Consider the following 121,896-nt stretch of genomic DNA (forward strand, 5'->3'; position numbering starts at 1 on the left):
GCTCTGATACCACTGTTGGGAAATCTTGGGGGCAACATCACATGCGCAGCGGAAGAACAAGAAAAACAAAATCCTCGATTCCCAAAGAGATGTTCGTCGTCGTGCGAAGATTGGTACGCAAAATCCGCGAGACTTAAAACTACGTATAGAGTAGATTGTGTTACGTAGGGAGATCGTATATCCCTGTTTCCTTGCAGATCCTTTAGAGAGGGTGAAGGAGGTCAAGCGTCATCCTCTCTAGCGGTGATCCACACAGTAGGGTTGCGACGATGCTCCTCAAAACTCCAGGCCTGCTCTGAGGTGGAGAGGGAGAGGAGAATAGGAAAAGCAAGCAAAAGCTCTCTAGCCTATGGGGCTCTGAATCCCTCCTATTTATAGTGGTCCCCTATCAAACCCTAATGGGTCCTCCCCTAGTGGGTATTGGATCTGCATCCAATAAGACAAGGGCTCCGTCGGATATCTCATATCCGAACCTCTACTCATCGCAATGCCTACCATATGTGTGTGACCCTCTAGGCCCAATATCGAGCTGGCCGTGAGTCATACCTGTTAGAACTTCTTCTAACTCAGTGAATTATTATCTCTGTAATAATTCACTCGACTCATCGACTACGGACGTACTATGCCACTACGCCGTAGTCCCCAGACGATACAGGGGACTCCAATCCATTGGACCTGTCTGTCCTCAGTTACCGTGTACCTATAGTCCCTCATCTATCTAATATCCCAGAGACCGTATATCGAGCATGGTGTTGTTAAACCCATATGGTTTCTACTAGAGTCTCGCTCTAAATGGATTCTCCCGGAGAACTCTTTCTCTCTCAACCCGAATGACCCTGGCCAGGGATTTGTCTGAGCAAAAACACATGAAATATTCCTCTCATGACGCCGAGAGTGGGTGATCATCTATCGACACTCAATAGCCCTCGTAAGGTCGACTACCACTCCCAATGACCAGCTGTACTAGATCTGGGACAACCAAACCTATAAGTCTGGTATCAAAGAGTGGAGCACTCATACAGGACATCCTTAGTGTCTCAAGTCTAAGGACCAGATACACCACTAGGACTACGGAATCGCTGTCTGACAATAAGGCCTCATCAACCATCCAGCATTCCATAAGCGGATCAATCAGTGAACTCATTCTCCAATGAGCACCTGTACTGTATCCCTAGTGTCCCTACACGAGCAGCTATGAGACCAGCTGCATCCATCATATGGACGGATATACAGCACACCAGTCTGTCTGGTTATCACGATGTCCCTCTCGAGTAACCTATGACCGGGATTATTTAGGATATGTGTTTAAAGGTGAATCGATCTCATTATCATGATCTCATCACGATCCGATTCTCATTGCACAAATCCAAGGAAATCACAATATATATATATGCATTTATGCAATAGTTATAAAGTGATATACGTCAAAATATAATAAACAAAAAGATTTTGTATCAAGTCACACGTGCCATCACTCACGTGATTGGCTTGCTAGGCACCTATGACTAGCAAAACCTACATAAGCCGACCCCTATTAAAGAGGTAAAAAGGTCGGCTAGGGTTAGGAGGTTGTTTTTTAGAGAAGAATTAGGAGTTGTAAAGGAATAGGAGTCTTAAGAATTAGGAGTTGTAAAGGAATAGGAGTCTTAAGTAGGAGTCATATTAGGAGTTGGTTAGAAGTAGGAGTCTTGAGTAGGAGTCCTATTAGGAGTTAGGGTTTAGAAGCCCTATAAATAGTCATGTATTCCTCCTCTTTTCATAAGCAATAGATGAATCTTTTCTGCAGCCTTTGAGCAGCAACTTGGAGGGAGGGACCCCTATAGAGTTCCAAGGAGGCCAATCCCCTAAAGAGATCAACCCCAAGTTTAGAATATGCAAAGGTTCTAACACTTGGTATCAGAGCAGCGTTCTTGGCATCTCGCTGCCCTTCCATAGCCATCCATCAACCCTCCACAATCACCCAAAGCAATTCCCACAATTGCTTAAAAGATCGTCGCCAAATTTCGCCGTCATCTCCACCACCGTAGATCATCCTTTGATCTCCCAGTGAATTGCAACAGGTTCTGGTTTCCTACCTTACTGCTACTGCAATTTAGTTATCCTTATTTGAAAATCCCAAAAAAATTATTCCTATATCGCTGCATAAACTTTTCGTCACAAATTTTTCATCTCTACGACGAAAGATACATTGCAGAATTCTAACCGCATAGCACTATCTGTTTGATCTTGCTATTGTGTTTTTTCTATTCAAATTTCCACGAAATTTTTATGACATCTTTGACACTTCCTAACAGCAGATTTCCCTTTGGTTTTGTCAAAAAATTCTCAATATAAACCATTGATATTTTACGTCTAATCTGCTATACTTGAAAATCTGCATTGTAAAATTTCAGCCGCATAGCACTGTTTGTTTGATCTTGAAACTACGTTGTTTCTATCCAAATTTCTACGAAATTTTTATGACATCTTTGACACTTCCTAACAGTGGGTTTCCCGTTGGTTTCATCGAAAAATTCTCAATATAAACTACTGATCTTTTATGTCCAATCTGCTGCACTTGAAAATCTATGCTACAGAAAATTTCAGCCGCATATTGTTGCCTTAACCCATCTTTTTGCAATCTTTTTTGAATGAAATTTCTTATACACTTTATAGATCATCTTGGCTTCCATCTAAGATTGATCTATTGAGAAATTCATCTCTAAAAATGATTTTGTGTTGCTGCAAATTTTCGTCGTACACCGCTGAAATTTTTCGACGAGAATTCTGCAATCGCAACTTGCACCAATTTCCTTGCTGTTATACTGCCAAAATTTTCTTGATTAAATTAGACATCTTTGCTGTCATATAAACTGTGATTTTGCTATCAATTCCCTCCTCAATTCTCTCAAGTTTTTGGTGAAAATTATGTCGAGAAATCGTTGTTTCTTCGACGATAATTCTACTCTTACAAGACAGCACATACTTGCTGCAACTTCCATGGATTTCTGTCAAACCTTTGCACCATCTACCATAGATCCAAAACTTTCATCCACAGCCCTAAAACTCAGCCAAACCACACCCTCAAACTGCACTCAAAATAGCCACAAAACAAGCCTAAACCGTAGCCTACATCCACCAATCCACCAACCCTTTCGACCATCACCTCTCTCAACCAATACATGCCTTTAACCCGACAACAAAAGAGAGATATTAACATCACAGATTTGGCGGCATATACTATAGCATCTGATGAGATAACCAATGCTAAATTTGATGCCTTCGAGGCGCAAATGGAGGATATGATTCGAACGCTCTTTACCGAACTCAGATTGGGCCGACCACTAAGCCCGAAGAAATCACATCAAGGAGAGAGCTTTGCCCAATTGCACCAAGCTCGAAGATATGACTTCCAAGAGAGGGGAAGCTCTATGACCGACCCCAACTATCCATGCATGAGAGTGGACTTCCCTAGATGGGAAGAAGGAGACCCGATTGGTTGGATCTCACGCGTGGAGCGATATTTTCGGTACCACAAAATCGCAGATGCATCTATGGTGAAAATTGTAGCTATACATCTTGAAGGGGATGCTATACAGTGGTTTGAACATACTTATGGAGTCCTTTCATGGTAACAATTCAAAGAAGGACTGCTGATCCGCTTCAGACCAACCGATTACGAGAATATTGACGAACAACTAGCAAAGATATGACAAACCTCCACCATTCAGGAGTACCAAACCAGGTTTGAAAGGTTATCTAATCAAAATCATGATTGGTCTCAAAAATAGCTATTGAGGACCTTCATTAAGGGCTTGAAGGCAGAGATCCGAGGAGAAGTTAAAGTGCGACAACCGTATACGCTTATGGCAGCCATCTCTTTCACACGACATCAAGAGGAGCAATTGAACCATGAAGCTCGGAGGACTAGGGTTGCTCCTCAACCAGCAATATTGAAACCCTCAGCCCCCCCTATTGTCGACCGAGTCCCTACACCAAAGAGGTTAATAAGAGAAGAGCTTCGGGAACAATATGCGAAGGGGTTATGTTGGCATTGCGACAAGCCATTGAGCCGTGAGCATCTCTGTAGTAAAGGGAGACTTCTTATGATTGAACCAATAGAAGAAGAGGTCATTGAATATTTAGAAGAGAACCTTGAACATAAAGAAGATGCAGAAGAAGAGCCACAACCGACTGACGTTACAGTACACGCACTAGCCAGCTACTCAAACCCACAAACGATGAAAGTTGGAGGCCTTCTAAAACAACAACCGATCACTGTTCTCATCGACACGGGCAGTACTACTAACTTCCTAAATAGTAAGCTTGCTGTTCAGATAGCATTACCTATTGAGAATCGCTACAGGTTTGATGTTAAGGTCACCGACGAACGGATTTTGAATTGTGATCGTAGGCGCTCGCAGGAGAAACTATTGCTGTAGGACCAAGAGATAATTGCAGATTTCTTCCTTCTCCCTCTTAACAATCATGAGGCCATGCTCAGAATTAAATGGTTGACGACATTAGGTGATATTTCATGGAATTTTATGAAACTAATTATGAAATTTTATAGTAAGGAGAAACAGGTGACATTGCATGGGAAACGTGGGGGCGACATAACAACGATTTTCACACAACAAATGGAGAATGTTTTGCATAAAGCATGCAGCAGCTTTTTGGTATAACTTGAGTAGCAAACTAAGGGAGAGCCAATAGAATTAGAAGATCCAAATCTACTTCCTTTGTTTGCTGAATTTTCAAATATATTTGACGAATCGCGCAACCTACCTCTTACCCGTCAGCATGATCATTGTATAACGATTCTTCTAGGCAAATCTTCAGTAAATACTTGGCCATATCAGTATCTACATCTCCAGAAGGATGAAATAGAAAGGATTGTAAAAGAGATGCTCGAAACAGGAGTTATTCGGCCGAGTTGCAACCTTTACTCTTCACCGGTGCTACTTGTACACAAGAAGGACGGAACATGGCGAATATGCGTTGATTACCGAGCTCTCAATGGCATAACCATCAAGGATAAATACCCTATTCCAGTAGTAGATGAATTGCTAGATGAAAGGGAGCACAAATCTTTACAAAGATGGACCTTCGATCCGGGTATTATTAAATACGAGTGTACGAAGAAGTCATACCGAAAACCGCCTTTCGAACACACAACGGCCACTACGAATTTTTACTTTCTTCAACAAAAGGTGGGATATCTTGGGCATATCATATCAGAGGAAGGTGTGACTGTGGACCCCTTCAAAATTAAAGTAATGCAAAACTGGCCGACCCCGAGAAACATAAAATTGCTACATGGCTTTTTGGGATTAACAGGCTACTACCGCAAGTTCGTGAAAAACTATTGAAAGGTCAGCGCACCACTTGCTAGTCATAGGTGCCCACCAAGCCAATCACGTGAGTGATGGCACGTGTAACTTGATACAGAATCTTTTTGCTTATTATATTTTGGCGTATATCACTTTATAACTATTGCATAAATGCATACATATATTATGATGTCCTTGGATTTGTGCAATGGGAATCGGATCGTGATGAGATCACGATAATGAGATCGATTCACCTTTAAACACATATCCTAAATAATCCCGGTCATAGGTTACTCGAGAGGGACATCGTGATAACCGGACAGACTGGTGTGTTATATACCCGTCCATATGATGGATGCAGCTGGTCTCATAGCTGCTCGTGTAGGGACACTAGGGATACAGTACAGGTGCTCATTGGAGAATGAGTTCACTGATTGATCCGCTTACGGAATGCTGGATGGTTAATGATGCCTTATTGTCAGATAGTGATTCCGTAGTCCTAGTGGTGTATCTGGTCCTTAGACTTGAGACACCAAGGATGTCCTGTATGAGTGCTCCACTCTTTGATACCAAACTTACAGGTTTGGCTATCCCAGATCTAGTACAGCTGGTCATTGGGAGTGGTAGTCGACCTTACGAGGGCTATTGAGTATCGATAGAGGATCATCCACTCTCGACGTCATGAGAGGAATATCTCATGTGTTCTTGCTCAGACAAATCCCTGGCCAGGGTCATTCGGGTTGAGAGAGAAAGAGTTCTCCGGGAGAATCCGATTAGAGCGAGACTCGAGTAGAAACCGTATGGGTCTGACAACACCATGCTCGATATACGGTCTCTAGGATATTAGATGAATGAGGGATTATAGGTACACGGTAACTGAGGACAGACAGGTTCAATGGATTGGATTCCCCTGTATCGTCTGGGGACTACGACGTAGTGGCCTAGTACGTTCGTAGTCGATGAGTCGAGTGAATTATTACAGAGATAATAATTCACTGAGTTAGAAGGAGTTTTGATAGATATGACTCACGGCCAGCTCGATATTGGGCCTAGAGGGTCACACACATATGGTAGGCATTGCGATGAGTAGAGGTTCGGATATGAGATATCCGACGGAGCCCTTGTCTTATTGGATGCAGATCCAATACCCACTAGGGGAGGACCCATTAGGGTTTGACAAGGGACCTCTATAAATAGGAGGGATTCAGAGCCTCATTGGCTAGAGAGCTTTTGCTTGTCTTTCCTATTCTCCTCTCCCTCTCCACCTCAGAGCAAGCCTGGAGTTTTGAGGAGCGTCGTCGCAACCCTGCTGTGTGGATCACCTCTAGAGAGGAGGACTTTTGACCTCCTTCACCCTCTCCTAAGGATCTGCAAGGAAATAGGGATATACAATCTCCCTAGGTAACACAATCTACTCTATACGCAGTTTCATGTTTCGCGGATTTTTACGTACCAATCTTCGCACGACGACGAACATCTCTTTGGGAATCGGGGATTTTGTTTTTCTTGTTCTTCCGCTGCACATGTGATGTCGCCCCTAGGATTTTCCTAACAGTGGTATCAGAGCCAGGTTGTTCGTGCGAATGATTGGTTTTGAATTGCGTGTGTTGTGTTTAGGAAGAATTTTGACGTCCAAATCGTTAACGCAAAAACAAGGAAGGGCAGCAACAATTGCTGCCCTCGATCTACGTGCGTGCAACGCAGTCGAAGGCAGGCAGCACAAGGGTTGCGTCTGCAGCAACCGGCCGGCGGCCTGCTTGCAACACGCTTGCGTTCGGCGGAGCTGGCAGCCTGCGGGCAAAGGCGCTTGCGGCCGCTTCTCCCGCGGGGTGAGGCGCCGTAGGGCAGCGACGCCTGTCGCCGCTGCTCCCGCGGGCGAAACCCCCCCACAAGGGCGGTCGCCCGGCGGGACAGCACCGCATACGGGCGGTGCCCCGTGGGCAGAATCGCCCGCGAAGGCTGTAGCTCCCGTAGGGGCGTCAACCTGCAGGGGCAGCACCGCCTGCGGGCGTTGCCCCGCCGGCAGAACTTCCAGCGGAGGCGGCGACGCCCACGGGGGCGCCCACCTGCAGCGGCAGTGCCGCCAGCGGGCGTGCCGCCCGCAGGTGAGGGCAGCGCCCCGCCCCGCCCCTCGCCGCACAGGCCGCCGCCAGCAGGGTGGCGGCGGCGGCAGCAGCAAAGGGTAGTAGGTCATTAGGGTTTTCTGGGCAAAAGATAGTTTTGCCCCTCGAAATTTGAGAAATTCCAATTTCTATCTTTTGTCCAAATTATAAAAATACCCCTATAAATTTAGAAATTCCCTACATGTCCCTGATTTCAGAAAATATTACTTAATTAAAAGCTTTAGTTGCTTATTATTTTTATTATTATCTAGTAGTCTTACATGATGATGATTATTTATATATGTGATGTATGATGTGTGGACGGATGATCATGGATCGTGTGATGTGTGTACTTGTGATTATTATTATTGAGGTCTGCGAGCCTCCATTATATTTCTCGTTTATTGTCGGGCCTGTGTGCCTATGATTAAGTTGTAATCACATGAGGAGGCGCAGCGGGAGCGTGGATGCAATAGCTGGACCCACGAGACGGACGATCGTGATGCATGAAGATGCATCAAGATGTCGACGGAACCGACGAGGACGAGATGGACGATCACAGGGCATGGAGATGCACCGTTGCACACATAGATCTTGATGTGAGTGATTAGGCCTACTGGCTCGGGCCTAATCATATTAGGTTGTGGTCCATGATCATCTGGTGTGATTGCTTATACACATTATACACATACTAGATATGTATATATATTTGCATGCGATGTAGATATATATTAAATATGTATATGTGTGACATTTCATATTAGGATACCAAATCATAAAAACATCTCTCGATAATATTAAGTCGATAAACGTGAGGCAATTAGATTGACCCACGTGGCCTTCCATCGTTATAAGTAGGAACCGATTCCCGGTGTAGGTTGAGTTGGTCGAGTCCCTCGAGACTCACCTATATCGCGATTCGCTATCTTGCTTACGACATAGAGATGTCACCGGTGACCTAAGGGCATGGTATACTTGGTCGAGTCCCTCGAGGGTATATCATCAAATCAGACTCATCTTGTAACGAAGGTGTTGACTTAACCGAGCATCATGGTTGGTCGAGTCCCTCGAGGCCATGGTGATTCGGAGGCCGAACAGGACGGGAATCACAAGGAGTTGTGATTGGCAAGAGTTGCCTACCTTTTAGGCTTAGTGTGATTGGTCGAGTCCCTCGAGGTTACACTAAGACGCTGATTGGATCCTGATCCCCACTAGAAGTCTGTCGGAGACTTCCGTTTCACGTGCTGAGAGTGTCGCGTGACTCGTTAGTAAAATAGTGGGAGTATATTAAGATAGAAGTCCATATCTTGATAGTTTATTTTTTGCAAAATCTGCATGTTATTCATTTCTGCTGCATCTTTATTTTCAGAAAAATTCGCTTTCAAATCCCTTACGTGGCATACTTGATGTCAACCGCCTCACTGGTCCAAATTATACGGATTGGCTCCATAACTTGAGAATTGTTCTCACAGCGGAGAAAATCGTGTACGTTCTTGATACAGTGATGCCTGCGCCCGAAGAAGGGGCAAACGAGGATGAGATCGCTTGCTACGTGAAGTACATTGATGACTCCACTCTTGCTCAGTGCTATATGTTGGGCTCTATGACTCCTGAGTTACAGAGACAACATGAAAAGATGGATACCAGATCCATTCTCCTACATGTCCGTAAATTGTTTGAGGAACAGGGAAGGACTCAGCGATATGAGATATCTAAGAGCCTCTTCCGCACTAGAATGACTGAGGGGACACCGGTTCAGAACCATGTCCTAAAGATGATTGAATGGATAGAGAAACTCACAGGTCTAGGAATGGTCCTAGAGGATAACTTGTGTGTGGACATTGTGCTTCAGTCCCTACCAGATTTCTTTTCACAGTTCATAAAGAATTTTAATATGAACAAGCTTGAGGTGACTCTCCCAAAGCTCCTCAATATGTTGAGGGAGGCAAAGAGTACTATTAAGAAAGAGAAGCAAGTTTTATACACCGGTGAGAACAAAAGGAAAAGGAAAGCAGAAAGGTCACTTAAGAAGGGAAAGGGCAAGGGCAAACCAGGTAAAGCAAAGGTTGCTAAGAAAGACCCAGCAAAGGACAAAGGCTAGTGCTTCCACTGTGGTAAAAATGGGCACTGGAAGAGATGCTAAGAGTACCTTGCAGAAAGGGCGAAACAAAAGCTTGATGAAGCTTCAGGTACATTCATAATCAGTCTTCATTTGTCAGACTCTTATGATAACACATGGGTATTGGATACCGGTAGTGCTTATCATATATGCAATTCGTTGTAGGTTCTAGCAAGGCCTAGGAGACTAGAGAGAGGCGAGAAGGACCTCAAGATGGGTAATGGAGCAAAAGTTGATGTAGTAGCTGTTGGCGAGGTCGCCCTACATCTGTCTAATGGAGCTTTTATTGCATTAGATGCATGTTATTTTGTTCCTTCTATTATCAAAAATATTATCTCCTTTTCATGTTTAACAGTTAGTGGATATAAACTTGTTTTTGAGAACAATGGTTGTTCGATATTATTAGATGATAAGATCATCACGAAAGAAACATTGTATAATGGTTTATTTATGTTAGACACCACTCCACATATCATGAATGTAAATGTGTCCAAAAGGAAACGAGATAAGTTGAACAGTGCATACCTGTGGCATTGTAGGCTAGGTCACATCCAAGAAAGAAGGATTCAAAAGTTGCTAAATGATGGATATCTAGATTCATTCGACTATGTGTCATATGCAACTTATGAGCCTTGCGTTCGTGGAAAACTTACCAACTCTCCATTTAGTGGAACTGGAGAGAGAGCCACTGAGTTGTTGGAACTCATACATAGTGATGTATGTGGACCCATGTAAACTCATGCCATTGGAGGTTACTCCTACTTCATTACATTTACTGATGATTTCTCAAGGTATGGATATGTGTACTTACTAAAGTACAAGTCCTAGGCCTTTGAGAAATTCAGAGAGTATAAAAATGAGGTGGAGAACTGCTAGTCATAGGTGCCCAGCAAGCCAATCACGTGAGTGATGGCACGTGTGACTTGATACCCGTCCATATGATGGATGCAGCTGGTCTCATAGCTGCTCGTGTAGGGACACTAGGGATACAGTACAGGTGCTCATTGGAGAATGAGTTCACTGATTGATCCGCTTACGGAATGCTGGATGGTTGATGATGCCTTATTGTCAGACAGCGATTCCGTAGTCCTAGTGGTGTATCTGGTCCTTAGACTTGAGACACCAAGGATGTCCTGTATGAGTGCTCCACTCTTTGATACCAGACTTATAGGTTTGGCTGTCCCAGATCTAGTACAGTTGGTCATTGGGAGTGGTAGTCGACCTTACGAGGTTATTGAGTGTCGATAGAGGATCATCTACTCTCGGCGTCATTAGAGGAATATCCCATGTGTTCTTGCTCAGACAAATCCCTGGCCAGGGTCATTCGGGTTGAGAGAGAAAGAGTTCTCCGGGAGAATCCGATTAGAGCGAGACTCGAGTAGAAACCGTATGGCTTTGACAACACCATGCTCGATATACGGTCTCTGGGATATTAGATGGATGAGGGATTATAGGTACACGGTAACTGAGGACGGACAGGTCCAATGGATTGGATTCCCTTGTATCGTCTGGGGACTACGACGTAGTGGCCTAGTACTTCCGTAGTCGATGAGTCAAGTGAATTATTACAGAGATAATAATTCACTGAGTTAGAAGGTGTTCTGACAGATATGACTCACGGCCAGCCCGATATTGGGCCTAGATGGTCAAACACATATGGTAGGCATTGCGATGAGTAGAGGTTCGGATATGAGATATCCGACGGAGCCATTGTCTTATTGGATGCAGATCCAATACCCACTAGAGGAGGACGTATTAGGGTTTGACAGGGGACCTCTATAAATAAGAGGGATTCAGAGCCTCATAGGCTAGAGCATTTGCTTGCCTTTCCTATTCTCCTCTCCCTCTCCACCTCAGAGCAGGCCTGGAGTCTTGAGGAGCGTCGTCGAAACCCTGTTGTGTGGATCACCACTAGAGAGGAGGACGCTTGACCTCCTTCACCCTCTCCTAAGGATCTACAAGGAAACAGGGATATACGATCTCCCTATGTAACACAATCTACTCTATACGCAGTTTTATGATTCGCGGATTTTTCGCACCAATCTTCGCACGACGACGAACATCTTTTTGGGAATCGGGGATTTTGTTTTCTTGTTCTTCCGCTGCGCATGTGATGTCGCCCCCAAGATTTCTCAACAGTGGTATCAGAGCCAGGTTGTTCATGCGAATGATTGGTTTTGAACTGCGTGTGTTGTGTTTAGGAAGAATATTGACGTCAAAATCGTTGACGCAAAAGCGAGAAAGGGCAGCAACAGTTGCTGCCCTCGATCTGCGTACGTGAAGCGCAGCCGAAGGCGAGCAGCACAGGGGCTGCGTCTGCAACAGCCGGCCGGCGGCCTGCTTGCAGCAGGCTTGCTGCCGGCGGGGCTAGCAGCCCACGGGCAGAGGCGCCGCAGGGCAGCGGCTCCTGCCGCGGCAAGGAAACGACGCCTGCCGCCGCTGCTCCCGCGGGCGAAACCCCCCCCACAAGGGCTGCCGCCCAGCGGGACAGCACGGCCTGCGGAGGCAGCGGCGCCCGAAGGGGGCGCCCACCCGCAGCGGCGTCGTCGCCAACGGGCGTGCCGCTTGCAGGTGAGGGCAGCGCCGTCGCCCCGCCGCACAGGCCGCCGCCGGCAGGGTGGCGGTGGCGGCAACAGCGAAAAGGGGAAAGGACATTAGGGTTTTTTTGGGCAAAAGACAGTTTTGCCCCTCGGAATTTGAGAAATTCCAATTTCTAACTTTTGTCCAAATTACGAAAATACCCCTATAAATTCAAAAATTCCCTACATGTCCCTGATTTCAGAAAATATTAATTAATTAAAAGGTTTAGGTGATTATTATTTTTATTATTATCTAGTAGTCCTACATGATGATGATTATTTATACATGTGATGTATGATGTGTGGACGGATGATCATGGACCGTGTGATGTGTGTACTTGTGATTATTATTATTGAGGTATGCGAGCCTCCATTATATTTCTCGTTTATTGTCGGGCCTGCGTGCCTATGATTAAGTTGTAATCACATGAGGAGGCGCAGCGGGAGCGTGGATGCGATAGCGGGACCCACGAGAAGGACGATCGCGATGCATGAAGATGCATCAAGATGTCGACGGAACCGACGAGGACGAGATGGACGATCACAGGGCATGGAGATGCACTGTTGCACACATAGATCTTGATGTGAGTGATTAGGCCTACTGGCTCGTGCCTAATCACATTAGGTTGTGGTTCATGATCATCTGGTGTAATTGATTATACACATACTAGATAAGTATATATATTTGCATGCGATGTAGATATATATTAAATATGTATATGTGTGACATGTCATATTAGGAGACCAAATCTTATAAACATCTCTCGATAATATTAAGTCGGTAAACGTGAGGCAATTAGATTAACCCACGTGGCCTTCCATCGTTATGAGTAGGAACCGATTCCCGGTGTAGGTTGAGTTGGTCGTGTCCCTCGAGACTCACCTATATCACGATTCGCTATCTTGCTTACGACATAGAGATGTCACCGGTGACCTGAGGGCATGGTATACTTGGTCGAGTCCCTCGAGGGTATATCATCAAATCAGACTCATCTTGTAACGAAGGTGTTGACTTAACCAAGCATCATGGTTGGTCGAGTCCCTCGAGGCCATGGTGATTCGGAGGCCGAACAGGACGGGAATCACAAGGAGTTGTGATCGGCAAGAGTTGCCTACCTTTTAGACTTAGTGTGATTGGTCGAGTCCCTCGAGGTTACACTAAGACGCTGATTGGATCCTGATCCCCACTTGAAGTCTGCCGGAGACTTCCGTTTCACGTGCTGAGGGTGTCGCGTGACTCGTTAGTAAAATAGTGGGAGCATATTAAGATAGAAGTCCATATCTTAATAGTTTATTTCTTGCAAAATCTGCATGTTATTCATTTTTGCTGCATCTTTATTTTCAGAAAATGTCGCTTTCAAATCCCTTACGTGGCATACTTGATGTCAACCGCCTCATTGGTCCAAATTAGACGGATTGGCTCCGTAACTTGAGAATTGTTCTCACAGCGGAGAAAATCGTGTACGTCCTTGATACAGTGATACCTACGCCCGAAGAAGGGGCAAACGAGGATGAGATCGCTCGCTACGTGAAGTACATTGATGACTCCACTCTTGCTCAGTGCTATATGTTGGGCTCTATGACTCCTGAGTTACAAAGACAACATGAAAAGATGGATGCCAGATCCATTCTCCTACATGTCCGCAAATTGTTTGAGGAACAGGGAAGGACTCAACGATATGAGATATCCAAGAGCCTTTTCTGAGCTAGGATGACTGAGGGGACACCGGTTCAGAACCATGTCCTAAAGATGATTGAGTGGATAGAGAAACTCACAGGTCTAGGAATTGTCCTAGAGGATAACTTATGTGTGGACATTGTGCTTCAGTCCCTACCAGATTCATTTTCACAGTTCATAATGAATTTTAATATTAACAAGCTTGAGGTGACTCTCCCAGAGCTCCTTAATATGTTGAGGGAGGCAGAGAGTACTATTAAGAAAGAGAAGCCAGTTCTCTACACCGGTGAGACCAGAAAGAAAAGGAACGCAGAAATGTCCCTTAAGAAGGGAAAGGGCAAGGGCAGACCAGGTAAAGCAAAGGTTGCTAAGAAAGACCCAGTAAAGGACAAAGGCCAATGCTTCTACTGTGGTAAAGATGGGCACTGGAAGAGGAACTGCAAAGAGTACCTTGCAGAAAGGGCGAAACAAAAGCTTGATGAAGCTTCAGGTACATTCATGATCAGTCTCCATTTGTCAGACTCTTATGATAACACATGGGTATTGGATACCGGTAGTGCTTATCATATATGCAATTCATTGCAGGTTCTGGCAAGGCCTAGGAGACTAGAGAGAGGCGAGATGGACCTCAAGATGGGTAATGGAGCAAAAGTTGCTGTAGTAGCTGTTGGCAAGGTTGCCCTACATCTGCCCAATGGAGCTTTTATTGCATTAGATGCATGTTATTTTGTTCCTTCTATTATCAAAAACATTATCTCCATTTAATGTTTAACAGTTAGTGGATATAAATTTGTTTTTGAGAACAATGGTTGTTCGATATTATTAGATGATAAGATCATCACGAAAGGAACATTGCATAATGGTTTATTTATGTTAGACACTACTCCACATATCATGAATGTAAATGTGTCTAAGAGGAAACGAGATGAGGTAAACAGTGCATACCTGTGGCATTGTAGGCTAGGTCACATCCATGAAAGAAGGATTCAAAAGTTACTAAATGATGGATATCTAGATCCATTCGACTATGTGTCATATGTAACTTGTGAACCTTGCATTCGTGGAAAATTGACCAACTCTCCATTTAGTGGAACTGGAGAGAGAGCCACTGAGTTGTTGGAACTCATACATAGTGATGTATGTGGACCCATGTCAACTCATGCCATTGAAGGTTACTCCTACTTCATTACATTTACTGATGATTTCTCAAGGTATGGATATGTGTACTTAATGAAGTACAAGTCCGAGGCATTTGAGAAATTCAGAGAGTATAAGAATGAGATGGAGAACCAGACTGGAAAGAGTATCAAAACTCTTCGATCAGATCGAGGAGGTGAGACTTAAGTACAGAGTTTACTCAGTTCCTCAAGGACCATGATATATTATCCCAATGGACACCTCCTTACACACCTCAGCTCAATGGTGTCTCTGAAAAGAGAAATCGTACGTTATTAGATATGGTATGGTCCATGATGAGTTTCGCTAACCTACCCATCTCATTCTGGGGATATGCCCTAGAAACCGCAGCTTACCTTCTGAACAGAATTCCAACTAAGTCGGTAGTGTCTACACCATATGAGATATGGAAAGGGAAGAAGCCTGATCTTAAAGTTGTTAAGATTTGGGGCTGCCCTGCCCATGTTAAAAGACACAACCCCGATAAGTTAGAATCAAGGACAGAGCGATGCAAATTTGTGGGATACCCCAAGGAAACTTGTGGGTATTATTTCTATCATCTCGAGGACCAAAAGGTCTTTGTAGCTAAGAGAGCAGTGTTCCTTGAGAAGGAACACATTCTTGGCGGAGATAGTGGGAGAATAATAAAGTTGAGCGAGGTTGGAGAACCAAGCTCAAGCACCACTCTACAGCCCGAGTCTGTTCAGGTACCTAATACACAAGTATCAACTTTACGCATGTCTGATAGAGTATCCCATCCTCCTAAGAGATATATGGGACATATTAGAGGAGAGAATGTAGAGGATATTGATCCTCAGACCTACGAGGAGGCTATTACGAGTATAGACTCCGGGAAGTAGCAAGAAGCCATGAATTCTGAGATGGATTCTATGTACTCCAATAAGGTTTGGAACCTAGTTGATGCGCCCGAAGGTATTGTACCCATCGGTTGCAAGTAGATCTTTAAGAAAAAGATCGGAGTAGATGGAAAGGTAGAGACCTATAAAGCAAGGCTAGTGGCTAAGGGGTATCGCCAAAGGCAAGGTGTTGACTACGACGAAACCTTCTTACCCGTAGCAATGCTAAAATCCATCAGAATTCTATTGGCTATTGCAGCACACTATGATTATGAGATCTGGCAGATGGATGTGAAAATCGCATTCCTCAATGGGAACCTCGAGGAGGAGGTGTATATGATGCAACCTGAGGGATTCGTGTCCAAGAACTGCCCAGATAAGGTGTGTAGGTTGCTTAGATCCATTTATGGACTATAGCAAGCTTCCCGAAGTTGGAACATAAGATTTGATGAGGCAATCAGATCTTATGACTTCGTTAAGAATGAAGATGAGCCTTGTGTGTACAGGAAAGTAAGTGGGAGCGCTATCACCTTTTTGGTGTTATATGTGGATGACATCCTCATCATTGGGAATGACGTAGGAATGCTATCCATAGTAAAGGCTTGGTTATCTAGACACTTCTCCATGAAGGACTTAGGGGAAGCATCCTATATCTTGGGGATTAGAATCTATAGAGATAGATCCAAAAGGATGCTTGGCTTGTCCCAGTCCAGGTACATAGAAACCATTGTCAAAAGGTTTGGCATGGAAAATTCCAAGAGAGGTCTCATACCGATGAGACATGGGATATCGCTTTCTACGAGTATGTCCCCAAAGACTCCAAAAGAAAGGGCAAACATGAATATGATACCTTATGCCTCAGCAATAGGGTCTATCATGTATGCCATGCTATGTACTAGGCCTGATATAGCGCATGCTCTGAGTGTCATGAGCAGGTATCAGGCGGATCCAGGCTTGGAGCACTGGAAAGCAGTAAAGTGTATCCTTAAGTACCTGAGAAGGACTAAGGATCTTTTACTAGTATATGGAGGTAATAGCCTTAAGATTGAAGGCTACACTGACTCAAGTTTTCAGTCTGATGTCGATGATAGTAAGTCGAATTCAGGGTATGTGTACACCTTGAATGGAGGAGCAGTATGCTGGAAGAGTTCCAAGCAAGATACCACTGCTGACTCGACCACAGAGACAGAGTACATTGCTGCATCAGATGTAGCAAAGGAGTGAGTCTGGTTGAAGAAGTTCATTACAGATTTGGGAGTCGTTCCGGATAGCGAGAAGTCAACTTCCTTATATTGCGACAACTATGGGGCGATTACTCAAATAAGGGAACCCGGGTCTCATCAGAAGTGTTCTAAGGAGGTTCCAGCTTATCAGAGAGATCGTAACCCGAGGATATGTAGTAGTGGAAAGAGTTCCATCCGAAGATAACATTGCAGATCCAATGACAAAGCCGTTGTCTCAGATTGTCTTTGAGCGTCACAGGGGTCTGATGGGGATCAGACACATAGGTGATTGGCTTTAGGTCAAGTGGGAGATTGCTAGTCATAGGTGCCCAGCAAGCCAATCACGTGAGTGATGGTACGTGTGACTTGATACAGAATCTTTTTGCTTATTATATTTTGGCGTATATCACTTTATAACTATTGCATAAATGCATACATATATTGTGATGTCCTTGGATTTGTGCAATGGGAATCGGATCGTGAAGAGATCACGATAATGAGATCGATTCACCTTTAAACACATATCCTAAATAATCTCGGTCATAGGTTACTCGAGAGGGACATCATGCTAACCGGATAGACTGGTGTGTTGTATACCCGTCCATATGATGGATGCAGCTGGTCTCATAGCTGCTCGTGTAGGGACACTAGGGGTACAGTACAGGTGCTCATTGGAGAATGAGTTCACTGATTGATCCGCTTACGGAATGCTGGATGGTTGATGATGCCTTATTGTCAGAGAGCGATTCCGTAGTCCTAGTGGTGTATCTGGTCCTTAGACTTGAGACACCAAGGATGTCCTGTATGAGTGCTCCACTCTTTGATACCAGACTTATAGGTTTGGCTGTCCCAGATCTAGTACAACTGGTCATTGGGAGTGGTAGTCGACCTTACGAGGGCTATTTAGTGTCGATAGAGGATCATCCACTCTCGGGAGAGGAATATCCCATGTGTTCTTGCTCAGACAAATCCCTGGCTAGGGTCATTCGGGTTGAGAGAGAAAGAGTTCTCCGGGAGAATCCGATTATAGCGAGACTCGAGTAGAAACCGTATGGGTCTGACAACACCATCCTCGATATACGGTCTCTGGGATATTAGATGGATGAGGGATTATAGGTATACGGTAACTGAGGACAGACAGGTCCAATGGATTGGATTCCCCTGTATCGTCTGGGGACTACGGCGTAGTGGCCTAGCACTTCCGTAGTCGATGAGTCAAGTGAATTATTACAGAGATAATAATTCATTGAGTTAGAAGGAGTTCTGACAGTTTTGACTCACGGCCAGCTCGATATTGGGCCTAGAGGGTCACACACATATGGTAGGCATTGCGATGAGTAGAGGTTCGGATATGAGATATCCGACGGAGCCCTTGTCTTATTGGATGCAGATCCAATACCCACTAGGGGAGGACCCATTAGGGTTTGACAAGGGACCACTATAAATAGGAGGGATTCAGAGCCTCATTGGCTAGAGCCTTTGCTTGCCTTTCCTATTCTCCTCTTCCTCTCCACCTCAGAGCAGGCCTGGCGTCTTGAGGAGCGTCGTCGCAACCCTGCTGTGTGGATCACCGCTAGAGAGGAGGACGCTTGACCTCCTTCACCCTCTCCTAATGATCTGCAAGGAAACAAGGATATACGATCTCCCTAGGTAACACAATCTACTCTATACGCAGTTTTATGATTCACGGATTTTTCGCACCAATCTTCGCACGACGACGAACATCTTTTTGGGAATCGGGGATTTTGTTTTCTTGTTCTTCCGCTGCGCATATGATGTCGCCCCCAAGATTTCCCAACAAGAACTAGACTGGAAAGAGTATCAAAACTCTTCGATCAGATCGAGGAGGTGAGTACTTAAGTACAGAGTTTACTCAGTTCCTTAAGGACCATGTGATATTATCCCAATGGACACCTCCTTATACACCTCAGCTCAATGGTATCTCTGAAAGGAGAAATCGTACGATATTAGATATGGTACGGTCCATGATGAGTTTCGCTGACCTACCCATCTCATTCTGGGGATATGCCCTAGAAACCGCAGCTTACCTTCTGAACAGAGTTCCAACTAAGTCGGTAGTGTCTACACCATATGAGATATGGAAAGGGAAGAAGCCTGATCTTAAGGTTGTTAAGATTTGGGGCTGCCCTGCCCATGTTAAAAGAAACAACCCCGATAAGTTAGAATCAAGGACAAAGCGATACAAATTTGTGGGATACCCCAAGGAAACTTGTGGGTATTATTTCTATCATCTCGAGGACCAAAAGGTCTTTGTAGCTAAGAGAGCAGTTCTTTGAGAAGGAACACATTCTTGGCAGAGATAGTGGGAGAATAATAGAGTTGAGCGAGGTTAGAGAACCAAACTCAAACACCACTCTACAGCCCGAGTCTGTTCAGGTACCTAATACACAAGTTTCAACTGTACGCAGGTCTGATAGAGTATCTCATCCTCCTAAGAGATATGTGGGACATATTAGAGGAGAGGATGTAGAGGATATTGATCCTCAGACCTACGAGGAGGCTATTATGAGTATAGACTCCGGGAAGTGGCAAGAAGCCATGAATTCTGAGATGGATTCTATGTACTCCAATAAGGTTTGGAACCTAGTTGAAGCGCCCGAAGGTATTGTACCCATCGGTTGTAAGTGGATCTTTAAGAAAAAGATCGGAATAGATGGAAAGGTAGAGACCTATAAAGCAAGGCTAGTGGCTAAGGGGTATCGTCAAAGGCAAGGTGTTGACTACAACGAAACCTTCTCACCCGTAGCAATGCTAAAATCCATCAGAATTCTATTGGCTATTGCAGCACACTATGATTATGAGATCTAGCAGATGGATGTGAAAACCGCATTCCTCATTGCGAACCTCGAGGAGGAGGTGTATATGATGCAACCTGAGGGATTCGTGTCCAAGAACTGCTCAGATAAGGTGTGTAGGTTGCTTAGGTCCATTTATGGACTAAAGCAAGCTTCCCGAAGTTGGAACATAAGATTTGATAAGGCAATCGGATCTTATGACTTCGTTAAGAACGAAGATGAGCCTTGGTGTTATATGTGGATGACATCCTCATCATTGGGAATGGCGTAGGAATGCTATCCACAGTAAAGGCTTTGTTATCTAGACACTTCTCCATGAAGGACTTAGGGGAAGCATCCTATATCTTGGGGATTAGAATCTATAGAGATAGATCCAAGAGGATGCTTGGCTTGTCCCAGTCCAAGTACATAGAAACCATTGTCAAAAGGTTTGGCATGGAAAATTCCAAGAGATGTCTCATATCGATGAGACATGGGATATCGCTTTCTACGAGTATGTCCCCAAAGACTCCAAAAGAAAGGGCGAACATGAATATGATACCTTATGCCTCAGCAATAGGGTCTATCATATATGCCATGCTATGTACTAGGCCTGATATAGCGCATGCTCCGAGTGTCACGAGCAGGTATCAGGCGGATCCCTGCTTGGAGCACTGGAAAGCAGTAAAGGGTATCCTTAAGTACTTGAGAAGGACTAAGGATCTTTTACTAGTATATGGAGGTAATAGCCTTAAGGTTGAAGGCTACACTGACTCAAGTTTTCAGTCTGATGTCGATGATAGCAATTCGAATTCAGGGTATGTGTACACCTTGAATGGAGGAGCTGTGTGCTGGAAGAGTTCCAAGCAAGATACCACTGCTGACTCGACTACAGAGGCGGAGTACATTGCTGCATCAGATGCAGCAAAGGAGGGAGTCTGGGTGAAGAAGTTCATCACAGATTTGGGAGTCGTGCCGGGTAGCGAGGAGCCGATCTCCCTATATTGCGACAACAACGGGGCGATTGCTCAAGCAAAGGAACCTATGTCTCATAAAAAATCTAAGTATGTTTTTAGGAGGTTCCACCTTATCAGAGAGATCGTAACCCGAGGAGATGTAGCCGTGGAAAGAGTTTCATCCGAAGATAACATTGCAGATCCACTGACAAAGCCGTTGTCTCAGATTGTCTTTGAGCGTCACAGGGGTCTGATGGGGATCAGACACATAGGTGATTGGCTTTAGGTCAAGTGGGAGATTGCTAGTCATAGGTGCCCAGCAAGCCAATCACGTGAGTGATGGCACGTGTGACTTGATACAGAATCTTTTTGCTTATTATATTTTGGCGTATATCACTTTATAACTATTGCATAAATGCATACATATATTGTGATGTCCTTGGATTTGTGCAATGAGAATCAGATCGTGATGAGATCACGATAATGAGATCGATTCACCTTTAAACACATATCCTAAATAATCTCGGTCATAGGTTACTCGAGAGGGACATCGTGATAACCGGATAGACTAGTGTGCTGTATACCCGTCCATATGATGGATGTAGCTGGTCTCATAGTTGCTCGTGTAGGGACACTAGGGATACAGTACAGGTGCTCATTGGAGATTGAGTTCACTGATTGATCCGCTTACGGAATGCTGGATGGTTGATGATGCCTTATTGTTAGACAGCGATTCCGTAGTCCTAGTGGTGTATCTGGTCCTTAGACTTGAGACACCAAGGATGTCCTGTATGAATGCTCCACTCTTTGATACCAGACTTATAGGTTTAGCTGTCCCAGATCTAGTACAGCTGGTCATTGGGAGTGGTAGCCGACCTTACGAGGGCTATTGAGTGTCGATAGAGGATCATCCACTCTCGGCGTCATGAGAGGAATATCCCATGTGTTCTTGCTCAGACAAATCTCTGGCTAGGGTCATTCGGGTTGAGAGCGAAAGAGTTCTCCGGGAGAATCCGATTAGAGCGAGACTCGAGTAGAAACCGTATGAGTCTGACAACACCATGCTCGATATACGGTCTCTAGGATATTAGATGGATGAGAGATTATAGGTACACGGTAATTGAGGACAAACAGGTCCAATGGATTGGATTCCCCTGTATCGTCTGGGGACTACGGCGTAGTGGCCTAGTACGTCCGTAGTCAATGAGTCGAGTGAATTATTACAGAGATAATAATTTACTGAGTTAGAAGGAGTTCTAATAGATATGACTTACGGCCAGCTCGATATTGGGCCTAGAGGGTCACACACATATGGTAGGCATTGCGATGAGTAGAGGTTCAGATATGAGATATCCGATGGAGCCCTTGTCTTATTGGATGCAGATCCAATACCCACTAGGGGAGGACCCATTAGGGTTTGACAGGGGACCTCTATAAATAGGAGGGATTCAGAGCCTCATAGGCTAGAGAGCTTTTGCTTGCCTTTCCTATTCTCCTCTCCCTCTCCACCTCAGAGCAGGCCTGGAGTTTTGAGGAGCGTCGTCGCAACCCTGCTGTGTGGATCACCGCTAGAGAGGAGGATGCTTGACCTCCTTCACCCTCTCCTAAGGATCTGCAAGGAAACAGAGATATACGATCTCCCTAGGTAACACAATCTACTCTATATGCAGTTTCATGTTTCGCGGATTTTTGCGTACCAATCTTCGCACGACGACGAACATCTTTTTGGGAATCGGGGATTTTGTTTTTCTTGTTCTTCCGCTGCGCATGTGATGTCGCCCCCAGGATTTTCCCAACACCACTTACTTCCTTACTGGAAAAAGATGTCTTCCAACGGTTGGACAGAGCCTCCGTTGCTTTCGACAAACTTAAGGTAGCCATGACGACGACGCCGGTGCTAACACTACCAGATTTCAACCGACCCTTCATTATTGAGGCCGACACATTTGGAGTCAGAATTGGAGTAATTCTCATGCAAGATGGTCGACCACTCGCATATACTAGCAAGGCATTATCTCCCTCCTATCAAAATAAGTCAACATATGATAAGGAGATGCTCGCCATTGTGCGCGCAGCAACGCGGTGGAGACCCTACTTAATTGGTCGACGATTTCAAATTAAAACCGACCAAAAAAGCCTTAAGTACTTTTTGGAGCGATATATATCATCCCCTGAGCAGCAAAAATGGGTAACAAAACTTCTTAGATTTGATTATGAAATAACTTATAAAAAGGGGAAAGAGAATGTTCTTGCAGATGCGCTTTCGCAGCTACCCGAGCAAGCTGAAGTTTCAGCCGTTTCACTTCCGACCAGCGACTTCCGTAAGGATATTAAGGGATGCATTATGCTTTTGACAAATTCTACTTGCATCTTCACAAGAAGATTTTGGACAAAGTTATTCCATATGCAGGGTATTAAATTGAAAAGGAGTATGACATATCACCCACAAACCGATGGTCAGACGAAAGTTGTAAATAGGTGCTTGGAGATAGCCCAAAGCCACCCACCAAATATGACTACGCAAGGAGAACTCCAGACCCAACCAAGTGCTATTATTGATCGATGGATTATGACTCAACGATGACGACCCACTACTGAAGTGCTAATACAGTGGGCGAACCTATTATCAAAAGATGCCACTTGGGAGAACTATGACGACTTGAAGATCAAATTCCGAGAATTCATTAATCGTCAGCCTCGAGGACAAGGCTGATTTGAAGAGGGCGGGTCTGTTAGGACTCTAGCTATGAGAGTCCTAATTGAGAGGGACATTCATGTAAAACCTACCTAAGCCGACCCCTATTAAAGAGGTAAAGAGGCCGGCTAGGGTTAGGAGGTTGTTTCTTAGAGAAGAATTAGGAGTTGTAAAGGAATAGGAGTCTTAAGAATTAGGAGTTGTAAAGGAATATGAGTCGTAAGTAGGAGTCCTATTAGGAGTTGGTTAGAAGTATGAGTCTTGAGTAGGAGTCCTATTAGGAGTTAGGGTTTAGAAGCCCTATAAATAGTCATGTATTCCTCATCTTTTCATAAACAATAGATGAATCTTTTATGCAGCCTTTGAGCAGCAACTTGGAGGGAGGGAACCCTATAGAGTTCCAAGGAGGTCGATCCCCTAAAGAGATCAACCCTAAGTTTAGAATCAGCAAGGGTTCTAACAAACTCTTTCTTCTCAACTCCTCATCCAACAAACTGCTTGTTATTTGACTCATAGTGACAACACCATCTGACGCAGAATTACTGAGGGAAACCACCAGTGTCTCCCAACTTTCTGGTAATGAACTGAGAAATAACAATGCCTGCAACTCATCATCAAGAGATATTTTCATAGAGGATAACTGGTTAGTAATACTTTGTATTTCATTCAAATGTTCAGCAATAGAAGCACCCTCTCTATATTTTAAGTTCACAAGTTTTCTGATAAAAAAAGCTTTGTTGTCAGTTGTTTTTCCTACATAGAGACTTTCCAACTTTTTCCAAAGAGAATATACAGAAATTTCAATAGAAACATGGTTGAAGATACTATCATCAAGCCACTATCGAATAAATCCAATTGTTTTTCGATCTAACCTCTTCCACTCATCATCTGTCATAGTTATGGGTTTTGCACTATCCCCCTGCAAAGGTCCATACAAATCTTTGCAATACAAGAGATCTTCCATTCTTGGTTTCCATATCATTCAATTGTTTCCATTTAAACTAATCATGCAAGAAACATTACTGGCCTCTATGTTCAAATACAAAATTTAAATCACCAAAACCCCTTGCTCTGATACCAGTTGTTGAGGATATAAACAGGAATAACCTTCCTTTGTATATGAACAAATACTAGAAGGCCATGATATGCAGTGGAATTAAATGAAATCATAATCAAATAGAACACCAAGATATACGTGGAAAATCCCTCCAATGTGAAGGGTAAAAACCACGGGGCAAACTAGAGATAATCCACTATGAGAATAATGAATATACAAATCTCAATCTCTTGCCCTAAACCCTAGCAATAATCACAAGAGAATAACTGGGATACAAGGATCATGTCACTGCCTACAATATCTAAAACCTCCCCAAGTAATCACAGCAAAAGTCTACTGCAGATTTGATCTAACCTGAGATGAGAACACTGCTAGATGATTGAGAACAGCCTCTTTGCATTGTCCTTGTCTTCTTCCCTTTCTTTCTCTTCATTTTTTGTCTTGTTTTCCTCTTTTTCTTTGAAATCCCGTGGCTAGATTTTTTTCTCCCATGTTGCTGTCCTATTTATGCCTTTTTCTGCCTCCAAAACATAGCCACCACACCCCCCCTAATGTTAATTAGGATTAGATTAAGATAGGGTGAGCTGTGGACTGTCCAAGCCCACTATAAGCTGAATTTGTGGGTCGCCAGCTCAACACATTCAGCGAGACAAAAGTCAAAAACAACAACGAGACACTGCTGCACTGCACTTAAAAGGAAGCCTAGCCACTGATGATCCTGCAGATGCAAGTTTAACCAAACATATGAAAATTTACAATAAGTTTTGAAGAATTAAATTTTTTCCATCTGTTAGTAGTCGAAATACTCCGAAGAAGCTTCCGTCCAAGCTATTATCCATTGTTGCAAATCCAACCATCCAACTTTAAAAAAGAGAAGCAATTCCGACCGGTAGAAAATACTTACATATCAATGAAAAAAATAATATTTTAAAAACAAAAAGAAAAGACTATAATCTGATTGCTATGAGAATAACAAAAAAAAGTATGTCCTATAACCTGAAGATATTCCATACAAGGAGGTGAATCTTGCTTTCACGGCATAGCAAAAAGATATAAGGAGTCCAAACATTTGGAGAAGATTAATCTCCGTTGAGAAAACTGAACTCCTTATTTCTAGTTGATACTTTCAGATTAAACAGAATTTCATGAGAAATTTAGCAACTAACATATGCAATAACATGGCAGCAATAGTGCACTAATAACTACAACATGGTGGAACTTTTGCTCATCATGTAGCCATTGTTACGAATCTAAAAGCTACAATATGGTAGAAACAAGGAGCAACGACGATCGAGCTCGTCCAGTGCGACGACGACGAGCGATGTAGGAGAGGCAGTGGTCGAGAGGTGCAGGAGCAGCAACGATCGAGAGCACAGGTCGAGAGTGTTGGCAAACCTTAGAGAGCATCACATGCGTAGAAGAAAATAAAAACAAAAATCGGCTCCCAAAAGAAAGACATTAGATCGCCGTGTGATGACCGGGAGCGAAAAACTTAAAACGACAAAAGCCGCATCATGTGGTTGAGATGTTCCCACCTAAGAGAGATCGTATATCCCCTAAATCGCAGATCTTAGTCTATGGATAAAGGAAATCTCGTAAACTTCTTTTTAGCGGTGATCCATATAGCGGATGTAAGCGACGACACACCTCCTCACATAGCGGGTTCTCTCATCGCGATCGTACACCACCACGCAGTAGTAGACAAGAGAGGGGGTGGCCCTCTTTCTATCCTCTCGTACTAGGGAAGGGCTCATGGTTGAAAGAGAAATGAGGAGGAGATAGGAGGCCGATTTGTAACACCCCACTCCTAGTCCCATATATACCATACATGTCGAACTAAGGTAGGATGTCATATTTCTTTCATTTACATTATTTTTACTATCGATATGAATGTAGTAGAAGGTATACAATCTTAAAATTTGAAACATGCAAATATCTAAGTCAAAACAACAAGACTTCCCTTGTACATAATAATTTTAACACTTGTATAAAATTATATATAATTTAACCAAACAGAAAAATCCACACATAACATATCCAAAATTAACATAACATAACATATCAAAAATTTCTCTATACAAAATTTGAATGTGCTCACTTTCTTACCCATTCACTTGGGTGAGCAACTAATATCCTTATCTACAAAATAGGGTATATAATGAGTAATTTACTCATTAAGTATAAGCCTTCATAGTTTTAATCAGGTGGGCATGCATCATGTCATATATAGTATTTTAAAATGATGGTATAAAATAATTAATCTTACACATTGCACGCGAACATAAGGATATAAAATTCTACTTTAAAAATAATTTGAAATGCTTATATGCACATATTCAAAATGTAGAAATCCATATCATTTTTCATCTTATATTGTAGTACATATGTGTATTCTTTACATTATATTAAATTTGTGCACAGGGAGAGAACTTTGTCTTCATGAATTTATGTATCTTTCCGTGCACTCCCCCACCATACTGTCATGGACTTAGCTGGTTTTGCCCAAGTTATGCGGCACCCTTGCATGTCCGTCCGCAAAGGTCAGGCTCCCCGAAGCCTCCCATGTCCCTTAGGACTCACAAAAAAGAGAATGGGTTAGAGGAAACACCTCATTCGGGATCCACAAGCAAACATCTCCGAAAAACACTTTATAGACAATGCAAATTACAAACAGACTTTACAAGCTCTGAACAGTTGCACAACAAAAGGGTAAAATGGTCCATTGTAGACCGAACTAAAATGGGACTAATAAGCCTTCGGCAGTCCCTCTACATGCTAGTCAAAGTATGAACATACCAAAAGACACGGACATACATAAGCATTACATCCAACATCCTATTTAGAAGTTTGTCCGTGACATTCTCCCCCACTTATTCCTTCGACATCCTCGTTGAAGCCTTTGCCGACACTACTACTCCTCGCCTTTACTGAGTCTTCAATCTTTTGCTCCAGCTACAATGCGCCTCTTGACTCCTAGCTGCTCTCCATTGCTATTTTTGAGTAGTCGATCCTTTGATCTGCCATACTGCTTCAACTCACCAATGACTCTGACTCTAGTGTGGGGTTGGCTGAGTTGTGTTGATCCCTGTTGGTTCCTGCGGATCCTCCAGATGAAGGAAAAGACCATCCTTACTGCGCTAGTCTCTCAAATGCCTCATACTGCTTGAATTGGGTGGATGCTTGTTGGAGCTTTAACAAGCATCGCCTCACAAACTTTTAAAGTTTTTGGGTCATTCCTTCACAAAATTTGCTCATTGACTCTTCTTTCACTTAGTTGTCACATCCAAGTAGGTTCGCATCACTTCCACTTTCGATTGGCATTTCGTTGGGAAATGAAGCGGATAATCTACTCTCAGTAATACTGATCACCGTTGGTGAGGATTTGACAACTATTGTCTTCCATTATCTTCAAAGGGTCTTTGAACATATGCAGAGCTCCTCTGTTGGATAGATAAGAGAATTGGGGTACTCGGTTTCGCCCATTCTCTTAAGAGTTGATAAGGCAAAGGTTACTTGACTTCGCCCGCCTCCTCGAGGTTGTACTCCATGCATCGAGCTGGTTACTGGCCTTTGCCTGCTCTTTGCTCACACTTCTGAAGCACTTGAAGTGTTTGCACTCCTTGCGCTGAGTTAGCTACTGTGATTCACCTTCTTAATGCCATCGAACTTCTGGAATGCAGGAAGTTTTTACCCCAACTTGGAGTAATTCTCTAATAGATGTGGTCGCCTCTGGGATTATACCATCTTCTCCATCAACCCTGCCGCTACTCCCTTGAGTAGCGAAGGTACAACACCGCATACTGCCTGCTTCGTTCCTTGGTCGTGCACTCTTACATAACCCGAAGTCCTTCACTTTCGGCTATCTTGATGAGAAGCTCATTGACACCGGTCTTACAAAGTTTCTCGGCCTCTGTCCTTCAGCCTTGTCTTGGTACTTCGAGATTGCCTCTGCATGCTCCACCTCCTTAGCCCCTTTCACGATCAAGCGCTCTCCCTCCATGAGAGCAAGGGATCAATGACTTTCATGGAAGTCCCACCTCTGCGGTACCATGGCGCTGCCATGCCCATGGCCCTACTATCCGTCGCCTCGCATCTGCATCCCTTTTCTTCACGATCAGTAGATATGTCTTCGTGGCACTCCACTGAGTCCACCTCCATTCTAACTGATGTTTGATTTTGGGTAGCTAAGTCCCTCTGGACTCGTTGTTGCTTCCTCGCCCCTTTCGACCCCCTGCTTCAACACCTCTGTGTTCTCCAAGCAGTCTGTTTGGTCGATGGAAAGACTGACTGCAACTCTCATGCATGGCCTCTGCCATCACGTTGTAGGGTTTGCACCGATTCTGTTCTCCTTAGCTTCCTTGGTAGCAACGTTTGCTTACTCGACCTTGTCCTCTGACTTGCTGGGCTCCCTTAAGCGAATATGAGCTCTGGAGTAGTCCAACTCTCTAGCTGCTTCAATCATACCTCTATATGATCAAGTCCCTCCCATGGGGACTCATTGGTACTTGCATTCGAACTTTTCCCTTGGTGGAACACAGCCCCCATATGCTGATGACCAAGGCTTTCATCCGATGCAAAATTCAATGCACGCACGGAAGACCTGCCTCTGCGGTACCATGGCCTTCACTCTTTGAATCCATAGTCTTTCTTACCGTCGTGTTGTTCACCGAAGTGGAGCTTCCAGTAGCTCCCGATCATACCTCCGTATGATCTAATCCCTCACGGGACTAGATCGTGTGTATCGTATTTGCCACGAACTATTCCACCATGATCCGCTGCACCATGTCGCCTCCTGGTGACATCTCTATTGCATTCTGATCCTTGTGGGATGAACTCGAATTGTGAACCCTCCATGTGTGGCCTCTGCCAATACATCGCAGGGTCTCTTCCACCTTCGATTTTGTTGGCTTATTTGGCAATCGACCTTCATCCACCCACTCTTAGGTCACACCTAGATGAAGCACCGCTCTAGGACAGTCCATCGCCTAGTAGCTCCCGAAGTCCCCCGACTTCACTGCAATTAGTGCACCATTGTCTGGATCCTGGGCCTCTACCCCTAGCAGCACAACCTTCCCTGTGCACTGCTTCTTTCATAGCAACTTGAATGACAACACTGTGGCATATTCTTCAAGAGTACCCGCCTCTACGTCCTCTTGCCCCGTGCTAAGGCCTTTTGAACCCAACTTCGCCTCCGCAAATTGAGTCGCCTTAGTTCCTCCATCAAATGTTTTCCGAGATAAGGTGCATGTGCCCAGAAGCTCCCTTCATCTTTGGCACCATACAAGATGTGTCCACTCCGTCAGAATGAAGGACCCATGGAACAACATGATCCTACTCTTACATCTGCAAGAGTTCATGTCCTTGACCTCTGTCTAAGGAAAGCACTGTGCCTCTGCTCCATGTTCCAACTTCTATGCTGGCTCCCTTCATGCGGCTTGGGTACTTCACCAAGTTACACCCAAGTTGCTCCGCTCCTCGTTTTTGCATTGAGTCGATGGTGGCCCTCACGCCCACCATTCCACGGGTCAGCCCTCCTTTGAGTCTGATCTCCATATCGACTCCAAGTGTGCCTTCATTTGTGTTGCTTTGGGACGCTTCCTCACTTAATCTCGCAATGCATCCACCAATGCATTCTCTCAAGCGAGATCATGCGACGACTCCTCACCGCTTGCTTAGTCCATTGAGCTTTGTGGAGTTGTTGTTTGTTGAGGTACTCCTCCTCAACTTGTGAGGTCCGTCCCACATGATTCTCCCTCTGGAGAGCCGAGACTTATCCCTCTTGGATAACTGTCCCGTTGGAGCAACATCTCTCTTCGTTTCGGAGACCACTATCCCCTTGGACTACTCTGATCTACTGAACAAACTGTGCATTGTTCTGCCTCCTGCAAACACACTTGCTAGATTGCGACTCCACGTCAATATAGCCCCCGCTGCACCACTCAAGGCCTAGCAACATGCTGAACTCGTTGCACACTTTAGCCTCCTATGGACGTATCCTTCACATGCCGAAGAGAAAGTTTCAATGCACTATGGCACCGAGTTTCGGTCGCCTTGGGATGGCCACGAACATTCCATTGCCCGCATATAAGCCCATGCATGAGTACCGAATTCTTTGAGTTAGCAATTCCCCTCACCTCTGTGAGTTTTGCACAACTCTTTCGGTCGCTGAGCAACTCATTCCACCTTGGATGGTCTCATCCTTTACCAAGTGCCTCGCTTGCCTTGAGCACCATCAAGTATGGTTGTCAACGTTGAGCCATAGCTCAAACTCAGCCATCCTAACCTTTATGCGCTCCACATTCTTCCAAGCTTGTCTGTTCTCGTGGTGCCTCTTGCGCGAAGGGTTGGCCATTCCTCTGAATGCCAATCTCAGATGCCCGCTCCTCCGAGCGACTCCTTTTCCCTACATCTCCATGCCTGTTTTCCCCTAAACGGTCGCATGTGTGCTAACTGCCTTCAACGCAGCCCCGCTAGGTCCCCCACGTTTGCATGCTAAGTGTTTTTATAAGTGCTTGTCCCGCTCTGATACCATCTGTCACGGACTTAGCTGGTTTTGCCTAAGTCATGCGGCACCCTTGCATGTCCGTCCACAAAGGTCAGCCTCCCCGAAGCCTCCCATGTCCCTTAGGACCTACAAAAGAGAGAACGGGTTAGAGGAAACGCCTCATTTGGGATCCACAAGCAAACATCTCTGAAAAACACTTTATAGACAATGCAAATTACAAACAGACTTTACAAGCTCTGAACAGTTGCACAACAAAAGGGTAAAATGGTCCATTATAGACCGAACTAAAATGGGACTAATAAGCCTTCGGCTATCCCTCTACGTGCTAGTCAAAGTATGAATATACCAAAAGACATGGACATACATAAGCATTACACCCAACATCTTGTTTAGAAGTTTGTCCGTGACAATACGCCATAATAAATATATGCATATGTATAAAACATAACTATTTATAAAATTATGCACCTGTGTATCGTATAAGTGTTGGGAAATATAGAGCGACATCACATGCGTAGCAGAAGAACAGAAAACAAAATCCTAGAATTCTCATAGAAAAAAGGTTTTTTCTCGTCGTGCAAAAGTTGATGTACAAAAACCTACGAAATTGAAAAACTATGCATAAGAAAATTACCTCAGGAGATCGTATATCCCTGAATTCCTATAGATCTGTAAGATTAGATGAAGAAGTTCAAATGCCTTCATCTCTAGCGGTGATCCACACAGTAAGGGCTACGAAGATCCTCCTCAAATCGTTGTCCAAAAACTCTTCCTTGCACGCACCACACAATCAAGAAGGAGTTGCCCCTTCTTGTTGTCCACACACCCCAAATAGGGGTTGTAATATGAGAAGAGGGAGAGGAGAATACGAAGAGACAAAAAAAAAAAAACCTTAGCCCATGGCCCTTTGGTTTCCTCCTATTTATAGAGGCCTCCTATCAACTTAAACGTAATGGATTCTACCATATTGGGTACTTGATCTCTATCAAACTATCTAAGTCTCTTTGATTAGTGGGTCTCTATCTAATAATCTCTCATTGGCTCTTATTGGATCTCATCCATAGGATCCAATAATTTAGGGGCTTATTGGATATCTAATAAGATAGGGGCTCCAACAGATATCTCATATATGAACCTCTACTCGTCGTGACACCTATAATATGTGTGTGACCCTATAGGCCCAATATCGAGCTAGCCATGAGTCATACCCGTCAGAACTTCATCTAACTCAGTGAATTATTATCTATATAATAATTCACTCGACTTATCGACTACGAACGTACTAGGCCACTATGCCGTAGTCCTCAGACGATATAAGAAAATCCAATCCATTGGACCCGTATGTCCTCAGTTACTGTGTATTTATAGCCCCTCATCTATCTAATACCCCAAATACCATATATCGGGTATGGTGCTATTAAGCCCATATTGTTGAATCTCGGATTTTGATGATGAAATTAATTGATGAGTTAACGATCTAATATCCATTTTGAGTGATGCTGGACTAGCTTCAATCAAGGAAAGACAAATCGATTAAAGTAGTGAAATCATATGTTGGGCTGAAACATGTCAGGAGATTGGATGTCGAGCTGAAGGATCGGTCGACATGTCGGTAGAAGGCTTCATGCCATGAGTTCGGGCATCGAGCTAAAATGATCGGACATTACGGCAAGGAGATCAGATGTTGCGGAGGTCAACATGCCGATTAGGCAATACACCATAAGAGAGGATGATACATCGAAAGGATCGGATGAAGTGCTGGATGAACCAATGACATGTTGGACAACGTAGTATTCTATTTATAATCGACCGTGTCTAGATTGAAGCAGTCGTGATTGTAATTGAGTTGGGTTTGGGAGGAACCCTACTAACTCAACTAGAGGCCCATTGGGCCTAAGTTAGGACTATTTTGGACTAAGTAGAAGGCTCATTCGGTGATCCAAGGTTAGGTGGAACCACCTATGAGTTGGAAAAGTCAAGAGTACACTTTTTCAAGCTGTCAAGCAATGGTACTACTAGACTAGGCAATGGTACTGCCTAGACACAGTCTCCTAGATTATGTCAAGTAATGGTACCACTAGTTTGGGTGGTGGTACCACCCAAACACAGTCTCCCAAACAATGTCAGGTGGTGGTACCACTAGATTGGGCTGTGGTGCCACATAGTGTCAGTGTGTCAAGCGATGGTACTGCACATTGTTAGTGCTACAAGCGGTGGTACCGCCTAGCACAGGCGGTGGTACCACCAGTACCCTAGAAACCCAGGATGAGACCTTTTTTGGCTCTAAATTGAAATACATTTGGGGTCTACAAATACCCCACTCTTTTCTGCTTGGGGTAGTAAGAAAAAAAGAGTAGAAAGGGATTGTTATTCTGAGTTGAAAAGGTGTTAAGTGTCCTCATTCTCTTTAAGTTTCGGGCTTAGTCTAAGAGAGGTGTGAGGCTTGTAAAGGTTCTCTCCTAAGCTTGTGAAAAGAAGAAAGAGTTATAAGGGTAGTTGATCTTCGCCCATTGGAAAGAAGATCAGTAGTGGAAGCCGATGGCCTCGAGTGAAGAGGAATCGAGAGTGGACGTAGGTCGCGATGATTGAACCACTATAAAACTATGTTTGCATTTCTATTTTGTTATTTACCTTTATTGCAAACTACCTTACTTGCTCATTACATTCTTATAAATGTTTACAAGTTAAACATATTTCCGATACCATTTTATCGAATGAGATTTTCGAATCGACATAACATTTATGAAAGCACTAATTCACCCCCCCTCTTAATGCTAATTTTGGTCCTAACAGTTGATATCAGAGCCAAGGTTTTTCTCATTTGGTTTAACGCTCAAGAGAAATGGCTTTTACTAACAATCAAGAGGGTCTTTCTATCGTTCATCTTCCTATATTCAATGGGATGGACTACACATATTGGAAAACTCGAATGATAGCTTTCTTGCTTTCTATGAATTTTGATTTATGGAATATTATTAAAAATAATTTTTAAAAGTCTTCCAAAGCAATGAATGAATGAAATGATTTGAAGAATAAGACTTTTTTTTTTTAATGCTATAGCTATGAACGTTTTATTTTGTGCTTTGAATAAAAATGAGTTTAATCATATTTCTTTATGTAAAATTACACATGAGATTTGACACACACTAGAAGTAACTCATGAAGACACAAATAGAGTAAAAGAATCTAAGATAAATCTTTTGGTGCATGATTTTAAATTATTTTGAATGAAGCCAAGCGAAATTATTGTTGACATATACACCTGTTTTACTGATGTCATCAATAGTTTAAAAGCTCTTGGCAAATATTTTTCTAAGATTGAACTTGTAAATAAGATTCTAAGATCCATTTCAAAAAGTTGAGGCTTAAAAGTAACGACAATACAAGAATCAAAGGACTTAAATAATTTTTTACTTGAAAAACTTATTGAGTATTTAATAACCTATAAAATGACATATATTGCACATGACGAACATAAGAACAACCTTCCAAAGAATGGGAAGGATTTGACACTCAGAACAAAAGAAGACTACTCAAATGAAAGCTCAAGTGATGATGACGTTGAACTCCTCACAAGAAAATTCAAAAAATTCATAAAACATGAAACTAAGAACAAAAATGAACTTAAAATGAAGAAGCTCCCAAAGAAAAAGAAAGCACTCAAGATGACTTAGAACAAATCGAGTACATCCGAAGATGAGGAGCAAACCAACAAAAGCGAGATGGTGAACTATGCCTTAATGGCCCTCAACGACGAGGTAAGTGACTTAGACGAATCTTATTTACCTTACAATAAATCATTAGATGCATTTTATGATTTGTTTGACAATTTTAAATTAGTTGGTAAGAAATATAAAATGCTAAAAAAAGATCATGCTTCTCTCTCTAGTAATTTAAAATAAAAATAAAAAATGAGCATGATAATGGCATGCTAAACTCTTGCACTAAATGTGAATAATTAGATTCATGCAAAAAGGAAAATTTGTTATTACAACAAATGCTAGATAAATTTAAAATTGATAGTAAATCTTTAAATATGATTCTCGCCAATAAGAGTCATGTTCATAGAAAAGAAGGAATCGGTTGTGTGAGTAGGAACACTCAACAAAAATCAACTTTATTTGTTAAATGATCCACATTGCATGTTTTCCCTAATGTTAAATGTAATTTTTGCCATAGATATGGTCATTTTACTTTTAAATATTCATTTAAAAAGTATGACTCATATAAATTAGTTTGGGTTCTAAAGGAACCATAAATGTCTTAATGCCAAAAGCTAAGAGTGATAGATCAAAACATGAGGGACTTAAAGTTAAATGGGTACCTAGAACAAACCCACCTTTCGTGTAGAAATAATTATAATCGAAAGTTAGGAGCAAAAATCTTGAAAGTGGATGCTCAAGGCTTATGACCAGAGATCCAAAACACTTCATAAAGATCATTAGCCGAAATAAAATGATTTTGATTGAAAATGCTTTATGTTTAATGAAATCATGTTTAATGAGTTTATATTTTAAAATTATGCATAATGATTTTTGTGATTTATGGCCTATTAATCTTTGTGATGAAATTTATTTTTTTATTTTACATGATGATGCATGTTTTTATTTGGCATAAAAGACAAATGTATGTTTGTATGAAATAAATCACATAAATTGAAATGCATAAAAAGGGGATGCATTTTTTCTTAAAAATTTCTCTATCTTTATCTTATCGATTTTTCAATAAGAGATTAATGAATCTATTTATGTCATTTTGAATATCTTGAAAGTGATTTTGATGATTTGAATTTGAATGAGTTTTATCTATATAATTATTTTGAATTCTCATAATTATAACTTGAGATTTTCTTTATACGAATCAAGATCCCTTACTCTTTATTCTTATATGACTCTTGCATTTTATTAAAAGAGAATACTTATCTAAATGAATCATGATTTTTATCTTGATTTCTTGGTTTTGAATGATGTTTTTTATTTAAATCAAGATTATTATGATTCTTCCTTTTGCTATTCACTAAAAAGGAGATTTCTTTTAATCATAATTTTTCTCTTGATTTCTCTATGTAATGAATCAAGTTTTTCTATATTTCTTTTTGCTATAGAGAAGTTTTTATCCTAATCATGATCTTGATTTTTTGATACTTGAGACTTAAGATTTTTTTTTAAATTAAGATCTCTTATCTGATCTTTTATGTTTCTCTTTGCCATTTACAAAAGAGGGAAATTATCCAAATGAATTATAATTGTTCTTTTGATTTCAACTTGAAAGTATAATGAAATATGAGTAACCACTTATAGCTTGAGTTGACATAGGACCACATACATTATGCATGAATTATAGCAACTTAGTGGCTCTCTCTCAAATTTTACTAAATGAAGAGTTGATCAATTTCTCTTAAAGGAAAGACTCATAGTTTGCATATGATTCATAATCAAATAGATCTAAGCATCCATCCTTTAATAACATTTGAATTCTTCCTTCGTGGATATGACCTAACCTACAATATCACAGATATATATTATTCACCTCATCTCGCTTTCTCTTAGACACACTAACATTCATGACATGTGGAGTAATATCTAAAATAAATAAATTATTATTTAATATTCCTCTAAGATATCGACTAATTAATGTTTCGTATTAATAAACTATAAAGATATGTCATGGTTATTAACATAATCTCTTATGAAATGATGCATAATGTCAATATGTTTAGTTCTAGAGCGTTGAATAGGATTTTTTGTTAAACATATTACACTCGTGTTATCATATTTTATGGGAATGTTCTTAAGGTGAATCTTATAATCTTCTAATGTATTTTTCATCCATACAACTTGTGCACAATATGCACTCGCTGCTATGTATTCGGCTTCGATTGTAGATAGTGCAACCGAGTTTTGTCTCTTGGAAGACCAAGATACAAGTGCATGACCTAAGAATTGACATGTTCATAATGTGTTTTTTCTATCTATTCTACATCTAGCAAAATCCGCATCAACATAAGCAATTAGTTCAAAGTTTTTAGATTTTGGATATCATAATCCTGGATTAGTGATTCCTTTAAGATATCTAAGAATTCTTTTAACTGCTTTAAGATGAGATATCTTAGGATTAGATTGAAACCTAGCACAAAGTCCTACGCTAAACATGATGTCCAATCTAGTTGTGGTGAGGTATAGTAAACTTCCTATCATACCCCTATAAGCCTTTTGATCAAAGTTTTCTCCATTTTTGTTAATGTCTAACTTAGTAGAAGTACTCATAAGAGTATTGATAGCCTTTGAACTTTTCATATTAAACCTTTTTAACAAGTCTAATGCATATTTAGTTTGACTAAGAAAAATATCATCACTAAGTTGTTTGATTTGTAAGCCTAAAAAGAAAGTTAATTCATCCATTAGGCTCATTTCAAACTCTTGGCTCATACTCTTAGCAAATGATTCACATAAGGATTCATTTGTAGAACCAAAAATAATATCATCAACATAAATTTGAATAACAAGAAAATTATTTTCAAAATTTTTAATAAACAATGTAGTATCAACCTTGCCTTTAGAGAAATTATTTTAGATAAGAACGGAGCTAAGTCTCTCATACCAAACTATTGGGGCTTGTTTTAATCCATAGAGAGCTTTAGTCAATTTAAATATATGATTCAAAAAATTATTATTCTTAAATCCAGGAGGTTGTTCAACATAAACTTCTTCATAAATAAAGCCATTAAGAAAAATACTTTTGACATCCATTTGAAATAACTTAAAATTATTATTACTAGCATAGGCAAGGAGCAATCTTATGGCTTCTAATCGTGTCACAAGAGCGAAGGTTTCGTCATAATCGATACCTTCTTCTTGGTTGAAACCCTTGGCCACTAATCTAGCCTTGTTTCTAACCACGATACCAAATTCATCTTGCTTGTTTCTAAAAATTTATTTAGTACCAATAACTAAATGGTCATTTGGCCTCTGAACAAGCTTCCACACCTCATTTCTCTCAAATTGGTTTAATTCTTCTTGCATTACGATAATCCATGAATCATGTTTCAAGGCCTCGTTAATGCATTTAGGTTCAATTTAAGAAAGAAAAGCGACTTGGCACAAAAAATTTTAAGAGAAGAACGAGTTTGAACCCCTTTTGATGTGTCTTCTATGATTAGCTCCTTAGGATGAACATCTACATACTTCCTTTTCTTAGGTAAGGATGTTTCTGTTGAATCTCATATTTTGATGATGAAACTACTTGATATATGTTTATGATTTAATCTGCGTTTTGAGTGACGCAGGGTGCTTCGATCAGGATGAGACAATTAAAGCAGGAACATCATGTTGTGCCGGAGGAACATGTCAGAAGATTGGACGTCGGGCCGGTGGATCGGTCGACGTATCGACAGAAGGCTTCGGGCCGTGGACTCGAGCATCGGGCCAAGAAGAGCGGGTATTGTGCCAAGGATATCGGAGTTGCGGAGTCAACTGGCCGATTGGGCAATAGGCTGCAGGAAAGGACGATGCGCCGAAGAATCGGACGAAGCGTCGAGGGACCAATGACATGCCGGACAACTTGGTTAATTGCTTAGGATTAATTGTCTCGATCGAAGTTTTTGTTTTTGTGTGTGCAGGATTAACTACGATGGAAGAAAGACATGCAGCAGGAGTTGCGTCGGAGTCATGACAATGATCACGTTGGGAGTTCGAGAGCTCGACGGAAGTTCGGACAGTCGTCGGAGGTTCTGCGGGAACAAATCCAAGAAGTCCAGAAGCTTGCCAAAGGAGCTCGTCGGAACTTGCCAAGTGGATCGTCGCAAGTCCAGGAGTTTGCCGGAAGTCCGCAGGAGCATCACCGAGGGTTCGTCGGATGATCGACGGAAGTTCGCCGGAAACTCGCCGGAAGAAGCGATTGACGCACCGGAGCAAGCTGCAGAATATGTCTTAGGAAATAATCGTAGTTAGCACATTGATTAAGTTAGAAATGGGAGGTGATCCCATTAGCTTAATCTTGGGGCAATTGGGCCCCTGAAGAACTCAAATTGGGTCGAATGGATCAACCCATTCGGACCCAGGTTGCTGTGGGAGGTGCAACCGCCCAAGCAGGGAGGTAGCACCGCCTAGGCTATGTCTCCCAGCAAGACTGGGCAGTGCAACCGCCCCAGCCAAGAGGTGCAACCGCCTAGGGCTCAGTCTCCGAGCGAGACTGGGCGGTGCAACCTCCTCTGTCAAGAGGTAGCACCGCCAGAGCTCAAGTTTCGAGCTCTGCAAGGCGGTGCAACCTCTCCAGTCAGGCGGTGCAACCGCCTGAGCTCGGTCTTCGAGCTCTGGTAGAGAGGTGCAACCGCCCCTGACAGAGGTGGCACCGCCCAGAGGCTCAGTCTTCGAGCTCTGCCAGGCGGTGCAACCGCCCCAGTCAGGAGGTGCAACCGCCTGATCCCGGAATTCCGGGAATTGACAGATTTGAGCTCCACATTTGAACTGGGTTGGGGCCTATAAATACCCCACCCATTCAGCACTGAAAGCATAGAACACACACTCGAAATCTTGCTATCTTTCTGTGTTTCTTAGAGCTCAAAACTGCTAGTTCTCCTCTTTCTATTCTTCAAGTTTGAGTTGTAAAGAGAGGAGAGAAAACTTCTGTAAGGGTTGTCTCCTAAGCCCGTCAAAAGGAGTGAATCTGTAAGAGGGTGGTTGGCCTTCGCCTATTGAAGGAAGGCTTCTAGTTGACGTCGGTGACCTCGTCGGTGGAGGAAGCCAAAAGTGGAGTAGGTCAAGATTGACCGAACCACTCTAAATCTCGGTTTGCATTTCCTTTAAGTATTTTACCTTCACTGCAAACTTCTCAATAGCTTACTGCCCTCTGCTATTTTACAAACGAGTTTCAACGTTTAGACGTAAATCTGCGTTTAGACGTAAATCTGCGTTTAGACGTAAATCGGCTTTCCTTGTACAATCATCACATTTCAGTTTACGTTTACGTTTTGATTTCAATCATAACTATTTACTGCCTTCTACGATCTTACGAATAAGTTTTTAAGTTCAGAATTTTCTGAATCTACGTTTAGACGTAAATCTGCGTTTAGACGTAAATATGCTTTTTCGCATGATGATCTTATTGCAGATTGCATTTATGTTTTGAGCTGTACAATAGCAGCACACTGCCTTTATACTTCTGCTTAAACTGCGTCTTATCTAATCAAGTGATTTACGAATCGACACTTAGACGTAAATCTGTTTCTTTGTACGAACGTCGGATTTCAATTTGCGTCGATATTCTGGTTTTCATCATAGCTGCAAACTGCCTGCATAGATTGACTGTAACCTTGCTTAGTATCAACTTTCATACAGAGTTGTCTTTATCGTTCAAACGCAGCTTTCGGTTTTAATCGCAGAAAGTTTTCCGCTGCACTAATTCACCCCCCCCCCCCCCCTCTTAGTGCTCTCGATCATAACAATTGGTATCAGAGCGGGGTATTTCTCATTTCGGATTTACACCCGAGAGAAATGGCTCTTCAAGAGGGCTTTTCAGTCTTTCGTCCACCGTTCTTTAACGGATTGGACTACACTTATTGGAAAACTCGAATGAGAGTTTTCTTGATTTCTCTAAATCTGGATTTATGGAATATCGTGGAAAACAGTTTTCAACTTCCCTCTAAACCGATGAATGAATGGTCGGATTTAGAGAAGAAGTATTTTTCTTTAAATGCAAAGGCTATGAATGCCTTATTTTGCGCTTTGGACAAAAATGAGTTCAATCGGGTTTCTTTGTGCGAAACGGCTTTCGATATTTGGCGTACTCTTGAAATCACGCACAAGGGAACTAGTAGAGTCAAAGACTCGAAAGTTAATATTTTACTGCATGATTTCGAGCTTTTTCATATGAAACCAAGCGAAACCGTTGTTGACATGTACATCCGTTTTACGGATGTCGTCAATGGTTTAAAATCACTTGGTAAAAGCTTTTCGGATTTTGAACTCGTTAACAAAGTTTTGCGCTCACTTTCTAAAACTTGGGATTCAAAAGTAACTGCTATTCAAGAATCGAAAAACTTGAACCAATTTCCACTTGAAGAACTAATTGGTTCATTGATCACATATGAAATGACGTGCAATGCACATGAAGAACTTTAGAACCACCTTCCAAAGAACAGGAAGGATTTGGGACATAGAACATTTGAAGACCACTCGAGCATAAGCTCAAGTGATGGTGAACTTAAACTACAAATGAAACAAAAATTAAAAAGTAAAAAGAACGGAACTACTTGCTTTGAACGCAAGAAGAAGAACAAAAACTGGGATGAATCGAGCTCCTCCGAAGACGAGGAGAAAATCAACAAAGGCGAGGTGGCAAACTACGCCTTTACGCCTTTCGACGCTGAGGTAATCAAAATGCCTTTAATTTACTTTGAAATTACATGATGCTTTTCATAAAGCATTTCTCCTTTTTTAATTTTCTTGAAAATTGCATGTTTAATAATTTTATAATGAAAATACAAACAATTAGGAATCATGCTTATCATTCTAGTAATTTTGAAAATAATCATGAAAATTGCATGTTTATGATAAACAAAATGATTTTGATTAAAAATACCTTATGAAATCATGCTATATGTGGTTGAGAAGTAATAATGTGTATCATATTGATTTCCATTGTTATTTCTCGATTTTGAGTATATGAAATCATGTTTAATTTGAAGTTATGATTAATGAGTATATATTTTTGAAATTATGTATGATGATTCTTGATTATCGATTTTCATGATAATAATAGTGGCTTTAAAAAAATTGATGCATGTTTTCATAAATGAAAAGGCATGCTAACATGAAATCGACCACTTAAAATGAAACACTTAAAAAGGGAAAAATATATTATCAATGAAATCATGAATCTATTTATGTTATAAATTTTGTGAGCCATAAAAATGATTTTGATGATTCAAATTTGAAATGAGTTTTATTAAAATCATGATCTTGATTTTTCTCTTGAATGATTGTAACTTGTATTCCTTGATATGATTTTTATGCAATTCTTTGTATTTATGAAATATTTATCTCATCACCCAATTATTTCTTTTTCAATATTCCTCAAGTGATGATATGAATGCATGAGATATTCATGAATTTATTTTGATGTATGCAAATGAGAAGCTTCGATCATGCATGGTAGAATGCAATGTGACAAATTAATACCATGATGATTTAAAATATTTATGATTTGGAATGATGCATATGTTTTTTTTATGATGTGTATCATGAATGCTTTAAATGATAAATTTTTGGAATCATGATTAAAATGAAGTGATAAATACTTAAAAAATATTGATTTAATGTTCGGTATCATGAATACTTCATTATCATACATTAAAATAGTGATAAATATTTTGAAAATAAATGATTGTATCATGTTAGATGATTTTATATATTGTGCATGATAAGCTATAAGTGGTGATTGAAACAATGATTGAAATAATATGAATAATAATTTGGAATCATGCATATAATAATGAGTTTATATGTTTTGAAAATGTGCATGTTTTAATTTGATAATATAATGATGCACAAATGAGATTGATACTAACCTTTGTCATGATTTAAAAATTGATGTAAAGGGTTTTTCCCTTCTTTTTGACAATGACAAAAGAGGAGATAGCTAGCTTGCACAATTCAAGAAGAAAGCAAAAATTGCACTTCTCAAAAAAGAAGAAATTGCTATCTTGAACATCACCAAGAAGTGCTATCTTGCAAATCTCAAGACACACAAATGCAATCATGCAAAATTTGTAATTTTGCACATCATTAAAATTTATGATGCTTTGGTGATTATGCATGTTCTAAAATGTTATAAAATTCACTAGCTTGCATGATGTAGAACTTAGCTATATTGAACATCACCAAGGAATGCTATCTTGCCTATCTCAAGAAGTAAAAAGTTAACTTGCACATCTAGCAAAACTTATATTTCAAGAAGCAAGAGTTGCTTTTTTTAACATCTCAAAATTGCTAGCTTGCGAGCCTTAAAATGTAGAAATTTTTTGCTAGCTTGAATATGGTAAACTTGCTATCATACTACCATGATGATGAGCATACCTTATCTTCATGATTATATTTGAAAAACTATGGCAAAAATCTGTCCGAATGATTAAACCTGTTAAAATTATTTTTCGGACTTTTTTGATTAAATGATCAAATCACTTGATTGCCATAATGATTTTACACAATTACTTGCCATGATTACATGTTAGAAATTATGTGCTTGAATACAAAAATTTCCATGATAATAAGCATGTTTTACCTTCATGATTGTAATTGAATATCTCTAGTAAAACCCTGTCCGAATGTATGAAAGTGTCAAATTTCATTTTCGGATTTTCTTGATCCTAACAATTGGATTTTCTTGATACATTATCCTCTTCCGAATTTAACAAGCATATGTCATATCAAGTTTAATTCACATCATTGATTTTTGACATATGGAATCATCTAGCAAATGCACTTATCATGTGAAAAATATTTTTCGAGAAACATATTTGATGATTCCCTCTTATAAAAGGAAGATATTTTTACATACAAGGATTTGACTCACTTACATATCTTAATCCTTGCAAAAATGAAGTGTGCTTTAATATCTTATCAATTTGAACTTCATATATGGCTTTCCTCCTTCATGTAAAAAGATAACAAATAAAAAGGAAGAAGCAATAAAAGCTATCTCCATGTCATGTTTTCCTCGAGATGTTTGCATAATTGGTATCCTATCACTCATTGTTGGAAAATGACATGAACCAACTTATGACATCACACTTATATTTAAAATTTGCTTATATCGGTCTCCTTGTTGTTGATGACAAAGGGGGAGAAATGTATAAATTGATACTATGAGTGCCATATTTGAAGAATATGAATAGATGTTATGAATGCCATATTATGATGAGATATCAAAAGCAGCATTCATATGAATAGGTGCTATGAATGTCATATCATGTTAAGATATCAAGAAATTGAATCGCAATTTTACATGTTGATATCTTACCATTTGATGATAGCAAACTTGCATGATGGTAACAATAGATATTATGTTTTTCATGCAATGAGTTAAAACTTACATCACAAACACTTGATTGTGATACTTCTCCTTTTTGTTGATGACAAAGGGGGAGAAGTATGTTGATGACATCACATGTTATGCATAAGTTTATGATGACATGTTGCTTGGATTTTTGAATCCAAGAGTTTCTATCAATATGGCATATTGATAGGGGGAGTTTGTTTAAACTCTAGGAGTTAAGGTTAACTCCGTTTATGATGACATGTTGCTTAGATTTTTGAATCTAAGAGTTTCTATCAATATGGCATATTGATAGGGGGAGTTTGTTTAAACTCCGGGAGTTAAGATTAGCTCCGTCATCAAGTAGTTGTCATCATCAAAAAGGGGGAGATTGTTGAATCTCGTATTTTGATGATGAAACTACTTGATATATGTTTATGATTTAATCTGCGTTTTGAGTGACGCAGGGTGCTTCGATCAGGATGAGACAATTAAAGCAGGAACATCATGTTGTGCCGGAGGAACATGTCAAAAGATTGGACGTCGGGCCGGTGGATCGGTCGACGTATCGACAGAAGGCTTCGGGCCGTGGACTCGAGCATCGGGCCAAAAAGAGCGAGTATTGTGCCAAGGATATCGGAGTTGCGGAGTCAACTGGCCGATTGGGCAATAGGCTGCAGGAAAGGACGATGCGCCGAAGAATCGGACGAAGCGTCGAGGGACCAATGACATGCCGGACAACTTGGTTAATTGCTTAGGATTAATTGTCTCGATCGAAGTTTTTGTTTTTGTGTGTGCAGGATTAACTACGATGGAAGAAAGACATGCAGCAGGAGTTGCGCCGGAGTCATGACAATGATCACGTTGGAAGTTCGAGAGCTCGACGGAAGTTCGGACAGTCGTCGGAGGTTCTGCGGGAACAAATCCAAGAAGTCCAGAAGCTTGCCAAAGGAGCTCATCGGAACTTGCCAAGTGGATCGTCGCAAGTCCAGGAGTTTGCCGGAAGTCCGCAGGAGCATCACCGAGGGTTCGTCGGATGATCGACGAAAGTTCGCCGGAAACTCGCCGGAAGAAGCGATTGACGCACCGGAGCAAGCTGCAGAATATGTCTTAGGAAATAATCGTAGTTAGCACATTGATTAAGTTAGAAATGGGAGGTGATCCCATTAGCTTAATCTTGGGCCAATTGGGCCCCTGAAGAACTCAAATTGGGTCGAATGGATCAACCCATTCGGACCCAGGTTGCTGTGGGAGGTGCAACCGCCCAAGCAGGGAGGTAGCACCGCCCAGGCTATGTCTCCCAGCAAGACTGGGCGGTGCAACCGCCCCAGCCAAGAGGTGCAATCGCCCAGGGCTCAGTCTCCGAGCGAGACTGGGCGGTGCAACCTCCTCTGTCAAGAGGTAGCACCGCTAGAGCTCAAGTTTCGAGCTCTGCCAGGCGGTGCAACCTCTCCAGTCAGGCGATGCAACCGCCTAAGCTCAGTCTTCGAGCTCTGGCAGAGAGGTGCAACCGCCCCTGACAGAGGTGGCACCGCCCAGAGGCTCAGTCTTCGAGCTCTGCCAGGCGGTGCAACCGCCCTAGTCAGGAGGTGCAACCGCCTGATCTCGGAATTCCGGGAATTGACAGATTTGAGCTCCAAATTTGAACTGGGTTGGGGCCTATAAATACCCCACCCATTCAGCACTGAAAGCATAGAACACACACTCGAAATCTTGCTATCTTTCTGTGTTTCTTAGAGCTCAAAACTGCTAGTTCTCCTCTTTCTATTCTTCAAGTTTGAGTTGTAAAGAGAGGAGAGAAAACTTCTGTAAGGGTTGTCTCCTAAGCCCATCAAAAGGAGTAAATCTGTAAGAGGGTGGTTAGCCTTCGCCTATTGAAGGAAGGCTTCTAGTTGACGTCGGTGACCTCGTCGGTGGAGGAAGCCAAAAGTGGAGTAGGTCAAGATTGACCGAACCACTCTAAATCTCGGTTTGCATTTCCTTTAAGTATTTTACCTTCACTGCAAACTTCTCAATAGCTTACTGCCCTCTGTGATTTTACAAACGAGTTTCAACGTTTAGACATAAATCTGCGTTTAGACGTAAATCTACGTTTAGACGTAAATCGGCTTTCCTTGTACAATCATCACATTTCTGTTTACCTTTACGTTTTGATTTCAATCATAACTATTTACTGCCTTCTACGATCTTACGAATAAGTTTTTAAGTTCAGAATTTTCTGAATCTACGTTTAGACGTAAATCTGCGTTTAGACGTAAATCTGCTTTTTCGCATGATGATCTTATTGCAGATTGCATTTACGTTTTGAGTTGTACAATAGCAGCACACTGCCTTTATACTTCTGCTTAAACTGCGTCTTATCTAATCAAGTAATTTACGAATCGACACTTAGACGTAAATCTGTTTCTTTGTACGAACGTCGGATTTCAGTTTGCGCCGATATTCTGGTTTTCATCATAGCTGCAAACTGCCTGCATAGATTGACTGTAACCTTACTTAGTATCAACTTTCATACAAAGTTGTCTTTATCGTTCAAACGCAACTTTCGATTTTAATCGCAGAAAGTTTTCCGCTGCACTAATTCACCCCCCCCCCCCCCCCCCCCCCCCCCTCTTAGTGCTCTCGATCCTAACAGTTTCGGAAGAAGATGCATCAAAGTTGCTAGTTGGAGGAGAGGGTTCATTTAAATTCAAAGCATCAAATTAAGATCATCATCAAACTCATTTTTCTTAAATTCAGAAACTTCATTAAAGACAACATGAATAGATTTTTCTATAACTAAAGTTCTTTTGTTAAAGATACGAAAGACTTTAGAAATATAAGAATAGCTAAGAAAAATTCTTTCATCGGATTTTGCATCAAATTTTCCTAAGACATCTTTTTCATTCAAGATATAACATTTACAACCGAAAACTTTAAAATATGAAACATTGGGTTTTTTGTTATTCCACAATTCATAACGAGTTTTGGAAAGTAATGGCCTTTCTAGAACCCTATTCATAACATAGCATGTCGTATTAACGACTTCGGCCCAAAAATATTTGGGTAGGCTATGTTCGTTTAATATGGTTCTTGTCATTTCTTATAAATTTCTATTTTTTTCTTTCTACTACTCCATTTTATTGAGGATTTCTCATAGTAGAGAAATTGTGGTTGTATCCATTTGATTCACAAAAATTTTGAAAATCACGATTTTGAAATTCGCCACCGTGATCACTCCGAATTGATGATATCATAAAGCCTTTTTTATTTTGAATAAGTTTGCAAAACTTAGAAAAATACCTAAAGCAATCACTTTTGTATGCCAAGAAGTATCTTCAAGTATATCTACTATAATCGTCTATAATGATAAAGGCGTATTTGTTACCTCCTAGGCTTGATGTATCAATTGATCCAAATAAATCCATATGAATCAATTGCAATGGTCTAGAGGTGCTTATTTGATTCTTTGGTTTAAAACTACCGTTTATTTGTTTTCTTAGTTGACATGTATAACATATATTATCTTTAACGAACTTAATGTTAGGAATACCTCTTACAAGTTCTTTAGATGAGATTTGAGATATTAGTTTCATACTAGCTTGACCTAATCTTTTATGCCAAAGTCAAGTATCGTCATTCAAAATCAAAAAATACATTTCATTACAAAGATCATCAATGTCGATAGTGTATATATTATTTTATTTTAAGGCAATCATAGATGTATTTTTGCATAGTTTTTCAATAATGCAAGCATTGGATTCAAATCTAATTATGTATCCTTTATCATATAATTGACTAATGCTCAAAAGATTATGCTTTAAGTCATCAACCAACAATACATCTTCAATCAAAAAGTAGGATTTGTTACCTATGGTTCCTTTGCCAATGATTTTACTCTTGTTGTTGTCTCTTGAGGTGACATACCCTTCGTCTAGGCTAGTGAGCTTAGAGAATTGAGACAGATCTCTGGTCATGTGTCTTGAGCATCTGCTATCAAGTTACTATCTCTTGCTCCTAGTTTGTGATGGTAAACATTTCTACAAAAGAGGGTGATTTTTAGGTAGTCATTTGCCCTTGGGTACCTCAAAAATCGATCTACTTAACTTATCATTTTGTATAGAGTTCTTTATTGTTCCTTTAGGAACCTAAATCAATTTGTGTAGACTATATCTCTTAAGTGGACATTTATAGGCAACATATCTAAGTTTGAAACAAAAGTTGCATTTGGTGTGGGGTGATACATGCAAGGAAGAGCCATTAAAAAAGGTAGTTGGATTTTAGTGAGAGTTACTCACAAATCCGATTCCACCTCTTCTATGAACTTGACCCATATTAGCAAAGATCATGTTCATTGACTTGCTACCAATCTTAAACTTTTTAAAGGTTTCTTTGAGTAGCAAGTTTTCCTTCGCCTGTAAGTGTTCACACTTAGTATATGGAGGCAAAGAAGGATTATCATGCTTAAGTTTTTTAAATTCAACATTTAAAATGACATGATCATTTTTCAAATAGTTATACTTTTTACTCGAAGATCTACATTCATCAAAAAATTCATGAAAAGTACTTAAAAACTCTTCAAAAGATAAATTTATATTTAATGAACTACTTACCTCATCTCCGATAGTTATTAGTGTGTAGTGAGCAACTTGCTCTATGTTGGTTGGCTCCTCTTCTTTGGATGAACAACTTGAGTCATCCCAAGTTGCTTTAAGAGTCTTCTTTTTCTTTGGTTGCTTCTTCTTTGCTTAGGTTCGCTTTTGAAATATCCCGGCTTCTTGCATTCATAGCATATAACTTGTTCTTTCTTGCATTCAAATTTATTTTTAGAATCATTTTTAAATTTATTCCTTTTTATGAATTTTTTGGTCAAGAGTGCCAAGTCATCATCATAGTCCTCATCACTTGAATTTTCTTTCAAGTAGTCATCTTGAGTTCTTAGTGTTATATCCTTCCTGTTCTTTGGAAGGTTGTTCTCAAGCTCTTCATGAGCATTGCAAGTCATCTCATGAATCATTAGTGACCTGATAAGTTTTTCGAGAGAAAAGTTATTTAAATCCTTGGCCTTTTGAATGACCATTACTTTAGGGTCCCAACTCTTTGGAAGGGATCTCAATATTTTATTAACAAGTTCAAAGTTCAAAAAATATTTGCCAAGAGCTTTTAAACTATTGACGGCATCCGTAAAATGGGTATATATATCGATAATAGTCTCGTTTGGTTTCATCTGAAACAATTCATAAGTATGAACTAAAAGATTTATCTTCGACTGATTTACTATACTAGTGCCTTTGTGAGTGATTTCGGGTGTGCCAAATATCAAAAGTCTTTTCACAAATAGACACTCGATTGAACTTGTTTTTATATAATGCGCAAAACAAGGCATTCATAGCCTTGGCATTTAAAGTGAAAGTCTTCTTCTCTAACTCATTCCAATCGCTCATTGGAAGAGAAGACTTTTGAAAGTCATTTTCTACAAGGTTCTATAACTCAAAATACATTGAAATTAGAAAAATCCTTATTCTAGTCTTCTAATATATGTAATATGTCCCATTGAAGATAGGTGGACGTATAATTAAATGACCCTCTTGGTTGCTGGCAAATGTCATCTCTCTTAAGTTTCAAACCAAACAAGAGTGACCTTACTCTGATACCAATTGTTAGGATCAAGAGCGGCACTAAGAGGGGGGGGTTGAATTAGTGCAGTGAAAAAATTACGTCGATTCGAAAGACTTCGCACGATAAAAATTGGTTTCAACTCAAATCGTTTGTTTTACTTTGAATAAGTAGAGAAAAAAAGGTTTGGCAGTTTGCAATATAGTAAAGTTGAATGCAGTAAAGAGAATTTGCAGTAAGGAAAGAACACATCGGAATTTATAGTGGTTCAGTCGTTATGACCTACATCCACTTCTGATTCCTCCTCCGTCAAGGTCACCGACATCTACTAATGGTCCTCCTTCAATAAGCGAAGACTAATCACCTCTTTACAGTGCTTTCTCCTTTTCACGGGTTTAGGAGATAACCCTTACAAGCCTCACTCCTCTTCTTGGATGATTACAAAGCTAAGAGAGGGAGGAGGAGGACTCTTCTCACTTTTATAACACTTTTAACACCCTAACACTTAAGATTTTTCACACTTTTGATTACACTTTATCAACCTTACATACAGAAAAGGGTGGGATATTTATAGGCCCCAATGGTTTCAGAATTGGAGCCAAAAAGTGTCACATCCCCGGATTTCGGGGTACTAGCGGTACCACGATCATTATTGGGCGGTACTACCGCCTGCAGATTGACATTGGGGGGTAACACCGCCTAGTCTAGGTAGTACGATTGCTTGACAGAGCTGAGCTCTGGCAGTACCATCGCTTGACAACATTAACTATCGACGGTACCACTGCCCAGACCACCTGGGAGACTGAGTCACCAAGCGGTGCCACCGTCGGTCATGACTTCAGGTGCTAAATGAGCTATTCAATCTGACCTAATTCAATCATGTTAAGGGCCCAGTTGGCCCCTAACTGACTTAGTGGGATTACCTCCCAATCCTAACTCAACTTAAGATCTAACTACTAACTACAATAATTAAGATATTTAACAAAGCATTCTTGTTCCGGTTTGTCAATTGTTCTTCCGGTGAGCTTCCGACGATCTTCCGGCGAACTTCCGACGATCTCTCGATCATGTTCTGGTGGACTTTCGACAAGCTCTTGGACTTCACGATGATCTTCTTGGTGAGTTCTGATGAGCTCATTTGGCAAGCTCCTAGACTTCTCGGTTAATTCCGGTAGAACTTCCGACGAACGTTCGGACTTTCGATGAACTCTCGAACTCTCAACGAAGTCTCGATCTAGACTCCAGCCCATCATCTGCTTCATGTCTTACCGCTATCATAGTTAATCTTGCACACTTTTCTCAATATATATATTAGATCAAACAATTTACTAATTGATTTCGTAATCAAAATATTAGATTCAACACTTAATATCTTGTTAACAAGTTCAAAATGAGAAAAACTTTTACCAAGTGCTTTTAGACCATTGACGACATTCGTAAACTCGGTGTACATGTCGCTAATGGTCTCGCTTTATTTCATGTGAAACAATTCATAAATATGAACTAAAAGATAGATTTTTTACTCAACTCTACTCATGTCTTCATGTATGATTTCAAGTGTATGCCAAATGTCATAAGTCATTTCGCAAATAGAAACTCGATTGAATTCATTTTTATCCAAAGCATAAAATAAAGCATTCATAGCTTTGGCGTTCAAAGAGAAAGTCTTCTTCTCCAAATCATTCCAATCGTTCATTGGAAGAGAAGACTTTTGAAATCCATTTTCAATGATATTCCATAACTTAAAATCCATAGAAATCAAGAAAATCCTCATTCTAGTTTTCCAATAGATGTTGTCCGTTCCATTGAACATGGGAGGACGTGTGATAGAATGACCCTCATGATTACCGATAAAAGTCATCTCTCTTAGGTTTTAAATCAAATCGAGAGTAACCTTACTTTGATACCAATTGTTAAGATCAATACGGCAATAAGAAGGGAGGGAGGTGAATTAGTGCAGCGATAAAAATTACATTGATTTAAAAAAATTTATTTGATAAAATCATTTCGACAAAGCCCGTATCGAGAAGTAATGAAAGTAATGACTTAGGTAAATGTAAAGTGTAGATTACAACTAAGTAATGAAAGAAAGTAGTAAGGAAAGAACACATCGGATTTATATTGGTTTGGTCATTGTGACCTACGTCCACTTCTGATTCCTCCTCCGTCGAGATTACCAGCATCCACTAATGGTACTTCCTTCAATAGGTGAAGATCAACCACCTTCTTACAAAGCTTTTTCCTTTTCATGGGTTTAGGAGATAATTCTTACAAGCCTCACACCTCTTCTTTAATGAATACAAAGCTAAAGAAAGAGGAGGACTCTTAGCACTTTTACAACACTTTTACACCCCAACACTTAAAAGATTTTTTCATACTTTTCTGCTCTTTTTGTTACCCTTCTATGTAGAAAGGAGTGGTGTATTTATAGGCCCTAAAGGTTTGAGAATTGGAGGCAAAAAGTGTCTCATCTCAGATTTCTAGAGTACTAGAGGTATCATCGCCTGACAGCATTAACTGTCGACGGTACCACCATCCAAACCACTTGGGAGACTGAGCCTCAAGTGGTTCCACCGCCCACCCTGGGCGGTGCCATCGCCTGACAAGGCTCCAAGTGACCGAGTAGGCCTTCTATCCGGCCCAACTCAACCCTATTTTGAGCTCAGTTGGCCCCTAACTAAGTTAGTGGGATTACTCCCAATCCTAACTCAATCTAAGTTCTAACTACGATAATCAAGGAATTAACTTAGCAATCTTTATCCGGTATATCAATTGTTCTTCTAGCGAAGTCTCAACAAACTTTCGGTGAACTTTCGGCACGCTTTTGGCGAACTCCCGATGAACTCTTAGCGAACTCCCCAATGAACTCTCGACGAGCTCCCGTTAAACTCTTGGTGAGCTTTTGGCAAACTCCCGATGAATTCTTGGCGAACTCCCGACGACTTCTCGATGAGCTCCCGATGAACTCTCGACGAGCTTCCGACACATCTTCCGAATCTTCATCATATCGTCTGATCTTTGACTCCAGCCCAATATATTCTTTATGTCTTATTCATTATCGTAGGTTTAATTCATTATCGTAGTTAAACCTACAACACTTATCTCAACATATGGATTAAATTAATAATTTATCAATTAATTTAATCATCAAAATCCGACATTCAACATTGCCAAGCAATAAAAGAACCAATGGGTAATTGTGTCAGAGACAACGCAAATGTAAAGTGACCCCCACCTCTCTCTCCTTATTCACAATAGCCACTCGACCCTTAATGGTGCTATCGTCTGTCACCACCAACATCGTTTGGCACCATCAACTAGGACGTTAAAATTATCTTTTTGTTTTTTACTTTCATATTTTCGTTGATAAAACTGACGATATTAAAGTAAATAGACCTAAATATTTCACTTTCATAATCATAAAAATATCAATATAATTTTTTTAAAATATAAAGATTAAAATACTATAGTCAACTAAATACAGGGATAATAGAGCACCCCATAAAAAGTAAATGATTGAAGCTTTTCAAGTAAATTGTCCAAGTCAGAATGCTTCAACAATTCATTAGATAAGCTTAAACATCAAATATAAACATCACACTTTCAAGAGGATTTTAATAAGGATTCAGAATCTTAATAAATTTTATATCTAAAATATTCTGATAATTTATGAAACTTAATTAAGGTTTTTAAAATCTCAACATCTCTTTTTTTTTACGCCTAAAACATTTGTCTTCCTTTCTCAGAAAGCATACAAATTCTGAGCATGAAATGAAGATCTTCCCCAGAGATTTTTTTTATTTAATCCGTTATCGAGCGAAGCTCGATACCTGCGATGACATCACGAGGCATTACTTCTGCTATAGCCAATAGGAAGTATGCTTGCTTGACTCATCTAATATTCTAATTGATCTTGAATCTTGTAAATATAATGCCCAGAATGATCAGATTCTGAACACTGCCACACTGATGACTACAACGCTTCAAACTGAAAATACCAATCTTATGCTGATCTAGTGGATCAAATTGACACTGCCACACAAAAGCCTGCCTGATGCAATCCTATTACTTATGATTAACGACACAAAAAGACTTGTGCTTCAGGAAATGGGGATGTCAATGATGAGACTTTTCCAGCTTCCTACTACAGTTTGTGCTGTGCTATTATTGCAGTCAACACAGATCTTTGCGCACAAATCCTGTTATTTGAGAGGGCCAAAGAAATAAATACAGCAATCAATTCATGGGACTGCATGTCAGTTCCATTTTAAAACACTACCATCCAAATAATCGACTTCCAGCCAAAATAACCCCACCAAAGCAAAGCCCCCAATATCTAGACGACAGTGGATGGCTGCTCTTCACACATTCCATGCATCCCCAAGCACACGATATTCTCCCTCAATTGGAGGATAGTAAACCAGAAACGTGAGCAGCCAACTAGGAAACCCAAGTGGAACTCCTTCAAAGGCATCTGCATCAGTAGTAGATGGGAAGCAGACACACATCATGAAAAAAGACCTTCTGAAAGTTGGCATTGTTGGCCATGATGAATCACAATCCTTGTCATGGTATTCATGCTTGCGCTTATGTAGGAAGAGGACAAGATGAAAAACAGAAAGGTCACAAAGTGGCACGGTCAAGGGAGACTACCTCAGGCATGATATTACCGCAGCCCCAGCCCCTTCTTCCTGCTGAGAATCTCCTGTTCTTTCAGACGCTGTTGGAACCTTGCTAGACGTGCCTGTAGACTAACCAGACCCGCAGCTTTGCGTGACAGCACAAACCCTAGCTTTGCCACATAATCGTCGATGAAACTGCCTGGTTTGTCAACCTCTGCCAGCAAATCCATCTCCTGAAAAAATGTATATATAATTGTTGCTGAATAACCAAGACATATTTGGAATATCAAACAAAAGAAAATCAGCAGAGTACAGAAAAGATCTTGTTAGAGTTCTCCAGTGACAAAATCATCATTAGAAAAAATGCATATCAAGAGATGCCACACAAAAACAGAGAACACTTAATTTTCTGTTGTTTTCTGACTTTCTCGTCAGGATATAAAAACAACCAGACTAATGTCATATCAACTCCTACAGACCCTTCTTGATCCTACTAAAAGGCGAAGAGTTTTGTAGAACATCCTTACAATCATATGAACAAGCCACTTCAATATTCTGTCCACTAATCTCTTAAAATCATATGACTGAGTGTCCGATAAATGTTGTTTCCAACTAGTAAAATATTTCCAGCTAGTAAAATATCTAAATATTGAAGTTTAAAAAATAATCAAGATGTAGTTAAGAGAAGTCTTAGCTTCAATCTGTGTTAGAAATAAACCAAAAAATCTTATCGAACCACAGAATTACATAAAACATAAGATGCAATCAATTATATGCTGGAGATCGGGTGAAAACTCTTACTTCACGCACTATCTCAATTGTATTCTCAATTTCTCTTCTGTGAGCTGCTATTAGAGCCTCTTCTTCCTACAACAGCAGCAGTATAAACAAAATCAAAGACAAAAATTAAAAGGAAATATAGATTTAACACAACAGCAAGGAGGCAAAAAATGTAGAATTTTTAACCTCAAGTATTGCTTCAATTTCTTCATCATTACATGAAGATTCTTGATCATATTTTCTTGATGCATTGTCGGAAGCTGTATCATACATTTGTTGAGGATTATGACCAGTGGCAGTTAATTGGGGTCCACCATCTCTTTTTGACCAGTTGCTCCGTTTTTCAGATTTTTCTTCCCTAAAAGCTTTTCTGCGAGGTGGGGAGACCTTTGTCACCTTCTCTTCTTCTTGAAAATCAAATGAGTTCTGAACTGAATACAGTTTGTATCTGACACTCTCATGACTGGTCTTTAAGTCAACTTTTTCCATCTCTATTGAAACTGATGCTGGTGGGATTTCTTTTCCATTTCGAGTTCCATATGAGTTTCTATCAAGATCCAATGTAGAATTATATGAAATCCTTTCACTATTTTTCCTAGGCAATTCCACTGCTTTAGAATCTTGAATTTGCACAAGATCCTCAGGTTCAACAGAGAAAGGCAACAATGATGCTGATTCCTTGCCTGAAGAAACTAACGATGCAGCCACCTGATCTTTCTTGGAGTTCCCACTCTTGGAAAGACTTTTAACCCTGCTCAGTCAACAAGTCAATATTTAGCAAAACATTGTAATCAGAAAATCATATCCAGATAAATTATGTTACCACAGTACCTGTCAGCATATCTCAAGGTATTAAGTGTGTGTTCACAAGAGCCTGCATTTGGGGAAATGCATGAAATCATAACTGTCCTTGAGTTGCCAACAAAAGAGTCGCGGAGCACCTCAGTCAGCTTACTCCCTCTGAACGGGATATGAATTTGATCATTGTCAAGGGCACGGATACATTCCTTTAAAGCCAAAAGGCTCTTGTTTATTTCTGCACCCTCAATTCTGAAATAGACAACAAAATGCCAAATAAGGTGACAAAAGCTTCACAGAAAATCTAATATTTAGACAATTAAACATTATAAGCATTTTCAATTATCTTGCTTCCAAAAGCTAAAACCACCAACCAAGAGACTCCAAAATGTACAAACCGTGTTTGACGATCATTATCCGTCGTATCAGCACCACGCTCGCTTCCAGCAAGATCAATGAAAGAGATCTTCCCAACGATCTTACCACCTTTTCCACTACCTTCTTTCTGCCTTTTGGTGTCACTTACTTCTTTGTGCTGCTTAATGGCCAATTGCAAAATAGCATGTGATCGTGATGATTCTTCATTCGCTCCTGTAGAACCAGTACTCCGTGCAGCATTACCTTTTTCAATAAACTCCTTAACAACCTGAACATCGGAGACCTCAAACTCCTGCAATCCCACAATGCAAACTTGCTGTCTTCCATCTTCTCTCATTAAAAGTTTCCTGATAACATCATCAAAATTTCAATTTCTGTTTGTCATTGAAGTAAATATTACCTCAAATTGCATGGGGTTGCAATGATGTTAAAAAGAATTCAGAATTATAATAAGCCAAACCTCCTATCACACAGAAGATCAAACAGCTTCCCACCATAGATTTCAAAATAGCTAAGCCACAACTTGTATCTTTGATTGTGGTAAAACGGTTGGTGCAACATGCGAACCATGTCTTCAACAGCTCTGAGAGGTAAAGGTTGCATTGTATAGGTCTTGCCACTACCTATAAGCAAAATCAAACCGTATTAAACAGTTACAATGAGACCCACAAACCTGTAGAAAAAATATATAACCACACTGAATAGTCAACATGAGACACAGAAACCTGTCGTAAAGATTTGCATAAAATAAAAAATTTACATATTTCCATCAAGAAAATTAAAACTGCATTTTAACAAATTTCAATCCCCAAAAGAGTTAGTCTCAATATTTTGCATCATAGTTTTAATAAAAACACAATAGAGACTAATTTTGACTCAAGTTTTTAGTGAGAAAGGTATCAATTAATCAACCAGAGTTCACATTGGAGATTTAAGATGGAGCATCTCTACATGTGATAAGGTCCATAAAGATCTCATAGTAGTGGTTTCAATCAACCAAGAAGACCATGGGAAGGAGAACTATACCAGATATGAAAACTGGTTCATTAACGAAACATCTACTTAATTATTTTTTCATGAATTGATTTAAGAAAAGAAAACAGATGCATGTCAGAAATCTTAGGGTCTACATTAGCACATACATGTGATGAACCAAGACTTGAATGGACAGGCACACACCATAATAACTTTACATATTAAATATGTAAGAAATATGTGTGCAGGAATGTCAGTCCATCCTGCAAAAGGTTCAACAATTGAGAGTTCAAATGATAAAATTTAATCATTGGATCTCAAAATGGGTTCTCAACACTCATACTGAAGATGACTTAATTCTGAGGATTGTCAAGTCATTCAGTTTCAAATTAAATACTAATATTAAATTCTAGGAAAAAAGACACTTCAAATGGGTTGTAGGTAAGAAAGATAAAGAAAATGAAAAGAAAATAAAATACACAACCATCTCAAGAATAAATTAAACCACACATATTTATTAATAAAAAGATCTAACATAGTTAACAAGCTAAGCACTTTGAGTGTCATACAGTCAGTAATTTGCTCATAACGTTCCAATTTACCTGTTTGACCATATGCAAAGCATGTTGCTTTAGTCCGCTGAAAGATGGTTGGTATTATTGGCTCTACTGTCACACGATATACCTGTTTGAAACTTTCTAAACTTAGATACTTATAAACCATAAGGCAAATGTTATCACAATTGCATATAAAGTGGTCAGACAAACAACTCTAACAAACAAACCAACAAAATCATGTCAACAAGATAGCTGATAGATGGTGCTACCTCATCATTTGTAACATGCTCATCCAGGACAGCATCAAAACAAAACTCATGCTTTTCCACATATGCAGTCAAGTCCACCTACCATATTAAGATTGTGTCATTCACAAATATGTAACAAAAAGAAAATATCATATTTGGAACAATGCATGCAACTTCCCTGTTTGTACTTCAGGTAAAAGATATGAGGGATACATAGATGAGCAACCGATAAAACATGTAAATAATTGATTCTTTAAAAGATGGTAGTACTGAAAAGAATTTGAGTGACGAGAGAGAGAGAGAGAGAGAGTTTGTTTATAACTAATGAAGAAAATTGCAAATTTCCTTTTAGAGAAAAAGAGTCTAACATCAAAATATAGTGCAAATTTCATACTCAAGATATGAGCTTTCAGAACTCAGCAACATATTTACTTGGATCATGGTTTGACAAGGCATGCAGTAAAAGGACAAAATATGATTATTTTTGTACCCACATAAAATATGTACAAACCTCATTCATAGATTCAAACCTTTAATATAAATTAAGCATAAATCCATAACTTAGTGGAAATGAAAAGCATTAATATAAAAGATATATTATATCATCAATAAAAAAAACCTCATTCATAGATTCAAACCTTTAGCTTTGGCTCATGGACTGTTAAATAGGCATTATCATGAACAGTTACAATATCATCCTCCTTTCTAGATATCTCCTTTTTGTTCAAAGGTCTTTTGCGTACCTGAGAAGAATAAAAAGAAGTTGGGGGATTAACTGTCTTTTAGAAATGGCATTATGCATAGACAGGGTGAACAAAGGCATAATGGCATATTCTCTTCATCTTCAGATTCAAGCAATCTTCAACTGATGACAGAACATAGAAGTTTTAAGCAAGATGAGAATGTGTATATATAGTAGCTACATACATCAACATGGTGAACCAGTTTTCAAGAATTCAGATATAAAAGCTCTTAAGCACCTGTCTATTGTTTTAATTAAACTATGCATAATGCCAAAATATTAAAAAGTCTTAAGCAAGATAAACATATGTCAGTCTCAGAAACATGGACAAACCATCTAATGACTCGGGCCTGATGGGCTAACTGGCCTATCAACTTCGTTTAGTCTAAACCACTGACCAAAATGCTTAAGCTGAAGTTGATAGTAGTACACTCATCAGACTCTTATAAGTCAATCTTAATCCTGCCCACTTTCGATGTGGGACTAATCAGGGGTGTTACAATCACCCCCACTCAAAGGCTTGACGTCCTCGTCAAGCCCCAACATAACCCAGATCAAACCCTAGCATAGTGCATGTGAGGCGTAGCCCAGTGGTGGCTCCATGCCGTGACGAGTCCTCTGACTCCGTCTACAGGTAGCCCTTTCCTACTCGAGCCCCCTCACCATGCCCAAATGCTAGGTCGGCTCTGATACCAAATCTAATGACTCGGGCCTGATGGGCTAACTGGCCTATCAACTTCGTTTAGTCTAAACCACTGACCAAAATGCTTAAGCTGAAGTTGATAGTAGTACACTCATCAGACTCTTATAAGTCAATCTTAATCCTGCCCACTTTCGATGTGGGACTAATCAGGGGTGTTACAAACCATATCAGTATGAATCATACTTTCCATCTCAAAGTTTAAGATTTTGTTTGGATAAAACATTGGTAACCAAATTATCTATCCAAATGCAGAACTATTGGCAACCGAATATGCCCCATATTAATTGTTTAACATGTTTAACTTACAAAACCATTTTGCAGGAACCAATGTTAGAATCATCTTTGGTATAGTAGATATATAGTTCAATGTGTGATTACATAATACCATCATACTATCGTCTTTAGGTACTACATAGGAGAAAAAAATCTTTAGGTACTACAGAGGAGAAAAAAATCCCAAAAGTTTTGATACCAGAGAATTGCCTCAAATTTTAATATTAGAGAAATGATACTACAAGGATATTACCTTTACCTGATAGGTTGCTAAAGAATAAATCTAACATGATAAAAACCTGGACTTTTTCGAACTTTGCAACTCTTCTAAAATGTTTATTCTTTCTTATTCTGTCAAAAATAATACAATGAGAAAAGGTGTAAACAAAAATATATCCTTCTATGAGAAAATCAATTTGGTACTGATATGGTTGTTTCTTATTAAGGACAGGAATTGTTTATAGCATTTAGCATCATGGAATAAATATTAGACACAATTCCAAATTAACCACCAATTTTGTCATAGAAAATCATAATCTCCAAGGTGCAGAAGCATGAAAATAGCAAAACATGCAACGTATTTTCTATAATTTTACATACCACAACTTTAATCTTGGCAACATTACTCTCTTTTGTGCTGATCTCTCTTTTACTGTCTCCTTCTCTGGTATTGATATCAGGTGGCTCTTGTTGCCAGGCAGATGTTGTGTCACTTTCATTGTTCTCAACTCCTTTGGTAAGCAAGAATGGTGATGGCTCAAATTGTTCTGAGAAAACATGCTGCAAAGAAAGGACAAACCGAATTCTAACAAATTTTATAAAGAAAAATGCTACTTAGCATTCCCGATCATTTGCATTTTCAAACTAGTATCTTTCTATGATATGATATCCTTAAGTTTTGTAGAAAAATCATGAACCTTTCATCATCATTGATTATTTCTTCTCTTAGTTATCATTATATATACAAGACAGGAGAAAGGAGGAAAATTCTCTGAGTACAAGCCACATCTAAAGCATATTCATGTAAACACCACCAAATTATGAAATTCTGTTGTGATTACCTAAGATTGCAAGAAAATGATAGGGCCCATGATAAAAGTAACAGGTATATGATAATTGTTTTATTCCTATGCATCTCTTTATTTTTTTTATTTTTTCAGATCTTTTAGATTATCTTAGAGACACTATTAAAGGGTGATTGGATAGGAATGAAATGAGAGGAACATCTAAAGCATTTTCACATAGATGGTACTTTTAAATATCTCTAAGGGGATCATAGATCATCTTAAGTATGCAACAGATAATTCCGGTGAAAGATTAAAAATGGCTAAATAAATAGAATGGGCATAATAGATAAATTCTAAATCAATCAGCAAGCTAACACAAGTTCCAATTGAGTCAGTGGTTAATGAATTAGCGTGTTCAATATCTTAAGTACCATACCTCAGAAAGAAGCTCACTGTCATCCATAGCATGTAGATCCAAAAGGCCAGCCCCAAATTCCCCTCTAATCTCAGGTGAATAAGAGCCATCTTGTTGACCCATACTTAGTGCAGTTGGAGTATAGGACTCAGAGACTGATTCCCCACTAAAATTCATATTCCTTAAAAGCCTCAAGAGTTTATGCTTCTCCTCAGCTGTTTGTGGTGCGTACCCCTACAAATATCACCATTAAAACATTAAACACGTCATAGTTACCAGAATGTGCTAACTATGGGCAGCTCCTACAACATGATTGACGTTCCAAAAGAGAGATACGAAATTTTCCTAAACCAAACTTATCTTCGTGTCATTTTGGATCATAGAACAATTATATGAAAGAGCGAAAAGCTCAGATCTTGCTCTCCAACAAAGTGAGTACCGCTCAACAATCGACCAAGAAGAGGCTATATTGGTACCTGCATTAGACCGGGAAGGAAGCGTTGATCAGAGGATGCCATCGGCGAGGCCAGGTGCTGGAGCCCGGCGGACTGGAGCCACCGCGCCATGACCGCATCCCCGGCATCTCCGCCGGCGGCGTGGTCGTACAGGCCCGCCGAGGAGCCGGCGTGGCTCTGCTGCACCTGGCCACCCATGTGGCGCTGGAAACGGCGTTGGGGCGCCAACTTCGCGAGCTTCACAGCACGGCGACCACCACCAGCGATCTAAAAGACGAGCTAGATCTACCAAAAGCCCGGATCTCGAATGTCAATCATGGGAGCATCAAATTCAACGGAGATCCGATCAAAATACGAGGCAAATCTCGACGGGGACGGCCACAGAGGGATCGACGGATCGGAGGCTTCTTCACCAGATTCAGCATCCGATCCGAGAGGAACACCAGGGAGATTGGATGGAATGGAGTTAAGATCGGTCGATAACGAATTTGAGAACCCTAACCGAGGGAGCGTGAGAGGAAGAAGAGCGAGGCTTCGATCGCCGCCTGCGGAGGGGAGAAAACGAGGGTGTGTGCGAGAGGAGAGAGAAGGAAACGATGGAGGATGGGAGAGAGAGAGAGAGAGAGGGAGACGATTTAAATGGAAATTTTCTTTTCCGAATATTAGAAATTTATATCGGCGACACATTTTTTACCAACCTATATCTACTCAATAATAAACCTGACTTCTGATTGGAACGACTAAAATCAAAATACAGCGACCCCGCCAGCGGGGTCACCACCTCGGCAATCAGAATGAAGGTAAACAAGTGGATAAAGACAGAGAAATATTATGTTTCTCAAAATATCTTTGTTTCGAGATAAAAAAACGCTTTTTATTGGACGCTGTAACAGTGTTCTTTACGTTACGTGAACTATTTGAAAACATTATTACAAGAGACATGGTGCTTTCGTGAAGCTACAAAAAGCTCCCGGTTCTTCTACCCATCTCACGTCCATCTCAGACCACAGTACAATGAAAGATCTTTAAGGAAATAATTAGATGATGAGGGTAAAAAGAAGAAAATTTATAGGGATGTCTTCATTTTATTTGGTACCTTATTATTTGGGAAAATGATACTGTTTACCTTAATGAATCGTTAAATTTCTTATACACGTTTATAACCCCCTTAAAACATTTCAATTTCTTGGGTTTTTGTCCTATTATTGCATGAGAGTGACTTCTGTGGAACATTGCCATGACAGATTGTACAAAGCAGGAAGACAGTGAAATGCTACTGCATGTCCAAAATTCTGGAGCAAAAATATTTTTGATGAGGTGGGAGAAGGCGCAACTACAAAACACAGTGACTCAGTGACTGCAAGCAACAAATAGTTTCATCCCATCTGTTTTAACATGGAGTAGGTAGGGGCCATCGGTCAAATCTTGCAAGGTAAGATTAAGCCCCTCAATTCCTTGAAGAACAAATTTCACTGAGGACAAAAAAAAAAAGAGTAGCAGTGCATGATGATTTGATCTCATTATTTGATTTGAGAGTCCAATCAAAGCATACTAGATTGAAGGCCATCCTAGTTAGGTGGCAAATCCCTTTCAGAAGTCATACTTTGAACATAATCTGTTTGCAAATAATTATTTAGGAGTGTATATATATATATATATATATATATATATATATATATATATATATATATATATATATATATATATATATATATATATACACACATATATATATGTATATATGTGTATAGATAGATATATATATATATATATATATATATGTATATGTATATATATATGTATGTATATATATATACATATATGTATATGTATATATTTATACATATATATATACATATATATGTATATATATGTATACATATACATATATATAAATATATGTATACATATATATGTACACATATATATATGTGTACATATATATATGTGTACATATATATATATATATATACATATATATATGTATACATATATATATGTATATATATACATATGTATATATGTATATATGTATGTGTACATATATATATATATGTGTACATATATATATATATGTGTATATATATAAATATGTGTATATATACATATATATAAATATATGTATATATACATATATATATATATATGTATATATACATATATATATATATATATATATATGTATATATATATATGTACCACTGCGAATCATTTTATTAGGCTTCATCAAATATAAATGACAGTCACACAACAAATTGCCTTTGCACAAAATCTTCAAGCATCTGAAGTTCCCTGACATAACAAAAAGCAGCTTTCCTGCTCACAAACTGCACCACTGTTTAAACTGCAAACTAACACCATAACAAAAAGCATAATCAGTAGTAAGAAGGTAAAACTGAAGAGAAGAGATCATTTAATCCTCACCCACTCAAATCCTCATTAAAATAATTGAATTCCAGGTATTCATTTACATCATATAGTGACAGCATCTTGACATTTAACCACGCACAAACATTAAGGCCTCTAAAAGCTCAGATATAAAACTAGACTATAGTTTGTTCTTAGCTCTGGCTTCATCATATCCTTAGCACTTGACCTCCTTTAGACCGACGGCAAGGTACAGAAATGTTGGATCGGTTGCACCCTCCTTGTAGTAAGCAAAGACCATGCTGCCGTTGTCGTGCAGACTTTCACCTACAAAACTGCCAGATAATTGCTTGTCAGGTGAAGGGAAATTTGAAATGTGACACAGATACAAAATTTTAATTGAATTAAGCAATAATTACATGGCACAACAAAGATGATGAGCTTTAATTCTATTGCTAGAAGTCCTGTTTCCTATTAACTAACATCATTAAAGCTAGTAATGCTGATAAAAACAAGAAAATACAACACGGGCATCAGTTAGTGATGTGTATTATCAACAAGTAGTTAGACTCATTGAAAAGAGAAAACATACGTGATTTCCTTGTTGAGTTTATGATTATGCAATCAAGAAGAAATCCAAATTCCTCCCAAGGTAGGAAAAACCTAGAAGGTTGTATTGAAATGACAAGCTTCACTGTTGGAAATAATGTTCATCTGAGAGGCATTGATGCCAATATGCAGCAAAAACCGCCCTCCCAACCAGAGAATAGATTGATGAAAAAACAACTTTTAAAAGTATTAAAAAAATACAAACAAACACCTATAAAAAAAAGAAAATTGACAAATAATACTAAGAAAAGGTATCCTTACAATTGTAGGTCACTGAGCATGGAAAGCAAAATTTTGGTAGCTTGTTCGATGTGCTTCTTAAATAACTCTTGCTTCTCTGCTTCCAATTTAGGCATCAATAGCTTGATATAGTGCTTCATATATGTCACAAACTGCTTCTTGTTGAAAGAAGTTTGTCCCTGTCAATAACATGGCATAGCCAACAAATCTCCGTTAACACAAATTCATATGCACTTTTGAGATAAGAACACTAATAAGCAATAGAGTGGATGCTTAACCTGAAGCCTGAATGTGTCAACAATATCGATGACCTTCACTACAGAATCATCGACACTTTCATCTTCTTCCCCACCTTCATCCGAAGGGTTAGCACCAATGTCTGCATCTATAGCTCCTTTAACCACCCACTACCAATAATCACAAAAGAAAATTTCATAATAGACAATGCAAAAGTCTAGAAACTTTGCAGACTGTACATCACAGCTTGTTCCATAATAAAAGTATCTATGCTGGGAATACTTGAGCCATTTGATAGAATAAAAACAAGAACATAAGGATACAGAATATAAAAGTTGAGTTATATAACAGCACGAGAACAGAAAAAAAAGCTGAATACGGTAATTAGTCTATTTTTAATTTCTTTGAACGGAAACGAGCCTGAATGAAGCTCATCACCTAAAGCCATATAAATTATCATCAATGCATCAATCAAATGCAAAATTCAAATATAAGCATCCACACGGTTATATCAAATAGAATGGTTAAAATTTGGGTCAAAGGATTAAGCAATCAAACGTGGACATATCTGCACATAGATGTATACAAATTAAACTATAAGGAATTTGGATTTCACCAATGGGTACTATGTTTCTTTGTGGAGTGTGTGTGTGTGTGTGTGTATATATATATATATATATATATATATATATATATATATATATATATATATATATATATATATAATTTTTTGAGGGTGACAACAAACAACAGATTAGATTAAAAAAGAAAGAAAGAGAGGAAGCAGATGGAATTCACCAGCTAATTTTGAAGTACATGGCAACCAGCATTGGACATTGCCAGATCTACATAAACATGGATATATCAAAGAACTCAATGAGTGGAAAGGGTCGATGTAGCAACCTAAACCTACGACTCGACGAAACAACATGCAGTGGTACTCTTAATCTGTGGTCCCATAACCTCATAAGAGTATGTCGGTATGACATTAATGCCTAGTGTATCATCAACACGATATGACAGCCGAAATTGGAGCTTTATCTCGAAACCATGAGTTAAACAGACATTGTTTGAGCTGTTAGCCCTATCTTCTAAACAGACAACGGCCCCAATTGAAGCGCAAGCACACAAATTAATGAGAACTACAAGTAGAAAACAAAAAAGGACAATTAGGTTGCTTGGAAGATCCCAAAAGACCGAGCTTTTCCTCAATTCGAAGGTAATTTTAACTGCAAGCTACAAATTTTCAACCGAAAAAAGGATTTACGATCATCATACAGACAATGACGCCAAAGAAGAGAGAGTAAAAGAAAACGAACTGTGATCGTGCGTACCTGTGAGCAAATCCTGGTATACCAACATGATTTCGAGGAGCAACAACACTGAAGAGGAGAAGGATGACTCAATCGCGGTGCATGGAGCCGCTCAGCACAGGCATTATTTATTGACGTGGAGGATGTCCTTCTCTCGGCATCGATCTCCTTCGGCGGCCAGAACCCCGGTTGAACTAGATATCAATCTCGGACTGTCCGATCGTGATAATACACCGGGATGAACCAAACCGACGGCTAGATCGGCTTCAGAAGCGTAAACGTCTCGGAAATCTCGAATGGGGCGGGACGGCCAATCCAGGTAGATCCAACGGCCAATATATCGTCAAGTGAAGATCGAAGGGCCCTGATGCGCGTGCGCTACACGTATAATTCTGCTGTCCCACGGAATCAAAGTCCTCGGCTGGATTGACGGAGGAAAACACTTGCTCGATTCATTGGATGTTTGTGACCAAATCAATTACGGGTTTAATCGGTTTCTTTGGCTGGTGATGATGGCAACTTTAAATCCTCGTACCAATTTCTTGGTACTAGCACTGTGGCGGAAAAGAAAAGGTTAAAAGCCCCGATACATATATGGTTTGACAAGGCAAGCACATCAAGTTGGAAAATCTTCAAATAATATACGGAATATAAAAAAATATATCAGTTAAGAAAAATCATATCGATGTCAGAATCAGCTTGACGTTCTCTAAACATAAGAGTACAAAAGTGTTTCGAGATAGTTTCGGAATGGATATGAGGTGACTCCGATGTGAAAGTATCGGGCTCTCTAGATGATACATACGTTAAAGACCAATATCAAGAAAAATTTCTTGATATGATCCCTTCGACACTCAAATTAATCACCGAGATTCTTTTTGGATATAAATTTTTCTTAGGAAGATTACATTTTATACTAGATCTTGGACGTGACAACTTGTAATTGCTCCAACGTCTCCCTTTTCATGTTTTGTGTATGTGAACGAAAGGAGAGAGATAGCTTTGAACGATCTATCTTAAATTTTTATCCATATGAGTAAATGGGCAGTGGCCTAGACCTTTCTTCTTCTATTATAGTTTACATATAGTGTTTATAGTGCTTACATGTCAGATAATGATTGATCATTAATATATTCTCTATTAGCATCCAACAGAATTTTTTACGCTTAAATAAGAAGGTGTCTATTTAAAATGGAGTAAAAGAATAGGTTCCTTTTATATATAGCATTGAAATTACAGCCATTGTATTCTTTTTTTGACATGAATATTTTTAGTTCGACGACATCCTACATAATTTTAATGTTGATACTCACTCTCATTCATCATTTTTTTCATATGAGATATGTGACATAATATCAAAAAATTAGTTGAATTTATCTAAATTGTAATACTCCCTCGTAATAGTTGACTGCAAAGGTATATGATAGAAGGTTAGTTTTGAAAGCAAGTGATGAACGAGTCCTACGGTCTTAAACAAAAATGTATCACTCAAGCACTTCAACAAAGATAATAAAAAGATTTTTGTATAGTAAAATAAGAAAGATAATTACCGGTCTAATGTTGGATGCAAAGCTTCGCTATATATTGTAAGAGAATTAGACTATGTCTAAAATTTTCACTTAATGTCATTGATTAGTGCTCACATAGAGTAAAAAATATTGCTCTAAAAAGACTTTTATTTATTTGATCTGATTATTTGTCAAAGGGATGAAGGCTTTTAGAGAAGTATAGCTTAGAGTCCATTAACTAAACAATTTAATCTAAAATCGTCTTAAGAATCATATATTTTAATTACTGATAATATTATATGAAATTTCCTAATACTTCATCATATTTTTTTTATTATCAACTTCACTATCTTTTCGGTGAGTAGTATAGAGGTACAGTAATAAATATTGCATATTTTGGTAATTGATCGACTAATACTTATATAAACTTGAGTCCTCGTACAGTCGATAAGATTAATATAAAATCCAATGATATACTCTCTCATGACTTTTTAGCACTCTCAAAAAATCTTCAAAAGACCTTTGGTTATATTGCTCTATATTATCCTATTAACATATAAAGTATATCCGAATACATTCTTCTATACTGATATCTATTTATTGACCAATAAAAGACTCTTTATGGGAGACAAAGTTTTATGTATACTCAGGTGTTTAGTCCGAAGCACTTCCTCAAGAGTCCATGTTTTGAATTGTTTACTCATTAAAAATAGACTATATTTTCTTTGGTATATAGAGTCTCTCCTAGACCTAGAATTATATATATGTTCTTCTTTAATCAACTATATCAAGGATTACGGGTCATTATATAATTTTCTCAATTCTAAATAAAAAGTTAGAATATAACTAGCTCACTTGGACTTCAACTTATAGTTGTGTAGCATTCACTAATTCAATTTTTCTTTTTAAAGCATTAACAATAGCATTGGCTCAATTGAATTTGTACTATATTATCATATCAAATTTTAATAGGTCATCGACCTACTTTAAAGAAAGCTATTTTTTTAGTCAAATTTTAATAGGATGTCCCACCATTAGACCTACAAAGAGAGTTTTTTTTTAGTTAACAAATAGTTGGGATGATATTGTACATCCTCAACATGTATAATGTCCCAATAAGATAGCGTCTCCACGCTCACAATGGGTAACTATCATTATTTCGTGTATTGAATATCGATACTAGATGTTATTGAGCTTACATATCTAATATGTCATACGGTGACCTTCTACGTAATAATTCCTTTGATAATAAGGTAAGAAGCATCTATATAGAATTTAAAGGGTTTTTTATAATATAGTAATTTAAGTAATCGATTTTTTTAAAATTATACCCTTTTAAGTCTTGAAATGTCACTTTATACTTTTCTAACCAAAGATTGCTTTTTATTTAGTAACTCCATAGAGATTTACCCTTCAAATACTCCAAAATGAAGTTATGAGAATATTTGACAAAACTTAGAAAGGTCTCGGTTCAAGCACCATCTTTATTATTCATTACTTTGCCACAACTTGTATATTTATGTCATCCATTTAAATTGACCTTCTACTAAGCCAGATTAGTTTCTAAATGATTCACTTAAATATTTGATATTGACAAACAAAAATATATTTACTCGATTACAAAACTAAATACTATTCAAGTATTACTGTAACATCCTCATTTTTTAAAATTTATAAGGGTCTATTTGTAAATATAGGAACCTAAATGTAAATATTAGAAATATAATATGATTTATGAAAGATTCTCATTTAAAGTAAAAAAAAAATAGACATGTGTCACTAGCTAACCTAATGGTGTCACCTAAGTTTGCTAAATTTATTTAAGGTAAGTATTCTAACCCCATCCCACATAATTCCTAATCTTTGTTTTCTTTTTAATTCTTCATAATTCAAAAGATTTCAGCTTAGCACCAAACCTTTCTTTCGTTTTGATACAAAGCCATGAATCTATAATTTTCGATCATATGACCTCTATACACTATTTTGGACTTAACTTTTGGTAATAAATTCTGATTTAGATAAAGTCTAATCCATTTGAAGGTAGACTCAAATATCTTTATTTTGATACAAGATTAAATATCTTTAAATGCCTATTTTGACTTTTGTTTGAATTAACCCTATAGATTCTATAAAATAGGGACTATAATTTCTGACCTTTTGTTGCTTAACTATTTATAACTTTATACTGAGAACTCAGATTTATGCAAAGTATAATTTATTAGAAATTAGACTCATAAAGCTTTATTTAAATATCTAATTTAAATGATTTAGAGTATAATTGCAAACTGAAACATCTATTTTCATCGACCCTATGGATTCAGTAAAATAGAGCTAATGTTTTCAGACCTTCCGCTACGAAATTATTTGTAACTCCCTGTTGTAAATTCCAATTCTTAGAAAGCTTAATTTACCTAAAACTAGATTGACACATCTTTCGAATGATACCTATTTTATATAAATTAGAGTATAATTGATTATCCAAATAATTTATATAATCTGCCTCTCAAATTCTGCTAGAATCAAGCTTTGGTCGATTTCGCCTCTTATTGTTTTTTTTCTTTGGAAATTGATTTCGGCAAAAACCCTTACTTTAGTTGAGCTTTATATTATTGCCTTGAATTCTTATATACTTTTGTCCTTCAATTATTTATACACCTGCAGCTATCATGTAAAGTTCATGTTTGCATCGCAATGATTCGTATAGGCACATGCATTCCGTTGTTCCACATGTGTTTCCAATATGTACCAACCTTATTATTCGCAATGCCCTTTTGTACTCTAGTGTTTGTGAGATTATTTGGACCTTTGCTAGAAATGGTAAAGAGTATGTGATTAGAGTCGCGATGCTCTAGATTATGTTTGGTGGTCATTCAGAAATAGATGAACCATATTATGTTTGGGATCCCACTTCACCTTTGACATGATATCCAAAGCTTTGACTATGTTTCTATGCATGCTTTGGATAAGAATGAAATGTTTGTAATGTTAAATGCAACGTTTGAGCTTCTATTTTGTATTTGTTCTTTGATATATTTAGAAATGCTTCTTATGCTTCCGAAACATTCCATATGCCATTGATACGTTCCGAAGTATTTCATTCTCCATTGATATGTTCTGAAATATTTTATATGTCATTGATATCCGAAATACTCTTTACGTCTTTGATATGCTTTGAAATATACCATATGCCATAGATATACTCCTTCTGCCAATGATATGCTCCAATTAGCCCTTACTCCATTGTTATGAATAAAACATGCTTCGAATAAAATGACATTGTAATTCTACATTTGTCGAGTGGCTATCTTTGAACTCTTATATCTCTACCTTGTATTTTAAAACCTTATTTGTTCGAAACTGTCCTCTTTGCCATGGATATGTTAGTCACTTGCTGAACTCTATGTGCTCACCCCATTGCTCTATAAATTTTTCAGGATAGCTTATCGCTCGCTAGAATGTTTAAAATGGGCTGAGGTAGTGGAAAGCCAGATGATTTTGGGGCAAATCTTTCATTCTTAATAAGTTGATGTTGTATAAGTTCCTTTTGCGTGTAATGAAATATCAACAATAACTCTAGATTGATGTATCTTGTAAATATTTAAAAAGTACCTCTCATATCGGGATTTTAAGAATGTTAAGTTTAAATTGTGTAATGATATAAACATGTGATACATGTTGGGTTTGTGATTGTATAGATTCTCATGCTCATGGATTTATGATGTGGTTATGGTTTAGTTGAGTTGGCTTTGGATTTTACGATTCATTAAGTGATATGATGGTATGATTACAAACTGTACAGGTTTTATAAATTGTGGATTATAGAGGTGAATTTTGACTTGAATGTTTTCTTAGTAGCCTCAAATGTGTGTTTGGATCCTGGATTGTTTGTTGAATTATAATATCATTAATTTTGAGTTAGGTTTGTTGAATCTCGTATTTTGATGATGAAACCACTTAATATATGTTTATGATTTAATTTACGTTTTGAGTAATGTATGATGCTTCGATCAGGATGAGACAATTAAAGCAGGAAAAATCATGTTGGGCCGGAGGAACATGTTAGAAGATTGGATGTCGGGCCGGTGGATCAGTCGATGTATCGACAGAAGGCTTCGGGCCGTGGACTCGGGCATCGGGCCAAGAAGAGCGGGTATTGTGCCAAGGATATCGGAGTTGCGGAGTCAACTGGCCAATTGGGCAATAGGCCGCATGAGAGGACGATGCGCCGAATAATCGGACGAAGCTTCGAGGGACCAATGACATGCGGGACAACTTGGTTAATTGCTTATGGTTAATTATCTCGATCGAAATTTTATTTTACGTGTATAGGATTAACTACGATGGAAGTAAAACATGCAGCAGGAGTTGCGCCGGAGTCAAGACCATGATCACGTTGGGGGTTTGAGAGTTCGACGAAAGTCCGGACGATCATCGGAGGTTCTGCAGGAACAAATCCAAGAAGTCCAGGAGCTTGCCAAAGAAGCTCATCGGAACTCGCCAACTAGATCGTCGCAAGTCCAGGAGTTTGCCGCAAGTCCGCCGGAGCATCGTCGAAGGTTCGTTGAATGTTCGCCGGAAGCTCATCGGAAGAAGCGATTAACGCACCGGAGCAAGTTGCAGTAAATGTCTTAAGAAATATCATAGTTAGCATATAGATTAAGTTAGGAATGGGAGGTGATCCCATTAACTTAATCTGGGGGCAATTAGGCCCTTGATAGACACAAATTGGACCGAATGGATCAACCCATTCGGACTAGAATTCCTGCTAAACGATGGCACCGCCAGGGTCGGTAGTGGCACCACCTAGGAGATGGTCTCCCAGGAAAGCTGGGCGGTGCAACCTCCCTAGTCGGGCGGTGCAACCTCCCCGGTCAGGCAGTGGCACCGCCTGGGCTTAGTCTTCGAGCGAGATTGGGCGGTGCAACCACCCTAGTCAAGCGGTGGCATCGCCTGGGCTCAGTCTCCGAGTGGGACTGGGCGGTGCAACCGCCCCTGTCAAGCGGTGGCACCGCCCAGAGGCTCAGTCTCCGAGCTGCCAAGCGGTTATACTGCCCTAGTCAGGAGGTAGTACTGCTAGGACCCCGGAAATCCGGGAGGTGACATTTTTGAGCTACAAATTCAAACTAGTTTTGGGGCCTATATATACCCCACCCTTTCCTGCATGAAAGGGTACTAAAAGGTACTAAAAATCCAATCTTACTCTGTGATTTTTAGAGCTCAAAAGTATTGTAAAGGCTAGAAGTTCTCCTCCCTTTTTTCTTCCAAGTTTTGATCTTTCAAGAGAGGAGAGAAATTTCTGTAAGGGTTGTCTCCTAAGCCCGTCAAAAGGAGTGAAACTGTAAAAGGGTGATTGTCCTTCACCTATTGAAGGAAGGCCTCTAGTAGATGTCGGTGACCTCGTCAGAGGAGGAAGCCAAAAGTGGATGTAGGTCACGTTTGACCGAACCACTCTAAAATCTGGTTTGCATTTGCTTTGTGTTATTTATCTTAACTACAAATTGCCTTCCTTACTTTACTTCAAATACGTTTTTGTAAGATTTCAAAGTTATTATCCGCATGAAATGACTTTTACGTCGAAATCAAATTTTAACGTACGAACGCAGTTTTAATCGTCGAAAGTTTTTCGCTGCACTAATTCACTCCCCCCACACCCCCCCCTCCCTCCTCTTAGTGCTATTGATCTTAACAATTGGTATCAGAGCTTGGTATTTCTCATTTCGGATTTACACCCGAGAGAAATGACTCTTCATGGCTTTCAAGAGGGCTTATCAGTTGTTCATCCACCGTTGTTTAACGGATTGGACTACACTTATTAGAAAACTCGAATGAGGGTTTTCTTGATTTCTATGAATATGGATTTATGGAATATTATTGAAAATGGTTTTCAACTTCCCTCTAAACCGATGAACGAATGGTCGGATTTGGAGAAGAAGTATTTTTCTTTAAACGCAAAGGCTATGAATGCCTTATTTTGTGCTTTAGACAAAAATGAGTTCAATCGGATTTCTACGTGCGAAACGGCTTTTGATATTTGGCGAACACTTGAAATCACACACGAGGGAACTAGTAGAGTCAAAGACTCGAAAGTTAACATTTTATTACATGATTTTGAGCTTTTTCGAATGCAACCAAGCGAGACTATAGGCGACATATACACCCGTTTCACTGATGTTGTCAATAATCTAAGAGTTCTTGGTAAATCTTTTTCGAATTTTGATCTCGTAAGCAAGATCTTAAGATCCCTTCCAAAAAGGTGGGATCCTAAAATAACCGTAATACAAGAGATAAAAAATTTAAATGATTTTCCATTAGAAGAATGAATTGGGTCATTAATGACCTATGAAATGACACTTTTGTAACATTTTGAACCTCCGGACAAATGAATACCACTTGAGCGATAACTCAAGTGATGAGGACAATGATGAACTTAACTTCAAACACTAAATCTTAATAAGTTTATTAAACAAAAATCTAAAATAAACAATGAACTTGAAGAGGAAGAGGCAAAAGAAGAGGAAGACAACCAAGGATGAATCAAGAACTTCCAAAGGTGAAACGACGAATTGGGCTTTAACGGGCTTCGACTACAAGGTAAGTAACTCAACTCTCTTGAATTATTTTGAAATTACTTGAAGTTTTTCATGAGTGCTTAATTTAGATAGTAGGAATAGGAAATAAAAAATTATTTTTCAAAAATTATATCATGTTTTTCTTTTTAGCATCATTGAAAAATTAAAAATTTGATCATGAAAAGTATATTGCTAAGGTTTCATGCATGTTATGTTTTGAAATGTTGAATGATGCATGTAATATTAGGAATGATAATTATATGATATGTGATAATGCTTACGATTAATCCATGCATGTGTATCTTGATAATTTTATGTCATGCATGAGTTTTTGAAGTAAATGTTGATTTGAAACTCTCATTTTAGATTAACATGTTTTTGGTCTAATCATTTTTATGACGAATTAAGATGACATTTGCATGACATAGTGCATGTACATCTATGTATGAATTTCTTGATAGTCTTTTGATGATAGATATGATATCATGATGTGTTTGGTCTTGACGGCTTCATGACGAAACTTATGTTTCGATTTTAAATGATGATATATGTTTTCATAAAAGACTTGAATACGCTCACATGAAATCAATTGTATGAAATGGAAATGAATTTTCTATCCTATTGAGATTAATGAATTTATTTTACTAATCTTGTGAATCTCACGAAAATAAACATGATGAATACTTTGAAAATAAATGAGTGTATCATGCATTTGGTCTTAATGATTTCTCTTGAACATACTTTTTGAAATCATACTTGATGATGAATATCAAAATATTAAAAGGATGTTATCTTGAAATCATGCTTCATGATTTATTTTTTACCTTTCCATCTTAAATGTTGACACTTGTTTTATTAAAGGTAAAGGCATGCTTATAAGAAGCAAATCACATGAATAGAAATTTATAAAAATAAAATGTGATCCTCTATCTTATCGTCTTTTCAATAAATCTATGCTTGTCATGTATGAATTTATTGAATGTAACTTTGAGGATGATTTCGGTTTTCACATATGCTTGATTCATACTTATGACATGAGACACATTTTAAATATGAATCATGTTCAATGTTTTAATCATGTTACATCTCCCTTAATTCATTTTGTTCTCCTAGATTTATTTACTAAAGAGGAGAATCTTTCGAATGAATGAAATGATACAAATGAATCACTTATCGATATATCTTTTTGAAATATATTTTTAATGTGATGTTGATAATTTGAGATGCCTGTTAGAATTCATGACATGAGATAATTGAATCATTGACTTACTCTTTATATGGCTTGAAAATAGATGTTTAAAATCTTGCTTGATGAGTTGTTTTATAAGATTTTGCCTTTAGTCTTGAACTTTCATGCTTATCTTGACTTGGCATATAAAGACTAAGGCATGCTTAGATGAAAAAGAATCACTTAAAAAATATTTTTCCCATCTAATCGAGATTAATGATTTCATAATATTTTATGAATTTCGAAATTGATTTTGATGATTTGATTATGAGTTTTAAGTTAACGATTTGATTTGAATGAGTTTTATCTAAATCATAATCTTGATCTTGCAAAATTGGAATCACAAATAATATCTTTTGGTATTCATGAATTGATACTCACAATATGAAAGTATCGGTATTCATGACTTGAATTTGATTGAAACATTGCATGCTTAAATTAATCATTCTCCTATGTTTCAAAAATTCTTTAAATGCCTTATGTGATGATTGAAAATTAATTTACTTTATGATAAATCATGAATCATGACTTGATCTATGATATTGATATATTTTAATCATGATCCTTGGTTGTATAATTCTTTTGCTCTATTAAAAAGATTTGTTGAATGAATCATGTCCTTCTTGAATTTTCTTGATATCATGACATGATTTTGTAATATGGCTTGTATAATGATTAAAATTTTTTAGCCATTGATTTCTCCCTTCTTTTCGATAATGATAAAGGGGGAGTTAGTTTACTAGCCTGCATATTTCAAAGGAAGGAAAATTTGCTAGTTCGATCATTTCATTGAAAGAACTTGTTATCATGAACACTACCAATGAATTACAAATCTTGCAATCTAAAGAGAAGCAAAGAATTGTTATCTCGAAAGAAGTAAAAAAAATGTAAAACTTAGAAAACTTGCAATATAATTGCTCATGCCATGCTTTGTATCAAAAATAGATTGATATCCTTAAAAGCATCACATTAAATTTTTTAGCGTATCGTAATGTATCACATGTATCGCAAGTTGAAATTTTTAGACTATTATCATATCATGTTTAACAACTGATGTCTTTCATGACATGATTTCTTTGCATTGTTGTCTTGTATGTATCATGTGATGATTGAAATATTGATTGATGCAAATTCATAATTTATGTAAAAGTCTAAATCATTGGTTCCTCTCCTTCTTTTCGGCAATGACATAGGGGGAGAAAGATTGCTAGCTAAAGGCAAATGCTGGCTAGCTTGTACTCTTCCCTTCTTTTCGACAAAAACAAAGGGGAGAAAACTTTTGCTAGTTAGAACATGCAAAGAAAAGCAAAGTGCAATCTTGCACAAGAAGCAAGTGTTGAATTGCCATAATTAAACTTAAGAATCTTGCTATGCTATTGTGCTTATATGTTATGAAAAGCTAGCTTATATGTAGTAAAACTTGCATATCGTAAAAATTGCTAGCTTGTAGTCTAAAGAGAAGCAAACAGTTGCTATCTCAAGAAAAGCTAAACATACTAAACTTGTATTTTGCAATGGAAGCAAAATTGCGAGTTCAAACATTGCAACGGAAGCAAAATTGCGAGTTCAAACATTGCAAAGGAAGCAAAAATTTGCTAGCTTGCAACTTGCATATTTCAAGAAGCAAGAGTTGCCTTCTTGAACATCTCTAATTTGCTAGCTTGCATGATGTAGAAGTTGCTATCTCAAAAGAAGCAAAAGTACTATATTGTATGTTATAAAACTTGCATATCTAAAACTTGATAGCTTGAATATTCTAAGCATGATGTAACACTTACTAAATTTTCTAGCTTCAAAACTGCATGATGATAAAACTTGATATTATGTTTTTCATGCAATGAGTTGAACTTATATCACAAACACAAGAATAGTTGTACTTCTCCTTTTTGTTGATGACAAAGGGGGAGAAGTATGTTGATGACATGGCATGTTATGCATAAGTTTATAATGACATGTTGCTTGGATTTTTGAATCCAAGAGTTTCTATCAATATGGCATATTGATAGGGGGAGTTTGTTTAAACTCCGGGAGTTAAGGTTAACTCCGTCATCAAGTGGTTGTCATCATAAAAAAGGGGGAGATTGTTGAATCTCGTATTTTGATGATGAAACCACTTGATATATGTTTATGATTTAATTTACGTTTTGAGTGACGCAGGATGCTTCGATCAGGATGAGACAATTAAAGCAGGAAAAATCATGTTGGGCCGGAGGAACATGTCAGAAGATTGGACGTCGGGCCGGTGGATTGGTCGACGTATCAACAGAAGGCTTCGGGCCGTGGAATCGGGCATCGGGCCAAGAAGAGCGGGTATTGTGCCAAGGATATTGAAGTTGCAAAGTCAACTGGTCGATTGGGCAATAGGCCGCAGGAGAGGACGATGCGCCGAATAATCGGACGAAGCGTCGAGGGACCAATGACATGCCAGGCAACTTGGTTAATTGCTTAGGATTAATTATCTCGATCGAAGTTTTGTTTTACATGTGCAGGATTAACTACGATGGAAGTAAGACATGCAGCAAAAGTTGCACCGGAGTCAAGACCATGATCACGTTGGGGGTTCGAGAGTTCGACGGAAGTCTGGACGGTCGTCGGAGGTTCTACGGGAACAAATCCGAGAAGTCCAAGAGCTTGCCAAAGAAGCTCATCGGAACTCGCCAAGTGGATCGTCGCAAGTCCAGGAGTTTGCCGGAAGTCCGCCGGAGCATCGCCGAAGGTTCGTCGGAAGTTCGCCGGAAGCTCGCTGGAAGAAGCGATTGACGCACCGGAGCAAGTTGCAGTAAATGTCTTAAGAAATATCGTAGTTAGCATGTAGATTAAGTTAGGAATGGGAGGTGATCTCATTAACTTAATATGGGGGCAATTGGATCCTTGATAGACCTAAATTGGGCCGAATGGATCAACCTATTCGGACCAGAATTCCTACTAGGCGGTGGCACCGCTAGGGTCGGTGGTGGCACCGCTAGGGTTGACGGTGGCACCGCCCAAGAGATGGTCTTCCAGGAAAGCTAGGCGGTGCAACCGCCCCAGTCAGGTGGTGGCACCGCCTGGGCTCAGTCTCCGAGCGAGACTGGGCGGTGCAACCGCCCCATTCAGGTGGTGGCACCGCCTGGGCTTAGTCTCCGAGCGAGACTGGGCAGTGCAACCGCCCCTGTCAGGCGGTGGCACCGCCCAAAGGCTCAATCTCCGAGCTGCCAGGCGGTTGTACCACCCCAGTTAGGAGGTAGTACCGCCAGGACCCCGAAAATCCGGGAGGTGACATTTTTAAGCTCCAAATTCAAACCAGTTTGGGGCCGATATATACCCCACCCTTTCCTGCATGAAAGGGTAACCAAAAGGCATCAAAAATCCAATCTTACTCTGTGATTTTTAGAGCTCAAAAGTTTTGTAAAGGCTAGAAGTTCTCCTCCCTTTTTTCTTCCAAGTTTTGATCTTTCAAGAGATGAGAGAAATTTCTGTAAGGGTAGTCTCCTAAGCCCGTCAAAAGAAGTGAAACTATAAAAGGGTGATTGGCCTTCACCTATTGAAGGAAGGCCTCTAGTAGACATCGGTGACCTTGTCAGAGGAGGAAGCCAAAAGTGGATGTAGGTCACGTTTGACCGAACTGCTCTAAAATCTGGTTTGCATTTCCTTTGTGCTATTTATCTTAACTGCAAACTGCCTTCCTTACTTTACTTCAAGTACGTTTCCGTAAGCTTTCAAAGTTATTATCTGCATGAAACGACTTTTACGTTAGAATCGGATTTCAACATACGAATGCAGTTTTAATCGTCGAAAGTTTTCCGCTGCACTAATTCACCCCCCCCCCCTCTTAGTACTCTTGATCCTAACAAGGTTCACACCTCCTGAATGAGGATTAAATTTAGGGGGCGTGACAATTACAATATCTTAGATATGAATAACCTTTACACTAATTAGATATGAAAAATATCTTTCTCAATAGAGGAGAAGAAGGGTAATAGATCTATCACTCGATTTTAAGAATTTGTATGACTCAAATAAGATGTGCAAAAAATCTCAAAGAATCAATATGCACCTAGTTTAAGAGGCTTATAATGTTGGTACACAATCATGATTATACTCAAACTCACTTGAACCATATAATGTTTTACAAATACTTAGACAAAGGATATATTACTATTTTTATAATTTATATAGATGATGTTCTCATAATAGGTAATGATATTTCAAAATTGAAGAAATTGAATCATGTCAGAGAGATTGTAACTAAATAAATTAGCTAATATTTTTTGGACATGGAGATAATAAGATCAAAGAATTAGATATTTATTTCATTAAAAAAACACATAAACTTCCTAAAAACACAAGAATGCTTGGTTATAAATATGTGGATACTTCAATTATTGTCAATCATAAATTGGGATGTCTCTATCAAAGAAGCCACAATAGATAATATAAGATATTGATATGTAAATTGATTTACCTATCTTATACTCCACTAGACTTCACATTTGTAAGGAGTGTAAGTTAATTTAAAGAATATTCAAAGATAGTATAAATATATTATTTATACTATAAAAGGAATCTGGGCAATAAATTATAATTCAAAAAAGATAATCAGATGAGAATTGAGATCTTTACTAATACCAATTGGGTAGGATCAGTAAATAATAGAAGATCAACTACAAGATATTATATATTTGTTAGAGGTAATTTGGTAGATAAAAAACAGTCAATTGTAGCTAAAATCAGTTCTGAAAGGAGTCCAAAGTAATAGTAACACAAAGCATTTGTGAACTTTTATGACTAAGAACACATCTAAAAACACTACCAATTGAAACTCTATACTGTAATAATAAGGTCGCTTACAACATCAAATTAATCCACTGCACCATGATAGAACAAAGCATGTCGAAATAGATTGACATTTCATAAAGAAAAAATAAAAAAAAATTTGTATGCCTTATCTTCGAATATAGAAGTAATTGATAAATATTCATACAAAGATCCTCTTTTGAGTATCTTAACTAGGAAGCTGAGAATGATTGACATGTCAATGCTAACTTGAGAGAGAATGTGAAATATCTAATGATTAAAGAATTATTAATGTTGAAAATCTAATGATTAAGGATATCTATTTCCTATTTTAAGACATATAAACGAGATCAAATATATGAAACAATCAATCGATATTATAAGGACTATAATATGAAATATACTAGAATAAAATAATTTAATATATATATATATGTATAATTAATTAATTTTCTTAGTTATTATAGTCAACCTATATATATATGTATATATTCCTTTGTTTAAAGGAAAAAAATGGCATGAATAAAAAAAAAATTCTCTTACAAAAATACCTTTGTATTCATTAAAATTATCATAATTTATTTTTAATTAATTTAGAATATCATTAATAATAAATATCAAATTTATTATATGTTTGGAGATATTATTAAATAATTAATATAAGAATTTGAATGATTTTGGATAAAAATTATAAAGGATTCAACATATTTTTAAAATAAACCATATAAAAAATTTATTTTTTTTCCTCTTTGTCTTAAATTTATATGTGAATATTAAAAAAAATTATAATATATAATTATGAGTCATCATCCAATTATAATGTTTTCTAATAAAGTTACAATGGTTCTGGTTCACTTACAATTGTAGATATATTAAAAAATATTGTTAAATTAAAAAATGTAACTCCATTTAAAAGAAATGTAAACAAAAACACTATAACTCAATTCAAAAATATTATAAACAAAAAACATTGTATTACTTGACCGGGTTAATTCAAGCTAATTTATGGTAGGAAATTATTTTTTGAGAATATTTTTTACAAAGGGAAGAAGATCTCTTTGAAAAATATAAAAATAAGGGAGAAATTCAAAATGGTTTTTCTCACAAATTGTTCGAAAGAAGAATATATGAAATATATAAAAAGTATTTTGGGGAATTTATTCTCATCACTTTCTTTCTATCGAAACTTTTTCTTCTGCATAAGTGGTGGAGTATATTAGTTAAATTTTCTTGCAAGAATATATATTATTTAAGTTACTAACCCACGGAATTAAGCAGGTCTTTGTAATATCATATTAATTATCAATCGCGATTAATACTTACCTCCTCGGATTAGTCGCTTGGTTTCAAACACCAAACACTCGCACCCTCAACAAAACCCCATCCCCATGTGATGTGGGTCCCGCGCCAAATTTAGGGCGTGCGACCGTGTCCACCACCGCCCTCTCGATCTCCATCTCCCTCCCCCCGCATGGGTCCCGCACCGAAGACAAAAAGTCTAACACCATTTCCTCCTTCCCCGGGCTCGAATCCCTTCCTCCTCTCCATCTCTCCCCCCGATCTCTCCTCCCATCGTCGGCCTCCGCCCGCTGGATCCCCGCCGATCGCCGCCTACAGAGGCCGCTCCACCTCTACCCGCATCTCGATCGCCCGTCTCGACCCCCCATGGACGACTTCCCGGGCATCCTGGCTCGGGATTTCGGCTTCCGCCCCCAGGGAAAGTCCGTCCCCATGGCCGCTTCCAAGGCCGCTGCCTCGTCTGGCGGCGGATCCGCGAATTTTGAGTTCGGATCGGGCAGATCCTCCGCAGCAAACGGCTCCTGGGGCAAATCAAGATCCGGCTGGAATCCCAACTCCGACAGCGAGCCTTGGCTTGGCGATCACGGGGTTGAGATCTCTGAGAGCCGCAGCCCCCCGGCTTACGATGATGTGTTTGGAGGTCTGGCGAGGCCCTCGAATCGGTCGGCCTCGTCTTCGCCCCCTCCTGCTTTCGACTCCATCTTCGACGGGTACAATAAGGATGCGGCTGTAAAGCCGTCGTCTTCGTCTTCTTTGCCTGTTTACGATAAGCCGGTCTATGACGATGACATCTTTGATGGGGTGCCTGGGGTGAAGAGCTCGTCGTCGTTCAAGTACGATGATGTCTTCGGTTCGATGTCGTCAGGATCTAATAATGTCTACCCTCCTCCATACGAGGATCTCCTTGAGAATCTTGGCAAGCCAACGTCGGAGTCTAAAGGTACGAGTTATAGGGGATCCGCTGTTGAAAAAAATCAGGACTTGTCTGGTTTCGATGATCTTATTCCTGGTTTCGGTGGGAGCAGTCCTCCTAAGAAAAGGTACGGTGCTAGATTCATGCATGCTATTTCAACATTGGACTATATATATATTTCTTGTTATTGGTTTTGTCCATGCCTAGTTAGCAACGTGGAAGAAATGTCTCCTAGAACTAATTACTTTAAACTACAAATTTGACAATTAATTAAGACGGAGGTTTTTTGGTGTTTAGTCTAATTGTTGATTCTGGTCTCCTGGATCAAAAAATGTATGTATGTCTCTTATGCTTAAACTTTGTGCTGTTCACCCATCATGTTGGGGTGGGATATATCTCATTATGTTGGGCTGCAGGACAGATCTGTTGAAAGAATTTTCAGTCACAAAGTTTCATGCCACCTGTCAGCTACCCTTCTTTTTCTGGCTCTGGGATCAGCTGTGAAAAGGATAGAATGTTATGCATATGCAAGCATGCTTTTGTTTGAAAATGATGATATTTTATAAAACTGATACATGGTTAAGCAATTGCAAGCAGATTGCATTGGAAAGATAATAATCTCAGAGTTCAGTTTTACAGTATATAAATAGACAGTTTTATTTGGACATTGTGATGCCACTCCCTGATCATTTGATGTCCAGAGCTGTAAAGAGGAAACAGATTGAATATGGATAAGACCGATTGTGGTTCCTTTATCATCCCAAAACTGGATCAAAATCTTTATCTATGTCCAAGACAACAGTAATTTGTGTTGTGAGCATCATCAATGCCTATTTTATTATTTTAATTCTTGATCCTAATATTGCTTTTTCTTGAACCTACTTTTTGTATTATGTTCTTGCATATACTTTTGCTATACAACGGTAAAGCTTAATGCCTACCATAAGATATCATCTACTCCCAAATTTACTTGAACAAGGTGGCCAGGTACATTCTGTTGAAAACCCGGCATCTAGCCATTTCTTTTTCTTTCACACCCATTTGCTTCTGATTTCAGATAGTTAGAAGTTTCTGCTTGTTACTACCTTACTTGGAACATGAACCAATTTCCTGCTCCATATTAGTGCACAATATACTTTGGGGTTTTTGTTCTTTGATTATTTCAATGATTTTTCATCATTTTATTTTTAATTGGTGTGACCTCAAAATTTCCAGTCATGCAATATTTCTTAATCAATATTTCCTGGAATCAGTCATTCATCTCAATGTTCTCTTCTTATTCAACATTTGTTTATTATTTCCTGTAACCAATCAGTTGTCTCAAGAATCTCCTTTTAAAAGTAATAACACATGGTTACCTATTAGCCATCTTTTTAGATTCTCACCAAATATAAGTGATTTTCTAGGGTAAGACAGTCATCAGACAAACCTCTTAATTTAGTCATCTTTCTAGCTTTATGAATGATTTGTTCTTTGGTGTAATTCTTCTGATTATTTTTTTCTTGATCTTCTTTTTTAATCAAAACTTAAACTTATTGTTTAATATTAGTAAAATTGTATTTGGTTACTTGCCATAGTCTTTTTATACCTTGAAATCCTTGGGTTCTTAGTTTTCAGTAAAAGTCTGGAGTTTTTTCATATTCCAGTTACCTGAACAAAAATTCCTCAAGTTATCATATGATGTTTAACCTGACACCAAATACGCCTGGTACATTTTTGAGAAGTCCGGGTAGATAATCACTCAAAAGGGAACTTTTTCCTTTTTCCTAAACCACTAGAAGTGATGGAAATTAATCTCTTCAGTCACGTGTCACAAATTCAATGCTTCTGTTATCTAGATAAAGCAGAGAGCTGATTATCTCGACTGGCATTGATGGACAATTAATTAGTTTTTAGTCCAATTTAAATGTATGATCTGCAAGTTTGAATGGTTAATCTTTGGACTCTGAAGAAATTTACCGAGACTAAAATGTATGTGCATTGAATTCTAGACTAGAAGGCAACTTGTGATTATTATTTCTCACATTTTAAACTCAATCATGGTTTTATGTTTCGGCCTTATACTGGTTTGATAACTTATTATACTGGTATTTATGTACTAGGAGATATACCAACTTGTGTTGCATGGTATAACTGATACCTAATTAGAAATGAATACGAACATTATATCTACAGTATCATTCTATATGTTTTGTTATTAGTATTTGATGACTGGTAAATGTTGTCTGATTGATAGTTAAAACCTTGAGATATATACATGTACACTAATTATTAGTATTATTTTGTTGGTTTACTGACACTTACATGGAATAATAAATTCACTGATTACACTGGTGTAACCAATATTTAAAATCTTGAGCTAAATACATTTACACTGAAGTGCATTATTTACTTTTTTTCCTAAGACAAACATGTGGAATAATAATCTCACTGATAACACTAGAACTAGCAAGGACCCCTCTGTTATGCAGCCATTGCACCACATTGTTTGATCTTTGTATACATCTGTAGAGAAGAACACAATTCTCTTGGATATGTTCTTTAGATATAACTATAGAATGTACATCCCAATTCCAGTATCAAATGAGAGTTGGAATGTATAGATGTAGAATGATAATTTCCATCAGACCATCAGCTGAGTTGTCTTTGAAGCTTATCTTTTAGTAGTTTTCTATAGCAGCCTTTTGGTCTTTTTCCACAATAAACTTTAAATTTAGTTCATTTGAGTTTGGAAAGTGATTCATTTTCACTGTGTACAGCAGTCAAACGTGTAGATGCATGTGCTTTCGTGATGTAGGATTGGAGCTACAAGATTTCCAAAGTACAAGTCATTGCTTTTTTAGGAAAATCCCTTTGGAAAACTTAGAATGTAACTGTACTTAAGTTTTGAGGAATATTCATGAAGTATTCTTAGCATATCCTTGTGATCCTATATCATGTTTACTCTACAGAGATGAATTGAACACTCCTATGGCAGTTTCCTCTTTGCTTATTTAACAGTGCCAATGAACACTCCTATATCATGTTTACTCTATGTTATAGCATTATGGGATTAAGGGCAGAGTCTATGCTCCACTCATCTTGTGATAGATGTCTTCCTGCCGTATTGAGGCTCTGCATTTTCATGTTATAGTTGCCATTATCTCTTATTGTCATATTCTTTAATACAAATGTTTTGCAGAGAGTTTTCAGTGGCTAATGAACAGAAGCCCGCTGTTTCATCAGCTAAACCACCTGCCAGTACGACGGAAGATCCCTTTGTTGTTTTAGAGTCAAAACCTCCCTCCACATATTCAGCCTCTGGGTTCTTTGCTGACCCTTTGGAACACATTAGTAGACCAGAAAACTTTGGGAACGTGAAAGTTGATGCCTCCTCCAATAACAGTGGAATACCTGATGATAGTATTGCTTCTAATGGAGTCTCAAGATCAGAACCCTTCTTTACAACTCAAACAAATGATGTTAGAAGGGACAAGAGCCCTCTAAAAGGTGCCCAGAACATGAGCTCTGGACACAGAACAAAACCATCTTCTCAATCTCCAATGGATGCTTTTGAGAACATCTTGCCAAAGATGCAGACTAACAAACCGTCTTACTCTGAAGAATCTGGTGGCAGCAGTGGTTTTCAAAGTTCTGACACAGTTGGAAGAAATATCTCGGGAAAATTTTCAGAGTCCAATGAACAACGGGATACAGCAGATGATGTTTGGCTTACTGTTGATGAGGTTCCCCTCTTCACTCAACCTACTACTGCTCTGCCACCTTCTAGGCCACCACCTCCACTCGTGATCAATCAAGCTCCTTCTAGTGCTACTGTGACAAGAAAGGGTAATGAATTTTATAGTCACCACAATGAATCAAGAAGGAAGCCTGTTGTATCTCCAATGGATGAACTTGAAGATTTTGTAATGGCCAAGCCTCAAATGCCTTCCCAAGATCATTCAGATATTTTTCCTGGTGAAGAAGAAATTGAGACAAATTCAGCTGCTGCAGCATCTGCGGCTGCCATGAAGGAGGCCATGGATAGAGCTGAAGCAAAATTCAAGCATGCTAAGGAGGTAAGGGAGAGGGAACGTGATTCAAAATTTGCTAAAAATAGGGAGTCCATGCTTCAAGAAGATCTGGAAGATACTGATAAACAAGAAAGATTAAATTGGGAACGGGAACAGAAGGAACGGGAGTATAAAGAGGAGCGACAGAGACTTGAAAAGGAAAGGGAGCAAGAACTTGAGAGGGAAAGAGAAAGACACAGACAAGCTGTGGAGAGGGCTACAAGAGAGGCCAGAGAAAGAGCTGCTGCAGAAGCTCGAGTAAAGGCTGAGAGGGCAGCTGTTGAGAAGGCAAATGCGGAAGCACGGCAGCGAGCTGAACGAGCTGCAGTTCAGAGGGCAGCTGCCGAAGCACGTGAAAGAGCTGCAGCAGAAGCAAGGGAAAGAGCAGAAAAGGAGGCCAGAGAAAGAGCTGAAAGGGCTGCTGCAGAAGCGAAGGAAAGGGCAGCTGCAGAAGCACGAGAAAAGGCTGCTGCAGCTGCAGCACGAGAAAGGGCTGCTGTGGATAGAGCTGCAGCAGAAGCTCGGCGTAGAGCTGAAAGAGCTGCAGTAGAAAGAGCTGCTTCTGAAGCTAGAGAAAGAGCTGCTGCAGAAGCTCGAGAAAGGGCTGCTGCAGCTGCAAGAGAAAAACAACAAAAGCCGGAAAATGATCTGGAGTCCTTTTTTGGTATGGGTGCTCGAGCAACCAGTGCACCAAAGGAAAGAGCTACGCCGTCGGTGAGAGCCAATTTGAAATTATTGGGAGCAATGACTTTTAATTTCTGCAGGTTATCACTTACAGGTTAAATATTTTAGGAAGCTATGTTTGATGGTCAAGCACAAAATAAGGGTGGTTTTGATGCGACAAGGAGAACGACTTCGAGTTACTCCTCCGTCAGAAAGACAGCATCGACATCAAATTTTGCAGATGATCTAGCTTCCATTTTTGGAGGTAATATTCTTATCTGTGCAGCTTGGTTTTCAATTTTTGCTTTTCTGCAGTGACTCTTTTTGTAGATTGTTTTATCTAATTATTGTCTCTCATCCTTATCCTTTCCTTCCCCCTCTTTTCTTTTAATTAAAAGGCCCTCCATCATCTGGAGAATTTCAAGAAATTGAAGGAGAGAGCGAAGAGAGAAGAAGAGCTAGGTTGGAACGACATCAAAGGACACTTGAGCGTGCGGTAATGTTTTTTTTTTACCTTGGTCGTATTGTATAAAAATGAGGATAGCCACTTGTGCTTTTCTGCTGGAAATGAACTATCTGATTCTGGAAGTGCATAACTTGGCTGCAGTAAATCTTTATTTTTGGCATAATAGTCTCGATTCTGTACAGGCTAAAGCTTTGGCAGAGAAAAATGAGCGTGATATGCAGACTCAAAGGGAGCAGGCAGAAAGACATGTATGCTTTCTAGTTTCTACTTTTCCCAATGCTATAATTAGTCTTATCAACTATTTGTCTCTCCCTCTCTCTCTCTCTCTCTCTCTCTCTCTCTCTCTCTCTCTCTCTCTCTCTCTCTCTCCCCAAAAAGCTTATATCACATTTTTTCTATTCTTTGTTCTAAGGTCATTGTCTCATACGCATTGCTTGTCATCTGTCTGATAATTGTCCATGCTAATTTCAGAGGATTGCTGAAACCCAAGATATTGAGATAAAACGATGGGCCTCTGGTAAAGAAGGCAACTTGCGCACCTTGCTATCAACATTGCACTATGTAAGCAACTGTTCTTTCATATCACTGAATTTGTTGCCAATATTTTGAGATTGGCATGTTGCATTGGTAGTGGTTATATTTCTTGCACCTGTACTTCTAATATTTTCTTGCCCTGAATTCTGTCTTTTGTAAAGTGTAGTCTCTCTTTTGAACTCCTTAATATTGATCATTCTACAATAGGACATGTGCTTTCAGTCAAATGCTTCTTCACTGTTTACTTCAAATATGTGTTGTTATTATAGTACTGGAATATATCAATTTGTCTTGAATCATGCCACATGCCCCTCTAGCTATTCTTTTTTGTATGTTACTAAGAAAATCTTAGGAGTTAAATGTCTTCGTAATGTGAAGGGAGTCATAATTGATGCCTAACAGATATCGTGATGTTGATATGGTCACCCAGTTGAATTATATCTAATTGGTTGTTGCAATTATTCAACTTCCTTACAGACCTTACCAGATAGGGTGTCATGTTTAAGGCAGTACGGAACAGAACTAACGATTTGTAAAGTTTTCACTCTTATCTGGACAACCTGAATCTTTATGATAAAATCATAAAAGTATGTACTATGTGTTGTGTGCCCAAAGATATCTAGGAGCTTGTGTAATACGCCTTATGCCTAGGAGAATTAGTTCCATGGTGGAACTACAATGTCCATTTATAGGTAAGAATGTCAAATGATATGGAAAATTCTTCAAAGCAGTGTTAATGAGGTTACTATTATATTAAAGGTCATCAGTGGTATGTTGGAGTTGGAGGTGGAGGGACTAGGTGGAGCAGGGTTTTATCAGTCGGCATATCTTGAAAAAGGTGGAGGTGGGGGATAGGAGGAATGAACGAGGGAGGTTCCTGATTTTGATCTTTCCATCTAATTGCTTGTTAGCCTTGAAATTGTGAACAACTTAACAGTCTTTTGTAGTCACAAATTGTTTCTTAACCCTTTGTTTGAATCAACTAACTATCATCATAATTCATGCATGTTAGGATTCATTTTATGCTTTTAATAAAATATGAGAAAGCAGTTGGGCATTCATATATATATTTAAATATAAATATCTGTACTTGGGAGGACATCTGTGTCATGATCAGATCAAAAGAGAGACCTTGTTCAATTGGAAATGTGCTTTTGTGATCGTACATAATGTGCTACTTGCATGCAGTTCCGGCAGATGAATGTACATATATATGAAATTTAAGCAGTCGGCGGCGGAAGGGTGTCAAACATATGTCAGTCCATTCTAGTGGAATTTTTTTTTTCAGTTTTCTAAAGATAAACTTCAGAATTTGATTGAAGTTTTAAGGGTTCATTTGGATATGCAAGAAACACATTTTGATTTTGTGTGGGAAGTTCAGTATTTACTTAAGACAAATGGACCGGGATTTGACGTTAATTGTCACCTACTTGTTGATCATCTTCCTGATTTTACAAAATGTTGGCAGGTACTCTGGCCTGAGTGTGGTTGGCAACCTGTATCTTTAACCGATTTAATCACTGCCGCGGCTGTGAAAAAGGTCTATAGAAAAGCAACTTTGTGCATTCATCCTGATAAAGTTCAACAGAAGGGTGCAACTCTTCAACAAAAGTATATTGCAGAGAAGGTGTTTGATCTCCTTAAGGTATGTATCTCATTGCAACTTGCTCCCAATTCTTGTTGATTGCTTTCATAATGAGCTTTGCAGTCTCAAGAAAAAGTAAAATGGCTATTGTTTTCATTTTGGTGTGTCATGTATGTTATGAACTAAACAACAACAGTGGTTTTGCAACCCTTAGTGTTCTTTAGAACTCAGAGCACCATTTGAAAAGAGGATTACAAATTTCTTGAACCAAAGCTTGGGTTTGGTATCATCATTGAAGAACTTGATGAACAGATGAAGAACATATATTATAAAATGAGGGTTTTATTACATTTTGAGAGGCTCATTGATGTGTCCTGATGAAGGCTACGAGTTTTTGAGCTAAAAGTCTTCTTATTTAAAGAACTTAACCTGAAACCCATAACAGTTCTATATCCCCTTTATTAGAAATAAAAAGTTTTATCACTTTGAGAGAAACCATACAGCATAGATCCAACTTATTTAAATGTTTACGCCCTCTTCAGATATATTAGTTTCCTGAGCTTTGTAATTCTGCAAAGATTGCTGAACTTGTTTATCTTGGAGAGCTTAGATTGATATCATAGGAAAGGTTCGCAATATCGTACCGTACCGGTATTTCGACCTGGGCTCAGTACCGGTATGGTACGGTGTACCGAGCACTGTAGCACTGCTACAGTACAGTCCTACAATGTACTGGTACACTGTAGCACTGTATAGTGCACCGTACTGCAACAGTGCACTGTACTGCTACAGTATCGCCGTACTGGGCGGTCTGTATACCGCTGGCCTGTCGGACCGGTATGTATCGCCCATACCGAGCGGTATGATTCGGTACAGCAGACACACTAGGAAGTATACTAGTGATCGATGATATTAATATTTTAAGAATGTTTTGTGAAGTTAATTCATGCTTTGATTACTCGTAGTTTTGTGTTTATGAATCTTTTATGTAGGTGATTGAACATCCCATTGAAACTTGTTTCTTGTCCCCCCTTGTATGTGTGGTTTTACCGAGGAACAACGGTAGCATAAGTTTAATGTCTGGATTTAAAACATTATTATTTCTTAGAAAATACCTTAATTTACTAATACATCACTTTGGGCCAATATGCTCTGGTACCTTGTTAATTTAATTTTCTCTATTTAATAGATCAGGAGTTCTACCGGGTAGCTGGGCCGTCTTGTCTCGTCATGTTCTGTTATTATGGTCTATATTCAGTTATCCAGATTAGGAAATTAGCTAATAGCACTGACCTGATCTAGGCATGTCCTTGTCAACATGGTGCCCTGCAGTCTTTGCAATCGAGTTCATAACCTAGACAGCCTTATGCTAGTTTTGTGTGTGTCGTAGTGTGATTATCCTTCTCTGAAAATTCTGAAAGTAGGCAATTGTAAGAAAATGACGGGAAGACAAGCTAGTTTGCTGTGAGAAGCTTGATCCGAGTTCAGTGTATTCCTTTTTGCATTTGTTATCAATCTGTTCCTTTGTGATGTGAAACAGGAAGCTTGGAACAAATTTAACTCGGAGGAGCTCTTCTGATGTCCCTGAGATACGTTGTATGTCAATTGCATAAGCTATCCTGGAGCAAAACTCCATCATCAGTTTCGCCAAGGCCTCGATTTGTTGATTTTCTCTTTCAAGTTTTCATTTCTTGTTTCTAATGTGTTGATCCATGAGTGATGCCTTTTATATTAGCTGCAGCCACATATTAGAGACATCGTCTGCTGTAAATGTATTTTGCTTCTCATATATCACTGTTTGAGTAGCAGGGAAGGGCAGGAGTGCAACATATTATGTGAATCCCCTGCTTATCTCTACTCAAGCCTACGTCACGTTGCGGAACCTAGTTTTGATAATCAACGATCTTGTAAGTGCAATCTATTTGTTCCTTTCATGAAGTCATGTTACTCGTGTAAGACCACAATTTTCAAGACTACAATGGTTAGGCTGTACCAAAAAGAACCTCGTGTTGGGTTTGTGTTCTGCAATTGTTTCATCATAGCGTATGATTGCAGATTACGTTATTTAGTAGTTATGTCTCATAACTTGATTTCAGGCTGTACCAAAAGGTCCGGATGCAAAAACAAAGCCTCATAACACTCGAGGTTTTGTGATCAAAGCCTTGGTTCATCCCTTTCTCCTCCTTTACGACTCTCATATCAGGGAGGATGTTCATCCGTGTTTGCGTCAGTCATATGATGTAGGATTGGGATCAATGTGGTTGTAGTACTAATAGTTGTGTTCACAGATAGCTAGCTTTGATCACAATACTTGAAGCGATATAATTTTGATTCCATATATTCAGGAAATGGATGGAATAACGAAAGAGGAGAGAAATATCCGATATAGATATCCGAGCAACTTTCGATCACATTGGTGCTTGCTACCACAACATACTAGACAAATAAATTCCTGTCTCTTTATAGAGCTCAAACATTACAATTAGTTTGCGACTCAACAACTCAGTACTTACCAAACTTAAAACTCTAAATCATATACAATTCTAGTCACAATCAAACTCAAGACTCCTAAAGCAACATTATCTTAATTGGTGACTCAGGTGATGATGAGCTACCATCATTCCTTTGAAACAAAGAGACTACTTGTTCTGATGCAAATTAATGGAGTTCTTGTTACAAGGAAAGAGAAGAACCTCAAAGAACTCGAGGCTGATATCATCGCTACTTAGGAGGATTGTTTTTGTTGCACAAGCCTTGTTCACTTCTTAAGGTTTTGTTTCTCTGTGTGCTAATCTTCAAGTATGGTGGAAATGTATCAAGTCATGATCCCACCCCAACCGCCTTACATGCGTTGGCAAAGAAATTGTGTGCGACTTTCCTTGAACTCTAAGTTAAACATGCAGAGGGTACGAAACCCCCACCACAACCCAACCAAACCCAACCCAACCCAACCAGAACAACACATACTAGTCAACAACTACATCTCAACCATAATCCTAGTGGGGCTATTCGACTGTTGCTTCAAGATTGTTCGATAACACATGTTTCATTCCAACTTCCTTTTAACCCATCAAGCACATCAATATACCTCGATGGTAGGTCCTGATCAATTAGTTGGACTGGGCCAAGCCAGGCCACGTTGAAAGAGTCGGGTCGCATTTGATGGCCCATAAACCGCTCGTTATTTGAGACCCTATTCAACAGTTACCCGCCGCACGTACCCCTCCAATCAGAACTGAGGGACCCGCATGAGTCGCCAAGGCTGGTAGGGAGACAATTTTGAAGGCGGTTTAAGCGAGGTGTCTTATCAAGTGCAGCAGCGCCACGCGCTTTGTCCGACGGCTGAGATGATTTCATGCTCTAAATCCGACGTCTATTTCACATCGACGCGCTTTTGAATTCCGCTTCCGCGGAGGCTTTTCCTTTGTTCCAATCGTCTAATCCTGGCAGCATTCGTGCTCTGTGTTTTTCCCACGCTTCAATCCCCTATCCGAGGATTGAGAGAGAGAGAGAGAGAGAGAGAGAGAGAGAGAGAGACTTCGATTCGCCAAGAGGACAAAGAGAGACGCGCTGCAGTCTCTGGGAGCTGGGATCGGGAGGCGAGGGGGAGCGAAGATGATGATGACGAGGGCCTCGATGGGCGCCATGGAAGGCCCGGTGCTCGATGACGTGATAAGGAGGCTGCTCGGTGGCGGTGGCCGGCAGGTCAAGCTCTTCGAGGCGGAGATCCGGCAGCTCTGCGTCGAGGCGAAGAAGGTGTTCCTCTCGCAGCCCAACCTCCTCGAGCTGCACGCCCCCATCAAAATCTGCGGTAAGTTCGGATCCTCCTCATCCCTCGATCGACGATTTTCAATTTAATGTGGTGCAGTTGCCTTTTACGAAAAACAGATTCTTCTGTTCTTCTCGGAAACTAACTAAAAGCCAAAAAATTGCAACTGTTAAACTCTCCCACGCTGTGCTGTTGATCGATGATTGTTGTTCTTTCAGATATGCATCTTATGCCTTTCTTATGTTTTGGACTAGAACTTGTTATTTAGTTGGAGCTACTCTGCAAATTAGGAATTGCTGCTTGATTGAGTCAGGAGCCAGAAAGAAGTGAGGAAAGGTTGTAGAGGATGGGGGAGATCTTAAGGTAATATTTGAGGAAACCTAACTTCCTAAGGTTTCTTAATCAAGTTAGTTGGTAGAAAGGAATTTAGCAGAATTTAATCGGTAAAGAGTAAGGAAGGAATAATGTGGAGCGAGGCGATTAAACTAGTGGAAAATTACTTATGCAGACTCACTGACCTTTATGTTGACAAGAGCAACCAACATATGTTCCATTATGATAGTAATTTACGTGACCACCAAATCTTACTTTACCATTGTTGGATAAAAGATTTTGCCTCCCTCATTTTAGTATTTATGATCATTCTGTATCTTCTATCTACACCACCATAAATGTCTTTCTGGAGCTCTTATTTACTTATATGTGGTTTTATTTACTTATATGCGTATTAGTTGGTCCTTCAGTAGATGAACGTAAAACTAGTGCATCTTGTAGTCTTACTCATGTAATTGTGCAAAATGCATTATCTTTTGCATGCCTTACCACTCTTTAGCTTTAATATGCCAATTTTTATATAAAGTTTTACAAAATTGTACAATCAAATGCACGTAAGGATATTAGTATTTTGGCTACTTGTATTTGGTAGCATGCTTTTGACATTTATTTAATATTTATGTGAATAAAATGATTAGATTTGTTAATCTAGATTTTGGTTGTCTGACGTGGAGGTGTTTCAGATCCAATCGTCGCCCTTTCCTAAGTCTATCACAGGAGGATTCGGTGTTGAGAACGTCGAAATGTCGAATTGAAATCTTGCAAAATTGTGTCGAGGTGTGCCCAACAAAGTCCAACCAATGCTTAAGTTAGCAAGTGAGCTCGAAGGATTTGGTCAAGTGCTAAACCTAATAAAAGTCAATCCTAATCCTCATAAGTGACATACTTATGGGGGTTTTATAGTACGATGAGGGATCGTGAGACCCGAGATGTGGTTAAATATCGGGGGCGGTAATGCGCATCTTTCGACCATGAATTCATCGAATCTAGGAATCACGGGATTGTAGCTATGCTCATTTTCCTACTCAACCACATCACCTACTTAATGGACTAGGGACCCACATACATGTGAGCTAGAATGTCGACAACTTGTGTTATCTACCCATATCATTTGCCACCATCATGCTTCGACATATGAAGTAGGGCCAAAGCACGATGTAACTCTTTTAGGCTATTCACACAAAGGACTTGGTGGTTAATTGAGTTATATTTAGGTTGTCGAAGTGACGCTTTGTGGTTGATTCAGTGTTGTTGGCATTGAAGATGGTACTTTAGGCTGCTTCAGTTGTGTTGGCATCTAAGATAGTGCTTCAAGTCTATTTGATTGTGTTGGCATCGGAGGTAGCACTTCAGGCCGATTCAATTGTGCTAGTGTCGGAGATAACACTCTAGGTTGATTCGGTTGTGTTGGCATCGAAGATAGCGCTTCAGGCTGATCAGATTGTGTTGGTGTCAAAGATAGCATTTCAGGTCAATTCAACCATGCTATCGTCCAAGATGGCACTTTAGGCCAATTTGGTTGTGTTGGTGGTGGGGGTAGCGGTTCAGATTGATTTGATCGCACTATCGTCAAAAATGGCGCTTCATGCCGATTTGATTATCCTGTTGTCAAAGATGGCACTTTAGTCCGATGCGGTCATGGTTGTGTCCGGGGGTAGCGCTTTAGGCAGATTCAGTCACGTTGGCATCGGGGTACGCTTCCCTTAGTGGGATAGTCATTTTGGTGCTTCCTTATACTATGCATCATGTAGATTTTTTGTTTCGTAGAGGCAAGTTGCATGATGGTTTCGTCAATGAATATGATCGATGCATGTGAGCTATCTCTATTAATTTGATTTCTCACAGACACATCATATTAACAACTATGTCGGATCATGGGAGATCTGATCCTTGGCTTGATGCAATAATTACCTGCTATCTCACATTGTGGCACAATCGAGAAGCTTTGCGTGGCGGTCAGCTGAATTGTTAGGGATCCTGAAAGATTACAATGGGGTCCTACCACGTCCTTGATCCTAAGGGGATCACCCGACGATCCAACGACGAAAGCTTAGGGGTCACTCAACCCCTATAAATTGGATCCTGACTTTATTTGCTCCTCTCATGCTTTTAAGTGGTTTCGGAGCATTCGGGCTTCTCGAGCTTAAGAACTCCTCAAGGATTTAAAACTTCCTTAGAAAAAGGATTGAGATGTCCTCCAACTCTTCTTCTCCACATCCATTCGGGACTTGAACGAGTTATTGGCTATGTCACCATCTTTGTTTTCAGCCAAGGAAACTTCTTCCTCCTTTGAAGGGGTCGAAGTTATTATTGAGGGAGGCTGCCCTTTTGGAGGAAAATCCCTCTAGTAGTAAGTACCCACAATCTTTAACAAGATCATTTAAACTCGACTTGCGCTTTGCTGTGAGGACTTAGGATAATAATGAGATTTTTCATATTTTGATCGAGTTTGAGCTTATTACTGCTCAGCGTGGTGATCGACCCTATACATTGAACCACTATTTCCACACATAAACCAATGCACTGGAGGTTGAGCTTTGATTCCTCTTCATTCGTTCTTTGTCGGGGTCTTTCAATATTGGAGGACCTCGCCTGCTCGGGTGGCAACTAACACTTTAAGTTACCTTGTGGCCTTTATTGGGGAATGCCAAAGGATCGACACTGCCTGACGTCTTCTGTTGTAATCATGTTGCAACATATGCTTCAAGGGTTTAGTATACTTCCTTTTAGCCCGAAGTAGCTGCAACATCAAAGGGACACTGAGCTTCAACAAGGGATGGAAAAGAAGGTTTTTTTAATGTCATTTCAAGGAATGGATGGCTCGTTAGCATGTCTTAGACCGTCCGAAAGTTTGCTATTGCCCCTCCGAAGTTGCACAAGTTCGACTTGGAGCAATTCCGTTGAGTTGCTCACTCCTTGTTCAAGTTCACTGCAATCCAGCAGATGAGCGAATAGTGGGTTATTGAAACAAAGCTTAGTCTCGTGTCTCGGGGTTAGTCTTTGCTACCTTCCCCTCTTATACTTTGAGGTTTCGAGTTCATGATTGGTTTTGCTTCTTTGTGTATTTTACAAACATGGATTTCCATAGAGACATGCTTCAGGTTGCTTCCAAGCATGGGAAGAAGCATTCTAACCCTCCCAATCCTCTTGTTGGGACAAATGGGTTGCACGTGTCTGAAGGCATGAGGCAGAGCCGAATCCTCCTATTGAGATTAGGGCTTCATTATGTCGAAAAACTTAGACAGAGCATCACATACGCAGTGGAAGAACATAAAACAAAAATCCCATATTTCTCAAAAGAAAGAAGTTCTCGTCATCGTGCGATGATTGGTGTGCGAAAAATTACAAAATCGAAAATTATATGCATGTGAAAGATGTGTTACATAGGGAGATCGTATATCCCTAAAAACTTCTAGATCTATAGGAGAGGATGAAGAAGGTCAATTATCCTCCTCTTTACCGGTGATCCACAAGGTAGATATGGCGAAGACGCTTCTCAAATTGCTGCACGATCATCCTCTCCACATGTACCACGTAATCAAGAAGGGGCCGACCCTTCTTACTGTCCACACACCCCAAACTGGGGCAGTCGGCTAAGGAGGAGAGGGAGGGAGGAGAATAGGAGGTGACAGGCAAAAAGGGTCTAGCCTATGCCCCTTTGGTTCCCTCCTATTATAGAGGTTCCTGTCAACTTAACCCTAATGGATCCTGTCTTATTGAGTACTGGATCTCTATCCAACTACCCAAGCCTCTTTGATTAGTGGATCTCTACCCAATAATCTCTCATTGGCTCTTATTGGATCTTATCCACAAGATCCAATAATTCAAGGGCTTATTGGATATCCAATAAGATAGGGTCTCCAGCGGATATCTCATATTCGAACCTCTACTTGTTGCAACACCTACCATATGTGTGATCCTCTAGGCCCAATATCGAGCTGGCTGTGAGTCATACCTGTTAGAACTCTTAACTCAGTGAATTATCATTTCTTATAATAATTCAATCGACTCATCGACTACGGACGTACTAGGCCACTACGTCGTAGTTCCCAAACGATATAAGAGAATCCAATCTATTGGGTCTATTTGTCCTTAATTACCGTGTATCTATAGTCCCTCATCCATTTAATATTCCAGAGACCGTATAACGAGCATGGTGCTATCAGGCCCATACAAAATCTACTCGAGTTCGCTTTAATCAAATTCTCTTGGAGAATTCTTTCTCTCAATCCGAATAACCCTGGCCAGGGATTTGCTTGAGCAAGAACACATAGGATATGCTTCTCATGACACCGAGAGCGGATAATCCTCTATCGATACTCAATTGCTTTCGTAACGTTGGCTACGACCCCCGACGATCGGTTGTGTCAGATCTGAAACCTCCAGACCTATAAATCCAGTATCAAAGAGCGAAGTACTCATACTAGACATCCTTGGTGTCTCAGGTCTAAGGATCAAACACACAAATGAGACCACGAAATCGTTATTTGATAATGAAGTACTATCAACCATCCAACGTTCCGTGAGTGGATCAATCAGTGAACTCATTCTTCAATGAGCACTTGTATTGTATCCCTAGTGTCCCCACACGAGCAGCTATGAGACCAACCGCCTCTATCATATAGATGAGTATATAGCACACTAGTCTGTCCGGTTATCTCGATGTCTCTTTGGAGTAGTAACCTACGATTGAGATTATTTAGTATCTGTGTTTAAAAGTGAATCAATCTCATTATCGCGATCTGATTCTCATTGCACAGATCCATGGACATTACAATATATGCAGCATGCACCATAAAGTGAAAAAATGCCAATAATAATAATAAGCAAAAAGACTGCGTAGCATGTCACACGTGCCATCACTCACGTGGTTGGCTTGCAAGGCACCTATGACTAGCACACTAGGCCCGAGCATCGGGCACCTCAACATGCTTGAAGAGGAATGGCGAGCCTTGGCATTGAATATGATACACAAGCACCGAAGGGACTCACCACTACCACCTCTATCTAGCTAATGCTAGAGGATTAAGGAGCCTTCCTTTTTAGGGTGTATAGAAGGTCCTATCCCCCTTTCTGCCACGAGGGGGGAGTCTTCGAGGGTTGTTGAATCCTCCCGTTCGAGGAGATCTCGATGGGAGAGGCAGTGGTAATGGTTTGGGGGGGTTAAGACCTTCAATCTCATCGGCCCACTCGAGCGGCCCACCTCTTAACGTGTTCAAGGTCTACTTGATAGATCGATTCTCATTCGCTGCGAGTTGGCACCAAGTTGGCCTGAAGCAGGAGAGGGTCCCCTTCTAGCTCAATTGGGGGTTGGTTGCGACCAACCAACTCTTGGAGGTTCCACGAGTGGCCGCCTTAAGGAACCGGGGTGTCCTACACTTGGGGTTAGTGAAAGGTTTGTATGTGAGGTCCAGTAAGGACCTCATCGTTAACGCCCATAAGGGTACCATCATGGTAAGCGTCTAAACCACCATATAGTGGGAGCATTGATCAATTGAGTCCTCGATGCCTTGGTCGTCGTGTCTCACTTGTTGAGGGAGTGCAATGACCTTCAGAATAAGGCAATTAACTCGAACATAAGATAACAATCATGCACGAGGCAACTCAATTCTAGCTTAAGGTGGATGAGATGGAGTTGAAGTCCATTGCAACAAGGCATATGGTGTTGGAGCCATAGGATCAGCCATAGATCTCATGGCGTAGAGGAAGTATAAGTGGAATGGGACTGATTTGCTCAAGTGGCAATGACAGCCTAAATCAAGCTCGCCAATCTCCAAGGTATCGTGGAGGGTCTCAATGGGTTGCTCCAAGAAGAAGAGGCCTGTTGTATGGAGTACAAGGCCTCTCGGGGCTTCGCCAAGGGATTAACCCAGTTTGGATATAGTTCCTTTAACTTTGGGTATCTCTTGGCAATTTCTCAGGTGACTTCGACCACCTTAGATTAGCTTTGCCCGAAGATCCCATCAACATCACCCCATCAACGACAAATTCCCCTTTGGGAATAATAGATTCAACGGTCATAACGAGTCCTCAGATCCTATGAAAGAATATGATGTTGAACCTGGTGAGGGGGTGGAATGGGTGGTAGGTGAGGAGATGACAGAACCGAGACGAGTCCTCAATTCAAAGAATGTCGAAATGCTAAATCATGACTTTGCAAAACTGCATTGGGTGCATGCCCATCAAAGCCCATCTGATACTTAAGTTAGCAAGTGAGTTCAGAGAATTCGATTAAGTGTCAAACTTATTAAGTCAATTGTAATCCTCGTAGGTAGCTTACTTGAGGGCTTTTATAGTACGGTGAGGGATCGTAAGACTCGAAGGTATGGTTAAATATCATGGAAGATTATCCTACGATCATAAATTCACCGAATCCAAGAATCACAGGATTTTAGTTACGCCCGTTCACCTCCTCAATCACATCACCTAGTTAGTGGACCAGGGACCCACATGATGTGCGAGCCAGAGTATTGACAGCTTGCCATGTGTTATCTTCCCATATCAAGATTAAAATGGATGCTTGAAATTTAGTTGTTTGTTTTTACTAACATGCTTTTCACATTTGAGTGATAAATTGGCTTGAGAATCTTGAAACATTTTGATATGCCTTTTCTGTTGCAGGTGATATACATGGGCAATACATTGACCTTTTGAGGTTCTTTGAGATCGGCGGTTTCCCTCCTCATTCGTCTTATTTGTTTCTTGGAGATTATGTGGATAGAGGCAAATATAGTTTGGAGACCATATGCTTGCTTTTGGCTTATAAAATAAAGTACCCGGACAAAGTCTTTCTTCTAAGAGGCAACCATGAAGATGCTAAAATCAATAGAGTCTATGGATTTTATGATGAGTGTAAAAGGAGATTCAATATTCGACTATGGAAGACATTTTGTGATTGTTTTAATTGCTTGCCCTTGGCTGCACTGATAGATGAAAAGATTTTGTGCATGCATGGCGGTCTTTCACCAGAATTGGAGAACATTGACCAAATTCGAGATATCTCAAGGCCCACTGAGATTCCAGACTATGGTCTTCTTTGTGATTTGCTTTGGTCCGATCCTGATTCTGATGTACAAGGCTGGGGTGAGAGTGATCGAGGAGTTTCAGTCACTTTTGGTGCAGATAAGCTTGTCGAGTTTTTGGAGAAGAATGATCTGGATCTTATTTGCCGAGCTCATCAAGTAATCACTGTCCTTTCTCCTTCTGTTCCATTTTTTTTCCTACGCTTTGTTAAATGTTGCTCAAGTTGATAGTTATTTCGTAGGTGGTGGAGGATGGATATGAGTTCTTCGCTCACCGAAGATTAGTCACAATTTTTTCAGCTCCAAACTATTGTGGGGAATTTGATAATGTGGGTGCTTTGTTGAGCATAGATGAAAACTTACTATGTTCATTCGAGATATTGAAAGTAGCCACACCCGGAAGCTTTGACGCATTGGCAAAGATACCCAATAAGGTAACCTTCTTTTTCAACTTGGAGAAGATCTGTTGTCTTACCAATGATTTATGTATAAATATGAAAAAATGATAACAAGTTTATTATATGCTTAACATACTAGTTAAATTTCCTGCTTTACTGAAAGACACTAATCCAGCTGTTCGTTCTTTCTTCCAAACAAGCAGCCATCAAAAGGAGGAAAAGTTTGATGCGTCTATTGACGATGTTAGAGGATGAGTCGGCCTGGCGGGCGGGATCTTGTGGGTTTGAGCTGACCGGAGCTTTACATTGTTTGGTGCTGATTCTGGTTGGCCCTGAAACACATTCCACTGAGTCTTGAATCATTAGGAGAGTGAAGCCTATGTCTCGTTCTTGCGCCAGTAGCCGACGCTTTCTAGTTGTACAGCAAACTAATACATGTTTTCTTCTTTTTTTGCCACTACTCCTCCTGTACACGACTGCTTTCAAGGGTCATGCTGATTCAGGATGATCCGAGTCTCTTAAGCTGTTGAGATGAATGGTGACCAAGCAACAGCCGATGCTTTTGACATGACCTGAAGTAATCAGTCAATTGGGACCTGACAACTACATTTTTTGCGGTCACCCTCTCATTGCTACGCTGATAGGTGAAAACAAAATACATTCTATACCTTTTTCTTTATTGAACTCAATCGTGTTTGTTTAAGATCAAATGACACTTTGTTACGCAAGAGGTAGGATGATAATGTGCCGGAGAATCGGCAGGCCAATTCCTGTTAGTATTAATTATATGCCTCTGTGAATGCTGGTTTCGGATTAATAGTTTGGTATTATGTCTTAATCTTAATCCATTGATCTATTAACTTCGTTATTAGCTCATGCAAATAGAGGCTTCGTTGGATAGTAATACCGTAATGTTGGGTTCTATCTACCAAAAAAGCACATTTGGAATAAATACTTCATTTTAAAATTTGGCGTTCGTTTTTTTGAGAATTAATAATTACGAATATATGGTAATTAATAACCATTCAATTCATGATACGTGTCATGGATTTAGCTGGCTTGTCCAAGTTAAATGGTATTTTAATTTACTGCATTTGTAGCTGACGAGCCAAATTAATGTCTTTACTTCAAAAGGGGTCGGATAAAAATTTGCACAAGGTGATTCCACAGGATCGTGCGCTTCCGATTTCATCATCATAACATGACCATCGGATCGGACGACAAGTGACCGATCTTTAGAGGAAACCGAACGCCCTAACGCGGTGTGAGACGGGAGCACACGTGGCGACCTATCTTTGTTCGGAGTCGTGCGGTCTAAGGAACGGTTCGACTAACTCACTCGGTGATCACCGCTTCTCCAGTTGGGCTCCCAAAACGTGTCCCGCTTAGAGTGCGGAGGGAGAGAGAGAGAAATCGAGAGAGATGAGCACCGATGGCGGCGGAGGCGGGGAGACTCCGACGGTTCCACCCAACATGACCATCTACATCAACAACCTCAACGAGAAGATCAAGCTCGACGGTGATTTATCGTGAACCCTAGAAGCACCAGTTCTTGTTTTCCTCCTGCTCTTCGTTCCTGTTCCTTTTTTGGTCTGTTGCATGAACATAGGACGATGAGTTCTTGCTTGCCCCATTCTCTTCGTTCTTTCTTTCTCGGGTTCTTGCCTGTCCACGTCTCTTCGTTCTGTTTGTTTCTTCCTCCCTGGAGTTCTTGACGGGTTGTTGTTTTCTATTCTTTTTTTGCACTGTAAAACCTAGAAAGGATGCGTGCGCTTCGGTAGGGTTCTTTGGATCTTTCTATCTTGCTTTTGGTGCTTGGAACTAGCGATGCATGCTCATTAAGGCGTGTTATATTGTCCTCTTAACCCTAATTTACCGCCAACCCTAACTGGAGTTCTTGACGCCTTCTTGTTTTCCTAACATCTTTAATTTTCGTCTTTTTTCGAGTTTTTTGCTGCGCTCTCTCCCTTTCTCACAAACCTTGGAAACGACGCTTAGAATTTCCGAGTAATCTGTATGATTTCTTGAACCTGTTCATCAAGATCTCTTCCTCTTTTAACGCTAGGTTAGCTCCCGTCCAGTCAGTCAAATTACGATCATAGCGAGGCAAAATCCTTCTTCTCTTTGTTCTTTATAGATTTATGCTTATCACACCTCTGTCTGTTAAATCTCTCACTTGGCGTCATTTGTACAACAATTCACTTGTACAACAATTCACTTGGCGTTATGTTACAATTTACTACTTTTAACTGAATATTAAATAGCAGCACTTGGTTTGTTTCTGATTCTTGAGTAGTATTTCCATTGTTCATAGCGAGCATTGAAGAGAAGCCAGCAACCAAATGTTGTTATGCTAATTCGCATTAATTGATGTTTCCCATATCATAATTTTGCAAGCTACTGCTGTAAATCTGCTTGTCCTTTTTCTTTTTCTAGTTTGATTATAATAGCTGGTTACAAGAGCTAATTCAACTTCTTATTCCATTCTAGAACTCAAGAAGTCTCTGCATGCTGTTTTCTCCCAGTTTGGGAAGATATTGGAGGTTCTTGCTTTTAAGACATTGAAACACAAAGGGCAAGCGTGGGTAGTCTTTGAGGATGTTTCATCAGCAACTGAGGCACTTAAACGAATGCAAGGATTTCCTTTTTATGATAAGCCTATGGTAAGCTTTTAATGCCTCAAGTTGCCTGTATGGAACTTCTGTGAATTTGAATGTCTGTCAGGAATTTCTTGTCATTTGCACCTGGGGAAAGCTTTCTGCAATGTCCTGAATTAATTGTGATAAACATTTTATAATTAATGCTTCAACTTTTGTGATTTTAAATAGCTACATATTTAAGCACTGTATTATCATGCACTTAGCTAGTTTTGCCTAAGTCGTACGGTGCCCTTGTGTGTCCATCTGCCAAGGTCAGTTTCCTCGAAAACTCCTATAGTCCCTTAGGACCTACAAAAGAAAAAATGGGTTAGAGAAAGTGTTTCACTCGATATTTACAAGTAATCATTTCAGCAAACGCTTCATATTCAATATAAACAAACTTTACAAGCTCTGAACGGTCATACAACAAAGGGTCTAAAATTGTTAACTACAGATTGAAATCCCCATATGACACAATCTTTGTTTGTAAGCCTAAGACAACCACCAAAACAAAAGAAAATGGGGTTGCTAAGCCTACTATCAGTCCTTTATATGCTGTGCAAAGCATGAACAAAACCGAAAGATATGGGCATACATGAGCATTACATCAAACACCCCGTTTACAGTTTTGTTCGTGACATTCTCCCCCACTTATTCCTCCGACGTCCTCGTCGAAGCCTTTGCAGACGCTGCATCTCTTCGCCTTTGCTAAGTTTTTAATCTTTTTCTCCAGTTGTAATGCGCCTCTTGATTCTCAACTGGATTCCGCTATTGTTGTTGAGTAGTCGAACTTTGATCCGCCATGCTGCTTTAACTTGCCAATGACTCTGGCTCTAGTGTGGGGTCGGCTGAGTTGTGCTGATCCCTGTTGTTTCTTATGGATCTCTCGGATGAAGGAAAAGATCATCCTTAATATGTTTTAGTCCCTCAAATGCCTCATGTCGCTTGAATTAGGTGGATGCTTGTTGGAGCTTTAACGAGCATCGCTTCGCAGACCTTAAATTTTTTGGGTCCTTCCTCTGTAAAATTTGTCCATCGATTCTTCTTCCACTTAGTCGTCACTTCCAAGTAGGTTTGCATCACTTCCGCTTTCGATTGACATTCTGTTGGGAAATGAAACGGATAATCTACTCTCAGTAGCATTGATCACTATTGGTCAGAATTTGATAACTACTGTCTTCCATTAGGTTTCTTCAAAGAGTCTTTGAACCGGTGCAGAGCTCCTCTGCTGGATAGATAAGAGAATTGAGGTACTCGGTTTCACTCATTCTCTTAAGAGTTCAAAAGACAAATGTTACTTGACTTCGCTTGCTTCCTCGAGGGTTGTACTCCATGCATCGAGTTGGTTACTAGCCTTCGCCGCTTTTTTGCTCATACTTTTGAAGCACCTGAAGTATTTACATACCTTGTGTCGAGTTAGCTACTGTGATTCATCTTCTCAATGTCATCGAACTTTTGGAATGCAAGAAGTTTTCATCCCAACTTGGAGCAAGTCTCTAATAGTTTTGGTTGTCTCTGGGATTGTACCGTATCTCCATTATTTTTGCCGCCTATTCCTCTGAGTTGCAAAGGTATAGCACCGCGTACTGCATGCTTCGTTTCTTGGTTGAGCACTCTTGCATCGACCCGAAGTCCTTCACTTTCGGCTATCTTGATGATAAGCTCGTTGACATTGGTCTTATGAAGTTCCTTAGCCTTTGCTCTTTAGCCTTGTCTTGTTATTTGGAGTTTGCCTTTACATTCTCCACCTCCTTGGCCCCTTTCACGACCAAGCACTCTCCATCTAAGAGAACAAGGGATCGATGACTTCACGGAAGCCCCGTCTTTGCGGTACCATAGCGTTGCCATGCCCACGACCCTATTATTCATCGCCTCGCATCTGTGTCCCTTTCTTCGCGATTGGTAGATCTACCTCTATGGCATTGTGGCCTTCTTTCGAGTCTACCTCCATTTTAATCGATGCTTGGTTTTGGGTAGCTAAGTTCTTCTGGACTCGTCGTCGCTTTCTCGCCCCTTTCGACCACTTACTTCAACACCTCTGTGTTCTCTGAGCAGTTCCCCTTAGTCGATGGAAAGATAGCATGTATCTCCTATGCATAACTACCGCCATCTTGTTGTAGGGTTCGTACCGATTCTGTTCTCCTTAGCTTCATTGATAGCGATGTTCGTTTACTCGGCCTTGTCCTTTGACTTGCCGGGCTCCCTTAATCAAATATGAGCTCTTGAGCAGTCCAACTCTCTAGCCACTCCAATCATACCTTTACATGATCAAGTCCCCCCCCCATAAGACTCACTAGTACTTGCATTCGATATTCTCCCTCGGTGATACATAGCCCCCATATGCTGATGACCAAGACTTTTATCTGATACAAAATTCGATGCACGCACGAAAGACTCGCCTCTACGATACCATAGCATTCACTTCTTAAATCCATAGCCTTTCTTGCCGTCATGTTGTTCACTGAAGTGGAGCTCTCAATGGCTCCCGATCATACCTTTATATGATTTAGTCCCTCGCGGGATTAGTTTCATATGTATCGTATTGCCACGAATTGTTCCACCACGATCCGTTGTATCATGTTGCCACCTGGTGACATCTATATTGCATTCTGATCATTGTGGGATGAACTCAGATTGTGATCCCTCCATATGTGGCCTTTGCCAACACATCGCAAGACCTCTTCCACCTTCGATTATGTTCGGTCCATTAGCAATCAACTTTCGTTCACCCGCTCTCGGGTCACACCCAGACGAAGCATAGCTCTACGACGGTCTATCGCCTAGTAGCTCTCGAAATCCACTGACTTCGTTGAAATTAGTGCACCATTGTTTGGATCTTGGGCCTCTGCCCCTACCAGCACAATCGTCGCTACGCACCGCTTCCTTAATGGCAACTTGAATGACAGCACTATGGCGTATTCTTCAAGAGTACCCGCCTCTGTGTCCTCTTGTCCCATGCCAAGGCCTTCCGAACCTAACTTCGCCTCCGCAAGTTGAGTTGCCTTGGTTCCTCCGTCAAATGCTTCTCCGAGATAAGGTGCACGTACCTCGACGCTCCCTTCGTCTTTGGCACCATGCAGGATGAGTCCGCTCCATCAGAATGACGGACCCATAGAATGACATGATCCTGCTCTTACCTCTAGAAGAGTTCATGTCCTTGACCTCTATCTAAGGAAAGCTTCATGCCTTCGCTCCATATTTTATCTTCTATGCCGACTTCCTTCATGCAGCTTGGGTACTTCACCAAGTTACACCCAAGTTGCTCTACTCCTCGATATGCATTGAGTTGATGGTGGCCCTCACACCCACCATTGCACGGATCAACCCTCCGTTGAGTCCGATCTCCATATCAGCTCTAAGTGTATTTCATTTTGTGTTGTCTTGGGTCGCTCCCCTACTTGATCTCACAATGCATCCATCAATACATTACCTCATTCGAGATCATGCGATAACTCCTCGCCACTCGCTCGGTCCGTTGAGCTTTGTGGGGTTGTTGTCTTAAGGTACTCCTATTCAACATGTGTAGTCCATTGCACATGATTCTCCCTTTGGAGAATCGAGACTTATCCCTCTAAGGTATTTGTCGCATTGGAGCAACTTCTCTCTTCGCATCCTTCCCTATGGAAGTTTCGGAGACCACCATCCCCTTGGACTACTCCGTCTTGCTGAACAAACTGTGCATTGTTTTATCCCTGCAAATGCACTTGCTAGATTGTGACTCCTCACCAATACAGCCCCTGTTGCACCCCTTGAGGCCTAGCAACATGTTGAACTCACTGCACACATCAGCCTCCTACGAACGTATCCTTCTCATGCCGAAGAGAAAGTTTCAATGCTCTATGACGTCGAGTTTCGGTTGCCTTGGGATGGCCACGAACATTTCATCGTTCGCATACAAGTCCTTGCATGAGTATCGAATTCTTCGAGTTAGCAATTCCACTCATCTCTATGAGCTTTGCATAACTCTTTCGGTCATTGAACAATCCATTCCACTTTGCACGGTCTTATCACCAAGCGCCTCGCTTGCTTTGAGCACCATCAAGTATGGTTGCTAATGTGGAGTTGTAGCTCGAACTTAACCATCCCAACCTTTGTGCACACACATTCTTTCTAGCTTGCTTGTCCTCGTGGTGCCTCTTACGCGAAGGGTTGGCCATTCCTCTGAATGTCAATCTCAAATGCTCGCTCTTCTGAGCGACTCCTTTTCCCTACATCTCTATGTCGTTTCCCCTAAATGGTCGCGTGTGTTGGCTGCCCTCAACGCAGCCCCATTAAGTCCCCCACATTTGCATGCCAAGTGTTTCTATGTATGCTTGTCCTGCTTTGATACAATATATCACGGACTTAGCTGGTTTTGCTTAAGTCGTGCGACACCCTTGTGTGTCCATTCGTAAAGGTCAGCCCTCCCCCCCCTCGAAACCTTTTATGGTCCCTTAGGATCTACAAAAGAGAAAACAGGTTAGAGAAAGCATTTTACTCGGGATCCACAGGCAATCATTTCAGCAAACACTTCATAGCCGATGCAAATTATAGACTTTATAAGCTTTGAACAGTCGCACAACAAAGGGTCCAAGATGGTCCACTACAGACCAAAATCCCTACAAGTGCCCATATGACACAACCTTTGTTTGCAAGCTTAAGACTACCACCAAAACCAAAGAAAATGGGGCTGCGAAGCCTACTATCAGCCATTTACATGCTGTGCAAAGCATGATCAAAACTAAAAGGTACGGACGGACATACATGGGCATTACATCAAACACCCCGTTTACAGTTTTGTCCGTGACAGTATGGATGGACCATGTTATCATGCCTCGCAAAATTATAATGTGAGCATAGACCTCTTTTAGAGAGGGGTCATAGGTTTAACATTGGCATGTTGTTGTAGATGGATGCGACGGATTATAACCTATAATTAAAATGAAACTGCTATAGTCATGATATGCTTGCTGAGTCAATGTGTTTTTTTTTTTCTAGTTCCCATGAGAAATAGTTTCATGAAAATATCAGCTTTTTTTATTCCAGAGTACCACAGATGGCATTATGGCTTGTTGTTGGGATATAATGACTTCTTGTTGATGCTGTTGTGTACAACACAGTTGATAAATGAAAACCATCTTTATGGAACTTAAGGTTTTAGATGTAAAGACATCTCGAGTGGATATTCATGAATTCATACCTTGTACATGTGGTAGCTAAGGTCTTAAAGCATATTACTGGCTAGCAAAGTGCCTTTGTCTCTGTCAATCTCATTTTTCTAAATTGCATCACTAAAATAAAAAGGTTGAAATTTGCAAGGGTAAATAACAAAATAAAAAGCAGTGGAGTGAAATGAGAGGTGCAAGGATATAGGCTCATGTGGGAGGAGAGGAAGGATAGTCTGACTCCTAATATTTTCGTGGGGTTCGATGGGGATATTGAAAAAGTATAATGAATTTGAATAATTCAATAACAATATTAGTTTCTGTGTTTTGAATAATTTCTTCTCCTATGACAACAGAATAATCATATCATAATTTTCCTTCTATTTTGCTGTGAATGTAGGATTAAGGCTACATAAATTTATTTTTCTGATTGACACTTGATGGTTAGGTGGAGGGCAAGGAAAGAATTGACCAAACATCTTTACATCTTTATGATTTTTTTCGTTATTCGAAATATTTAGTACATTTGGAGGTATTTCTGGTATGGTTAACCCATATTGTTTGACAAGGTGGTAACATCTTCTGCATTAAATTTAGTTCCAGTGATTTCAATATCGATTTAAATGGTGAGTGATGAAACCAACTTCTAAGAAAGAATATATGATATTGGATTAAGGTGGTTTACTTTGGAAGCAAGTTATGATGATTAGGTGGAGGAAAAAGGTGTGTGTCAAATGATGCTTATCTTGTTAGGAAAAGTATTTAATATTTATGAGTTAGTATTACTGCCAGTGAAGGTCAACGATTCTTTGTTTAAATTTATAGAGGGATTTTTTAACTGTATAGTATCTATGATAAATTATTGTGCTTTGCTATCACTTCCTTGAATGACTCCTTAGCCAGCATCTGAGGTATAATGAGATAATTGTAACATAAAACTTAAAACATGTATACTTAGTCTCATCTAGTGTTTGTAGCTGTGACAAGTGAATTTTCTGTTATCAACCTTATGATGGGCTTTTTAAACCAAGGTTAAGGGAAACTCATATTTTCAGTCTGTTGCAATTTAACCTGATACTGAGATCATCATTCATAATCATTTCATTATTTCTAGAGCTGATGGTTTTGGACCCTCAAATTAGCCGTGCATGTAGGATAATCTTGTAGACAAACAAAGCTTTGTGGGCCCCATATTCATTAGCATTGTACTTGTTTACATGGCTGCCCCTTTTGTACTGGTTTATGAGATTCGTCGAGATGAATAGTGCAGAGCCATAAATGCTTGGTTGCTTCTTAGATCAGCAATCAATAAGAGAACATGTGGAATTCCTTCTGTACTGGAGATAGCACTCTTTCATCATTCATAAAAAAGGGAAGGAAAGGGTTGCCATTCCTTGGCTAAAATATGTAATTATTTTTGTTGATTGTAATTGTGGTATCTGCCAATGTGTTGTTATTTTTCAAATGCTTATCTGCATCAGATCTTTGTTATTTTGATGCCACTCGTATCAGTTTGATAACTGAGATCTGTAGCCTCTCAGAAATTTACTACTGCAGTACTGCTACACTCAATTATATTGTATTTGGAATTTTGCTTGTAGCAGTCCAATTTTGCACCATGTGAAGAACATTTTGGTTAATATGTTATTTCCAAGACATATACGAAGCTTTGTAGACACAGATATTCCCCTTGAATCTTCCTTATTTTCATACATCATTCATGTTCAAAATGTTGAACAAATTCTTTGTAATTTCATGTTTGTAACATAGCCCGCATTTATAAGATATTTTTATATATTGCTGATTAGTACATATTCCAGAGCAAGCAAAGCTTTTGTGGCATTAGTTTAATATACAGTCTGATGGAGCATCTTATTTATTTATGTGGCATGAAGTGATCTCTGTAAAGTTGTAATTCAGTATTGAACTTTGAGAGTACCCTTGCCCCTTGTAACAAATGCTTCTCATGTTTGCAATTGACCAACTTATTTTCTGAGAAATCAGAGAATTCAGTATGCAAAGACGAAGTCAGACATAATTTCAAAGGCTGATGGAACTTTTACCCCTCGAGAAAGACGGAAGAGGCATGATGAGAGAGGTAGAATTAAAATTATCTTCTTTCCCTTGATTTCTCGATCCTTGTGCAGCCAATCATCATATATTATTTGATTTGGTGACTGAATTTGGGGATATTTTCGTTTTTGTGGCCTCGTAATTTGCACCTCTTTGTGTTTGCTATTGTGTGTAATCTATAAGACGATGTATCTGGGTTTCATGTGATGCAGCAGACAGAAAGAAGCGGGAGCAACACCATGATGCTAATCAAGCTGGGACAGGGATAAATTCTGGTTATTCTGGTGCCTATGGAGCTGTACCACCGGTAAGCATTGTGTTTCATATCTCTACTTTCTTCTTTTTTACAATGGCATATTACCTCATGTAAATCCTAGGTCATGGGACCCAGTAGCTTTGCATTACAGTTGCAAGTGTTGCATTAAACATGGTCTTCTCTCAAAGGACTTTATCAACGTACCTTTGAAAGTTCTTCAGCTCTTGCCTATTCTTTGTGATTATGTCACCCCACCAAAATATTAGAATTTGCATGATTAGCCTGATTTGTGATGTGTAGTGAGGAAGTTTGTTTGGTAATTAATTAGCTGTAATTAATTTAGATACACTTATTTTAGTGTTGCCAATAGTGTGTGCGCTTTGGCATCATGCTGAGGCTGCTCCTTTTGCAATATGGTGATCAGGGTTCGAGTGATGTGTTTGCAGGAAGTAAGATTACATACATGAGTTCTCTACTAGATCCTATATTGACGTAATACGTTTAGGTTTCACTTCCTTCGGAGTAGTAGTACCTATGGTTGTGGTGTCTTCTCCTATATGTGACGTAATAATTTACATTGTGAAACCTTTCAGCTGGCTCAAATGGCTTACGGTGGAGGGGCCAAGTCCATGCTGCCGGAAACACCAGCCCTGCCCAATAATATTCTGTTTGTTCAGAACCTCCCCCATGAGACAACGCCAATGATGCTGCAGATGCTGTTCTGTCAATATCCCGGATTCAAGGAGGTGCGGATGGTGGAAGCAAAGCCAGGGATTGCTTTCGTGGAGTATGGGGATGAGATGCAGTCTACGGTGGCTATGCAAGGGCTTCAGGGCTTCAAGATCACGCAGCAGAACCCCATGCTCATCACATACGCTAAGAAGTAGCCTGCTTGTTTGGCAGATTACTTTTTTCCCTGATACCTTCTGATCCTCGATACCTTTTTTCCCGGTGATGTTTTGCTCGCTCGCAGTTTGTGTCAACAATGTTTCGATTTTGTTTGTGCTTGAGATGTGATTTCTTATTAGTTATTCTTCTCAAGACCGGAATCCCTCTTCATAACTCTGAAAAAAACAGGCCCTCGTTGCTGGGTGAACACTGCATTTTCTGGGGAGAGAGCACACCGCATTTTCTTGCAGCTCGAGAAAAGGGAGCAAAGATTGAAAATGACCCCTTTCTCAAGTGCACCATTTTTTATTTGGGACAAACTGTTCGTTCATTCAACCAAAATATGGGGTACCCTATTTTAATTATGTCAGCAAAATCAGACAAACCTAAGGCTAATTATACGTAGATTTATCCTCTATAAATCTAAAGATTTAAGATAATTTGTTTTAATATGATCTCTACATTTAAAAATGATGATATATAACAATGTATATACATCGACACATATATATTAGCGACCCTTTCATTGTCCAACAATTGCATCAACATCAACGTAAATATAAAATGATACTCACCTCTTATCACTACTCTCATCATCTACAACAACTACCTATAATCCCCAATGACGTCATCATCTATTACCAACAACTAAAATATTAAAATTATCTTTTACTTTTTATTTTTTATATTTTCATTAATAAAATTAATAATATTAAAATAAATAAATCTAAATATTTCACTCTCATAACTATATAGTTAATAATAAGGGATAATCTATAATTAACATAAACCTACGTTGACCAATGCAAAGGCTTTTTCCCATTTAGCCATCCTAACATCTTAGGACACTGCAAAGGGCCACAACAAGCACAATTGCAAACCTACGTGCATGGTAGGACACTGCAAAGGGCCACAACAAGCACAATTGCAAACCTACGTGCATGGTAGGACACTGCAAAGGGCCACAACAAGCACAATAGCATGGCTAATCGACGTCATGCAAAACTAACAAACACAAAAAAAAAATCCGCTGCTGAATTTGGTAAGGAACAAGCCCCACAATTCATATGAGAGGGTGCAACGCTTAAAATGATTACAACTCCACCGACATCCTATGCCTGACCTGACTACATCCTACAACTGTTGAGCCTGAGCGTAAGAGTCTAAAAAGTGAGAAGGATAATCAACCAGTACATGGCACGATAAAGATGCAACCCGTTATAAAACATGTCATTGCAAAATCACTGCACAATAATGGGTAGATCCAACTGATACTACCTATTTCCTTGTAGTTGAGGACTGCTGGTTGATCCGTGCTTCTAGCCTTTTAGCAGTGCGACGGATGGCTGCTTGCTTATGTCGGTGCGAGTAGCCCTTTCTCTTGCTGTAGGAGCAATAAATAATTCAGAACCTCAAATGTGCAATAAATACCTACTGTAAACCAAATGCTTAATATTAATTCGGGCTTAATATAAATACCTACTGCAAACCAAAGTTAATCACATAACAAGAATATCTAGCAACCATTCAGAAACTCAAAACTAAGATGGTCATATACTCCATTCCACGGTCATATAGGCCACCATGTCACGCTAATGAAAACAGCATGATTAAAATCTTAACCGGGACTTTGTGTAGAAGACTAAAAGACCCTAGCCTCTGTGTGTTTGGTTATCCAAAAGTCTGGCAGAGTCGAGTGCCCCCAAGTCAAATCAAATAACTAATCCCTCCTTTCCAATCCTGTAAATAACTTAGGACTCCACTGAACTTCACTTTCCCCAATTCCAGACCTTCCAGAGTTTCACTTGCACGTTCCAATCGATCTATTTCCAATGAACCACCAAATACTTTCCTCAAAAGTACTTTCGATTAAATAAACTGCCCCAAATAAAATTTTTGATTAAAGCATTGGCAGTAGTTGGACTAAAGAAAGACAATTCTTTTGCCAAAGAACATGTCAGAAAGCTACAAACAGATGATCTAAAATCTATTCTTTCCAATCATTACACGGTATCTGGTATAAGACTAACCTTATTAGAAGAAGTCCTGCAGTAAGAACCATCCCTCCTACAGCCCAAAAAACTTTTTCACTGATTGGCATGTCTCTCACCCATTGCTGAAAATCTTCAAGCACCCATAAGTTTGAAGTTCTTGACCGTGATCTAGATTGTGGAGATTTCCATGAATGGGAAATAGATTCTAGACTTGCTTTTCCTCCATAGCAAAATGGCTCATCATGTCCCTCTATGCTTTGCCTATCTGGCTGAACAGCGAAACCTGCAAAGTGGCAGAGCTCTGTACCATTAGAGGCCCATTCTGTAGCTCTACCACAAATAGTGTCGCTTAAGCCACAAGGTGACAAAGCCTGATGAAGAAGGAAACAAAATGAATAACAAAGTGACTGAAAGCTGAATGTTGCAAGTAATGCAATTACATTGGCATAAAAGAAAACATGGTCACGGTCTCAGAACCAGAAAGAATGTGCTCATTTTAACATCTCTTATTAACTACTGACATGTCTGAATAATTACGCAAACTTTTGATATTATATAACTAGAAGAAGCATAATGCTTCTCAGCTTCCCAAAGAAAATATTTAATGCATTTGCGAAAATTAGCTGAAAGAGATGAAGGAACAAGGGAATTCGCCTAACATCAACTAAAATAAAACAACATTAACTCGAAAAATTACCTGAGTCTTGGCATCAATGGAAAAATATGCACTCGAGCATGCCTGAAAAACCATATCACAGAAAGAGGCACAAACTATAGGTGGTCCAGGCTGAACACCGATACGTGGATCACAGATAGAGCACTCCAACAGTTCCCACAAATGCAAACATTCTTGGCTGCCTTCTCCAGCAGAAGCCAGTCTTCTTATCAGTAGTAAAGCAGGATATGTTTGGGCCACATCACAACATGTATTTTGGCGAAATATTCTACACAATGTAAGATCCTTAGGTCCCTTGTTTACTTTTCTGGGAGGTTTACCATCAGTTGAAAATGCTGGGAAGCGGCCACCAGGAGAAACACACAGTCCACTCGATTGACCTGTATTGAAATGAACTAAATATCACTTCATGTTACTATTCAATCATGCATACCACTCACAATCAACTATCTGTATGTGCAACAGATTTTCAAGAATGTTCATCTTTATGAATCACATTAACAAACATTAAATTAATTACCAATCACTTCCAAGAGAAGGCAAACTTGGCTGCAAAAGGAATTAACTGACTAAAAGGGCAAAGTAGTAAATGGTATACCAAACTTGCTGATGCAGCTAAGAATCCTATCTCTAAAACTACTTCCACTTCTAGAAAGACTCTTAGACATATATACAGAAGCCAGAGTAGGATAGAAGCCATTGCAATTATAGAAGCCAAATTAAATAAAGTACCCTAAAAGCTTTTTGCCCCTTTACGTATAGCTTTCCCAAAAATTCAAACACTTGCAATTTCCGAAATTTTTGTCTAAAGCTTACTGTAAAGACTACAGCATCACCACTGACCAGCTTCTGATGAGAGTCTATGGATTTGTTTGGTTTAAGTTGAGATCAAATTTGTGTTTAGATTCTATCTGTTTGACTCTCGTAATCATTTTCAATTTTCTGCTTATTCAGAGTTCTTTATTATGTATTGAGAAGTTGGTTTAGCTAGATTAGACTTCAATCATGCTGAGTACATGATCAGGTTAGAATGATTATATTAAGTCAATTGAGTTTGTTTTGGTTGTAAACCCTAAAATTATATATGGCGAAAGCTTGACCAATCAACATAGATTGATGATATTGATGGTATTAGATATTTATTATAGAAAATGAAAGAAGAAAAAGAAAAAAAAAATCTATTAGGACTAGATGGTGGAATTTTAAAAATAATAATATAAGAATTTTTAAGAATATGATGGAAAGGAAGACTTAGAATTTAGATGAGATAATATTAATATTATTAGGACTTAGATTAAACCTTAATAACATCAGTATAATTAGTGGATACATCAATATAATATTATTAGGACTTAGATTTATTGTGATGTTATTATACATCAGTATAATAACATCACAATAAATCTCTAGAAACTCTATCGTAGGCTTTCTTCAGATCAATAAAAATCACATGCAAATCTTTTTTCTCTATACTTTTTCATTAGTTGTCTTAATAAATAAATAACTTTTATTGTTGATCTTTCAAGTATAAAACCAAACTGATTTTCAGAGATATTTATTTTGAGCCTTATCTTAATTTCGATAATTCTTTTTTAAAGTTTCATAATATGATTCATGATTTTAGCTTCTCTATAATTTAAAAAGTTTTATATGTCAACCTTATTGTTATAAATTGACACTAAAAGACTCTCTCCATTCATAAGACATCTTGTTGAATCTCATAATTTTATTAAATAAGCTAGTTAACCAATCTACTCTCTGGTCTCTTAAACTTTTTCAAAACTCAATAGGGATACCAACTGGTCCACACTCATAGCGATTTTCACTTTCTTTTTTAGCATCTTTTACTTCACTAGCTCTAATTTCACTAGCTCTAATCTTACGAACAACCTAAAGCTAAATCATTTATGGAATGTTCATCAAATAATTTATAAAAAGAACTTCTCCATCTTTCCTTAACTTCGTTATCATTAACAAGTATTTTATACCTTAATCTTTAATGCATCTAATATTACCTAAATATTTACACTTTCTTTTTCTGGCTTTCGTAATTCAATATATATCTTCTTCTCCTAATTTGTTATAAAAATTATCATAAGCTATATATCTTATTCTACTAACAGCTCTTTTAGCCGCTTTTTAAAATTCTTTAAATTTTTTAAATTTCTCCTCATTTTTTATAATTTTACTAATCTTTAAAAAATGGTTTAATAATAATGCTTTCGGAACTTCCTCACACCACCACCAAGCTTTGAAGGCCTCAATCCTACCATTTAAACTCAATCATGAAGGTTTTGAATCCAATATCAACTACAGCATGATGTACACTGAAATTTTAAAGTCAAAAGTTCATGTGATTAAGACATCCTTGTATGTTTATTACATGGTATAAAAGCTATAGGTTTAGACTATTTTATGTATATGTACATATGTATGTTTAGTAAGTCTGCATCTCTCAGATGTTTGAATAACATTATGCTTAATAGCAACATTAGAACCAAATCTACAAAACCAAAACCTTAATGATCTTAATACCCTAAAACTAGAGAGTTCATAACAAGGAAGAAAAAAAATCCTAAAGTTGCATGTAATCTGGAAAATAGTGCACACAAGATTTTCAGTTTAATTTTGCTTTGGCATATCTTCAATAGGCATTAATAGGCCATACATAAAGTCCAACCACCACCCGTGGAGAAAGATGAAACTAAATTTTGAAAACAATGCTAAGCATTAATAAAATAAGCACCAAATAAATTTAAATCAGGTACTTATACATGAATGAAACTAAAAACAGCTGCAAATTTTATGCATCTTCCAAATTACATTATATTGTAGTAGATTCAACCGTTATCTAAGGCAAGAAAGTAAATTAATATATAACGACACCTAGTTATGCTTTTGGACTTAGTTGGACAAACATGTACCTGAAAAGAAGGAATCTACAGTGATGGGCATTCAATGACCCTTTACTCATGAATCAAAATGACATGAAATCATGTCGTATCTGCAAAATTTATTATCCACTTTGGACACATGAAACCGGAAGGTATGATGGGACAACTAGATATCATATAAGATATACTATGTAAAACATAATAGAACAACCTCAGTTCTGTCATGAATAATATGTGCTTTGATGTCAAACAAGCCACTTCATTATCAACTCTAACATGGTCTACGGCATTTAGAAATTCTGATGTCAAAGTTCATGTAATTAAGACATCTTTGTGTTTTTATCAGATGGTATAACAGCATTCACAAAGCAGAAATATAGACTGTTTTATGTATGTACATATGTATGTTTAATACATCTATATGTCACAGATTTATGAATAACATTAAGCTTAATAGCAACAGTAAAACCACATCTAAAAATCCAAGACCTTGAGGATCTTAATACCCTAAAACTAGAGGGTTCATTATGAGGGAGAAAAAGTTTCCTAAAGTTGCATCTAATCTGGAAAATAGTGAATACAAGAGGTTTTCAAGTTTAATTTTGCTTTAGCATATCTTCAATAGGAATTGATTGGCCATACATATAGTCCAACTTCTACCTATGAAGGAAGCTGAAACTAAATTTTGATAACAATGCTAAGCTATATTAAGCTAAGCACAAAATAAATTTAAATCAGGTATTTATACATGAATGGAACTAAAAATTGCTCCAAATTTTATCCATCATCCAAATTACATGATATCGTATTAGATTCAACCATAGAAATCATACAAGATTCAACCACTTTCTATGTGAAGAAAGTAAATTAATTTATAGCTACACCTAGTTATGTTTTTGGACTTAGTTGGACAAACATGTACCTGAAAACAGAAATCTATAATAATGGACATTCAATGAACCTTTACTCATGAATCAAGATGACAAAGTATCCTGTCATATCCATAAAATTCATTACCCTCTTGGCCACATGGAAACCAGAAGATAAGATGGAACAACTAGGTATCATAGAAGACATACTATGAACAAAAGAATAGAGCAATCTCAGTTCTTTCGTGAATAATATGTTTCGGATGTGTCATGAACACCTGAATTAGTTCAGACTCTGAACTTCAGATAAGAAGTGGTTTGTTTGACATCAAAGCTAATAAGCATAAGTTTCCATTCAAGAAGAGATCTATTTTTGGGACAAATATTAGACTCCAAGTGCTTGCTAAATCTTAACCCTGTTGTGTAAGGTAGGCATTGAACTATGACATTTAGAATTTCAAGAATCATTTGGCTTGTTCAATATAAAATTCCATTTAACAAAGTTGTGTACAAGTGATCGGTTTTTTACTTAAGACACAATTTTGATTCAGGTACATGCTAAAGCAGCTACCTTGAGATGCATAGCAATGAGGCTACCAATTGGATCCAATGTCCCTATTAAAGGAGTCCCCATAAAAGGTACATCGTAAGAGCGCATGCTATATCACATATGTAACTGGACCAGCTCTGCAGATGATGGCACACCACACAAATGCCTATGCCTAAAATACATACATGCATCAACAAGCAACTTAATGACACAAAGTTGACCAATGAAATCATGAAGAACATGTCACAAGATCCAGAAGTCCTACTTCATGATTTTTTTTATTAATGCACAGAAGTAACTCACAGTGATAGTCTAGGTTTGAGATACACTAGTGTCTTCCATATGTGATGGTAGGCTGCAACCCTTGTCATAACAGGAAACCGACCAAGACCAGCTTATGATGCAGGTATTCTACATGCCTGCTGAACTGTTATGTTTGTAACTGTCAAACACTACTTTGTTAATATAACATAGCACTCACCTTGCAGAACCAAGGCTACACAATAAGGGAGAAAATCATGAACTGGAATCTAACAATTAGTCCATGGATCCACAAAGTAGGTCTTACTGAAATTAGAGAAACATGTAGAGTTTTATATTGTGGATATTTATCTCATCAACATCAAGAAAAGGCAGTTGTTATCAGCCGAGAAAGTGAGAAATTTATCGATGAGTTCCACAAAATTGAATATTTGGGAGCAGTTGCTTTGGATAACATCAAGTTCAACAAATCAGCGGGAGACAACATCTTCATGTCGAAGCTGGTTGATGTGTAAGCCATATGGTCAGATAATTGGCAATCAAGACACATAGGAAAACTAATAATTAGAAGTTGCATCATCATGTGGCTACAGAATTATTTACTCTAAGGTATTTCACATCATCTGTGCATTCAAATTATTGTCTCCTTTTTTGCTTCTATTCATCGTCCCTTGAAAATCTTTTCTTCCTCCTCTTCCTTGGGAGGCCAAGCTCCCGCTGGAGGAGTCAGCAGTAGTAACAATTTCACAGACTGCAGCAAGAGCTCATCTACATGGGGACGTGGCTACTGAAAACCCTAAACAAAGAAATTAAGGTGCAGAGGGTTCCAAAAGCTTAGGTTTTACCTATTTTCAATGAACTCCTATATGATCCCCCTTAGCAACCCCATTTAGAGGGTCCACAAGAACCCATTCCATAATAAAACAAACGCCAAGAGCATCAAGATGATACATCATCAAATCAGACTAAAGTGCTCTTGATCAAACCCATAAGTTCTCGTGCCGACCATCACGAAAATCAAGACACGAAAAGAATCAAGATTTCTCGACCAAACCTAATGAATCCCCTTGCAGAACAAAAGCCAAGATCCAATGAATAACCTACGAGAACCAATATTCAATAAACGAATCGCAGTGAACGAAGGCGAAGACCACCAAGACAGTACATCATCGAATCAAAGTCATGCTTTGTTGACCAAACGCCTGGATCAAGATAGCGACCGCCACGAAGATCAAGAGAGCAAAGAACACCCAAGATGATCCAAACACCCACGTATTGGTCCAAGAAGCATTCAGATAACGAAGGAAAAATCGAAAATGGGGTCAAGATCGAATCCAAGAAGCTCATTGAACTCCAATTTTCCAATTCGAGATGCAAGACATTTCAAGAAAAAGGGTTTTAGCGATTTAGGGAGCCTACGAAGGACTCGGACGGGATCTTACCAGCGGCGATCGGAATCGCACTGTTGATGAAGACGAGGAGGAGCAGCAGAAGCAGTGACGCCGACTCGCCGCAACCCATTCCCTCTCCCATCCCTCCGTGTGACGGCGCGTTCCGGCTTCGGAAAGGATCATTCGATGGTAGGAAGTCGCCAGGTGCGGTAACGGGTCGGATGGCGTAGGCCGAGATACCCGACCCGATTACAATTTAGTTCGGCCGAGTCGACGCGAACCTAGTTTTACGGTGGCTCGACTTCGATTTTTAGTGCGGTTTGTCAAACTTTGTTTTAGTAACTCCACCTAATGTCTCATCTCTGTTGTGAGATCCGAATTGATTAATATAAATCGGCCTCCCAAAGTCTGTCAAAATGCCAAACATGTTATGATTATTGCAACAGCAGTTACATTCTACAAATATGAGAAAAGTAAAAAAGAAGTGTTCAAGAGTGGAAGAAGACAAAGAAGTAGATGCATAAAACAATAGCAAGGACTTGAGAGAAAGTATATATATATATATATATATATATGTATATGTATATATATACATATGTATATGTATATATACATATACATATATATATATATATATATGTATATGTATATATATACATATACATATATATGTATATGTATACATATACATATACATATACATATATATGTATATGTATACATATACATATACATATACATATATA

General features: G+C 39.2%; 6 protein-coding genes across 10 annotated transcripts; 3 read left to right on the forward strand and 3 right to left on the reverse strand.

Annotated features, from left to right (window-relative positions):
- Nucleotides 1-53,866: 53,866 nt before the first annotated feature.
- On the reverse strand, nucleotides 53,867-62,253 carry LOC135626330 (kinesin-like protein KIN-13A). Of its 2 annotated transcripts, XM_065131558.1 has the most exons (13): nucleotides 61,656-62,253; nucleotides 61,201-61,413; nucleotides 60,358-60,537; nucleotides 58,678-58,782; nucleotides 58,061-58,138; nucleotides 57,837-57,918; nucleotides 56,720-56,882; nucleotides 56,280-56,606; nucleotides 55,915-56,133; nucleotides 55,270-55,834; nucleotides 55,105-55,170; nucleotides 54,335-54,536; nucleotides 53,867-54,155 (listed from the first exon to the last, which is right to left on the reverse strand). In XM_065131558.1, the coding sequence occupies exons 1-12, from the start codon at nucleotides 61,830-61,832 to the stop codon at nucleotides 54,348-54,350; spliced, it is 2,364 nt and encodes a 787-aa protein (XP_064987630.1). In that variant the 5' UTR covers nucleotides 61,833-62,253; the 3' UTR covers nucleotides 53,867-54,155; nucleotides 54,335-54,347. The 2 variants fall into 2 exon arrangements, with proteins under 2 accessions (XP_064987630.1, XP_064987629.1); XM_065131557.1 differs by having other exon boundaries at nucleotides 53,867-54,536.
- A 1,790-nt stretch (nucleotides 62,254-64,043) lies between these two features.
- On the reverse strand, nucleotides 64,044-66,598 carry LOC135626975 (translationally-controlled tumor protein homolog). Of its 3 annotated transcripts, XR_010492514.1 has the most exons (5): nucleotides 66,422-66,598; nucleotides 65,129-65,257; nucleotides 64,872-65,029; nucleotides 64,594-64,787; nucleotides 64,044-64,336 (listed from the first exon to the last, which is right to left on the reverse strand). XR_010492514.1 is itself a non-coding variant. In XM_065132855.1 (4 exons), the coding sequence occupies exons 1-4, from the start codon at nucleotides 66,447-66,449 to the stop codon at nucleotides 64,219-64,221; spliced, it is 405 nt and encodes a 134-aa protein (XP_064988927.1). In that variant the 5' UTR covers nucleotides 66,450-66,591; the 3' UTR covers nucleotides 64,044-64,218. The 3 variants fall into 3 exon arrangements, 1 of the variants encoding a protein (XP_064988927.1); XR_010492513.1 differs by lacking the exon at nucleotides 64,594-64,787 and having other exon boundaries at nucleotides 66,422-66,586; XM_065132855.1 differs by lacking the exon at nucleotides 64,594-64,787 and having other exon boundaries at nucleotides 65,129-65,229; nucleotides 66,422-66,591.
- A 15,361-nt stretch (nucleotides 66,599-81,959) lies between these two features.
- On the forward strand, nucleotides 81,960-91,931 carry LOC135626333 (auxilin-related protein 2-like). The gene is made up of 8 exons (XM_065131561.1): nucleotides 81,960-82,820; nucleotides 85,875-87,459; nucleotides 87,538-87,673; nucleotides 87,807-87,904; nucleotides 88,057-88,122; nucleotides 88,346-88,435; nucleotides 89,877-90,053; nucleotides 91,534-91,931. The coding sequence occupies exons 1-8, from the start codon at nucleotides 82,147-82,149 to the stop codon at nucleotides 91,570-91,572; spliced, it is 2,865 nt and encodes a 954-aa protein (XP_064987633.1). The 5' UTR covers nucleotides 81,960-82,146; the 3' UTR covers nucleotides 91,573-91,931.
- Nucleotides 91,932-93,443: 1,512 nt separating this feature from the next.
- On the forward strand, nucleotides 93,444-102,136 carry LOC103971445 (serine/threonine-protein phosphatase PP1). Its single transcript, XM_009385466.3, has 4 exons — nucleotides 93,444-93,804; nucleotides 100,717-101,276; nucleotides 101,360-101,551; nucleotides 101,719-102,136. The coding sequence occupies exons 1-4, from the start codon at nucleotides 93,609-93,611 to the stop codon at nucleotides 101,740-101,742; spliced, it is 972 nt and encodes a 323-aa protein (XP_009383741.1). The 5' UTR covers nucleotides 93,444-93,608; the 3' UTR covers nucleotides 101,743-102,136.
- A 725-nt stretch (nucleotides 102,137-102,861) lies between these two features.
- Nucleotides 102,862-112,668, forward strand: LOC135626336 (U1 small nuclear ribonucleoprotein A-like). Of its 2 annotated transcripts, none has more exons than XM_065131563.1 (5): nucleotides 102,862-103,034; nucleotides 104,006-104,178; nucleotides 111,303-111,396; nucleotides 111,584-111,678; nucleotides 112,221-112,668. In XM_065131563.1, exons 1-5 carry the CDS (start codon nucleotides 102,938-102,940, stop codon nucleotides 112,512-112,514), a joined length of 753 nt encoding a protein of 250 aa, XP_064987635.1. In that variant the 5' UTR covers nucleotides 102,862-102,937; the 3' UTR covers nucleotides 112,515-112,668. The 2 variants fall into 2 exon arrangements, with proteins under 2 accessions (XP_064987635.1, XP_064987637.1); XM_065131565.1 differs by having other exon boundaries at nucleotides 111,587-111,678.
- Nucleotides 112,669-113,530: 862 nt separating this feature from the next.
- LOC135626538 (folate-binding protein 1-like) lies at nucleotides 113,531-121,358 on the reverse strand. The gene is made up of 4 exons (XM_065131929.1): nucleotides 121,202-121,358; nucleotides 115,207-115,565; nucleotides 114,546-114,880; nucleotides 113,531-113,899 (listed from the first exon to the last, which is right to left on the reverse strand). Exons 1-4 carry the CDS (start codon nucleotides 121,290-121,292, stop codon nucleotides 113,794-113,796), a joined length of 891 nt encoding a protein of 296 aa, XP_064988001.1. The 5' UTR covers nucleotides 121,293-121,358; the 3' UTR covers nucleotides 113,531-113,793.
- Between the last annotated feature and the right edge of the window lie 538 nt (nucleotides 121,359-121,896).

This window comes from Musa acuminata, chromosome BXJ2-11 (assembly GCF_036884655.1).
Source record: "Musa acuminata AAA Group cultivar baxijiao chromosome BXJ2-11, Cavendish_Baxijiao_AAA, whole genome shotgun sequence".
In the NCBI taxonomy this organism is placed as follows: Eukaryota; Viridiplantae; Streptophyta; class Magnoliopsida; order Zingiberales; family Musaceae; genus Musa; species Musa acuminata.

What these genes read in the sequence shown, in the direction of transcription:
- LOC135626330 (XM_065131558.1), bottom strand. Translation starts at nt 61,832, where the DNA reads ATGGGTGGCCAGGTGCAGCAGAGCCACGCCGGCTCCTCGGCGGGCCTG. An exon ending in ACAGTGAGCTTCTTTCTGAG is followed by an intron (nt 60,538 to 61,200) that starts GTATGGTACTTA and finishes CTTTCTTTGCAG; the next exon opens with CATGTTTTCTCAGAACAATT. An exon ending in GATAATGATCGTCAAACACG is followed by an intron (nt 56,134 to 56,279) that starts GTTTGTACATTT and finishes TGTCTATTTCAG; the next exon opens with AATTGAGGGTGCAGAAATAA.
- LOC135626975 (XM_065132855.1), bottom strand. Translation starts at nt 66,449, where the DNA reads ATGTTGGTATACCAGGATTTGCTCACAG. An exon ending in TTGACACATTCAGGCTTCAG is followed by an intron (nt 65,030 to 65,128) that starts GTTAAGCATCCA and finishes TGTTATTGACAG; the next exon opens with GGACAAACTTCTTTCAACAA. An exon ending in ATGCTCAGTGACCTACAATT is followed by an intron (nt 64,337 to 64,871) that starts GTAAGGATACCT and finishes ATTATCTGGCAG; the next exon opens with TTTTGTAGGTGAAAGTCTGC.
- LOC135626333 (XM_065131561.1), top strand. Translation starts at nt 82,147, where the DNA reads ATGGACGACTTCCCGGGCATCCTGGCTCGGGATTTCGGCTTCCGCCCC. An exon ending in TCTAGCTTCCATTTTTGGAG is followed by an intron (nt 87,674 to 87,806) that starts GTAATATTCTTA and finishes TTTAATTAAAAG; the next exon opens with GCCCTCCATCATCTGGAGAA. An exon ending in GGGAGCAGGCAGAAAGACAT is followed by an intron (nt 88,123 to 88,345) that starts GTATGCTTTCTA and finishes TGCTAATTTCAG; the next exon opens with AGGATTGCTGAAACCCAAGA.
- LOC103971445 (XM_009385466.3), top strand. Translation starts at nt 93,609, where the DNA reads ATGATGATGACGAGGGCCTCGATGGGCGCCATGGAAGGCCCGGTGCTC. An exon ending in CGCCCCCATCAAAATCTGCG is followed by an intron (nt 93,805 to 100,716) that starts GTAAGTTCGGAT and finishes TTTCTGTTGCAG; the next exon opens with GTGATATACATGGGCAATAC. An exon ending in TGGCAAAGATACCCAATAAG is followed by an intron (nt 101,552 to 101,718) that starts GTAACCTTCTTT and finishes CCAAACAAGCAG; the next exon opens with CCATCAAAAGGAGGAAAAGT.
- LOC135626336 (XM_065131563.1), top strand. Translation starts at nt 102,938, where the DNA reads ATGAGCACCGATGGCGGCGGAGGCGGGGAGACTCCGACGGTTCCACCC. An exon ending in GAAGAGGCATGATGAGAGAG is followed by an intron (nt 111,397 to 111,583) that starts GTAGAATTAAAA and finishes CATGTGATGCAG; the next exon opens with CAGACAGAAAGAAGCGGGAG. An exon ending in CCTATGGAGCTGTACCACCG is followed by an intron (nt 111,679 to 112,220) that starts GTAAGCATTGTG and finishes GAAACCTTTCAG; the next exon opens with CTGGCTCAAATGGCTTACGG.
- LOC135626538 (XM_065131929.1), bottom strand. Translation starts at nt 121,292, where the DNA reads ATGGGAGAGGGAATGGGTTGCGGCGAGTCGGCGTCACTGCTTCTGCTG. An exon ending in TGCGATTCCGATCGCCGCTG is followed by an intron (nt 115,566 to 121,201) that starts GTAAGATCCCGT and finishes ATTTCAATACAG; the next exon opens with GTCAATCGAGTGGACTGTGT. An exon ending in GCAGGACTTCTTCTAATAAG is followed by an intron (nt 113,900 to 114,545) that starts GTTAGTCTTATA and finishes TTGCTCCTACAG; the next exon opens with CAAGAGAAAGGGCTACTCGC.